The sequence below is a fragment of the Echiichthys vipera genome, assembly GCF_963691815.1.
Source record: "Echiichthys vipera genome assembly, chromosome: X".
Lineage (NCBI taxonomy): Eukaryota > Metazoa > Chordata > Actinopteri > Perciformes > Trachinidae > Echiichthys > Echiichthys vipera.
Genome location: NC_139825.1, coordinates 19,113,976 through 19,230,827, shown reverse-complemented (window position 1 = coordinate 19,230,827; position 116,852 = coordinate 19,113,976). Strand labels below are relative to the sequence as shown.

Below are 116,852 nucleotides of genomic sequence, written 5' to 3'. Positions count from 1 at the left end.
ATTATTGAAGAGTTGATTAGTCGCACAGCAGAATGTTTATTGGCAACATTTTGGTGATTTTATTAATTGTTCAAATAATTTTTGAAGCAACAATAAAAATAATAATTTGGTTCAAACTCCTTGAAGGAGAGAATTTGATGTTTTTTTCTCCTCTACATTAAAAACGTAACATTTTCAGTATCATTTTGACTTTTCTTGACTGTTGTTCAGATAGAAGACACCCGAGGGCATGGTGCAGGCTCTGACAGGCTGCAATTGGCATTTTTCACATTTTAAAAAATATTTTATAGACCAATTAATTGAATCAATATATATAAAATAATGAATCAAAGAAATAATCGGCAGATTATTTGATAAAAAAAATATTGTTAGTTGTAGCTCTATTAAGTTTAACTTAAAAAGATGCAATGATGGGAGAAAGAGGGAGATAAATAAAACAAATACATATAATTGACCTGGGTCTTTTAAATATTGGAGGATGTATTAGGGACATCCTTTTTACAATAACTTTCTTTTACTGTATTACAATTATTTTCTCTTTAAAATTAGAGTTCACACTTATCTACAGCTGTTTAAACATGATGCATTATTCATAACTAATATAAAGAATAGAAAAGGATTGCATTACCAGTTGCCAGAAGCTTTACAATAACTACATCTTCTGTACTGTAACTGTCGTAAATGACACATGTGGCCCTACTGTACTGTGTTTTCGGAACAGCCAATCTTACTGATTATTGACCTTTGGTACCAGTTTATTTATTTTTTATTTTTTACAGCATACAGTTAATTTTTAAAAAGTCTTATAAGTGTTTTTCCTGCCAAAGACATTAGTACACTGCCATCTAAAGGTGAGGTCAGGATACATCATCACAAAAACAGTATTTGGTGTTTAAAGTAGCTTTTACGGGGCATCCTGGTGACCCATTATGTCTTATTTGAGGACATTTTTATGACATACTAAGGATGATTTTTTTGACATGCTTTACTATGACTTTTTATGAGTTATATTTACATGCTATCCTATTATATTTTATGTTTTTTCTGTACAAGTTATAGTGTGACTTTTTATGACATATAATAATAATAACAATAATGATACAATCAGTGCCAGTGTATAAAAACTGTACTCTCAGCAAAAGATGATTTGTGTGTGATGCTGCCATTTAGTGAGATATACAAGTGCAGATAGGTACATATGTGGACTATGCAAGATTTTAAAGGGTTTAACATTTTACTGACTGGTTCCTGATGTGGTACATAATGCTTCAAACAAGAAGCCTAAAAAATAATTTTAGGGATATGCATATGTAAAGCAAATATATAGTACGCATAGTTATTTTTTTGATTGAATGATCACTTTTATGTTAACTTTCATACATACTATTGTAATCCAAACGTCTCCAAAAGTTATAATTATTTTATACATTTTCTAAACTGGCCCACTGTAGCGGAGATGGAGAGTAATGGGGAACCTTAATTGTTTTTTTGTTAATTTAAAATAATTTTGTTTGACCTTGTGTTGCTCTTCAGAAGTGCACAAGAAATGGTTTCATACTATTCTAAAAGTACATTGAATCTTATGAGCATATTCAAAGCTGCTTTTCACCCAGCTGAATATCAATGTTTTGTTTATTTGTAGGGGACAGTAGACATTCATTGACATCAATGTAAATGTGTTCGCTCAGTACTAATCTGCACCCAAAGACCTGACACTAACGCTCAGCTCTGAACTGTGTTGCATTATAAAAAACTTGACTGAAACAGAAAATAACAGATTATAAATATATACATTTCCAGGTTGTGACAGGAGGGAGAAGAAAGATGGCACTCGGTTGTTGTGGCAGATTTTAATTCTTGCCCCACACTTCAAAGCCGTTATAACAAATAAACTGACAGAATACTGTAAACACAGCAAACAGACAGAAAAGCTCAGTTCAAGAGGATAAAAAGATAAGAAACAACACATACAGCAATGCCAAGACTTTTAAAAAAGTGACCCCACAATGTCTTTTTTAAGTCCATCATATAATGACAAAATGATCGTTATACAGAGTGAGAGCAGTGCTTTCTGTTGTTAAAGCATGGTGATGATCTATGATACTGCAAAAAGCGTAATGTGTGGATACTGTGTCAACCAAGATCCATGTTATGGACACTACGCAGATGCTCTGTATTTTCAGCATTAACAGTGAGAGGGAAAATTATCTAAAGGGTTTATAATTTTTTTAAATAGCAGTGTAAAGAGTACTACTACTTTCTTGTTCTTACAGAGGATGGACAAGTGACTCTTTTGGCACAAATAAGTTCAACTTGGTTTTAAAACGTGACAAAATGCAGGAATGCAACACATAAAGTATACCAATACAGCCAAAACAATGTCACTTTGTGCTTCAAGATTGAAAAACAGCAAAGAAAAATAAACACATTGTTTATTTGATAAAGATAACCATAGCACACTTTGCAAGTAGTCACAAACTATTCCAAACACCAGGCGTCTATTCACTTCAAATGAAAACAATGTGCATGAAGCAGATAGGAATATAAACAATATTAACGCAGGAGGAAGGCCATAAAACAGACAAAATCATTTCTAATTCAGTTTCAATCATTTTGTTTCAGTCAGAATGCATCATTGCTGCCATCTTGTGACCATCTTTGAGACTATCATGATTGAGCCGCTTATTAATTGCCTATTCTTGCTTCAAAGTTCTTAATTGACCTTGAAAATAGTTTGACAAAACGCAGCTTAAGGTCCTCTTAATGTCTTTTTCAGAGGCTTTCAGCCATTTCACATAGTCGCATCATTGGTGGTGGATTTTATCCATCTGTGACGGCTTAGCTCCAATCTGCTGATGAGAGACTTTTCATATTCCTATGAATTTAAATTTTACAAAACATATTTTCACCTCATGAACACACATCTATTCATTAACAGTTCACTCAAGACACAAAACGGTATAACTGAAGGCTTTGTTAATATTTATCTGCATATTTTATCCTGGTCCTCTGCATTTTAAAACTTAGTGTCAGTTTTAGTTTGAAAAAAGCTGGATTGAACAGGAATGGCCCCACTTCCTGTAATTTTTTAGGGTGGTTGTTTGATACGTCACAGTGGTGCTCACCCTTTTGGGAATTCAGTACCTAAAATGCCCACTCATGTTAAGGAGTACATACAGTACATCATTTTCTATTTTATTTTCCCTCTCAGCCTATTGGATTGGGCAAGCAGAGGCATCATTTAACTATTCCACAGGACAAAAATCACATTTACACAGGATCATATATAGTAAAAATACTGTATGAATTTCATTACTTAGAATAAGGCCGGAAATATCCTATATTTTTCATATTGTCAACAAATCCCATGGAAATAAACAATGAATCAATGCAATTAATAAATATTGACCAAAGCTTGAAAAAGCATATCCTATGTGCATAAAACACATCAGTGACATGTTCTTTCATTACAGTGAAAATGGGCACTTTAGCGGATTTCCCATGTACACTCGCTACACACACTGCTGTCACTTTAAGTCTAAATATGAATTCATCTGCAGCTAAAAAAATAGTTGCAAATCACTATTTAATCCTGTTGGAGGAAATTTTGCTTGAAACTGCAATGTACAGGTGTTTAATGAAAGGTGTTTAAGACTTTTTTTTTTTTAAAGATACTTTGTTGTCTCCCAAGAAATTTGCTTGTGTCTGAGTGCCACAGAGAGGGTAAGCATGCCGGAAGGTTTTGAGAGAGAATGACACACTGCTGTCAATTTTGTGAGATTTGTTGACAATACGAATAAAAAAAAAATTGAGAATAAAGCTGGCCCGATTCTGTAATTAAAATACACAACCTTCACTTGTAAGTAATTTTGTGGTCAGCTGGAGAGTTCAGGTGTAAGTCAGACTCACTCCCTGCAGTCAGTCTCCAGAAATTTAAACATGAAACATCTAAAAAGCACAGTTTGGTTTGAGTCTTTTGACATGATGATACAGTTTTGAACAAAAATAAAAAACACACCTCTTTTCAGTCTCGGACACATCAAACTCACATTTCAGCGATATGATATTAGCAGCATCTTAGGTACAGTGACTTTTCAAATGATGCTGTCAAGAAAACTAAAACTGTTAAGTTGTTTTTTCCCCTCAAAAATACTTAAGACAAACGACACATAACACAAACTAGACCAATCAAATTAAAGTAAACACAGCTAACACTTTTCTTCATCTTTCTTCAAACACATTTAAAGTCGTCAAAATATCTTTTTCACTATTTCACTGTGATTCATAAATTTACTGTGAATGTTGGGTTAGCCAAACAGCATCTGCTGATGTATGAATATGCTAATTGTACAATGTCTTTTAATCTCTTCCACAGAACTTGCTGTAAAACATCTGTACTGCTGTTAGAAACTATTAGAGATGCAAATCTGTATCTATAGTACATACACGACATGACGAGTGCGTGTACTCGGTTCACTATCTACAATCTTCTACCTCTGAACTGTCTCCACAGCATTGGTCTTCTCTAAAACTCCCCTGAAGTACAGCGCACTTCCTGTTGAGCCTGTGAGACGGGACACGGTGCGTCCGTAAAGGTAGTGGATCCTGCTTTGTCGCCTCCTCCTCCTTTTCCTCATTTCTTTCCTCCTGGTGAGCTGAGTTACATCTGTCAGCCAGAGAGTCACAGAGCAGAGACTCTGACAATGTTGGTGCCAGTTGAACTTGTTGTGGTCTGGATGCTCGGAGCTGCAGGATGACCGGGGGGTGGGGGCGGCCTTCTCTGCGGAGGCCCGCGGAGGCTGTCACCATCAGGGGTCAAAGCAGGGGGAGATGGGAGGCTGATGATTGCTGTGGTGATCCGGCCACCTTTGCAGTTGATCCTGCCACTTTCATTGGTTTTCAGGTTAAGATTCGAACGACTAGAGGCAAAGAAAAATAAAGAAAAAGACAGGCAATTTTCTAATATCTTCCCAGATTATGTGCAGAGTCTGTGAATGCAGCATTTCGAAAGCTCTAAAATGTATTTTGGTGTGTTGAAATAAGTCATAATGAATGTCGTAGTTTATTAAGTCAAAAATATTCCTTCATATTACTGTATATTATGTTGAAAATAAGTCATAATACAAAATCGTACGGTATGTTCAAAAAAGTCATGACATAGTATATTGAAAAGTCATAAAAAGTCATAAAAAGTCATAAAAAGTCATAGTATAATGTGTTGAAAAAGGTAAATGTAAGGGAACTAAACTATTTTTCCCTCATATAGTTTAGGAAGGAAGAGGAATTCAGTGAACAATCTGGATACCAAGCCTCCGTCTCCCCTTCGACGCTGCTGTGAGTTTCTGCTGTGCTTTTACCTGGGGGTGTGTGACGGTGGGTCACAACACTGTATGTGGATGGCACTGAGCTCCTGCAGGGGGCCCTGGTGTGTTGGGATGGGGTGACTGGAGGGCAGGCTGGCTTTGGGCAGAGGAGTGTTTCTCTTTACCCTGCGGCCACAGCAGCTACCCACAGTGCTCTCGTAGCTCGATATAGAGGGGCTGCGTGACGGGTAGATCTGGAGCCCTGTGTCTAAACAGTTCTGCGCGTACATCTGCTCGTCCACAAACTCATGAGCCTGGAGAGAAGAAACAGGATGGGGGTTTCAATACACAGGGAGGTATTGAGAGAGAGGAAAACAGAATGTGAAGTAAAGAAAAGACAGACTTGTGGGTGATTTGAGTGTGTATTTCTAATTTTATAAATAAATACACCAACGAAAGATAATGAATACAGATTATTATAATTAACTAATGAAAAACTACCATTCACAAACTCACTTAGTATATTTGCTGACTAGAGAGAAGATTCAGTCAGTTTTATACAAGTCTATGTTTTTTTGACACCTTTTGGAAATCAGCAGCTCTCAAAATCCTATATTTCAGAAGAAGACAGAGTCACAGAAAATACAAATCACTGTTCAGACTCAGAATTAACCTCTACTTACACAGAATGTATAGTGAACACTGTCAAACTGCTGTGGAAATGTTGTGAGGCATTTTTGCTAAGAATTTGTATCTTGCTGAGATTAGAGGAAAGGGAAAACATTACTATCATAGTGATAGACATCTCTGACAGCAGCAAAACTCTCAGGGGACTCTTTTATATTTCAGATGTGCTCTAGAGGATGCGGATGCTACAGCGCAAGTCAGTGTCAAGAACAAGGCACCTTTGGGGAGTACTGATGTAGTATACAACATTACTCAACCCACAAAACATTACCAAGGATCATTCAATGACATTGATGAGAGCAACATGCTTTGTGCAGTTGGTCAAAGGTTTAAATACACACCCACGCTATTTGTGTGGTGATTAACAATAGTATACAGGTGTGTAAAATAAGTCTGACAACCTCAGGCAATCAATAAGCTACAGATTCAAATGCCATAAAAAAAAAAAATACAAAATAACACATTTACTTAAGAACTGCATGTAAGTACAAATTCATATTTTACTTGTTTTTTTCTTTTCATGACACTTTATACTTCTACTCCACAACAATTCATAGGGAAATATTGTGCTTTTTACTCCGCTACAATTATTTGACAGCTTTAGTTACTTTACAAATTAAGATTTTTGTAATGTTCGAAAAATGACATGTATGGCTGAAATGATTAGTCGATTAATCTTTTCACAGAACATTAATTGGTAACTATTTTGATAATTGTGTCGTCCTGAGTAGTTTTTTAGTTATTACAATATTTTTCATTTCCTTCTAATAATTGTTAGGTGATTTTGGACTTTTGTTGGTTGCACAAAACAAAAAGTGTCACTTTAGGCTCTGGATAATTGTGACTGGTATTTAATGCATTTTTACAAACCAAACAATCGATTTATGGACAAAATAATCAGCAGATTATTTCTATAATGATAATAATAATAATAATAATAATAATAATAATAATAATAATAATAATAATAATAATAATGCATGAGTAAAAACAGTATATTGTAATATAGAATAGTATATCAGTGTTAGGGAGTTTTTTCTCTGCACTGAGTATTTTTAATACTTTAAGTACATTTTCCGGATTATACTGGCATACCTTTACCTAAATAACATTTTCAATTTTACCTGCAACAGGGTGTTTTACAGTGTATTATCATTACTTTTAATTTAAGTAAATGATCTGAATACTTCCTACAACACTGGCAGTTTTTTTTTGTCTGTGGTATACAACATTGTTATCATGATTCAATGCTTAATGGCAAATAACACACATTTTAAAAGATTAAATTATTATCATATTTTAAAAGTGTGGAATCAAAGATAGAGAAGTGTTTGAGTGTACCCACAGTGGTTTTCTCCAGACAGTGCAGTAGGTGGTGGTGTTGGCTCTCTAACTGAGAGATGGACTTAGCGAGCTTCTGTTCATCCTCTTCTGTATCCTTAGTAAGCCACACACACACACGCACGCACGCACACACGCACGCACGCACGCACGCATGCACACACACACACACACACACACACACACACACACACACACACAAAATTGATGAATGTTGACATGTTACTTTGTTGGTTTATCCTTGTCAACCATTAAAGCATCACACTCTGTGCACAAAATGACTCTTTCATATGAACTTTTCAGCGTAATGAAAAGTCAGACGTGACTCTTTCGTTCTGCTTCATGATGCTCATTTTTACCTGCACTATCTTCTTTAGTGCTTGTTGATTTCACTCTTGTTTCCATTATGAGCAGGTACCCAACAACTCCTGCTGTTTGCTTTGAAATAACTTAGGATCCAATTAGTAACACAGCGGACCACATTTCTACTTGGTGTGAATTGATCCCTCAGCCTTGGCAAGTGGTTTGTTGATAATTAATTGTCTCTATTGTGCATCTTTTGAGCCATTAATACAGTAATTGCCATTAGTTTTGTTTCTTGTGTAAGCAGGCTGCAAAAAAAACACCTCTTTAAGTTTATTGATCTCATAAAATTCTAAAACTGTGTTGCTGCCAGTTCTCTTACTTAATTATCAAAGTATGTACCACTGAACGTCATGTGATGCTGCAGGCAGCTGACCAGCTAATAATATATGATGCTTTGGAAAGAGGAAAAACAGAAGAGTTGAGAAAAACAGAAACTTATGGAACCATTTTTTTGGTATTTCTCCAAACGGGACTTGGTTTCAAAGCTCCAGCTCCAATATAGCTTAGTCTCAAAGCAATCACAATTGCCAAAAAACATGAAAACTGAAAACAAATTAATTCCCTCCCCACAGCGCACATTGTTACTCAAAGGATTTGGGTGGGTGGCGATCCAGCCCAAGGACTCTCATTCAGATTCCAGACACATGAACAATACAGCAGTGTGGGCAAGGGAAAACTGCGCCTTCTGATGTCTCAATGCGTGGATCTGCCCTGTTGCAGAGGCCCTGACAAATACTTTGTAGAGACTAAGACCTGTGTCAAGGTTTGTTTATGTAATGAAAGGAGCTGAGTTGATACAGTCCATCTGGAATGTGACCCTTTTAGTGTTATCCTCACTAAGGAAGTTTTTGTTAGTATTTTGTATTATATCTGCAATGAAGAGAGGAAACAAATCAGTTTACTCTAATATTGATGGAGAATAAATGGCTCTTTAATTTCTCCTTATGTTGTGAATAGTAGGAGGTTATATGGAAGAAATGTATTATGGTACATTTAATTTTTAAACGACTTAAATGAAGGAGATCTTACTTTGTGATTTCTTTGTAACAGATTATCTTTCCAATCCCCACTTAAACAGGATTTCCTATCACCCAGTAAGTTTGAACTTTCTAAAAGCACATTTTATGGGCAGATCTGTGAATGAATGTCTGCTTGTAATATATAGTATACAGTCCATTTCATTAGATAGATGTTATAAATGTGCAATCTAAAGTCCGATATTGGCTCATGTCCTGCTCAAAGATTTGCAGCACTACACACAATATAAACCAATTCAAGAGCTGTTATTTCTATAAGTGAACTTACAACAATCCATTATGTGTGGGTGATATGATGTTAGAGGCGAGATGATAAAAAAATGGGTATGCAGTGTCAGACATGTCATACTGTGGTACATCTCTGGGTGTATTTGGACCATAATAGACAGTATAAAATATGGACCTTGTGTCTGTGACGTCGCCCATAGGTTTCTGAAGAGCTAAAATAAAGTTAAAAGTTGGTGGCCCCAGCAGTCGCCCTGCTACTCCAAATATGGGCAGAGGTAGAGCGTGGATGGAGCTGAGGCGGGCCTAATATAGCCTACAGCCTCCTGTGACGGCACCCACCTGTCACTCAAGCTGCCAGCCCTAAATTATGCATATTTTCTGAAGCCTTAATATAATTTAAACAGGTAAGCTATATGAAAATTCACTAAATTGGTAAATTAGCTTTAGAGACCAAAACTGTTTTTTTTTTTTTTTTTTACATTTTTAACAAGGGGGTCCATGTGGATTGTCTTGCTTTTGGAGCCAGTCTCAAGTGGCCATTTGAGGAACAGCTGTTTTTGGCACTTCGGCATTTTCTTAATTTTTCAGCCCCAGATGTTGCCTCTTGATTTAGACTCTTGTGGAATTGTTGCAAATCATTGAGGAGAATTGCTTTATACTTAATTGGATTTTTATTAGATTTTCTGAATGTGATAAATAACTTTAATCTGTCGAACATTCAAGTTCATTTTTCAGAGTATGTAAGTGACTGTGTTAATCTCGTCTATATTTGTTTCCATTTTTGTGACAATTTATCTGTTGCCATTGTTACGTTATTGGCACCAGGAACATAACGTGACTGTGAATCCATTGCTGCTTCGCTTCCCTACAAAGATCTGATTGGTTTGGTTGTCCGTGGTCAACAACAGCAGACTTGTTTGAACCACAGGAAAAAAAATCTGGAGTGTGGGTGGTGATTAACTATGAGAGCATATCTGCACAAATCCTGTCTTAAGTGAAAAGTGAAAACTAAGTTGCCAGCACCCAAAGGGATATAGCTGTAAGGTATATCAATGTAAGGTTGTAATAAAACTTGAGAATTAACAATAAATCACCTTCTATGATAATGAGCCTGTGATCTGAGTAACAAATAAATGTCTGTCAGAAATTAAAAAAGCCCTCAGGGGAAGCTGAAAAACCAGCAGACCAGAACTTCTAATGTAACTATAGGCTTTGAGAGAACCAGTCATTTTGTTTATAAATCGCCACTCAGTCCCACCCCAGACCTACGCAGCGTTACTGACTGACTGACAGCAGTGACACCACTGTAATTTGATGTGGCAGGACTCTGGCAGCCTCATCACACACACACACACACACACACACACACACACACACACACACACACACACACACACACACACACACACACACACACACACACACACACACACACACACACACACACACACACACACACACACACACACACACACACAGAGGGATGTCGGTCGCTCTGCTCTCACAGACAGCATTTATATGATAATTCGAACCACTTCCAAACACCCATGAGCTTTCACACGGGACGCGAATAGACCAAAATGCATTTAAGTCACGATCTGCAAGGAGGGGAGTGTGTCACTAAAGGCAAGAGTGATGAACTGGATGGGAAGGATATCGGCAATTTGCCTTTGCATTAACAAAAACATTTTTCCATGGTGGTGACGAGTGAAAAAACTATGAAGACTATGAAAGTGGAGGAGAACATGGGGGTGGATGTTTACTTTATAAAGTTGAAAGTTGGTTGAAGTCTGCAGGCAGATATAAAGAAAAGGGTCGACCGGTGGCTGAGTGGGTAGAGCAGTCACCCCATGTAAAGAGTCTGAAGGTCCTTGAGGCCGCGGTTCGATTCCGACCTGCGGCCCTTTGCTGCATGTCTACCCCTCTCTCTCTCTCACCCCATATCCTGTCTGTCATACGTATATAATAAAAAGGCTTGAAAACTGCCAAAACATTATCTTAAAAAAAAGGAAGTTGTTTAAATGAATAGTTGTTAAAAATATTTGCTTTGTTGAGTTAGTGTGTTAAGTAAATGCTATATATGGACCTTTCTAGTCTTCTGACCACTCAAGGCACTTTTACACTACTTGTCACATTCACAGAGACATTCACACACTGGCAGAAGACACAATACAATGCTTTTTACATTTACTCTGGATTATTCCTGGTTTAAGCAGATTACCTCTCATCAATTTCTCGAATAACTTAATCGGAAATTATAATTCATAAACCACAAATAGCACTAAAACCAACATGGGGAAAAAATACTAAAAATCCTATTTTTGGGGGTTGGGATTAAGGAAACTATTGCGCCGGTCTCCAGAGCATCTACCAGGGGCCCGTTTCACAAAGCAGGTTTAGTGAAAACTCTGAGTCTGTTAACCCTGAAATGAGGGAAACTCTCAGTTTTCCGTTTCACAAAGGGAGGTAACTCAAACCAGAGAGAGAGGGGTAACTCTAGCCTGTTTCACAAAGAGAGGTAACTTAACCTCTCGGTTGGTTACCATGGTAACATGCTCTCTGAAACTAACCTGGTCGGGACCAGGTTTTTCTCAGCAAACCTTGAGTTTCTCTCTGTCTCCGCCCTCTTTCAGCCACACACGGCGTTTGATTTCCTCATTCATTCAGTCAGCACGCGAGTTTTTGCGCAGTATAGTTCCGTCTGTTTTTTCAGAAAATCATTGCAAAAATCAGACATTAGAAGTTATATTAGGTGGCGACTATTTCCCTACCATGGCATGTCCTTTTGATAATGATCCCGTGGATGAAGGTGACGCATTACTGCACAGAGAATAAAAAATTTGTCCGGTGATGATTATCAAACTATTGATTATAGATGTTCTTGCATTTCCAGCCAATTCTCTTTTTGAGCGGTACCGTTTCATATCACAGCAGATATTCTGTGTTGCGCTGTTTTTTTTTTTACAAAATGGAGTTTTTTTTGTACAACGTATAAAAATCATTCAGTAGGCCTATATTAGAAGTTATATTAGGTGGTGACTATTTACACTACCATGGCGTGTCATTTTGATAACGATCCCGTGGATGAAGGTGACGCATTACCGCAAAGAGAATTAAATATTCGTCGGGAGATGATTATCAGACCGCGCATAGACGTCCTTAATATACTGCAGCCATAATTACAAAATGAATGAAATGGATCTTTTAAGCAAGTTGAATGTATTTGACTTAGCGTTTTCTAAATATAATCCCAGCTTTTCTTGCAATTCATAGGTTCAAAAGTGTGTGCTTTTAATGTGGTTACCGGTATATAAACTACTCCTATATAGCCTTCTGATCCAGAATATCACCTATAATGCGAGGGGGTCTATTTCACGGCAGGGAAACACCGTTTCATGTCACAGTCCATCTCATCCCTCCTTACATTTCCAACATTAACAACCAGTAATGCTCTTATATCCCAGTAGATATTGTGTGTTGCGCTGCGTTTTTTTGCAAATGGGAGTTTTTTTTGCAACATATAAAACAGCCACTTACGGTAATATTTACTTTACCATGTAAAACATGCTCAAAATGAGGCGTCACCATGAGACAGTGCCGATGTTTTACCTGTTTGAACAATGTTTTTATGTTTCATCTTAAGCTGCTGCCAAGTGCGCTTCTCCCCCGTGGGACTGCACTTAAATGAAATAAACTAATAGGCTCCCACTCATGCAGTTCCCCCTGTGATATTACTGTGATTGCAACAGGACTACATTTAAACTTACGCACTGACCCGAGCAGCAATGTTCTCCCGCACCGTCTCCCTCTCTTTTGCCGCTGCAGCGGTGTAAACCTGCTCAAACTCACCGTATGAGCGCATTAATATTTCCAATTCCAGTTGTAGCGTAGCCCTTCGCTTCCCCGTTGCCATGGTGACTCGTCGAATCAGGGCTCCATTGATGCTGTCTTTTTTTACTTGTGGTGCACGCGCTTAACTCCAGGTCAAACTACTCTGAGTTGATCAACCTAACGCAAATCTGCTGTTCTGGAACCGAAAACTCAGAGTTTCCTATCTCAGAGTAGATCAACTCAGAGTTCAGGGTTAGACTCAGAGTTTTTTGAACCTGCTTTGTGAAACAGGCCCCAGTGCAACAGCGATGCTTGTATTGTTTTCACCTTATGAGTTGATGTGTGTGTGTGTGTGTGTGCGTGTCATCTTTCTGTCACTTTAAATAAATGCTAATATTGCTCTGTGTCTGCTGGATATGTAACTGTTTGCTAACTTCTTCACCAACTATATAAAAAGATATATGCCAGTGTTGTTTTCCCCGCAAAAATCAATTACTGCAGGTTTAAGGGATGGTGATGACAAAAGGCAAGAACATAACACTGCAGTTGCCTATAATCACACAGAGAAGGAACGACGGAAACATTTTGTACCTTTTCTAGGAACAGGAGTCTGGGGGGAATTTAGTGTCAGTTTTGAAGTTTTCTGCAGCCTCTTTTTTTTACCTACTTACCATTACCAAGAGCGATGCAAAAAGCAAGCAAAGTAAGAACAACCCTCTGTTTTCTGACTTTGCCAGTTTAACAGACTTTGATTTAATCAAGTTTAGGACTGAAAGAAAACTAAGAAAAGTACTTTGTTTGATTACAGTGATAACGCCTGAATGAGGGATTATTGGCATAACTGCTCTGCTATCACCCCTGCCCTGTTTAACAACCAGGATGTGATGACTCCAACTGCTGCTGCTCTTTTATAGCCTCTAAATGACTTCTAAATTATCCTTTGCTCAATAATAGCAGTGGTGTGTAGATGTTTGTGTGTGGGTGTGTGTTTACTTTGCACTGAAGATGTGAAGTTGCTGTTTCCAAAATACTGAGTTGCAGTGAACTGAAATAATGAGCAAACGTGTGTTTGACAGGGAACAATATGATTAATCTCGAGCCAAATTACAATCTGCTGATATTTCACATCATTATTAATGAACACATTTCAAATTGTTTCCCAGCAATCATCGCACCCACTTTGCTATTGGTGGTTCTCAGTGTTCAGAGGGTCAGAGGTTGTTCTCACCGTCAGCTCCAGCAGTTCGTTGAGCAGTCCATTGTGTTTGCAGTGTAGGAAGGCGTTGGCGCTGCCCGACTTTGATATTCTTATCCTGGCTAGTCTGGCTTTCTGGGTGTGGGAGGAAGAAGAGGTTACAGCATTAGACAGGGTGGGCGGGAGGTCACAAAAGATGAATAATGCAGTATTTAATGGTGAGAATCTGCCAACTCATCACCCAGGCACTATAGTAGTTTCACAGCTACTGCTGTACTGCTTTAACTCCCACAATTTTAGACTTTTTTTCATAAACACACACGACATGGTCAAAAGTACATGGACAATGGACACACAGGGCTTTGTGCAAAAGGTTCCACACCAAACTGGGATTTTTAAAAAACATATTTTTTTTTTTAGTGTTAGCATGGTCATGTTGAAAGAGAAAAGGGACTTTCCTAAACTGTTGCCAGAAATAATGGAAGCACACGGTTGTCTAAAATATCTATATTATAGGCGATTTGTAATTAAACAGCCTAGCCCAACCCATGACCTCTGTAGCGTTAATGAGGAGAGGGGTGTCCGCATACTTTTGTATATTTTGTACAGCACAGATCAAGGCGCAGATTATCTTAATGTATCTCACATAGATGTAATTAAATCTGATTTAATCTATTTTTGGGGACTTTTTTTCTTTTTAATGTTTCTTATTCTACCGGTACAGTGTTATTCTGTGTTTGTTTCTATCAACTTAGAAGTAAGACCACTTTGCCAAAAGAGTCCACAGTCCAAAACATTTCAGTTTGATCCTTTCAAAATCGCCATAAACCATCAGAAAAAGAAAACTATAACAAACAAGAATGCTAAAACTATGAAAAATATAACCACATGATGAAGCAAGGCCCAGTAGAGGACTCAATGAACCTGTCTGCTGAATATAATAGATATTATGTTTGATTTAAAAGCCAGTTTGCCAGCTCCCCTTTGTCAACAATGAGGTGTAGCAAAAAGATAAATGTGATAACTCCTCCAACAGATGAAGCTGATAACTAAACAGAATGAGGGAGACGGACAGGAAATGAGAGAGAAATAGTATTGGGAATTTCTTAAAATGAAGAGGATATTAGGACGACTCTCTGCCTCAAGTGCTTCTGGACACATAAGGTGAGAGATTTCTTTAACCTTGCCCTACTGTGCTCTCTCGCTCCCTGATAAATGCATTTCAGAAACAGGAGACAGACAGAGCAATATGTGCTTCCCAGACATAATCAAAAGTAATGGAGTTAGTTTGGATGCTTCATAAATATGTCCGTCAGACTGTAGATAGGAAGGAATGCTAGTGACTGAGATGTAATAATAATGATTGTGTAAGTACGTGCACAGTATGTGCAATGGAGAGGAAGAGGAGAAAAAAGAGACAAACATCGTGTGCTTCGTTCTGTGTAGCTGCAGCTAAAGTGTGGAGGAATTTGAAAGGGAAAGTGCTGTCGAGTGCTGCCTGCTTTTCTTATTGATCAAAAGCTCGACTTGACACAAGAAAAATATAAAAGAATAACTAACTCTGATTCTACTGATGTGGTGATTAGTATTTCTTCTTCTCTTGATCGTCCACTGAGCCCATATGGTTTTCTTAGGAATATTTACTCTGAGCTGAGGACATTCTGAATCTTTTTGGAGTCCAGATGTGTGTCTTAAGTCACAAGTTCAAGTCCACAAAGACCATCAAGCCTCAAGTCAAGATTTAAAGGATAAGGCTAGTGTTTGATTTATATGTTGGTTTTTTTTCAAAGCAACACTTATAGTTTCTCCCTTTCAGTACTTTATGGCTTATGTCCCAAGTTGATTCTTTCCACCTGAAGAGGGACACTTTCATTAAAGGGATATTCCAATGAGTTTGCATCACATTTCCATATACAGTAGCAGCAGAGTCCAAAATGTCTCTAATTTTAGTCCCTGGTACAGATTAACCTCCAAAGACACTAGCTGAAACCGCATGCACTCCATAATGCAACCAATGACATTTAAATAAGATCCTTTCTGCCTGGTAATTTTTCTCATCTTTTAAACAAAGGCGTCCTGTCATAAATTTGTAATCTCTTGTAGTTATTTTCTGAAACTTTAGAAAACTCCCCCCAGTGCAAAAAGGCAATTTGCAACTTTTTTCACTGGCTGAGTAGAATGAAAGTAAAACAAAGCTCTTCTCTTCCTTTTTCTTGTGCTTCTTCTCCATCAGCAGACTCTGTGTGTTCACTCATGTTAAACCAACCAGATTTTGCCACGGTCTCCCTAAACCTATCATACTGTCGCGGACAAACTTTAAATCTGTTCCACTCTCTGCTGCTTTCAGTTGTCATTTCAGTATGAAATGAAGCAGTCTTCCTGCACCTGTTCATCTCCAGTCTCGATCACATCAGTGCCCAGTCCTGCTCAACATCCCATCATCCAGATCTTCAGGAAGGAATATTCCTAAACTAATCATATCACTGCTACCTTAATATATTATGTGATGATGGGGTTGCAATTCTTTATTATGTTCTTCACTGTGCACCATGTAACTAATTAACTCTTCACTTAAAATAAGTCTCTCCTGATTCAACTTATCTTAATGTGTAAACCTTGTGGAGTCCCCCTTTTAAAACAGGATAAAAAAAGCTGAATAATATCTTGAAATGGCTGGGCAATGTAATTTTTTAGCAAACGTTATTCAAGCAGAAGTAAAGTGCATCCAGAACCAACACATTCTCTCTCCTGACTCGCCATTTATGGCCGCATGATCAGGACATCTTGGCATCACGTTTTTGTAACCCTTTGGTCAAAAAAGTATGTTTTTTACGTAACTTGCATTCATGATGTAAGTTAAACCTGGAGTTTTGTAGTGATGTAGTTTTTTGTAATTCAAGTGTTCTGAGAGAAAACTACACTTCTGCACTTCCTCTTGAACCTGTTTCAGGCTTTATAAAATCCAGCTGTGACAGGAGACTTTGCCAATCCCAGGTGATTTCAGAGAGAGAGTGAGGGAGAGAGAGCGTTGCTATTGGCTAAGGAAAGAGAGGGGAGAGGGAGAGATGCAAGAAAAGCTCTCACGCTTCTTCAGATTCTGGCGTTTTTTTCTTGCTTTTTACATACTGCAGCTTTTAATAGTTTAGTTATGTAACTTAACTTATGTACGGTGCCACGGACCAAGCTGCTGTATTTGATGAGTTGGAGTGAGAACAGGTTACGGTTAAGGAACATGTCACCAAGTGTAACTTAAAAAATAGTTTCTAGGCAACAATTGAGGGTGATGAGGAAGTACTTCATGGCTGAAGAACCTCATTGAGGTGACTTGGTCTAAAGTGAGTCTGTTCGGAGGCAGACCTAATGGGCCTCCTCATCACTGTCGAAAGCCCAGTGTGATGGGTTTTTGTGACTTTTGTTTTTTTTACAACTGTGGTCTTGGTTGACTGAGCAAATCAAGCCTTATGGGCTGCAGCATTACCACCCACAGTCCGACAGTCAGACAGCCATACTGCAACAGTCCAGGGAAAAAGGCATAAAATGTTCACTTCTAAGACAAGTGAGCCTCTAATCTACTCCATATACAGATGAAACCTTTAGCTTTTTCTTTCTTTCCCTTCTTTCCCTCATTTCCAACCTCTTCTCTCGCTTGCTCCTGTCGTCCTGCATTGTCCTCACATCTGCAGGCTTTTTTCTTTTTTAGTCGACAACCTGACATCTCTCCGTTCGGCTCCACTTGCCTTTGCTGTCCCATTAATGGTGTGACCTCACTCCATTTACTACCTCGACATTTAGCGACACTCTAATAGCGACTCTGCTGCAACGCTTTGTCTTCTTATTTGAGGGAAATTTCTTTTTGACTTTTCACATTAGTATTAGGGGTTGTTTCTCCTGCTAGTTACGCCATCTGTGGGTGGCTGAACATGAAAAGGAGTCCCTATACACTGAGGCACACACACACACACACACACACACACACACACACACACACACACACACACACACACACACACACACACACACACACACACACACACACACACACACACACACACACACACACACACACACACACACACACTATACAGTAGTTAGTAAGGAGCGACTATTATTAAATCCAATTTAGATTTTCTACTTTCTATTTTCTGACTGTGAAGCTACAAAGGGCACATGAGAAGACCTTTTTGTAAAGTCAAATCCCCAGATGACTACATAATTGTAATGGGATCCTGGAGCAGCCTGTTGTTAGAGAACAATGAAGACAAATGAGACCTAGAGACGAAGGGAAGGCCAGGAGAGATAGCATAATAGAAGGAGGGAGAATGGTTGAACAGGGTTAATATATATCTTTTCGATTTTTCTTACTTCTCTCTCTGTTCTCTATATATTAGAAGAAAATAAGTGCACATACAGTATGGTTTTCATAAGGTTTTTCCATGCATCAGTAAATAAAATTAGCTCACAGTTGCAAAGAAAACATGTTGGTGACTTCTTAACCTCTTATGTTTATGAACTGAAATATGATTTAACTTCTGCATGCTTTGCTCTAGGTTTCCAATGCACCAATAAAAGACTCTACTTTTCTGGGTTGACAAAACATTCTTACCGTGAAAGAAAAATACGAAACAGCAAAGAGAAGAAAGGTGCACCTTTCTGTAATATTAACTGCTTTTGTATTGCAAATGTGATATATATTTTTCTGCATGAAAATTTAACTTTGGGAAAAAGTCCTATATTATGTATCTTAACTTTGTGAATGCTAAAAAAATGATACACAACAATAGTAAGACTGGGGTTCAAGGTCTCATCTTCACAACAATTGATGTGTAGCTTTCAATTTTAGATGTGACTATCTTCACAATTTTTCTGAACACTTTCAGAATGTCTAAACATGAACTTTAAAAAAAACAACTATAAAAATAAACTTTGGATTTCAGAACTTAAAGTTGTAGTGCGTACGATTTTCATCTAGTTAATTGTCTTTAAGTTACTATCTATCAAAGAGTGAGATAAAACAAGGGTGATTGATCACATCACCCCCTAATGAAAGCGATGTATTTGCTGCTTTGCTGAGAAATATGAAATATGAAATATGTGGCGACCCACACTAAAATCAAATGCGGTGCACATTTAGTGCCGCTTCTTACGTTGTTCCCCTTCCGTCTTCGGACCTCCTATCAGTGTGGAGCATGTGAAGGCATCACACAACATTGCGCAGGTGAGAGCTGCCAATCTACTGACTCCGTACAGTCGACACTGTTCGGTTTCGAAAGGATGGTCCCTCTGGGACCTCATCACCCGGAGTCCCAGAATTCTTACGGATTACAACTTTAAAGCCGCTATCAATATTTTTTATTAACAGTGTGTGTAAAAGAGGTCACTCATTGTGATGGAGCCAGAGATAATTATCAGCAGACTCTTTATAACAGCTTTATAACTTCTGTCTTGATCTCTAGCATTGTTGCTTGCAGTTTTCTTGCATTGCAGAGATGCCTTAAAACTCACTGCCCAGGGTCAAACTGCACTGACAGAGTTTACTAATCTGTTTGAATTAATGCTACAGTCAGACCCACTCACTATTTACTTTACTGATTCAAGGGGCCTATAATGTTAGTCTAATGTATTAGATTTCAAACACATCAGGCTAGCTTAAAAATGTTGATGGTGCGTCAGTTTTTCCCATTTCTGGTCCATGACTGCAGCAAATAAGCTGCATTAAACAGTTTATTTCTGTATATTTTTCATTCAACAGCTCAATAATGCATTTTAGAACGAGTTCATCATTTAAAGTGGGTTATTTATCCCAGAGTTTCTCCTCACTAATTTAACAGGGTTGATAAACCCGAGGAGACTGACTCTAAAATAATTTCATTAGAATGAGTTTAAATTAAGTTTTAAGTTTTAAGGGAGTTTTATCGGTCCGTTGTGGTCCAAATCATGTTATGCAAGGAAAGTCCTCAGAATCCACATAAAACAATCATTTGCACTTCAAGTGCTAAATGATCAACACATTATGCTGTTAGAGTGTAGTTGCAGTTTTGACCAAGGTTGTTTGTTGCTGGTTTTAGTGCTCTATTCAACTCATTTTTAATCAATATTTTAATATAAAAACATCGGTGTTGATCAGCAATTAAATACTCTTTTTGGTGAATGCAATGATTTGTAGAAGTTGAGTCACACAAATCAAATTTCTGAAATCTTATTCAGACAGATTCAGAGGTATTATTTTTCCCTAAGGTAAACAAAAATATCTTTAAAAAACAAAACTAAACACAAAGCCATTTTAAAGTACCTTTTCTCTCTGTCTATCCTCCCAGCCCGTTCGGTCTTTCCTGCCGTCAGTAGCTGTTGCTAGGCAACAGTTCATTCATGCCTATATACACATATCAATATCAAAACACTATTCAATATTTAATAAAGAGCTTACTATAGTAAGCACAAGTTTTAGAAGCGTCATGGAACTATTTATAAAGAAAACCTTTAAGTTACAATTTCAGTTGTTTTTTTACGTGATTACCTAGGATTAAAACCCAACAATAAGTGCCATACTTCAAAAGTGGGAAACTTAATTGATAACGATTTAATGAGATTGTTTTAGTGTATCAATTCATGTCATGTGTATCAGTTGGAAACAATTAACATCATTAATGCTTTTTATGCTTTTTCTTGATGGCATCTAAACCTATATGATTAAGCCACCATAATAAAGGCTTTTTAATTATTTCCTTCCTTTGTGTCAATTTTCTTGTTTATCTGACGTGAACACCCTCCCCCCACCCCCACCCCAAAGCACACACACACTAATTCATTGCTTACTGGTCAAATGGAGCCAAATTGGACCAAAGAGTTGAAGAAAAGCTCTAACAACTTTGCTTGAACTGGAAAAAACCCTCTGCTAATTTAAGCAATATATTACAGTTTTTTTCAATTGCTAAAACACTAAACCCTGTTGTCTGAACCAATTTCTCTGTTGCTTGAACACACTGATTGAATCAATCACTCTTTTGGCAAAACCATGAGCACTTTTCACCTGTTTAGACACAACTTACCAACACATTTTCATTGTGATGCACCTGTGCTGCATAATGTTAAGCACAGATGGCAAAAGTCACTGATTTGTGAGGCACTACAATGGATAGAAATCTAAGAGAAAGAGTTTGTGTGAGAGGAGGTCGAGGAGGTCAAGGTGGTCAAGGTGGTCAGCGAAGACAAAGAACAGTAATATCTGATGAAATCAGAGCTACTGTGATTGACCATGTTCCTTTCCATGGCATGAGCATGAGGGAGGCCGCACAAAGTGTACAACCAAACATCGCTAGATTCACTGTGTCCACCATAATCCGAAGATTTAGAGAAGAGAAGAGGTCTTTTTTGACATTATAGTAAAGTATGTAAATGTTGAGAGCAAATTACTGTATGGCATATTATAGTATATACTGTACCACAGTATACTGTAAGTAAATATATGTTTCAGTACATCACTGTGCCAATGTACTGTAGTATTGTAATGGAGGGTTAGTCTAACTGTCTGTAGGCCTAGTATTCCATGTATATGTTTTGTAACTGCATCTTCTCTTTTTGTAGAATTGAAAGACTGCCACATAAGGGTGTGAGGACAGGTATGTTCTCCCCACACCAAGAGACCCTAATTGTTGATATGGTCCGTGAGGACAATGCCGAACTGTACACAAGTGGCAAATGCATACGGTTTCTGTTTGTTTTGAACAAATAATATGTGTACTGTAAATGCAAAAGATCTTTGTCTTTTGTACTAAAGTTGTGTAAAGTGCTAAATGCAAGTTTTTTTGTTTTGCAACATGCATTCAGCTTCATGTCCTGAGCATTGTGTTTTCTATTTTTCTATGCAGTGTTTAGTGGCTGCTCAGTAGTGTTTTTAATTTTGATTGACTTGGGGCATGATTTGACAACAAAGTTCAGTTTTGGGCACAGATTGAACTGTTCTGAGGTGAACGTTTGGTTTTACAAGAAGAGTCTGAGGTTTTGTGAATGTAGCTTGAAAATTGGGGTTTGTGTTCACAGTTTAGAGAAAAGGAGAGAAGCTTTCAAGAAATGTGTCTTAGCAATGGAGAAAAACTGTAATGAGAACATTCTTATATCACTATGGATTCAAACCAGACTTTCCTCGTCAATTAGCTGTCAGCAACTGCTTTCTAACTTAATAGTGTTCTTATCTAGCCCCGCACAAAGGTCAAGCCCAACGGGTGAGTGTGGTGAGTGGATAGCTATTATGTAGTACTTGGATTTCAAGTGTGTGTGTGTGTGAGAGAGAGAGAGAGAGAGAGAGAGAGAGAGAGAGAGAGAGAGAGAGAGAGAGAGAGAGAGAGAGAGAGAGAGAGAGAGAGAGAGAGAGAATGAGAGAGAGAGAGAGAGAGAGAGAGAGAGGGATAGAGAGAGAGAGAGAGAGAGAGAATGAGAGAAAGACTGTGTGAGTGCATATGTGAAATGATGTTCAACAATGTGTGTCTGAAGGACAAACACATTCCTTTGTGTAGGCTGAATGACAGCGATTTTCAGATGTACAATTCCTAATCAATTTTCAGAAAAAAGAAACATTACTCATCAAGGTCTTTTAACCCCTGCTATTATTTTAATTATATACTATATATAATCATTAATAAGACCCTCAAGAGGTTTTTCTCTTTTTTAACCGTTTGTATCCTGCTGCCCACTTTCACTCAATATATATTATCTCCCCACCCACCCACCTACCCATTCATTATCTTTATTGTAATAATGGTACTTTGGCCATCTGAAAATCAAGGGATTGCACTCCTCCTCAGGTAATACAGTATTTATGTGTGCAAGCTCCAACAAAATAACTTATTTAAAACACTTATATCCCTTGAATCTCCCTGTTGGAGAAGATGGGAAGTGAAGACACTGACTTTTACCTTCTGAGCGCGTCGTTTGTCTGCTCTCTGGTTCTGGTGGTAGATGCGACTGAAGTTGGAGACGATAACGGGGACAGGCAGAGCGATCACCAGAACGCCACTCAGGGAGCAGATGGAGCCAAAGATCTTCCCGGCGATTGTCTTTGGCACCATGTCTCCGTATCTGGAAATAAGACAGAAGAGAAGAGGCTTACATGGTGTTGACTTATGATGCACTGGGTATGTATCCATCCACCCGGTGTTATGCCCATTTTCCATTAGTGCATGACAATGAGCTTTGGAGAGGATATAGTTTTTGAATACATCTTGATATTGTGGTGCCGGCTTCTGCTACTGTAGACAAAGCATTCATTTATACTGCCTGCCATTAATCAGAAAGGTCTAAATTTAAGGAATTAAAAATCAAATGGCAGGTTTGGGTTAAGAGTAGCACACATGTCAAGTCCAGCCTGGCTTTTATATGTTTATATGTTATCCAGATATTCATATATTCATATAAACATATTAATGTTTCATGTTCAGCTGTCTTGGAGTCTTGTTCAGTTACTGCTGATGAAAACCGACCATTTCCTGATTTTGCGGCTTCATCATAAACCCTTTTAAATAACTAAACAACAGGGGAATATTATTGTTGTGTGAAATGTAAAGGAAATTAAATGTGTTGATCCACTATCTTCCAGCTGCTCCTTTGACCACACCGGCTTCTTAGCAAGTTGTGACTTAAGAAAAGGAAAGTTTGTATGAATATCCTACATTTTTGTGAATTTGGGTGCATTTATGAAACTAAAAATATAAGGTTGTTGTCTATCAGGGGTCCCAGGGGACCTCTATGCCGCTGATGTTGTCTTTTGTGAGGGAAGAGCAGCGCACAGAGCTTCAGAGATGAGGCACAGAAAAAATCAGATCACCCACAGTATAATAACATCCAAAACATAAGATTTACTCTCAGTGGCTTCTGTGATGTGACAAATACTTTCAAAATACTAATGCTTAAAAATACAAAAACTGCCAAAAGACCTTCAATGCTGAAGACTGGTGAAGGTTGTCAGTTGTTAACAGTTGTCTTGTTTTGTAGATGTAATTTTCTCGAATATTTCCTTGCTAAACCTACCAGAGCCGCACTTCCGACAACCCCGCTGAAGACACACCAAGTGGGATCCTTGTTTTAATGGAAATCCCTGCCATGCTGATGTGCCGAATCAAACCGAGCCATGCCGAGCCAGCTCATGTGTATGAAACAGTCTCTAATAGGGACTGACTACAGACTGAGTTTCTTTGTTCCACATTTTAACTCCTGTTGTTCTCAGTACCTTTGGGCTTCCGGTGAATTTGATTACACAGGACGGAGGTGGGATCCAGGTCAAGGAAGGAGCCATGGTTGTCTTGCTGGCCAAAGCTGTGGGCCATGATGGTATGTAGAGGAACAAATCGATTTTAAAATACAGACTTCTAGGAAGAGCTTGTATGCAGGTGGGACAAGACACTGATATCATCTCCTGAGAGGGAGCTGATATTAAGTTTAGTGTGATGTGAAGCAATGGGGAACATTTCCTGGTGCATCATGCGTACCATTTGAGAGAAAAATAAAAAGGGAAACTATAAAACGAAGAAGACAACAAGTAGGAAGAAGGGAACTCTGCATAAGGGACAGTTCTTGTTATCAAAGTGCTGGACAAAACGATTTCCTAAAGGGCCACTTTAAAAAATGGATCAAGCACGGGGGATTGATTTTGATCCTTAAAGTTTCACTAAGACACTTACACTCGTCAAAAGGTTATTTCTTCTTTTCCTCTGGCGTCTTTGGCTCCTCTGAGTTTCCTCTCCATTGCTTTCTCTACAAAATGAAACTCTTGACAGGTAAGCCCCATGCACTGTTGACCACTGTCTCTTGAGGGGTGCTCTCTGCCCAGACGTGGGTGGGTGCTGGTACTTTTCTTTTTTTGGCCAAGAGCTCCTACTCTCCATGCAGAAAAGCTCTATAATCGCGAGACTTACCTCCTGCTTACTACCCGCAAACTGAAGTGCCGGGGGATTATCACAAACCCAGCCTTCTGCTCTCCCTGAACAAATATGTGCAAAAAGGAAGAACGTGATGTTTTCCTCTTATTATTTTTCTTACAAAATAGAGAGGAGCACGGATGATGCAGACCAGTAGTCACACATTTGAGTTGAACCCACTACAAATTTACATGCTGATCTAATTTTTTCCCCTTTTTCTGACGGCAAAAGATTGCACTGCATCAACTGATCCCAGAGAAAAATTCTGGTCCCTTGGGCCCTTAAATGTACAATGTTGGAAAATATGTTTCTCCTCATATATCCATCTCAGCCTCCTTTTTCAAGACCTTTTCTTAAAATAAAAAAACAAAGCAGACCAAACAAGCTACAAACTGCAAACACAGAAGGCAGAGATTCGGAAATATGAAGGATTATTAGCAAGCAATGGGTATTTGACCACGGGCTTGTTGTTATTGTTGCTGGGTCCTGCTCCTGGCTGACAGACAATCAGACAAATGATTTCACAGTTCACTCCGCTCAATGTCTGTCAGCCGATGAGACATGGCATTCTCCTGGCTGTCTCTAACTGCTTTGTTGTAAGGTTTGACACTTCATACCCAATGTGATGTGCCAAACATCATTACAAGTGTGATACAGCGGGATAGTCAAAACGTTGCTCATTGCAGAGAGTTAGTCCACAACACTCTCCTTTATTTAAAGGAGATGGATGCCTTAAATGACAAATGGTTTGCTGTTATTCCTTTATGTGGGTCACTGTTCCTTCATTAAAAATGGTGATCACCTGCTGTGACTAACCCCTTTCTATTATTATATTATTTGAATGCACCTTGTAAAAGGTCCACCAATGCCAGATGGTGTTTTTTAAAAAAATTTTTATACAGCTCTTTAATAACCATAATAATCAACCCTTAACTTGAGTTATCTTGGTGACCCCCTGCCTTAAAAACAGTGGGACAGTTTAAAATGTGTTGCAAGGATCTAAGGATCAGCCCCAAAAGGAGCTGGGTGATGAAGGTTTAATAAACAACAACTAATAACCGATGGCGTCCATATGGACTCTGGTGCCATAAATACACACATGACTCATCAGCTACTGACATTACTATGTATTTTATTTATTTGCTGTAGGGGTGTGACGGTACAGAGAGGTATGTGACAAAAGATACCTAAGTGTGTGGCATTCACACAGATAATGAATATTTTAAATTCAAATATATATTTGACACTGACCACGAACCTGCTACACTTTTTAAAGCAACAAGCCGACTAGTTATCACTCATTTCGCTGATACATGCATCAATCTACATACCACGTATTCTGCGTGCGACTCCGACTCGGTGTACCTGGACTGTGACGGTTGGGCACGAGTACACAAACCGCTATGTTTACAGCCCTAATATATTATTCAGTAGGGTTTTGGGGGGCATTTCGGCTTATCCCATGGCTTTATTTGGCATAAACAGATATAAAAACATCAGTTTCAAATGTTATGTCAAGAGTTTGTTGGTTTTATGCCCAGAAAACTGTCATATTTCAAAATTAATATACATGGTATCCAGTGTGATATAACCTGCATATTTTCTTTCGGAATGAACATGGTCAATTTTAATAATTTTAATAATTCAATAATTTATTTTTTATGGGGTAATCGCCAATCAAGCCTTTGATTTCAATAATTAAAACTGACTATAACTAATAATTAGGGAGTTAATGACTCACTAACAGTTTGTGAAATGTAACCATAACCAAAGGTATGAACAAAAATTCGCAAAGCGGTGAAAAAAAGACATTGACAGCCAGAAAAAGGACACTGACGGGAAGTCGAACACCACCGGACCGGGAGTGGTTCGCAACAACAATGGGCCAAAAAAAAAACATTTAGGGTTAGGCATGAAAACAAATTGGTGAGGATTATAAAAAAGGTTGTGGTTTGATTTAAAACGTCCATGACATGAGCGGCACCGGGACATGAATGATTGAAAGTCCTGTGCTTTGGGACCCATCCACCACCCCAACCTACCTACTTCCACATGCTTTTTTATACTACACCGCATGCATACTACACACACAAATTACTGTGCATTCCTTTTTGTTGTTATATGTACAAAAACTGCACGATCGGTCACAAAGGTGCTTCGTCTGTTAGATAAGCGAAAATGGTGAATACAATATGGATTGTCTTGATGACATGACAACAGCTGTTAACCTTTACAAATCAATATACTGATATGTGCTACCATCACAAACAGGCCAGTATAGAGTTAGTTAAGTAAATAATGAATTATTCAGGAAATGCCTTCAACAATGCAACAAGGCACGAAACACAGCAGTAAGGTTATTTCCACAGTAAATGGTCTTCTACAGGGATTCATTACTTTGCTCTTTCCATCTGCCACAGTTTGATACAGAGGCCTTAGTGGGTGAAAAAAATCAATTGTGAGGCAATGTATTCAGTCGGGTTTTATCCTTTCCAATCTCTTGCTTATTTTGCTCATTAAAAGAAACTGCTGTAGCTTCCACAACACACAAGAACAGCATGCTCCTGATAGATACGTGATGGGCATCAAATACAACAGAATTGGACAGACATGCTGCATCAAAAATGCCCTATAAAACAAAAACAATCAATCTGGCTGGATGATTTCTGCTTATGGGAGGTCCAACCAAGTCAAACATTGTTACAGCTTTGATGAAGAACATTGAAAACTGTAATCTTGAGATGAAGAACAAAACAAGTTTTCTAATCATAGGTGGGGCTGTGTTATTCTTGCTCTGACAGGTGCGAAGATCTTTCACTGTCTGCCCTTTTTAGTCATTTCTTGAAGATTGATCAATTGAATAACCTGAAAATGCTCGGGAAACCCGTAATTGACCATATGTCAACACACACACACACACACACACACTCACAAAATCTTCACAATCTCTCGAACACGACACCAGCACGACAAAAGACATTTGGACTATTTGCCATAGTGTGGTTAAATTGATCTGAAAAAGTTCAATTAATAGGTGATTTTTTTGTCAAAGTAACAGACATCATAGACAAGGAAACAATAATTTATTTAGGTGAATGGTTGAGACACATAAAGTTTAACTATTGGAAATAGCAATTTGCTAAACAACCGATGATCCTTTCATGTCTTTAAAGGATTAACTATAGCACATTCATATAAATCTCCTGAATATGTAGTAGGCTGTCGAATCCTGATTACTTTTTGTCAGATACACATTTGCTGTGAGACACTGAAGGTGGGAAATGTCTTTGCATAATGTTTAAATAATATGCCTTGAACCTGAATGGCTCTGATAACATGCTACTTGAATAAGTGTTAGATAATCCCATTGTACATACAAGTGCAGAGTTTGGAGAATGTCAGGCCACTTTACACAAACAATCACCCACACAGAGAGGCAAATATTTCTGATCATTTAAAAAACTCAGAAATAGTAAAAAATCATGTCAATTTTTTAACTAAATTATAATTACTATTAAAATTGTCATGGAGAAGGACGTTCGGGCGGCACCGAGATGCTTCTGGAAAACCATTCGACACCTCAGGAGGGGGAAAGGGGGAAAGGATGGGACGCTGGTGACCTCAGCTGATGAGGTAGTTGGGCGGTGGAACGAGAACTTTGAGGAACTCCTTAATCCGACTTACTTGCCCTCTTTTGTAGAGGCAGAGCTGGAGGCTGATGGGGAATCATTGTCAATATCTCTGGCGGAAGTCACTGAGGTAGTCAAACAACTCCACAGTGGCAAAGCCCCAGGGATTGATGAGATTCGTCCAGAAATGCTGAAAGCTTTGGGTTTGGAGAGGCTGTCTTGGTTGACACGTCTCTTCAACATTGCGTGGAAGTCTGGGACAGTGCCAAGGAAGTGGCAGACCGGAGCACTCACTGGATCAGTTCGCAGCCGAGTATGAAACGGCTGGAATGGGGATCAGCACCTCTAAATCTGAGGCCATGGCTCTCAGCAAGAAACCGGTGGATTGCTTACTCTAGGTAGGGAATGAGTCCTTACCCCAAGTGAAGGAGTTCAAGTACCTCAGGATCATGTTTACGAGTGAGGGGACGATGGAGCGTGAGTTTGGCCTGAGAATCGGAGCAGCAGGGGGCGGTGTTGCAGTCGCTCTACCGAACCGTTCTACCGCTCAATCTTCGTTCCTACCCTCACCTATGGCCATGAAAGCTGGGTCATGACCGAAAGAACGAGGTCGTGGGTACAAGCGGTCGAAATGGGTTTTCTCTGGAGGGTGGCCGGAGTCTCCCTTAGAGATAGGGCGAGAAGTTCAGCCATCCATGAGGAACTCGGAGTAGAGCTGCTGCTCCTTTGCGTCGAAAGGAGCCAGTTGAGGTGGTTCGGGCATCTAGTAAGGATGCCCCCTGGGCGCCTCCCTAGGGAGGTGTTCCTGGCACGTCCAGCTGGGAGGAGGCCTCGGGGAAGACCCAGGACCAGGTGGAGAGATTATATCTCCACACTGGCCTAGGAATGCCTTGGGATCCCCCAGTTATAGGGGGTTAATGTGGCCCGGGAAAGGGAAGTTTGGGGTCCCCTGCTAGAGCTGCTGCCACCGCAACCCGACCCTGGATAAGCGGTTGAAGATGAGATGAGATGAGATTAAAATTGATTGCATCTCATTTAGTTTAGATTTTATTATTTTAACATTACTCTGTTTTCTCAAAATACAGTCTGCAAGGAGAGTTGGGATTACCAAGAACAAAGCCAATTTCAGTTAATCACAACATGGGGTGCATTTTTCTAGTTTTGCAATCATTTCTACATATAACATTGTTACAACAAAGTTCAAACTGAACGTGTTAAAATGCTGGGCGATAACTATCTGTAGGTTCATCGCTATGATCAGGCATTTGACTGACTTAATCAGCACTAATCTGATTACAGTGCTAAGGGCACACATTAAAATCATTTTAAAATATCCTGTAATACCAAAAATCTACAGTTGCGTTATAAACCCAAAGATGCTTAACAACACTAGGTACACAAGAACATACTTTATTGAAGTAATTATTTTTGTATCTTTTGCAGTATTTAACAGAAATAACTAAATGTTATCAGTGTGACTGTTGAAGTTCTGTTGGATGCTGCTGCCTAATTTGAGTAAAACGTTCCCTTGCCCTGAAGGTAAAGCAACGTTCACAGGTCAAACACCTCCACGCAGAACCACTGCGGTCTGGCTTGTTGCTCTCTTTCACACCTCAGGACATATTTATGATCCTTTCTTTTCCTCACATTGGCACTGAGCCAATGCAGAAACCAATCTGCGCTATAAACCTCAAGAAAGTGAACATGAGAAATGGCTGACCTGACCATCTTTCCACGGGGACCGCAAGGATATACAACCTGCTGTATTGATTTACACACAATCTCATCTTTCTGTTTCTACTGAAGGGTAGGAGGGGAGGGGGAAATAACAACAGAAACAAGAGGTAAGAAAGGACAAGGGGGTGGGTTTGGATTAAACGGAAGAAAAAGAAACAATATGATGTCTCTAATTACACAAAAAGGCACCAGGGGGACCTGAGATATTAGTTCATGTGACCTGCTGCCACTGGAAAGAAAGCATCATCCATCATGAACTATGTGAGCTTCCGTTTATATTACAAGCTGGTATATTTCAACAGGGAGGGAGAGTAAACATCAAGGGCAAAGTAACCTGCAAAAGAAAGCAGGTTAGAACATGACCTTAAGAACAGTGAGTTTATTTAAAAGCATGAATAAAGCTGATTTAACTGAGGTTAATTGTCGGCCAAATGATGATGAGATGAGAGAATGAGAGATCAACAGCTGTACAATACCATAAAATAAAAACAGTGAATGACAGCAAATCTCTTAACCTATATTTACACAGGGAAAGTTTTCACGAGCATGCAGAGGCTGCAGTGTACTCATGCTGCCCAGAAAAGCCTGTCTGTGTTCTGGGTAATCTCTATAAACAGGTTATGCAAAGATTTCGGTAGCAGAAGTAGTCTAGTTTCCGTTTGTAGTCAGAGTAGTATTGACCAATCATGTTTGAGAATGCTTTGGTTGCTTACAGGTAAGCAGCCAGTGTGGAAGAAGAAGAAGAAGAAAAAAAAAGAAGAAGAAGAAGAAGAAGAAGAAGAAGAAGAAGAAGAAGAAGAAGAAGAAACAATGTTCTGCTAACTCAAGAGAGTTAGGATAAGAATACAACAATGTTTTTGCATGAAGGTCTGCTAATCAAATGATCACGATGTTAGTCCGACAACTTTAAAACAGAATATTGCTGCCTGTATTTCCATTTCTTCTCCACCCCATGGATTATTAATCATTGCTCTCTGTTCTTTGCCCCTGTTTGTCAAGGCAGCCCTGTGGTTCTTCACACTTTCTCTATTCTGTCAGACAGGTTTCATTGACAATTTCAGCTACACAATCATCAGAAGCAATGAAGCATAGTGTCCCGAGGATGTGACAGGAAACTCAAATTTGTCTGCAGAGATGTAGCAGCATTTGCAGCTCAGAGAAGTGCTTTGGCAGCAAAACATTCAGGAAGAACTGTGTATCAGTGCTGAGCCAGACAACAGAATTGGTATATCGACTTTTTTCATTGTTGTAAAAAGACAATGGAACATTAAGCCTGCTAAACCTTGTATTTCAGTGGATGAGGACAATAACAGTTATTGCTAGAGTCAATTTAACACAGCTATAAAATACTGCATCGTTCAATAGGCTTTGTTCTAAAGAAAGAAGAGCTGGATTTACAGGGTTGCACTATACGACTTCAGGGAATGGTAGATGGACTTATCCGAGCTGAATAATTAACATTTCTGCATGTTTGGAATGTTTCAAATGATGAAACACTCAGTAAAAACTGACAAAATGTTGGTAAAGACTCAGTAAGTGTTTTTATCCGGAATTGCTGTATTTGAGAGAAAATCCTTTCTGTACAAACTTCACCTTGTTGATGAATCAGACCCTTTGTTAGTGGTCTTCTTTGTACTGTGCAGTTCAAATAAATACTGCAGCAACCAACTCATATGAGTTACTCAAGGCTATAATTTGGATTCACGCCAACCCACTGTCCTACAAATACTTTTGCAAGTATTTTGCATTAGCAATTGCATTTTGAGGACAAATCTAATGCAGACCAACATGCCTGTTAATTGACATAGCTCAAACAACAAATTCCATTCTGTCCCTGTTTATGTGTTTGCATGGAGCATTTGTGACATTAAAGGCCATTCCAAACCAGTGGAAATGTTGACTTGTTATCTTCCACGGTCTCTAATCAGGAGCACGGGGACTGGATAATTGAGAAAACGTTATACATTAAAAGTTCAGCCTCACAAATAATATTTGGGTCATGACGGAAACCAAAACATTTTCCCCACTTTTCTTACACTGCCTTTTCATGGTGGTTTTACAATCACAATGGACAATAAAAATAAACAGATCCATCACATTGTTGCTTGCTAAACTTGAAAGATTTGTCTGACAACCATAGCTTGTATAATAATCAGTCAATTAAAATACGTCTACAGCCACGCTAACAGCATTGTGAAGCTGCAATCACACCACATGTGATATATGCGATGAAATTGCAAGAAAAGCGAGTAACCGGCTGCTTGATCATATATGAATCACATTTGGACCATTGCGCCAATCCTGCATTTGAAGAGTCGATGCAGTTAGTATCAGCCAGCAGCTAGCTGCCTGCAGCTATACTCTGCTGTTGTGCTAAATGGGAAGTTATGCTAGTGCTAACTAGGGACCTGACTACTTAAAAGAACAGAAATGAGCTCTCAGATGAAGTGTGTGGCTCTTAAAAGAGCTGTTGTGTTGCAGTGAGATCAGACCATTAGTGATTTAACCTCCGTAGCTGTAGGGGGTGCTGACCTGCCTTCATGGCTTTCCTGTAGATCAGACAGGGATAGGCTCGTGGGATAGGCTCCAGTTCCCAGGACCGGTGCTCTTATCACATGCCAGCATGTGCTTAGCGCCCAAGCGGGGTACTGCAGCACTCGCCTGTTTAAGTGGCGGTCCTTTGCCTGGAAGCATATTAGCCCATTCACTCCCATACATGCGGGGAAGAGGAGAACTCTAACGAATTATTTTTTAGATACAAATCAAAAGGCTCATCATTATCTTCAGACCCTCAACAAAAAAAAATTATGTTTTCATAAATTTAGACCAGACCAAAATGGAGTTATGGGCAGGAGAAGGTGGGTGCGTGGCTAAAAAGAGCTGTAGTGAAACACATTCTGCAGCTTTGTTCCTGTCTCCGTAAAATCCCAGTTCATGGCTCCGGCAGAGACACAACTCTGCTGCTCACACTTTTAAAACATTGTGTCTGATGTTTTTATTATTACTGTTTATCTCATGGACACAGTCAAAGGTTTTTCTAGCAGCATGACCTACATGAAATTGATAGATGTCGTTTTAGGCATGGACGTATTGATTATAGGAGAGGATGGTACGTAATTTACTAACACATTCACCCATTCACACTGATGGCAGTAGACATCTACATACCATCTATTCTAACCATTCACACCACATGTACACACCCATGCGCAGCACAGGGAGCAATGCGGGGTTCAGTGTCTTGCCCAAGGACACTTCAACATGTGGACCGGGTGAGCTGGGAATCGAACCGCTGAGGCATTTCTACATCCGGTAAGTCCTCCCACGTGAATAAGAAGCAAAAATGAGCAGCTTTCGACAGGAATGAATGGGGCGCCATTTTTGATACGCTGTACGTTCTTTTTTATATGTTCTTCTTGGATAGGCTTCACTTTGCAATGGCGGCTCTCCTCTTTGTCTTCTGGATTTGCGGCAGACACCTAAAGGCATGTTGCTGCCACCCACAGGTCATAGTTATATCCAATATATTATATCCATAGGAACGGTCCTGTTTCCTTGATGCAGTCAAGAACTGCAACAATGGTGACTGGGGTGGTCCCCTGGTGATCCTCTGGAGGCTATGACGCTTACCGCAAGCATCAAGTGATTCATCACGTCGGAGGCATTGGAGGCGAAAATTGTTTGATTTTCGCGTCTATCACGTCACAGATAATGCAAGAAAAGCGAGGAACATGCCGCCCGCGTTCAAATCACGTCTGTAGTTTGTATTTGTATGTAATCGTGCTGCTTCTATCGCGGGCGTTCTGATCACAGTATAAGGGTGCAGATAGGCCGAGTTGCACTTTAGGTTAAATACTAATAACAACATGCTAACATGGTCACAATGACAAAGCTAACATGCTGATGTTTAACAGGTTTAATCCTTGCCAAGGTTACCATCTTAGTTAAGCAAATGAACATGATAACATTTGCTAATTGGCATTAAACAGAAACAGCTGAGGCTAATACAAATAAACCAAAAAATATAGGGTATATGCAGGTTTATGTGGTACACCCACCTCTTTTTTACAGTATGCCCACCTATCAGCCAAAAAGCCATTGGAATACATAAGAGAGAATACCCACTTCCTCGTCAGTACCCTACTCATCTATCTACCCATTAGTACACCCACCTCATCTACTACCACTACAGCACTTTTCGTTTTTAGTATTCACCCTTATGGTAACATCACTGACTTTACCAAAATGTAAGGTAATCCATTCAGTAGTTGCCAGGAAATTTCACTAAATACAAAAATGTAATTCTTTTAAAAAAAAAGAATAGAATAGAATAGAAATCATTTATTGACCCCAAGCTGGAAAATTGGAGTGTGACAGCAGCATTAAACACAGACAAATCAAAGCAGTAATATAGAAACACAATATAAAAGATACCTAAAAAAAATACAGTGGACAGATTATGAGAAAAAACACAAGATAATTCCAATTGTATTGTTCTGAAAAGTCTGTCATTGTACAGTGTGATGGCATGTGGCAGGAAAGATCTCCTGTACCTGTCCCTTCAACAGCGGAGCTGGAGCAGCCTGTGTGAGAAGGTGCTCCACTGTCTGACCACTGTGTGATGGAGAGGGGGCTGATCATTGTCTATGATGGGTAACAGTTTGTTCAGCGTTCTCCTCTCCACCACGGACTCAAAACACTCCAGCCTGAGACCAAGTGCAGAGCCAGCCTTCTTGATGATTTTATCAAGTCTGTTGGTGTCACTGGCTCTGATGCTGCCGCCCCAACACACAGCAGCAAAGAAAGTGGAGCTGGCAACAACCGACTGGTAGAAGATCTCCAACATCTTGCTGCAAACGTTGAAGGATCTCAGCTTCCTCAGGAAGTAGAGTCTGCTCATCCCCTTCTTGTACACAGCCTCAGTGTTAGATTTCCAGTCCAGTTTGTTGTCGATCACCACTCATTTTTAGTCCTCCACCTCCTCCACCACCTCCCCCCTGATCCGTAGTGGCTGTGAAGGCATCCTCTTCTTCCTGCCGAAGTCGATCACCATCTCTCTGGTCTTGTTGACGTTCAGCCTCAGGTCATCCTGTTCAAACCACTCTACAAAGTTGTCTACCAGTGTCTTGTACTCACCCTCATCCCCTCCCCTTACACACCCGACAACAGCTGAGTTGTCAGAAAACTTCTACAGGTCACATGACTTCCAGACATCCATATGGGCTCGTTGCAGCAGGTAGATGACAGCGTCATCAACTCCTAAATGGGGCTGATAGTAATACTTGTTGAGAGAACAACCAAGATATTTATTAGTATAGTAACATGTTTTTTTCTTGTTATGGCAGAGACTAGGGAGTGTAATCAGTTTTATCTGTTTTATTTATTTTTGTGTAGCGAGAGTTACTCTTTTAAAGAACATTATATTATCTCCTGTCTTTGGGTCTCTAGATAAAACTTTATGGTATTTGTACAATTTCTGTTACAACATTGTCACATTACTGCCAGACAGCCAATGTAGAGGCATTAATACAAGCTAGACACAACACAGATGACAAGTATTGGCAGGAAAACTAAAAAAAATTTGATGATGTGAGTCAGCGAGGAGGGACCTGTTATCCACCACAGATGGTCAACCAGACGCAGCTGATCACTAGCGAGTAAGAAGTGGTTTACTGGATTATAGCCAGCCTTCTGGACAAGACTCTTCAAACAGATGCTAAAGTAAGTTTCATCATCAAAGTACAGGATTCTGAACTTAACCAATGATGTAAAGGGTGCATTCCAGAAAACCTAAACATAATGTTTAAAAAAATGATGTACAGTTGTAAGGTAACAGGCAATAAAGGAGCAAAATAATCCCTGCGAGATGTGAACAAGGCTGTTTAAACCCCAATTAAAACCCACAATGCTGCAAAAGGGAAACTTCCCTTTACAATTTAACAATTAGCACATTAATAAAGCAGCAGAGCAATATCTGCTATGTAAAGCCAAGTAGAGTAATGGCATCCTGAGCAGAGAATGAAGTTACTCTACCTGTGTGTGTGTGTGTGTGTGTGTGTGTGTGTGTGTGTGTGTGTGTGTGTGTGTGTGTGTGTGTGTGTGTGTGTGTGTGTGTGTGTGTGTGTGTGTGTGTGTGTGTGTGTGTGTGTTTGTGTTTGTGTTCTAATCCACGTTTTTTCTTGTAATCATGTTTGTTTTGACAGCCCGTGTGGCTGCTTGTACATAATAGTGCATGTAGCCGTGAAAAAACATTGTTTTTTCATGTGTTGGGGAACAGTATGTGCGAGCCATGCGTAGGCAATCCCAGTCCACTTGTCTCCCTAGTGTTTCGAGTTAAGCTATTTTTTACGATAGTTAGTTGAAACATTTGCTTTCTGCAGGCTCATCCTTAGATTACAGATTGTCCAAGGTGACATGGAGGTGTTTTCCTAGGATGGCGAAGCAATGACCACCACTACTCTGCCTCTGGTTGACTTACCCTGGTATATTTACTATAACCCTAAGCAATCTCACTCGTCATGCCACAACCTAATCAACCCAACCAACAGGATGATGAGTACTTGCCAATCAGAGGCTGATGAGAAAATTAGCAATGTGAAAGGTCAATGTTGGTGCGTCGTTCCTCCTTGGTTTTGAACTTTGTGAATTCTGTTAATAATTGTACATGAAGATCAGTGAGCTTAGACATCCTTCGCTTATGTTAGTCTGTTAGCTCTAGCTTTACTGCTAATGTTTCCTTTGTACATTGTGGAATCCGCTTATATACAGTATACAGCAAAAAGCTGTAGGGGGGAATAGCGTTTTTCATTAAGTACTGTTTCCCCTTTTTTTTGTTCAGTTCAGGAAGCAAATGTCTTTTTGTTTGCTCCTTTTGTTCATTTAGGGATTAGGCAGAACTTGGTCGGGAAGATACTTTTGTTTATTGTTTTGGCTTTTGGTGTACCCTGAAGTCAAGCTTCATTTCATTAACTCTAAAAAAATGTATTCTGTGGGAAACAATAAATGGCTCACATTTGAATTCATTCTTGTAATAGCTTATTGCTTAGGTGTAAATTAATCTAACTATAATTGATAACAACATGGTGCAGCATCTACACAATGCTTTGGTTTCACAAAGTACTCTTAGTACATAATGACACATAATAAGACAAGCACTGTTTACTTCCCACTTAATTTGACCTCCACTTGGCCACTGCTATTTGCATTTACATTTCTACTGTCCAATCACATACTTCTAGGCTACTTACCACCTTCCCATGTTTCTACCTTTTCTTACGGTATATCCCTCCTCATGTCCGACCTTCAATCAGTTGTCTCACCATCCAGCTCCATTAGAGAGCTTGAGATGAGAACAGAAATGAAAAAGCTTTCTTTGGGATCTTTTTAAAAAGCCTCCTAAGTAGGTTACAGGAGAAAGTAGGCTGCCAGTAAGGCTCGGGAGACCCTAGGAGCTACTGTTGTATCACTCAAGAGGAGTGGCATCCCACTTCAGGAATCCGCATGAAGAGACGGATACAAATGTGGAAATTGTGATACAGAAGGTAGAGCGTAATTGGCCTCAAATGTATCCTGGAGTACAGGGATCATTCAGAGTGGGGTGATGGTAAAAGCAAAGCTTTAAATGAGACTCTTGTGGACTCTACACATGTGAATATACAAATGAAACAACTCCAACACTTGCTTTGTTGTGGCTTTTGACATTTGCAGTGGTCACTTGTTAAATATTAAAATAAAGTTATTCTCTTTTTTTTAGGGTAATACCCTTAAATAGAAATAATTTTTGGCATTAACTTTGCAGCTTTTACAGCTAAATGTCAAATTCATATTCTAACAAGCGGGGGAAACCATTACGTATACATCTCTTTTATCCTTTAGGGCATCTAGATACAAACATTGCTCAGACACTTTTACGTCTCATCTCTTTTAGAGAAACCTGACCGTACGTAAGTAATAAATGTCCGGTGTAACTACAATCTTATATGGCTTGAGATGTAACAGTGAGGTTCACCTGCTTTTGTGATCTGTAACTGAGCCTGGTACAGCCTCTGAATAAAACCAAAAACAGCATCCACATAGATACATGGATACCTGTGTAACTGTGTATTATCTGTACTAATCACCACATTCAAACTAAAGACTTTATCAGACTTGTTCTGTCACACACTTCTGATGGTCCAGACGGACAACTGTAGAGAGTCTTTGAAGAACGCTGATCTTGCTCCTGTTAGCAGACGTTACACAGGTTCTTTAACATCAGAATAAAAGGTGGTAGTGGCTTTGAAGATCTTCTCTTAAAAACTGGACACTCGCATTTCAATTTCTCAATCCACCAGCTCTTCAGACAGTCTTTATAGATGTTGTGGCTACATGACGGAGCAACAGGATCTCTACAGACGGGACAACAGAGATCCTCCTCTGATACAGAAGCCTTTTTTGTCTCTGAGTGAAGTTGAGAACGCAGCAGGCACAGAGAATGTTCAGTCAAGTCTCCCCATCCTCCTCTTCTAACTTCACTAGAATCTACTTTCACTTCATTTTCATTTTCACTACAGACATCAAAATGAATAGTGAAGGGGAAATGAGAACGTCTAGCTGAGAAACCAGTCCTTGAGGTCGAATTTGTCTTGCATCATTCGAAGGATGGGGACATGCTGGCCATTTAGAGCCTCCACTTTTATCCATTTATGCGCTCATCCAAGACTAGAACGGATCACTCCATGTAATCAATGCTATCTGGTGTGACAAATCGTCTTCTGTTGAGACATAACTAGTAATGGTTCCATATTGTAAAAAGTGATATTTCTGTGTATTATTATTTTAAAACAGGTCGAGATGCAATATAAACACTGTGACAGTATCAAAACGCTCAATCCACAGATAAATATACACAGCCTGTATTCAGGAACAGTGGCTATAACTATGCTGTCAGGACTTCTATAATATATATAAGTCCTATATATAAGTCCTATATATATATATATATATATATATTAGGGGTGGAACGGTTCACAAAATCAACTATTCTGTTCATATCACAGTTTTCGGGTCACGGTTTTTCGGTTCGGTTTGGTTGTTTTTTTACCATGTATCAGATCTGTAGCCTAAAAAAATTTAATCAGATATTCTTGAGGACATGTCATGCAATCATGCAAAAACTAAAATAATAAGGCAGCTTGCTTAGGGATTACTGTAACAATCTTAAATGAAAGTGAAGTGAGATTTTGAAACAGTAGGAGAGACATTGCTGCATTTACGCGTTTATATATTTATTTGGCAAAAATGTAAAGAATTGTTTGCCTTCTAGGTAAGAATATAAACACTTATACATTATCAAATCTATAAAAAAATGAAGAAAATATTTTTTTTTTCACAGACCGCTGATCACTGAACTGACTGAAATAGGCTACATCAGGTTTGTTCAATTCAATTGGAATTGGGGCTGGTTGACGAAATGATCCGGAAAAATATGAGCATCACATTGATGGATATTGTAAAACAATGCAGCGACATTGGAGTACATACAGTATATTATTATATTATTATTATTTATCAATGTCAATTGTAGTCATGACCTGAAAGTGCAACAAGCTTGTCAAAAACAATCCTTGTTTAATGAACAAACCTGTGAACCAGAGGTTTTCACTCAATTATTGGACTAAAGTACAAGTTTGAGGCTCTTCGCCCTTACTTGAGTATTTTATTTACATGCTACTTTATACTTCTACTCCACTACAAATCAGTGGAAATATTCTACTTTTTCACAGTTTTCTGTGGCAACTTTTCTTTTTTTCAGAGTAGAAAGAGACATTGATGTGGTGATATAACCACGGATTTAGCCAGACTGAAACGAACAAACAGAGCGGAGCTTAGCGATCTGCTGCCAAGAGGATTCAGAAACCCACGAAGAAGAGCGGAGCGGGAGCGTGCGGAGTGGGAGCGTGCGTAGCGGGAGCGTGCGTAGCGGGAGCGCGCATAGCTTTGTGACCGTGTTTGCGGGACGCGCAAAGTCACGCACGAAGTGTGGCACATTCGGCCTGCCATACATGCTGGGATTTGACCCGCTAAGACGTAGCAGCTTACGCTACGTTGCACCTCATAAACCGAATGGTACACACGTGTACCGAACCGTGACATGCGTACCGAACGGGACAGATTTTTCAATAAACCGTTCCACCCCTACTACATATGTGTGTGTGTGTGTGTGTGTGTGTGTGTGTAGAAAATGCTGCTACAGTGCCGTTACAGTCAGTGTGTGAGTATAAGAGTGTACAGTTACCAAGCATAAATTAAGCTATTGTAAAGATGTCATTAAATGGATCACTGAAAAAGTTAACATTTAAGAGAAATGCTGAAAAGTCATTATTTCAGATAAGAAGTGCTGACAGACTGTACTTAACAGGATTGTTTAGGACACCTCTATTTCACTTTACTAGGCATCCAAACAAAATTCAGCATAACAGAGAAGTGTTCCTTTAATAAGATGTCTTAATTAAAGTGTAGAGGAACAGATAGGATCTAATTAAATGATAACAGCACAAGTTTGTTTATCAGGGACAGAACTAATGAGATCAGAACTACAAGTCCACAAAGAAATGATAGCACCATCCTTGACAATAAAACAATGGTGGGTTTATAAAAAAATGAATTATTCCTACTTAAAACTCTTATTTAGACACTTTTCCATTGTAATTTAATAAGCCAAAGGGCAACAAACTAGCTCGAAAGATTTGTTCTTAAAAAATAATAAAGTAAAGAAACAGCCGGCCTTTGGGTCCACTAATGCAGCGTGAAAAGGGATGAAAAGGAAGTATCATTTTTCAGGCGTGCATGCAAAATATCACTAAGTGAGTTTCTTACACGGGGGTCAAAAAAGTATTGCTGGAAATTTCATCATCAAGTCAACCTCGAGCATACTCCGAGATATGTAGTATTTCAATGCTTTTTTCATTTATTATTAGGAAACATATTTGTTTCAAACACCATAGAAGGAGCCCTGAATGCTGTGCATGGCTGTGAAATATATTCAAATATCAGTATCTTGTAATGCTTAATGAGATATTTAAGCAATGCATGTGTGTAATTAGCCAGAGTATGAACACAATCCTTTCTGATGTGTGTGGAATACTTTTCTTTTTTTTCATCACTGTCTTAATAAAGACATATACCCCACCCACAGGCATCCATTCAGCTCATTCACTGATGTCCCTTATTAAGGCATCTTTGTTTTCCCTTGTTGGTTCAGTAAATTGTGCCCCCAAGCTGATTGAATTCATACCAAAATGAAAAAAACAACAACACAGGGTCTCCATCTTTTGAACACAAAGACAAAAGTTGAGGCAGATTCAGTACCAGCAAACAACAAATAAAAGATATTACCTCTCTGACACACTGAATGCTCATTTCACCTCTGTGGTGTGTAACAGAGATTTTCCTTGTAGAAAGTGTAGGGTATTGCATTCTATGAAATATATAGTGAAACCATAGACTGTATAAGAAATGGACGAAGCCTCTCCACCGGGGCCCGTTCTCTCAACCTGATCCAATCATATTCACCTCTGGGAGCTGCCATCTTGTCAGACTTTGATTCCTCCTCATTTCCTCTTACCAAAAAAGGGATTGATGTGACGTTGGGGGGAAGGAGACACGTCTATCTAGGTGAAGTTTACAGAATTAGCCTCTAGTGGAGACTACTCCGGCTATGATATGAAATAAAGTTTTGGGGGAAAAAAAACCCAGAAACACTGCCTCGGCGAGTTTGACGGATACACCACAGAAATATGCTGACGCATTCGACTAGATAGACTGTAAAAGACCTGGAGGGGATGGCTATCCCCGCCGAGGAGGCAGGTGGCGAGGTTAGCATGGTGTGTATTGCTCACCTCTTGGAGGAGCACTGTACGGCCCTCTCCGCTGAGTTCAAAGCCCTCTCTCCGTTGATCTCAAAGACTCCATTTCAATGCTCGAAGGAAAGCTGGACCACATCCATGCCACAGTGTCCGACCACGCTCACAAGCAGTAATGCTTTTTCTTGTGTACTTGTCTGCCAAAATTAATAATAAAAATTGTAGAAGAATGTCGTGATAACAATATTATTTATGATAAATAAAGAGACATTAAATCACACCTAGTTCTGCCTTGTTGTTGCTTTCAGTTAAATGTTCAATTTGTTCAAAAAAAGAACGTTGGAACGCTTCCTTGTTTTAAACATGTTACCATTTTGCATCTTTTACTTGTCCAAATGAATGGTTCAAAGCAATTAAAATCCCAAAAATCTAGTTACTGAAGTATTTGTATAGATATGTAGAGTGTGGGTACATTAAATGCATATTAGCTGAATGCTTCGAATATGTGTTTGAATATTGTATATGTCATTTTGCAAATGTTTGGCTAATTGATTTCAACCATAGAAATTAATTGTTATTGTATGAATGTGCAACTGACTGACTGTCTTTACATCAAACAGTTTCACACACTATTATCAAAACAATCAAGAACCAAAATTGTCACACCCAAGTCCTATGTTACTGATGTTTGATATCTAATTAAATTAGATATTTGTGTTAAAAGCCCACCTCTCCATTCTTCTTCTAGTTTGGATCATGCTGTTTTTCTTTAGGAGTGGGGAAACATAGTGTAAGTATGGACATTAATCTAAATCTCAACCACGGCTAACAATGCAGATGGTCTAGGTTAATTATGTCTTATAAATTATATCTGATCTGAAAACTTGCAAATAACAATGTGGCAGTCAATCAAAGAGGCTAAGAAAAAATACATTCGATTTCCCAGTAGTTGAAATTCTCAGATGGCTTTAACTGTAATGAAACATTTACATATATCACATTAGACCATCTGAAATTTAATATCTACAACTAAACACTAAGAAATAACAATGAGTGATTTTTATGACAGTAGTTTGAGCAGTGTAATATTTCACAGCTACTGAACTTGCCCTGTCAGATGAGGTCAGCTGTAATAGCAGCAGACATTTCAAATCAGTAAAGGCATTAGCCAGCTAAATGTGAGGCGGAACAACTGCACCTCAGACAAGGATTTTGTTATGTCAGTTTTAGGAGTACGTTGAGGTAATTCCAAGACCATCTGTTTATGCTTGTCTCTCCGTGCAGCCTACTAGGCTTTTAAACAAACAATATTTACTCCGTTGTTTCCCTGGGCAAACATCTGCTCAGCTGCGATACGTTTTACATATTAGGCAAGAATTATGTTAAAGTATTTAGGAATAAAGCATGAGTAATGTTCATGATACATGAAGTCTATCATAATACACACTGTTACGGCTCTTGAATAAATTATACTGTATCGGCCGAAGCAGTGACTTTAAAGCCCTACAGATGATGTACTGTGTATGTGCTCACCTGTGTAAGTGTGAGTCATGCTTGCCCAGCCTCACACTGATTATATCCAATAATGTCATCATGTAGAGGTCAGACATCATGCTGTGTTTTAGAGATTGCTGTTTAGGTCAACTGGAGAAAGGCAGGAAAGGAGAGGTGGATACAAACAGAAAGAAGGGTGAAAATCAGAGATCCATGAATAATGAGGGACATGGAGATGGATAAGGACACCTGATGCTTAAAATGGGTTTGTTATGAATTTAGATAAAAGGGGGGACATCAGTATTCATCTTGTCAACTTTTTTTTTCATAAAACATACTCAACTCAGCTATTTACATGAAACGTAGACCAGACAATGGTATTAACTTACTAAAACTGCACAGATGAAGAAACTGTTAACATTCCAATCCATAAAAAAGTTATGCGCAATAATGACCGATAAACATACCGATAAATTAAGACTTTATTGTCCATTCACGCATGCTCATCACATGCTCCAACAGTCAACAGAATATTGTAAAACAACAAAAAACATCTGCAAGGTTGCCCTCAAGCAATCACCACAAATAAAAATCTTGATCTTCAGTTCTTTCTAAAAATATTCTGGTGATGGATTGAGCCATTCAAAACCTTTATTTCCTTCATCCTGTGACAGTCTCATTTGCAGTCTTTTTTGGTCTGTTGTCCTGCTAGAAGGCTGCATCTTTCAACCTCATTGTCCTGGTGAAAGGCAACCAATTCTTCTCAAGAATTGTGTGGTGCATGTCTTTATTTATTTAACTTGTCTCGCAGGATGGTTTGTTACAAAGAACTATCTGAGTAACTGTGTTTGGAAAAAGGGCGGCCACTTTCAAAACATACCTGGCAGTTTATTAGATGAACCAATTGTCCATCACCAGAAAAAACATATTTTCTATTAATAAAAGCCTTCGGTGCCGTTGCTCCTATTTTAATAAAGAATTATTCTCCGGTTCTTTTGATATAACTCACACTTTTGCAGCATGTACACTCACTTCACTATCATTTTGAACGTACAGATGCTTCTTTGTGTGGCCAAATTATCTGTGGACAAATATCAAACTTACGGTATAAAATTGTTGAAGAAGAGGGCACAAAGAGATGAGATAATTAAATGGGCGGCAGTCAAACCCCAGATAGTGGTAAAAACAATATGACATTTATGTTTTCCTCATGTATTAATATGAGGAACACTACAGTTTCCTCATTACCTAATACAGATCTCATGCGTTCCCCACTCATGCATGGGACTTTAACTTCTGCAACTTTGCTACCCTATTGTAAATGTATACACACAGTATATATATATAATACATATATATATAATACATATATATATATATATATATATATATATATATATATATATATATATACTTCAAAGAGAAACTTATTGTATATATATATATATATATATATATATATATATATATATAATACATATACATATATATATATAATACATATATATATATATATATATAATACATATATATATATATATATATATATATACTTCAAAGAGAAACTTATTGGATATTTAAATGTGATGTCTTGATATGTCTGGGTTTGAATGAGGAAATAGATTTCATACCTTATTTATGAACAGGTTTAGTTGTTTTATTCTTCTTGACATTATTATCATTAATTGTACATTGTTTTTCACATATTTTATATGTACTGTAGGCCTATATTATATGATCTGTTAGTGTAGTTCTGCCCCCTGACCACTATATGAGGAATTACGGCAGCTCACTTGGATTTACTCTTCCCTGTCACGCCATGAGGAAGATCCAGTCTAGGTCGAAACTAGTCGGCATTTCCTGTGTTATTTTTTCCTTCATAAGCTCACACCATAAAGCCTTTTTAGCGACATCATTGTCCCGGTGTGGCTGATGTAAGTAAGCCCGTGCACTTCTTTTTTCCTAATGTTAATATGAATCCACATGGATCACCTGACTAAAAAAATACATGTATGCACCCGCAGCACTCAAAGGAACAGAACTGCTGGCAACTTAATAGTTGCTCTTTTCTTTACTCCCACAACAAAGATCAGGTAATGATGGTCCCTGGGTTAAGCTTAGAGAGTGAAAAACCACATGCTCTGTACTTTGCACCATTGAAATATGGAGAGGATAAACCTCGAAGACAGCCTTCAGGCTAGCTCAATAGTTCTGAGGTGCTCGTGAGGAGAAATAAAAAATACCCTTTTTTACCCTGCCAAGCTCCCATTTTGAAGTGTAACAGGGAACAAGGTGTCCGTTCTTTTCTCTTGAGATCAGTCCTAACTGAGTGATGAGTTGGAAAATGGAAGGCAATGCAGGTGAGGCTTAATAAAGAGAGGGGGTTAAAAGAAAAAAACAATATGAGACTGGGTTTGATCAAATCAGTTTCACAATAGCTGGTGGGAATGAGGAGAAATTATCTAAATGACATGCCGGGAAAAATAAAAGTTGAACGTCTGCAAATTTCAATGTATAACAGAAAAAGAGAAAACGTTGCATGTGTGGATGCATGGCGTTGCCCAACTGCTAAGAATAAAACAAAATGAAACAGCAATCACACATTTCAGTTCAACAGTCAGAAATATACTGATATCGATTCTTCTGAAGCTTCATACTCCCCCTCACGCCACGTCTCTCTCCCGTCACCCCCTTGCTTTCATCTCATAGAGGCTAACGCTGGTGATAGAGAACAGAACATGTTTGAGTTATTCAGAGCTCTCCACCCACTGTGGTCCTCAGTAGGGGGGTCTACAGCCCAACTTACCCCCCAGTCCAAATCAGACTTTGAGGATTCACTGCATGACCTTTCAAACTGACCTCAACCTTTAGCATGTGGCAGAAAAGCACATCAGATCATCTCCCCTTCTCTCTGCATTTTTACTAAAGCCTCTATTACTTAATCGTTTTTCAGCAGAGTCAATGAAAGTAAGGGGTCAGTCATGGTCAATTTATAGTGTCAAATCATAACAAATATTCAAGACACTTTATAGAGACCCAGCAATTGATCAACAGTGGGGACAAAAACCTTCCTTTCAGAATGTACTTTGCATTTTTACAGCAATGACAAGTAGAACAAAGATAAGATTCAACATGTGCAGCCATTTACGGAGAAATCCGGACAGATGCTGATTAGCTCGGGGCAGCATGGTGAAGACATTAAAACGGCTTTTTAACCACTAATACTGCTCCAAACAACACCAAACCTCTGCAGTAGCATGATAAGAGTCCTTACACATTAACATAAGCTCCAACACCGTAGTTAGTGAACCCAGAGTTTATTACAAGAGTGTTTTGAAAGACTTACCCAATGGCCCTGGTAGCAGCTCCACTCATAGTAAAGTCCATTCAAGTCAATTACCAAATACAATCCAAGGAAAGAGCCCACTGATTCTTCGGTTAATGAGTAAAGACTCTGATCATGGTACTTCTGTGTCACGTAATATTTCATTTTCCCTAGACAGTTTGGGTTAATGTTCAGTCCTCATTAGTATAGTAGGCTTCTGTTAGATTACTTCTTTGTCAGTGTTGGCTGTTGTCTCGATGGATTATTTGATGAATGTATTTGCCAAAAAAGACCCTGGAATGATTTTATGCTGGAATTTCACTTTTATAACTAAAAAATACAATAAAGTCTTCCAACCTGTTCTCAGCGTCTACGACGACTGTTGGCCGTTTAAAATGTGCTCTATAAATAAAGTTTGATTTGATTTGATTTGAACTTCAGACTGATGGTTCTTTCTTATTATTGAACTATTCTCATTGAAAATTGGTGGGAATATTGCTCGCATGAGATGTTTTTTAGAAAATTTGTGAAAATTAGCATGCCAATAAATGTTATCTATTATTATTATTATTACCTTATTTTCATGAAAGATGGCACACATACTTTTCCTCTTTACATAACCTCAATAATGAATACCATGTTTACATGGTATTTATAAATAAAAAACACAATAAGTCCATTCTGTGATTTTTGTTGTTGTCAACCATAGAGCCCCAAAAATGCAACTATTACCCAAGTAACCCAATTGTTAGTGCGCGTTGTGCAGTTGGACACTATTTCCTGTTACATGGAGGCTTTCATTAGTGGGTAATTACTTTTCTACAAATACACAAACAGAGAGACTCTTTCCAGCAGTGGAAATGACTCAATACAAAGGGCTTAGCATCATTGTAACACAGGCAATGGCATCCAATAAAAGCATTTGAACTTTAAGTTTGTTCTCTTGTGCTCTATTGAGAGGCAAACAGCTAACACTGAAATCAAATAACTCAGTCAACCTTTGCCACCACTCACGGTTACTGAGTGCAATTCACCTAGAACAAGGCCCTGTAATTTACAAACCACCTTTGTTTTGCTGTCTAGGGGCGTCTTTGGTGTCTATCTGTCAGTGACTGAAAGAGACATTTGTTTACTGCAATCAAACAGAACGAGCAGAACTACTGCAGATTTCACAAATTACATCCAGCCATTTAGCTGCTTCTCTCTATCCACTGGGTAAGTGAAAAACACAGCAACATGCCATGTTGAGATCAAGGCTCTAGTGGATGCAGAGGATGAGAAATGAATCACTTATTTGTTGCTGTATACACAGGGAAACAAATCAGTCTCAGGACACATTATACAGAGGAGGTAGAAGTCATAGGGGAAATCCTCTTTCTATCAACTCTCAGAGTTCAATTCATTCTTTCTTTTAATACACGACATGCCCCTTTGGAATGTGCTGGTCAAAATTATTCTCTTTTTGAAATAGTTCTTCCTCCAATATTTCTATTTTCCAGTGTGAATGTGTGCAAAAGATCCATGTGCCACTTAGAGCTGTCAAAAATATACTAAATTCGGATATTAAAAAGACACAGACATTTGAATAGGAATAATAAAAATATCTTTTTTTCCAATTATGAAACGTATTTTGCCAGATAAAAGCGGACACCAGAGACTGACATGCTGTGCATCTCCCAAGCCTCCATCCACTCTTGATGGTGAAATAGTCTACGAGGGGCAGGGAGTGAGGCGAAGGGACTATAGCAACTAGTGTAAAGCTACGGTCAAACCAACTGACAGCCACTTCACTGACAATCATTGCGTGCTGATCTAACATGGACACCGGCTGCCCCGACCACAGTTCTGTGGATGCATGGCCAGTTACTGAAGCTAGCCTGCCATTTCCACCATGCTTTAAAGTACACTGTTTACAAAAACATGCCAACCACATTTGTTACTCATCTGGCGATAGCAATGTGCTTTAAGAGTGTGTGGGTGAGAGATGTCTAGTTTCACGTATAGGGACATTATTTCAATATTGATATTTAACCGTGCTGAACTTTGGGTGGTAACTGCCCGGCAGCAGGATCCGCTTTTAAAAGCGCTTTGTACATTGGAAAAGCTCCTGAAGGTAGGCAGTTGCCATGCGGCGGTGTGAAAACAGCTTTACTGAAACTGGGCTTGCCTGGATATTATTCATGATGTCCCAACAGTACCTGAACTAACAGGCCCGACCAGCGCAGCCCCTTGCATTGTTCTAAATGGGCTGTTTACAGTGGGAATCTCCACGTACATTTAAAACAGACTGGGCGCTCATAAAAGGAAGTTATTACAAAAAGGCTTTCAAAATAAAGCATCCTACCATATTTTATAAGAATTCTCAGAAATCAATCATTTAAAAATATCTTTGAAGGAGGATGTTTAGTTTAGAAATGTAGTTGTTCTATAAGAGCTAACAGGAGTTACTATTTCCAAGGTTTCCCACCAGGTTTTCTCCAAGTATTGATTGCTACACAACAGTATACCGTTGAAAGCAACTTCAGATCAGATTTTCTTTAGTACCTATTCAAAAATTAGGTCAAAAAAAGTTTGAATGATACAGTATGCCAATGTATGCCAACACTGGTTACACATAATGTGCAGTTACTGCATTTCTATTCTGACATTTGTCTTTTTTCAATAAATCAATACATTGTCTTAATAGATAGTACAGAGCAGCCGACTGTCTGCTCGTATATGTTGTAAAAACACTGATTTTAGTTTTGGACTTCAGCCTGGCATATACAGTATTTATTATTCAAAAGCTGGGCATAAATTCCACTCGCCTGCAGCCAACAGTATATTCTGCATCGGATTACACAGCATATCTGAGAATGTTATATTGTCTATTTCATTTCCAGGCATAAGCTGTATGCACATATTTCACGGGATCGGTCTGAAGTATGTGAAGCTGTACTGTCATATTGACTATAAGAATAGGAACACAGGATTAAAAACCTAATAACAGCACATTCGATGTGGAAACGTAGAGTTTATGAGGAGTCTAAGTAGTAACAGACAACTGCACATTGCAACTCAATATACATTGAACTCATGTGAACTCATGTTCATGGAGGCCTCTGGAGGACAACTGAGAAGTGTCATCGGGCACTCATCTGGCTCAGTCTCTGCCTGCAGCCCAGGGGACCCTAGCCGTGTGTTAACACAATGATAGCGTATGTAAACTCCACCACCACAGAGTTACAGAGTTAAAATCACATTAACAGCTGCACTTTAATTATCAACAATGGTGCTTTTGGTTTCTATTGAGTTTCATGTTCTATCATCACTTCATTAACTACATTTTATTGTCTTCTGCTTTGTGTCATATGGGAGTTTGTTTGGCAGCTGCTTACGTTTCCAAATATTGATGGAATTCAAGATGGGTTTTGATTGGATGCTAGTGCGCAGCCATGTTATAATGACAGTAAAGCCACATTTGGCATGCCATTATTGTATTTCTTATGGGAAACAGGGCAGTGAAACAATTCCATGGCTCAAAATAACAAATATCAGGGCAGTGCTACCTTTACATGCTTATTTTTGTATTCAAATCCTTATTATCATAGCAATTGTATTTACATAAAAATAACTTGTTTCTGAAACTGAAGGTAAAATTATTTGAGCAGTTTCCAGACAATATTTTTTTTCTCTAGAATTCCACCTGAAATTATTGATTGTGTTGATTATGCACTAAAGTTCGGAATAAAATGATAACATACTCAGTTCTTTTAATTTTTCAAGTATTAAATCACACAGGAGTACAAACTAGGATTTACCATGTGGTTATTTCACACTCGAATTAGCAAAAAACATGCAATATGATGATGATGATGATGATGATGATGATGATATACCGTATATGTGTGTTAAGATATGAAATAATCAAAATCAGGTAGCGATTTTGGCTATATCCCTGAGTCCTACTTTATAATCATAATAATAGTAAAGACTTGGAGAAATATAGCACCTTTCAAGGAACCCAAGGATGCTTTACATACGTGCAACATACAACCAAACGGGCCAACGGCCTTGTTGAACATGAATGTTTTGTGAGCAGATTTGAGGGTTCAGGGTGGAGCTCAGGGTGGAGTTAGGGAGAGATCTCCAGAGGGTGGGTGCTGTGTCACGCTGAAGGCTCTGTCTCAAACGCTCGCAGGTTGGTGCGGGGGATGGAGAGCAGACCTGAGTCAGATGTCCGCAGGTTCACGGATGGGGTATGTTGTTGGAGGAGGTCAGGTAAGTACTGGGGGGCACGGGCATGGAGGCATTTGTAGGTCAGGAGGGAATTTTGTATGTGATGCGGAACGTGACCAGGAACCAGTGGAGGCTGATGAGTGTGGGGGTGATGTGCATCAGTGGTGAGTGTGCAAAAAGCAGTCATATGCACCAACTCCCATTTTTTCTCCCAAGAGAAGCTGCGAGGATCCTGGTTGTAGTCTGCTGGTACCAGAGACCAAGAGGAGGCTAGCTACTCCACACATACTTTAAGTATCACCAGGAGTATACAATCCAGCCTGAAATTGCTTTGAGGATAACTTCTCCTGCTGTTTTTCATTCTCAGGAAAGCATTTTTATATTTGCCCTGTAATTGTTATTAGGGAGCCAATTAACTTATTTTGTGGTAGAAAAAATTGTTTTGAAAGCTTGAAGTAATTCAAATTGCAGTTGCAGTGTTTTTACTCTCATTAGTTTTAAGCCTTGATTGCACTTTATTTCTTGTTCTTTTTCATGTGTTTATAAACCCCAGATGCACTGTTTATTTATTTTTTTGTGAAGTAAAATTGAACGGATGATAAGTTTGTGTGAACCTTGATGAGTATGAAGAAATGGGAACCTTGAGGTAATAAACACTTCTACGCACACACACACACACACACACAAACAAACGCACACACAAACACACACACATAATGTTCTAATTGTTAAACAAGTTTCCCTTTTGCAGCACTGTGGGTTTAAATCTTGGTTTAAACAGAGATTATTTTGGCTCCCATTTTGAAGTGTAACAGGGAACAAGGTGTCCGTTCTTTTCTCTTGAGATCAGTCCTAACTGAGTGATGAGTTGGGAAATGGAAGGATGTGCAGGTGATGCTTAATAAAGTAATAAATAAATATGAGACTGGGTTTGATCAAATCAGTTTCACAATAGCTGGAGGGAATGGGAGAAATTATCTAAATGATATACCGGGAAAAATAAAAGTTAAAGTTATAGTAAAAGTAAGTTATAAAAAAAATTCAATGTATAACAGAAAAAGAGAAAATGTTGCATGTGTGGATGCATGGCGTTGCCCAACTGCTAAGAATAAAACAAAATGAAACAGCAATCACACACCTCACAGGGAATTATTTTGCTCCTTTATTGCCTGTTACCTTACGAACGTTGAAAATGTTGCCTGTGACTAATTTTTGTTTATGTTGTATGGTTGGAACTTTGGTTTCAGGGCTGTAATGTGGATTTATGGTGAGTTTATTGTGCATATATACACAATATATCTATCCATCCACCATCCAGCTTTATGAGAATGGCTTTTTCCTAGATACTCTGCAATGCAAATAGAATATTTGTGAGCGAACGTTGTTATTGATGACGTTGTGATAGCTGTGCCAGGAGGATGCCACCTGTTTGGTTGTTGGTGGACATCCATCAATGATGTCGACATTCAGAGTGATTATCATTGAAATCCTCCTCTCCCTTCTCCGCATCATAGTTTAAATGTAATGACATCAGGCGTTGTTAAGTTTAACTTTTCCCTGTTGTAGAATTCCATTAGCATTTCATGGCAAGCTGTACATAATGCAGGCTCAAGGGAGTATTGTGTCTCTGCCTGAGCTCTGTGTCAATACTAAATGTTCAGGAGTGGATACAAATTCTGCAATGATCTACAGCTTGCGCCTGCAGTTCTGGAGGATGAAGAAGCTAATATCACTGCTGTTTGCATGTTGTTTGAAACTGGTCCTGTGTAGTATCATGAAGGACTATAAGTTTTATTTAAGAGCTAATCTATTCCTTAACATCAGTTGCTTTATCTCTTTGCCTGTTTTCCATGAGAGTCTGTTGCACCACTGGCTCGTTGATAAATTAATTGAGAGTAAACTGATTCTAATTGCAGAATTTGGAGTGGAAGGAAGAAGGGAGGGAGGGAGAGAGGGAGACATAAAGACCGACTAGGACGTGTGAAGAGTTGGAGTTGGTGGGCTCAATGAGTTCATTTGAAATTGTGGAACATAATTGTGCTCAAGTTGTCATCTTGAGTCTCACTTCTAAAAGGGGCCAAGCCATTACCATCAACCACTCAACCGTTAAGCACTTGAGCACCAGATACTGTAGGTGGGGTATACTGTATCAAATGAGACAGCACAATGGACATAAATCAAATAAAAGTTTTACTCCGTTAACGAACAATACATGTGACCCCACTTTAGTAGCCTGGATCCTGCCACACCACATTTTACCCTCCAGATGAACCACTGTTAGGTATACTCACATTTGTAGTTTTGCTAAAAAACGTGCAAAATGGAATGATTGCATGCAACCCTGAAAGTAATTTGAGTCAGACTTGCTAAATCCCCCCCCTAAGAGTCTCATGGACGGCCATCAACACAAGAGGATTGCACAAAGACAAGCCTTTATGTATCATCCCGGTGTAATTAATGGTAGATAGGTGTGCAGTGAAAAGATAGTTCATTTTGCAGCCCGCTCCTGGTGCGGTGCTGTCAACATTATTGGCTTGATCGTGACATCGACAGGATGAAGCAAGGCGTCCCAACAAGAAGTTTCTTAAATTGTTAGCCATACATCTGTCAATATATAGACATAATGTGTTTGGATGAATCACTTGCTGTCAGATTTACCAGATAATTGCCAATTTTGTGTTAAAAATTGATGTCTAGAAGAACATTTCTTATGGCAATGTTGATACCGTATCTGAGCCAAAGCTTCCACAGCCACAAGCTTTTCCAGGACGGGCACCAAACAAGACAGCTTGTCTATTGTGTTGAGGACAGTAGAGGAACACATTCCTGACAGCTCAAGGAAATGAAGCATTGTGCTGCCGCTTCGTCTGAAGACACAATGACAGAAGAGAAGAGGCCACAGGAGACAATCCAAACTGAGTCAGTCCGTCACCATGGTGACTCCTCACTTTGAAGAGCTGCCCTGGCCCTTCCCTGTCTGACTTGGTGCTAACAAGATATTTTTAACAAACATATACATCACCTAACTAATAAGTTAAGTTAGTCTTGCCCCCTTTGTTGCAGTTAATTGTCATCTATCGATTCATGTGTTTTGCCAGCTGAAATGGTAGTCTGTAGTAAAGATGGCGAGGGGTTCACCACTCTGTGAAAGACTGCGCTTACAAACTGCAACAAATTAAGAATACTTTTTCTCAATGTAAAATTGCAAAGAATTTAGGGATTTCATCGTATACTGTACATAGTATAATTAAAAGGTCAAGAGAATGTTTAATTATTTAAGGAAATCACGGACGGTGCATTCTCCGGGCTGTGTTTTTTGATGATTTAGGAGTGGACAAAAACAAGTGGTAATGAGAGGAATTCATTATCAATGAACTTTTCTCTCTTTAAAAGCAGTGCACTCTGCGCTTTCTTCTTGTGCAGTAAGTAAGTGCTTTTGCTGCATGTACAACAGATTGAATGAATGAACCCTGTGAGGGTATAACAGATTTGGTTACAGTGAAAAAAAAAAAGTCTAAAAATTCCTAAAAACTCTGTATTTTTCCTGGATCAATGTGAAGTTTTAAGCATGTAGAAAGTCTTCAGAAATACACAGTTTGGGTAACTACAAGCTTCAAAATCCTTCCTGGGATTTTGCCGCTTTTTGTCTTTGGACTGAATGCAGCCTGCACACTCTCCGCCCAACTTTGAAAATTTCTTGGTGCATAGCCAGTCATAGCAAACAGCAATATGATGTGTTTAATTCTTTGGTATACTTGTGTACCTACCACAGCATAACCTCATCTAAGTTTTTTTAAACATTTGAGACGTATAGGTTGAATATGGAGAATGAGCAGAACACCGCCATCTAGTGTCTCAAGATCGTAGTCACAACAACAAAAAATAATTTCAGCAGTCGGGTTGCCAGGTTCGTTACCGAGTGTGTGAAGCGATCAGCCTGCGCCATGTCAGTGATGAATCATACAGGGTAATGACTAATTTCGACTAATCCGTTACTTTTACAACAATATTTAACATTAGCCAGTCTTCACCTGGAAGTCTTTCTTTGAGTGGTGTGTAATCAATAAGCTAGCTAGCTTTAAACTCAAAATGATTCCTTGTTTCTGTAGCAACAACAGACAGCCCTGGCAACCTGCAATGCCCAATGCTATTGGCTGGTACAATGGAAACAGAACATGACAGAAAGTAATTGTCAAACCTGTCAAAAATGTTTAAATATGAATTCAGACTAAATACTTTTTTTAATGGAAAAGCAATACTTTCATTCTGTTCCCCTCAGAATGCGCTGTGTGTGTATTATTACTTTAAAAAAGCGGGTCAGTAAAAGATGTAGGAAATGGTGTCTCTGAGAGGACAATGGACATACATAAGTTGTAATGCTTCAAGGTGAGAACCATATGATAAAAAAAAACTGTGTTGCCACGACAAACTTTTAATCCTAAGAGTCTTTATTTATCAGTTTTAAGGGGTTCATGTCCTCACAGCTGGAGAAATCACTCTGGAGATTATAGTGCTTCTGACAACGCTATGTTTATGTAATTGAATACTGTCAGCCCAACAGATTTGTCATTATAGCATCAGCTAAATATAGAGGTGAGTGAAGCTCTGATGTAACCTCATAAAAAGGATGTCAAGGATTTCCAGGGTGAAGGAGCAAAGCCGCTGAGGAGAACAGGATAACAGACATATTTCAAGAAACGAGAAAAAAAATTCTTCACAGGTCACGATTCAACAGGTGGAGCTCTTTAAATGATACACATCACCAACACTTTTCTGTGACATGTGAACAGTGCACTATATTAAGCAGATTGTTTAAATGACTGCACCCCCCCCCCCCCCAATAATTTAAGAAAATCTAAATCTAAACAACAAGCCTTAATTTTCTCAATATATTATAATTTAGAGTAAAATCATCCTGTATAATTGAGAGTGTAGTTTTTCCTGAAATTGCCCAATAAAGGCCAGATTGACTAAGATTTACTGTATGTGCCTTGCCTCAGATTTGATTTGCCCCTTCTGTGTTTTATTCAAACACACACACACCAGCCTGGGAGGACAGTTGGCGAAACATCTGAAGTGCACTTTGTGTGCTATCAGTGAAGTACATAGATGTCCTTCATGCAAATGCATTTAAGAGAAGGTTGTACAAATAACAGAAGATTATATCATAAGTGCAGTTATTTACATATTCCACTAGATTTATTAATGTTCACACAGTAAGCAATGTTCAGTTTTGCATGAAAAATTATCCACAACAAACACCACACATTTGTGAAGCTACTGTATGTTAAAAGGGGGAATGTTGTGAACATAGATATTTATTTAACCTGTTTTCTGTATAATTTCCAGTGACAACAGACAAATGAAAGGCAATAGGGATTACCCTGGGCAAGTAAAATGCAATGTAAATCTAGTAAAAAAAAACATTAAACACATTGTTTTTTTTACAGAGCTGATGATGCAATTGGCTAAGGAGTGAGCCATCTCGCTACCTTCTCCTCCATCTGGCACTGGACAAAATGCAGATAAAGTTTGTGATCTGGAGCACGAGAAAAATGTTTGTGCTGTGCTTAAGACAAACACACACATGTCCTTGTTCGGAAGGATTTAATGGAAATAAAGATTATATAATAATAACCGGAGTCTTTGTATGCTAATAAATAAAACAATTTGTTTAGGGGCAAGTAAAAATTGACTTTAGACAAATAAATTTCAGACCCACTTGCCCGACCTGGCAAGTGAAAAAAACATTAATGTTGATCACTGAAATGGTGTGTCGCGAACGGAGGAGGGGAAAACACGGAGGATTGGACCCAAATGCAGACACAAACTCAGGAGTCAGTTTTAACAGATTAAATGAGCTTACTTTATGCAAAGGGTGCACAGAAAACGAGGGGAAAACACGGAGAGGACTTGGAAAAACTGGCCACGGGGAATTAGCACAGAAGGGTGGTAAGCTGGGAGACAGGCTGGCAGGTAAGCAAGCAGGCTGACAGGCAGGTCGATAGGGAAACGGGCAACAGAAGCGAAAAACACAAGGAACAGTCACAAATAGGTCCACGGAGGACAGAGGGAAGAAACATTGACACAAGGACGAAGCCAGCCCTGCTACGCGCTACCGCTCCTGCGGGTGACGTATCTGGAATATCTGGAATAACGATCAGGCCCCGAATGAGACTTAGGACCGGCTTCATATACAGGGAGGCAGGTAATTATTGCCAACGAGAAACACCTGGATCAAACTGCCAGGAAAACCAGCTCACAACAGGGAAACACAGAAAGAGGAGCACATACAGGAAAACACTGACAGAGGGAGACAAAACACAGAGACAAAAGGGCTGCCATGATGGAATCATGACATGGTGTGTGCGCGCAACAAGAAATACAGAAGGTGGCTGCACTGTATTAACCCAAAACCAAAACTTAGTTGACAGCAGGAACCACTTTAAAAAGAGTCTGCAGCCACTGTAAGGCCAAATGCTAATGTCAGCATGGTAACATACTTCTAATCACAATGCTAACTTGCTGATGGTTACCATCTTGTCATCTCAGCAGACAAAGTTCATACTCTTCAGCTGTACGCCTATACTAAAACAGGACCACAGTGACACAATTAGAAAACATTCATTATCAGCTGTCTGAGGCGGATCTTGAGAACTGGTCAAATAATATCAGCAACAATGATTTCTGACACAGAACGGGCCAACAAGCTGTGGAAGACGAGATCAACTGAAAAAGATGGGGATGGATCGGCCACACACTCATTAAACCCAAAGCCAGCCTCACCAGGCAAGTCCTTAGATGGATCCTCCAAAGCATGAGAAAGAGAGGCCTGCCCAGAAACACCTGTGAAGGAACCTAAAAAATGTCTCTCTGTCTGTATCATTCATGTCTCATCAATACATGTTAGTAATTCAACTTCTTCCCCGGAGTTGTTTGTGCTTTGTCGTCTCGCAGGTCTCTGCTGATCGTGGTGGTGTCTGCTGCCGTGGCCCTGCATGACGCTTCCTACTACTATTATATTCTATAACCTTAGCTGTCTTTGTTTCTACTATTCTGCTGTATTAACTGCCATAACATATAAGTCATATTCACATTACTATAGATATTATTATAGTTACTGGAAGTGTGTCTGTCTCTGTCTTTGTGTCTGTCTTTGTCTTTCTCTGTCCATCTGTCTGTATGTTATCTCTTTCTCTCTCCTTTTCTTTCTCCCCAACCGGTGCAGATAGATGTCCTTCCTCCATAGAGCTGGGTCTGTCTGACGTTCCTGCCTGTAATAGGGAAGGTTTTTGTTGCCACCGTACTCTACTGGGGAATTGTTGGGTCTATGTAAATCATGAATAAGTCATAGAGTGTGGTCTATACCTAGTTTGTAAAGTGTCCTGAGATAACTTTTGTTATGATTTGGCACTATAAACAAAATAGAATTGAATTGAATTGAATATGAAGCAGAGCAGGCTGGCATGGAAACGGATTGAAAGGAAAGCAGAGGACAGAAGACTGGTGAATTGTGGTCAATTGGTCTATGCTCCATGAAAAAAGAGCGACATAGGCGCAATTAAGTAAAGTATGCTCAGCATCTTAGTTTAGAGTTTTAGCATTCTATGATTTGCCATTTAGCGATCATCACAAAACACAACTGAGTCGGATGGAAATGTCAAACATTTTTGCTGGCATTTGGTCATAAACTAAAATATTGGACACATTCAAAATTTGACCAACTAATGGCATACGAGGGAAAGTCAGAGTATTACCAATATCATAAGGATTTATGCGATCCCTCTGATACATGCTGAAATATTTTAGCCTAGACCGCAGTGGTATGACATTGCCATCCATAAAGCCCTTTATGTCTAAAAAACATTTGCATGGTGCATCAATGCTTGCTTGAATGTAAAAATATCATAATGCACTCTGGGTACGCGGTGGAGGAAACACATCAGATGAACTTAACTGTTGTATGTTATAACTCCATGACTATTTTTAGCACATTAATTATTTACATTTACTCAGAAGTGATTGATTGGCGAATATCTGATATTGACTGTCTGCCAAGAAAATCTTTCATGTTACATGCCTACTGAGTCTGTGCACTGACTACTTTAAATAACATGAGACATTTTGATAATTGGAAGAGATATACATGCTCATCCAAGCCAAAGAGGGTAGGTGCTGAGCCTAAGGTAAGCAAATCAAACAAGATAAAATAATAAATGTGAGGTTTGGAACAGAACACTACTCTTCTTCTGAAGAATGTGAAGGACGACAAAAGTAATCAAACTTTTTAAACTAAAAGCTTGTTTAATATTCTTTCATAATGCCGAGTGACATTTGCCAGAGACCATGATTATTACTCCTCAGTAAACCCCATTTCTATCATCTAATCAGTGCCTTAAATTATTAAAACAAAAAAAGGTTTACAAACAGCAAGCAGAGATGTACTCTCCTGAGGAGGGACAAACAAAAAACCAATAGTGGCAATCACTGCTGGATGTTAGGTGATAGCTGTGTGGAAAGCAAATATATGCAGTCTAATGAATGAGTTTTATGAAGAATTGACAAATGGTAATTCGTATTTGCAGAATAAATTTGAGTAAAGCAGGCTTGCACGCACACACAGTGTCATGAGCAACAGAGGGGCACTCTGTGAGCTCTTAATATTTGACCCTTTGCCACTAAGAAGTGCCATTAAATAAAGCCAAAAAGTCAACTGACATTGGTGCGTAGTCATGAGCAAATTCAGAAAACACAGTGGTGGCCAAACAAGCAATTCAAGAATACACAAGAATATAATGAGATGGATAAGGAGTTTAATGGCCCTGAAAGCAAAGGCCTGACGCTAATACACATGGCCCTCATTTATCAAACGAACGTACGGCAGAAAAACGTGCATACGACCATTTCCTGGCAAACGTCGGCATTTATCAATTTGGACGTGAGCGGGAGCTACGATCAAATCTCACGTCTGGTGTGAAATCGTGTATGCACATTTCAGCCTGTGTATTTGCGGTGCAGCACAGCAAAATCTGTCTGAAAATAATGAACAAACCTCAGCTGTCATTAAGCATAAGGAGTCACATATTAAGAACAGATCAAAAAAGATTCTTAAAACGAATAAAAAAAATAAAAATTGTGGTTGGAGCAATTGATTGTACTCATGTGCGCCTGAAGGCACCATCCATGAATGATTACGCATTCATCAATCGCCAAAACTACCACTCGATAAATGTACAGGTGATGTGTGATGCCAAGCTATCGCTTTTAAACGTGGCGGTCATGTGGCCAGGGGGACAAACATGATTCTTTTATATTTCAAAACAGCTCGGCTCCAGCCCCCCGCGACCCCGACATTGATTGAATGAATGAATGTGTTGGCGCGTGGCTGCAGCAAGACGCACTGCAGAGCCAAAGTCATCTCCTCGGTTGGTGGCTACCCTCGATAAATTGCATTAAATCAAACAAGGTATCAGATGATTAACTTCTTGGTATGGTTCTAGGTGACAAAGGTATCCTCTAACGGTATACCTAATAACCCCGCTAGCAAACCCCGCTACAGAGCAAGAGCGCCAGTGTTGTGCCGTATTCAGCACCCCTGCCGTGAAATGCACCCCCTTGCATTATAGGTGATATTCTGGATCAGAAGGCTGTTGTTTCCACCTAAAAGAGTAGTTTATATACAGCTAACCCACAACGGTCAGAACATTGGTTACTTACAGTCTTTAAACTATTTTAAAGACTTAAAGTCACAAACTTGGATAAAAGCGAACACAAAACAACACCTTTTGTATGTTCTGTGGAAATATACTGCAGCCATAATTACAAAATGAATGAAATGGATCTTTTGAGCAAGTTGAATGTATTTGACTCAGCGTTTCCTAAATAGAATCCCAGCTTTTCTTGCAATTAATAGGTTCAAAAGTGTGTGCTTTTAATGTGGTTACCTGTATATAAACTACTCCTTTAGGTGGAAACAACAGCCTTCTGATCCAGAATATCACCTATAATGCGAGGGGGTGCATTTCACGGCAGGGGTTCTGAATACGGCACAACACCTGTCCAACAGTGCGCACAGGCGCACACGGGTCACAGTGGAGCGCTGCTTCGGGTTGACTGCCTCCGCTATTCTTTTCCATACAAGTGGCACCTCTCCAGCCACCAGTCCACGCTCCATTCATGGTCCACACAGGGACTCGAACCAGCGACCCTCCAAGTCAACTATGGACTGAGCTTCTGCCCCCAGTATATTGTCTATTGCTGGATGTTAAAGGTGAAAACAACCGTAGATCACTGACACAACTAGCTGCAGCGATTAATTCAATAATCGATCAGCTGTCTACTATTAAATTAATTCCCAACTATTTTGATAATCGATTAATTGTTTTGACAATATATTGATTATCTTTGAGTTGTCGACAAAACAAGACATTTAAGGACATCAAAGTGGGATTTGGCAAACACTGATCAATATCGTTTTTTACCATTTTCTGACCCTTTATGCTAATTAATGCTACTAATTAATTAATCAAATAAATAATTTACAGATTAATCAAATAAATAAAATAATCATTAGTTGCAGCCCTGTGCACAACAAATATGTTGAAAGTGTTATGAGACTACATTGAAAGAGCCAGTGATGAAATATTTATATTCTACAGCATCGTACACTAAAGTGTTGAAACTAAATACTGTAGAAACTCCTAAATAAAAAACACTTGGTCAAGTAATTAATTAATTAATTAGTACAAAGACTGACACAACTTAAACCAAATGTTAAACCAATTAATAATATCTCAAGTAGCTAATGACAAAACCTTTAAGTCTTTATAACGCATAAAAAGTTAATGTAAAATAATACTATATCAGACGTTATCATTGGATGCATTCATTGTACTTATTGATTACTGTCATGCAACCTTTCAGACATTCTGTCCGTCATGATTCAGCTCCACCAGTGTTACGTGATGTGTGAAAACCTGCTGTATTGTTTGTCTTCTGATATTTTAATAAATGCACTGAACATGGCACGTGATAATTCTGTCTGGCCATGCTGCTATTTATGATTAACTAAACAAAAATGCAGGGAGCTCTTTTAAATCCAAAGTTGATGATTTGCACTTCTTTTGGTCAATTTACTCCTCCAGTCGGTTTGTCATTATCTCCTGTCGACCGCACAATTATATTTTAATGGCTTTTTCCCCCCAAATGTATCTTTAATGGCAATGGAAAACAAAAAGGCAAACCTATTGAAACAGACAAAATGTTTCTTTGATTGGCGACCTCTATAGAGTTTGCAGGGCTTAGTATTTCTGTGGGTAAATCTTTGCTGTGGTTATAAGGCAACAGAAGAGACAGCAGTAAAGTTTAAATGTGTATTCTTATATCTCCACAAGTAAACTCAAGTTCAACCCAGCGTGGGAATTCAGTACAGATGAGGAATGAAGGTGGCTCAAAGTGCAGCATAAAACATTTTGCTGCTGCAAAGACGTGCCATTTGGTTTGCCACTCTAACAGCCTGTGGGAGATTTAATATCCTTCTAGCTAGCCTTTTTCAGCTTTCAGCTTGACATTTAAACTACCTACAGTAAATGGATTTAATAAAGTTACCAAGCTGGATTCAATAGATATAATTCAAAATTGTTCCAAAGTTTAGTCATCAGAGGAATTTGCGGGCACCACTGTCCATCCTCTTCAGTCACTAAGGACTAACAACAAATTCAAGTCATTACCTGAAGACAGTAAAGTGATCACCACAGTGACTCTAGCATTAGTTCACACTACACCACTTCCTTCAGTTGTCAGATTCCTGTACTGTACCTACACTATACAGCTTGCACTCTTGAAGGTTTTCACACTGCATAACTGACCAGCGACAGGGGGTCACACACTACGAGATCTTTCACCAGGAGGAATCCCTGATGTGTATATGGTCTCCAAACTAAGTTTTGTCACAAAAACACATGAGCAATGACGCAGGAAATTATTTTTTCTTCTAAAAATAGAAGAAAAAAAGAAACTTGCTGCAATAAAAAAACTGCCTCGGAAAATGTCCCGAGAACATAATTTAGACCTTGTTCCATGCAGCTAAAACGCAATGAGCTCCTCACAAGGTCCCTCGGGCAAGTTGTGAAAAAACCCTGGCTGTGCCACAGGCCTTAGTCATAAGCATTCTGGACAAAAGCAGCTGATGCTGGATTTAAATATAATCAATGTCTATTATATCCTAGAAGGGGGTTAATGGTTGGTCTCATCAACATGCATATGGAATATGTAGAGCATAATGAAAAATGCAATGAAAGTTATGGATCTCTGAGAGGAGTTGTCTTCTGAATAAACATGTAGTCACCCAATGTATTGAGTGTCTGTGACAAGGGGCTTTCATCCATATCTCTCATAACAGGATCTCTGATTACACTTTTCCAGCTTGGCTATGAATTAACTTTTTTTTGATGAGGCTGTCCAGCTTAAATGAAAACATCTCTTATAAATACAGCGTAAAAAAAACTGCATTAACAGCAGCACAGATCCATGAAGATTATCACAAAAATAACTGGATATGAGCAAAAATCCAATAAACGACTTCCAGAGGTTGAGTCTCAAGGAGTATGGGTGTTTAAATACTGTGAGATTGAAGGATAATAGCTTAACAAATGCATTCCTTCATATAGTAATGCAAACTTTCAATGAAAATAGCAGCTTCTCAACATCACAACTTGTATTATTTTATGGGTGTAGTCTCACCGACTGAATATTACTCAAACAATAAAGTGACTGAATGGTTTTCACGCACAGATAATACATTTTAGCCGTACATTTTACTGTTGCACATTTGCAATTTGTTTGTTGTAGATCTAACTTGTGACTACATACTTGTCTTTTACTGATCCTCTTATTATTGTTGGAAATTAACTACATACTTACTTTCAATGACTCTGCCTTTATCGGGCATATTGTCTGTTTCCCCGTCTATGGTGACTAAATGTTTTCCAGTTGACTGTTTAAAAAAAACAATATTTGGATAAATACTGTTTCTCATCATTTTAATTTGGCATTATAATATCCTTGGAAAGGAGCTTCTCTCACTGTTTTTCTTTTCAGTAACAATGAATGTGCACTTGGCTTAACCGGCACCTGAACTCAAAACACAAAAGCAATTGTGAAGAAAGTAACCGTACTGAGGATAACGAGCCTCTTATTTCCAGAATACACAGAGAGGTCATTGCAGCCCCGAGATGTCAACATAATTGGCATCTGTTGATTCACTTCGAGAGAGTCGTGTCGAGAATAGGGCTGCATCTGTTTGATGGAGGATAACAATTCTGAATGGAGCTTTTAATGGATGCATTTGGTCTGATTGAATGGCATTTAGTAGAATTCTACTGGTTTGAATTTTGTTATCGATAAAACACTTGGCAACAGTGTCACCAGAACTTTGTCAGTTTGAATGACGACCTTCAGATTAAACTGAATTCATACAGCAGTGTTCCAGAAAGTGACAAAAACATATGTGAATGTAAAAACATAGGAGGTTGATTTACCAAGCCACTCCAACTTAAAGGAGCTGTACTCAGCCTTCAGAGCATTAATATAACAGCAAAGTATTTTCTATACAAAGAAATGGTAGAACCTGAGCAGAGATTGAAGTCACTCTCTCTCTCTGTTATAATCTGAGTTTCTTTGTTGTTTATTGTGACAGCCAGTCCTGCCGCCTGCATGTTTAAAAACATCTTTAAAGCAGTATTCATTGATTTTTTTTTTTCACAATTTAGGAGCAGCAGAACAAGCTGTAAACACCAAACTGACATAAACACCTGTGTACACAGCCATGTGGAGAGAATCCCAGCCCACATTTTTTCAGTATATCGAGTGGCGGTCCTTTAAGGTTTCTAGGTTTAAGCTCGTTTTCCTTTTTTTTTTTTAGGTAAATAGAATGGTTTACCCAGATTTTATGTCCCCATTCCTCCAAAAGCTGTTAGAAGATTCTTCTCAGTGTCGTTTACAGTAAATTATGTCCTTGTGTAAAGACCACATAGGATGCTTCCATAGATGGAAAATAAAAAATGAAAATAAAATGCCAAAGAGCTGCTTGTCATGCAAGAAAATAAATGAATGTACCGATAACACTGCTAAATTATAGAAGGGCACTTGGAGAGTGCAGATCTCCAAATTAATTTTCCCAGTCTAGAACTCTTTTTTTTATGATTATACCACATGAATGCAGCACAAATGCCCTCACATCTCGTCTCACAATGGTAAAGAAAGTGAAAAATAATTTGTGTAACAGCTCCAAATTTAATGGATTGTTTTGTGGCCTAAATTACACCTTTCCACCAGGTTTCATAAAACTCAGACCAGTTGTTTTTACATAATCCTGCTGTCAACCAAACAGACAAACAGAGCCTAAAACACAATCTCCTTGGCGAAGGAAAATAAAAGGATAATATTGAAACAAAAAACTAATCTGTTTTGGCTGCTTCACACTTTACTTTGAACAGCAGCTGGATTCTCCTGATATCGGGCGATAATTGTAGGATCACGCCTCACGCAAAAATGTATGTCCCGTAGGGAGCTTCTGACAGTTGAGGAGAAAGGGAGGGTCGACGACAGGGAGAGGCATCTGGTAAATCAGACTGGATAGAGCTAAAAAATGGAACTGAAGGCTTTTCTCGATGAAAAAGATATTTTCACTCTTCGCCAGACGGACTTCATTAGCTTGTGATAGACAGATGCTTCACCCAATACATATTTTTTGCCCGCCCTTTTTTCCAAACCATTTACAATTATGTCTTCTCCACCAACTGGTGCGTCAGGTTACTTCACACCCAGGTGAATCGCCTTCATGTTTTTTGCATGTCTGAAAGCAATGTAGTATGACATAATAGTGAAGGTTCTCTGCCAAAGAAGCTTATATACTGGTTAAAAAAATCTAATCTAATCTAAGATCGACGGCCACTGTACATGGGACTGAATAACGCTTGAAATGTAGTCTAATGTGACTCTGTTTAGTGCAATGAATCTTTCAATTTCATTAAACTAGCTGGAATTCAATTACTGTACTCGTCCAATGTTACATTCAGGTGCTTCTGCAATCATCACATTCAGCAGCAACACATTAAGGAAACAACTGTTTCATTCTTCACTACCTTTGTTTGTCAGTGTTGAAAAAGCAGTGTCATTGTTCACTCCAATTCGGCTTACAAGAGGTTTGCACTTTTTTTCATAGCACAGCTGGAGGCATCAAACCTCAAATTCAGGTCAGGCAGACATCTCACAAGGCTTTTTTGGCAACTATAATTGAGTACAGTTTGTGTGTCAAAAAGCTTGTTTATGACATTAATTAGTTACATCAGCACAGTGCCTTGGACAGTTCAACTTCTAAAACAGCGTGTTTAAACAGTGTAAGTTAAATTTTCATTATGAGATTTATTTAAGACTGCACATTAAAGCTTCCTCCTATTTCTCCTATATAGTGCAGTAAAATGTTGGTTTTATTGGCTGAGAGCTGTTAATTTTCAGCACTAAAGGCAATCATTATACCACTGCTCTACCTTGTGTCAACATTCAAATCTTTTGGTGCATTATACATGAGAAGATAAGTTTACCTTGGGCAAGATATACATGGTCACATATTGTTGCATATTGTAAGCTAAAATTATTATTTTCTCAGCATAATTTATTTTACCGATACTAGGCAGGTACTGAGTCTCAGCTCATCTTCAACCGCTTATCCGGGGTCGGGTCGCGGGAAGGTATTAAGTCACTAAACGCAAATGAAAAACGCATGTTGCACACATATAATCTTCATATCGTCTTATGATCCACCATTGTTGCAACATGCAAAAACATTTAGCATGAGACCTGTAAGTGATCTGTGATTCCTTATTATATTTTGATAATGAAAGTTTGACATCAGATTATTTCAAGAAAACTGTTGTCGAGTAGCAATTTCATCACTTACATTCAAATATAAAAGATGCCAGTCAACAAACAACTAATCTAGTCTACTAATATTTGTGTAATAGTATAATTTGTAGAGTAATGGCCAAAACACATGCGCTGCTTAAGTGGGATGAACCACAGCATTAATTTAGCACAGTATTTTTACATGCCTATTTTTTCAGTCTATGTGGGGTACACACCCTCCCAACAGGGAAAAACTATATACAACTGAGTAAAAAACAAATATACCATGAACTGCATTATCATATAGAAAACTCAACATGCACACAGTGAAGGTGACAGCTGCCACGCTACTGACACAGTCTGTGTAGCAGGTAAAAGAAAACCTGCTGCTCCCTGCTTATGTACACTGCGCGTCCATGCCCCATATTCTATTGTGTTATTCTTATTATGACAAGACAACTTCAGAACATTGTCGTGTTTTATGATGCCAGTTTAAGGCAGAAATAACACAATGACTATTTCTGCTACCAGTGGCTCAAGTCAATCAAACAATCACAGTAACCTTTTTGATGCATACTGTGTTCTTTTGTCATAAAAAACTCACAAATGTAGATGGCTTTTGCCGTCCAATCCGAAAGCTCGTTTTGGTTAATGGATCTCATCATTTGCTTTATGAATGTTTGAATGAAACACAGCCACATCATCACTTTCAGTTGTGATAATGATTCAAATAAATGTAAGAAAACCTACACTTTACATTTTGTTTTAACATCTGAGGAACTGGCTGCATATAAATTGATATTTAAAGGTAGAGGTGAAAATGGAGGTATGACACTATATCCTGGAGCTGCATTTGAGACCGTAATGGAAAATATAAACATGCTGGTATAATTTATAAGGTCAGGTAAGCATATGCACCCTTAAGGCTAGATAGAGAGAGAACACACACACACACACACACACACACACACACACACACACACACACACACACACACACACACACACACACACACACACAGGAAGTAAAAAAATGCACTTGCATGTAATTTGATATCAGCTCGACATTTATAACAGAACAACCAAAGGTTTCTTTGTTTCCCTCAATGTTTTATGCACTTGCATTTTCACTAAACTGTCAAATCAACCTTGACTGTAACAGTTCCACCCCTCGTCTATATCCTCCTTCATAGCAAATTGAAGGTTATTAGTACCTTTTCTTTACCTTTCTCTGAGCTAAACCCTTCCCAGCTGTGTAGTGCGATAAGGGCCAAGTATCTAAAAATAACTAGCTCTTTCAGGGTACAGAGTATGCCGTGCCATTCAAGGATCCTCTTTTTTGCTCCGATACAAACACCTTGAGATAGCATGGTGGAGCTGTATTAGATAGCATCACATCTCTATGTCTTCCTTGCTGGCTTCCTTTTCCTTTTAATTTGACATTCACTAACTTCCTTTTTGCCTTCCTCCCACTACATGTTGTCTTTCTTCATTCTCCTCTATCTCCTTCCATTACCTCCAACTATCACATTGTTAAGATATCTTTATATTATATTTCATGTTTTTCTTGACTTTCTCTTAAACTCAAATTCTTTCATTATCTCCCTTCACTTCTCCTCCCTTCGTCGATCTTAGCATTTCTCTTTCAGTCACACAAAAACACACACACACTCATCTGAGTTTTGGTGCGTCCACTCCAAGGCCAGTCTAATAGCGCTTACTTCTCTCTCTAAGGGTGAGATCAAACATGAGACTATGGAAAAAAAACATGGACACCTTCAGATATCTGCAAACAGGTAACCAAACAGCTTTAACTTTATGTTACCAAAAATGGCAACATGCTTAAAAGGTGCTGAATGTTTCAATTCATTTATGTTTACTTAAAATACAATTTCCTGCTGTTTCTGGTCTCAAAAAAGTTGGCAAAGGTTTGGCTCCTGCCAAACACACACCAGCAGTCCCGTCCGTCTCTGTTTGATGTGAAAAACGAGAAGAAAGATCAAAGTCAATAACAGCTCTTGATTTCAGCAGAAAGACTTCTGCAAGTAAGCTGACATGAAACAAAATCCAACCCAGTTGCAAAAAACCTTAAAGGCTGCTCGTCTTCTCGCCATTAGTCTTGTTCATATGACAGAATTACAGTTAAAGATCCCATATTATGCACATTCTCACCATCATACTTGCATTTTGGGTACCTATTAGAATGCGTTTACATGCTTTAATGTAAAAAAAAAAACACATAATTTTGTCTGACTATACCTGTGATACCTGTCTCTTAAAGTCCCCTCCTGAAAAAAAACCCTCTCTTTTGTGATTGGTTAGTGTTTCCAGGTCTTCTCTAACTGTACTTCTGCAGCTGTGTCTCTGCATCATCTTTGCAGCTGGGGAATGACTGTAACGGCACTGTAGCGACACTTTCTAACTATAGATGGTATTCTTGTGAAATCAAACTGTACTGAAGTCCTGAATGCTGGTTTGAAGGCACAGTTTCTGATTACGGGTTGTGTGCATTTCTCTGTGGATTGAGAATTGTGATACTTTCACAATATTTATATGGCACTTCATCCTGCTTTATGATCATAAGAAAACTGGAAATCTTTTTTACCATATGGGACTTTTAAAAGCCCAGTTAACCGGTTTATTATATGCTGTTTGAAGGCAACGAGAACATTTGCACATACTGCACTGGTCTGCAGTGTGCTCAATGTTTTGTTGTACCAAGTAAGGTAACAAAACAATCATTATACCTCATTGGCAAAAGGAGAGCCCAAGACACTTGGAGCTAGAAAGAGGAAAGTGACAGCAGAAAACGAGAGTGAACAGTTTAGCCTTTTCAAGCTGGATTGCTCTGAAGATGGATGAAAGATTGTTCAGTGATGCTGGAAATGCTTGCTTTCAGATGAATGTGAAGATAACAAAATTCACTAAATGAATTATAAAGTAAAATAAAGTTATTCCACTGATGTAGATCTATGATATATGACGACATGTATCGTATTATGATAGAAAAATGTCTATCGTGTCATATTTTGCTCTATTGTTTATATCCCAGTGTCAAAAATCATACACTTTATAGGCTGAGGTGTTTGAATCCGAAAGGAGTCGCTCCAAGCATTTTTAGCGCGGCTATAACACACACACAGACCAGTCTACATACCCCAGACACATGGCACACATACTCCATATGTGACTCCAACACAGGCCGCAGTGTTTCAGTGAAATTGATAAATGATCGGCTAATTACTGTTGTGCGGTAAGTCCAACAGTCTGAAACAGCGCTGTGAAACTACAGCTCTAAATATACCGATAGCTATTCTCAAAGACGGATACAAACAAACACATTTATGTCTTAAAACAACAAATACTTTTAATAAGATGCTCGTATCAGAAATCACACCAAATGGAGTGACCGCGGGCAGCACTGGACTTATGTACATCCGCTGCAGTCCTATGTGAGGTGATATGAGATTGTGATCCATTTAGGAATCGGTAAGTTAAATTGCAATTGAATTATTTGTTTCTATAAATGCCACAGTAGTTTTAAAGCGGCGCTAATAGGAATTTTTGTATTAACAAAAGGTTATATGAATGTGTAGTGTCCTCAGAATAAATTATCATCCAAGTCTACAGTTCCCTCAGTTCAACCACATGTTTTGTTTTGGTTTTACAGCCTAAACTTTGCTTTTTTGGTTCAGTCTCACTGTTTTCATCAGAATTGTTTCCAGCCACAGCAGGCAGCTGTTTTCAACAAAAAAAAGCCTGATAAAGCCCTTGCATGTTACATGCAGAGCACCAAAAAATCAGACAGATATAGTTGTTGACTAGCTTGTGAACATGATGGAGCATTTAGCAGCAACATTTTACTCTTAGTAGTTAGTGGAAACTAAGACAACGAGAGTGAATATCATCAGGTGGCCAACAATACAACTCAAAATTGATGCTAATGTTGCTCCATGTCTGTTGGATATGTAAACAGGCTTTCCTAACATGTTCACCACAACAACTCTATAGACCTTTTCACTGGAATCCCATTGCTAGGCAACAGCAGTGGTCCTATAAGGTGATAATGTCAGTTTGATGTTTACACCTTGCTCCCAAGTTGTGAAAAAAAAAAAAATTCTGCTCTAAAGATGTTTTACTTGATATACTGAAAAGACGCCGCTCTTACAAACCGTTCCCCAATATATGAAAAAGTTATGTTTTTTCATGGCGACATGTACTAACATGATTGCGAGGCTGGACCGGCTACCTTGATGTCGGGGGAAGTAGTTTTAAAAGCTATTCAACCATCTCATCATCAGTTCTGATGGATAATGGCGCCTCAATTGATTATGTGTCTGTATACTTTGTATACAGAAAATTTTGTGCATTTTATGTTATGTTGAAATGCTGTTTTGTATTGCTTTAATGAAATGATATGATAATTAAATTAAATAAAACGATAAATATGAATACATTGAAAATGCAATGTGAGTACTATCGAAAGGCATGCAATTAACGGATTTAGTACGGTTGCAATAACTTTTTTAGTACGATATAAAGTTTGTTTGGGTTGCAGTTGCATTTTGATTTGAAAGCTTTGCTCACACATGAATACAAAAATGGCTCCCCATCACTCTCTGTTACCTTTGTTTATTAGTACATGGAGTTACCACCCATGTAAGGTGGTGTTGAATAATTTGGTTGACATGATTTTCAGTGTCACTGTGCATCTTATAGAAGTAGTTTGATATTTTGCGATATACACATATTCAATTTTTTGGTTAAGAGTTACTAAAGATTGATACCATCCTCATGTCATATGGTTATTATTAACTTCCAGTTAGCTTTACTGCTGGGGTGTTTCAGTGTTAATGTTGCAAATGTCACTACATCATGGTTCATTCCCCAGAAAGATTAATTATGGCACTACTGCTACGGGTTATTGTAAAGAATCAGCACTGCAGCCTTATCAGCCGATTTCTCCTGTTAACTGCTGTCAAACTAGAGGTCAACATACAGAATGAATGCATATGAAATGTGTGTTTGAGCACATGGTACACCAGAATAAAGCTTTGGTAATCTTACCACAACAGTAAGACAGAGACAGAGAAAAAGGGCGGGAGAGCAGAGGTCTTTAAGCTTTCCAGACACCACTATCCTTTGTAAGTTTAATTCTTTTTAAATGAGTTTAGGTGTTAAATGAGCCTGTGTTGGAGCTAAATTAAATTCCACAGCTATCATTAGAAAGGTTTCTATTAAAGAACCTTGTGTTGGGAAATTGACTCCAAGAGCATCCTGGCCTGATAAAGGCAAGAATATTTCTAATTTCCTACAAGCTGCACTCATTTTGACCCCAGGGGTTCAGCAAGGCAGCAAATAGCACATTAATTCTATATGAAAGCTGGCTGCCATAAAAAAACACCACAATATGCAACCTCTGAAGATTTGTGTGAAAGAACATTCCCACTTACAAACTATGCAGCTCGACATCCCAGTTCTGTTTCAGCGTGCTGCAAAGATCCGGAATTATTAACAAAACAATGTATGTCATTCCAGAATTAATTGGCCATCAAAACTCACACTTCTGTTACCAATTATCCCTTACTGACAGTAAACACAAAACACCCAGCACACAAATATTAGGAAGGCATAAAGTAATTTACGTATCAAGCAATAAAAACACACCAATATTTTTCACACAATGGGGTACCACATTTAAATAAAAAAAAGACAAAGCACACTTACATGTACACTTTAAAAACTAAAATACTCAAACAGACTATTGATTAACTACCAACATGAGATGCTCTGTTCTACGGAGCATTAATTAATCCCTTTACACAGAGCTGGGTGCTGAGCTAAGACTGCAGTTAAGAATACCTTTCATCACAAGCAGGCCTGAGATTACTGCTTCCTTCGTTGCCACCAAACTCACCGCTCCAGACATTGTTATTGTAGTTTCACAGTACCATGGAGATCAGTGGCCAAGTTAGACAATTAACCTTATAGACTAAAATATTAGTGTCAAACACTCACACTCAGAGGCAGAATTCTGCTTATCAGTTGTTGAAAGATGCTAGTCCCACAAATGTCAAAATTTCAAAACGTGTGAAATGTTGTGTTGCTTTTTTCTGTTTAGTATTGCTGTAGACTAAATACCTTTTGGACTGTTTCCATTTGAAAAAGTCACCTTAGGCTCGAGGAACTTTTTTTGGGCCTTTTTTAATACTATTTTTTTTTACATTTTGTTGATCATTGATTAAGATTGATTGAATTATTACTTCAAAACAGACAGGGTTCTGTTCAATGGGTCCTCCAAATTACATGACACTTCTTTGTAATTGCCCTCCAGAATGACACCACAAAATGTACTGACACCTCTATCAGCAGGACAACATCATATGTCAGTACCTTCCAGAACACAGAAAAACATCCCATTACTTTCTGCTTTGCCCCCGATGGACAGGAGTCATAATTAAAAAAGGCTGCCTGTTACTTAAATGTTGGTTTTTGGGTATTTGCTGAAATAATTTATGCTGTCGTTTTTCTCTTCTGTTGACGTGCCAACACATACAGAATATGCCCCTAGCAGACAGAGTTAACATCATGCGGACCCTGGTGGGAAATTAATCTCTGTATGAATCACAAATTATTGCGATATGAAAATAATCAGTTGCAGCATACGCATACAGTATGTGCATGTATGACAGTGTGGTAGGACATAACGGAAGCAAGAGTCAAAGGACGTTTAACCATAACCCTCTCACTTACTTTGGTTACTTCCTTCTCATTTCAACGAACCCTGGGGCACAGAGTTCCTGAAGCACGAGTCATCTGACTCTTCCTGCCTTTGGCCCCTAGGCCCAATCCACATTTTCTAATAGAGATGTTGAGCAGAAAACACAGAGGGGAACAAGCTAAAAGTCTCTCTGAAGAAAGAAGCAGATTATATATAGCCACTGATTAAGGCAGAGATGGGAACATGACCTACATGCATAACAACATGTTCTCTCACTTTCTGCTACAGAACAGGGCCTCCGTCCAGGACCAGCACTCTACAACTGGGAGAATAACTCTAATTATAACACCAGAGTCAGATTTCAATGCACACCTCATTAATATTTCTCTCATTATTGGGTTAATAATGTTTTTAGAGGCGTGGGAGACTTGGGAGAGCTGTTGGCATGCCAGTGAACCTTCACTTCCAGTGTACCTGTCATGCAGGTAAAAAACGACCGCTCCCATCCATTGTGCCTGTATCGTGTATCAGATTATAGGTAAAACAGATAACTCCTTTCAAACACAGAGCCTGTTCTCAAAATAGCTGTTCCCCTGGGAGACTTGTGGGGGATAAGGGGAGGAACGGGGAGAAAAAGAAAGGTAGTGGAAGAAAGAGAGAAGGCTTTCTCTTTCCTCATCAATCTTTTGGATTCTGTCCCACCGTTGCCAATGACCGTGTATCCAACTGGCTCCAAAAGCAGCAGCAGGTAGCCGCAGGGAGCACACCACCAGATTCAATTGAGATCCTTTTATCAGCCACCTGAGGTTGATTTAAGGCCCCTGTTCCTGGGCAGTGATATCAGCTGATTATACTGCAAGTCAGTCCCTTTCCTCCCCTCATCTCCCTCAGCTACAGCCCATTACCCAGAACTGCTGCGATGCACTGTCTGGGCTCATGCAGACACGGAGAGGAGGCAGAGAGGCCGGTCATTGCGGCGAGACAAGATCAAAGGCAATAACTTTGTTTTTTTATGTCCAAGTGGCATTAACAATTATCAGTTTTCAGGCCTATAAAATGTTCAGCCAGAGTTATTAATGTGTCTGTTTGTTAGTGAGTGTTTCTGCCAGAGGCCACAATTGGCCATAGATTATGGACTACATGCCCATATAACAGGGATGGATTCTCCGACTTCCTTGTTTAGGAGATGGAAATGTGCAGCCTGTCACCTGTTAAACACTCTGTGGCTGCTTCTTGTTCCACTATATTAGCTTCTTCTTCTACTATATTTAAACCTGACCTTGACTCATTTTGTAAACAGCATTTTAGATAACTAGCTGTAGTAAAAAGAAGATTGCATTTGATGTGACTGCTGTACAATAAAAGCCACCTAATGTTTTGCCATCTAAATGCAGACTCTCAACAGTATAAAAAATATTGCTTGATTTCATGTAAATCTCTTTTTACTTTAACTTTAAAACAATACTAGCATGATGATCTGTACAGGAAGTTATGCCATAACTGTGCCTACTTGAATTGCATTAACTGTAGGATCTAGTGTGTTTGAGCTCAAGCAAGACACAGCCCTGCAATAATGCACAGTGTTCTAAATTGGTGTGCATGTACCGTAATTTCCGGACTATAAAGCGCACCTGACTATAAGCCTCACCAGCTAAATTTAGGGTAAAATACAGATTGCTCCATATAAAAGCCGCACCCGACTATAAACCGCAGGCGTTTTGATGTGTAATTACCGTAGTATATAGGGGTTCCTGCTACCACGGAGGGGATTGTCGGGACAGAGATGACTGTTTGGGAACGCAAAGCGTCCCATTTATTAACAATAAATCTTTCAATCATTCAATCAAACTTTCACATCTGTGACATGGCGAACAGCATTTGTGCAGAGTACAAATAATACAACGGTGCAAAGTAATACAAAGTGCTCGCCTGTAACACGGCAGTAAAAGTGCAGTCCCGCGGCCGTTTACATTATCAAAATAACCAGCCATTCATTGATGTCAAGGGTACATGCAGCAGCTCTATTTCCTTCTTTGACAGCCAGATCGATTGCCTTTAACTTAAAAGCAGCATCATATGCACTTCTCCGTTTGTTTTCCATGTTGAGGGTGTTTGCATGAACACTTCCTTCGCGCAAACTGTCGCTGAAGCTCTCCTACTCTTTGTTTTGCTCTCGTTACCTGGAGCCAGATGTCTGCCTCGGTCTCGCGCATCCTCGGTAGTGCGCGCCCCTGGTTACCGTAAGCCGTAGAAAAGCCGCACCGTTGTATAAGCCTCAGGGACCAGAACGAGGGAAAAAAGTAGCGGCTTATAGTCCGGAAATTACGGTATGTATATTTGTTGTCATATGCTTCTATATATGGTGAGCCAAAATATATTCTTATATCTAATGAAAGCTTGCAGCTTTTTGTGATATGGAAGTAACCCTTTTGGGTTTTTCTGTGTGTTGACAGATGGGTCATTGGTGACCTCATCACCTAAGCATATACTGTATGCCTTTCAGAATCAGAATTCTCTTTATTGTCATCATACTTAGTACAATGAAATGTTGTATGGATTATCCCATACACATATCAAAACAATAAAAAAAATCAAAATAGAAACAGAAACAAAAAGACAAAGTCAGTAGGCAGCAGCAGCTGGCAAATAGCGTGAAAACAAACTGCTGAGTGTTTAACAAAGTGTTTAAAATGTATATTTACAAAAGTGTACAGTATATTATAAGTTATTAGTGCAAATCCTTTTCAGTCAGTTAGGAGGTGTGTGGGTGTGCAATGAGGGGGGTTGGGGGGGGGGGTGACAGAGGCCACAGCTCTGGGGTAAAAACTGTTCCTCATCCTGCTGGTGTTGGATCTAAGGGCACTGAACCGTTTACAGGATAGTAATGGCTCAAACAGAGTGTTTTCAGGGTTTGTGTAATCCCTGCGTATGTTGCTGGCTTTCTTACTCAGTTTGCTGGCATATAATTATTATATTAGCAGGTAGAGTGAGAGAGAGAGAGAGAGATCGACAGGAGACAGGAGGACACACTGAGCCTCATGAAAAAGCAGCTGGCTGTTCCCTTGCAGTTGTAATAATGCACCGGTTAGTCTCTCTTACTGCATGATAAAGAGGGAAATTGGGGGGTACATACTATATTTGATATATTGTATTTTCCACCTACTTGCTTTTCTTCTGTTTGTGTGGGTTGAAGCTGTGCACAACAAAGATGGTACGGAACCTGTTTTTATTCACTTTTACATATTTATTTTGTGGGGAAAACCCAACCCTATGCATGTTACTAATTCAACTTCTTCCCCGGAGTTGTTTGGGTTTTGTCGTCTCGCAGGTCTCTGCTGATCGTGGTGGCGCCTGCTGCCGTGGTCCTGCATGACGCTTCCTGCTACTATTATAATCTATAACCTTAGCTGTGCTTGTTTCTACTATCCTGCTGTATTAACTGCCATAACATATAAGACATATTCACATTACTATAGATATTTTTATAGTTACTGGAAGTGTGTCTGTCTCTGTCTTTGTGTCTGTCTTTATCTCTTTTCTCTCTTTCTCTGTCCTTTTCTTCCTCCCCAACCGGTCAAGACGGATGTCCGTCCTCCACAGAGCTGGGTCTGTCTGACGTACCTGCCTGTTATAGGGAAGGTTTTCGTTGCCACCGTACTCTACAGAGGAATTGTTGGGTCTATGTAAATGTAATGTGTGGTCTATACCTACTCTGTAAAGTGTCCTAAGATAACTTTTGTTATGATTTGACACTATAAATAAAATTTAATTTAATTTAATTTAATTTAATTTTAAGCAAAGGAGGTTACATGGCATGGTGTTTAAAACAGCTGGATACTGTGCAGATCATATTCAGTTTACCAACACAGAAAAAAGTCCAGGACCAGATAATGAAAAAATATACCTTCTTATTTCAAAGTGTTGATTTAAAATATCCCAACTGATTTTGTGTCTTTCTTCTTCTTTGTCTGCATTTGCGCTCTGGAACTCATTAAAAATGTCACATCCTGTTTAGAAAAGCAGAAAAGGAACTGATTTTGCTCCAGAGCACAGATATGTACATAGTATTGCATTTGCTTAGATTAGGTTTTGGTTTGGTTTTAGATATTTGATCTGGTATAGAAATATGTCTTACAATATCGGCTTTATCATTTCCAATAAAAGTAGACCTATGTGGCTTTATAGAGAGAACATGATATATTGAACAAAGTTTGAACAAAATTAATGTGTGAGCCTTGATCATGCCTCGATTGATAGCTGTTATTGATTCTAAAGCTGTCCTTGGTGAGGTATGAGGACCACGATCGTCAGAGCTGTGGATACAATTTCAGTACTGATGCCATTGTTCAGCTTTCCCAATTTACATAATGCTTTCACCGTGGCATTTCTGTGCTTTTGTGTGTGCAGTACAATAGATTATTAACACTTACAATACAAACATACACACACACACACACACACACACACTCTCTCTCTCTCTCTCTCTCTCTCTCTCTCTCTCTCTCTCTCTCTCTCTCTCTCTCTCTCTCTCTCTCCCTCTCTAATTTGGTTTCCAACACTTAATTTGTGAAAAGACAAAACCTTGACAAACTGATCCTGACCTGAAGTATAAACACCTACTGTAATGTCACCATAAAAAAGCAGACTTTTCCAGGTGTGCCAGCCAACATTCACTCACAAGATAGAAACTAAAAATACTTTTTTGTTGTCGTTTTTTTTAGAGCCACAGGTCACACCATTAGGTATCTTGTTATGGGTCAAATGAGGTGCAGCATGACAGCTCACACAAACGCCTGTCGAATGAGAAGATCACTCTCAATAATGAACACAGCAGAAAATAGAGCTTTTGACACAATATTAACAGGTTGTTAGGCTCTTTAGAGAAGAATATCTGTTGTATCTTTAAAGTGTCTAAAGTATTTTCTTTGGTAATGTAGATTAGATCGTTGTTAATTGTTAAATGATAGGTTCATATTTCCAAGCACATCTTAAAGTTAAAAAAATTAATTTTTCAGTTTTGGTTAGCAATCCAGATCCAGCATAGGAAGGGACGACAATGTCAACGACAATGAAAAGTGCTATTTAAAGAGATAATTACAGAATGTAAATTTATTGAATGGCTACTGCAGAAAAAGTGACGACTATAAATAGTATAAAAATGGGTCTTGATTTCATGAAAATCTGAGGGTTATTTACTTTAAACAAACACTGCGTTTACAAATTTATAAATTTAATATCGTTTGGTTTTGGACTGCCAAATACTTCTCTAAAGTGGGCCTTTGCTTGAATCACACCCATCTTTGGTTGGTTATCATGCCAGGGGTATAAAGTGTGTGTGTGTGTGTGTGTGGGGGGGGGGGGGTACATAACTGTAAATACCGCATGGTTGTAAAGTCATCGCAGCGTCAAAATCTGTCAGCAGACAGACACACAGACAGACAGACAGATGTATACACATAACACATAGTAAAGTACTCAAAACCGCCTTTGTAATAGTTCCCTTCCCGTTGCAGTAGGTATCTTATGGATGAAACAGGCACACAGACTCCCAAGGAGAAAACAATGGTAGAAAGATTAATCGGTCTGCCAATTAAGCGCTCCCCCTTGTGTCAATTACACCATTCTATGGAGACGTCAGTGTCATGGTCGCAATCCTCAACTCTTCAACCTCAATCTTTACTCGTACTCCAATATTTTTTTGTCATATAATTTTATTCCGAATGGCAGTTTTGCATCTTCATATACAGCATTATCTAAAAAGACAGATGCAGAGAAAAACGATTTTTAGGAATTTTTCTTCCACTGTGTCTGCATAATACTTCACTCAGCCAAACTTGGGGAACACTTTCAAGTTCACTCTGCCATTCATGAGCCCGAATCTCAGCGAGCTTGTGTGAAAGTTTAAGAGCAGAGGGGGAATCATAATAAAGGTGACAGAGGACATCTCATGGGACACCTCACCTTCAGGCACACAGCAGAGGGATCCAACTTGGTAACAGTTCAATTAATTCCTCACAAGGAACTTAACTCCGGGGCCATAAATATGGTGCCTCTGGTGTGACCCCAATTATGAGAAAAGAAGTAGAGAAATACAGAACAACAACTATTAATTTAATTGGTAAAACGATCAAGCTGGACCACTGTTCATCTAAAGATAATAAAGAGCTATGTGATCCAAATGTTAAAAGCGTGCAGAGGTGGAAAAATTATAAAGCTTTGTTAGTTCATTGGATGATTATGAATTATGAATATACATTAATGTTTCAGCCCTGCTCTGTGTTTTGGGTCAGGCTACAGGCTGTGCATCATTTTCTCAAAAAGTTAAAATTGATTTCTTTGTTTTGAAAGCTAAACAACAATTTAAATGAATAAAAGAAACAATAACTATAGGTCTTCATCAATAAAGACCTTAGTATACATACAAATCTGTGCAGTATCTGGGCATCTTTTCAGCATCTTTTTGTGTATTGTATGTATTAATGTGTGTACCTGTGTGTGTGTGTGTGTGTGCGTGTGTGTGTGTGTGTGTGTGTGTGTGTGTGTGTGTGTGTGTGTGTGTGTGTGTGTGTGTGTGTATGCGTAAACACTTGTTTATTACTCACCCCAGTGTCGTCATGGTGACAATAGTGTACCAAAAGGAAGCTGGGATGCTGGTGAACTTGGTGGAGCTGGAGCCCTTCTCTGCGTAGAACATAACCGTGGCGAAGATGATGATGGCCATTGTGAGTGAGAAGAGGAGAAAGCCCAGCTCTGAAGCACAACTCTTGAGTGTATAACCCAGAATCCGCAGGCCCTGCGAATGACGGGAGAACTTGAAGATACGAAACACTCGAAACACACGCAGCGTCACAAAGGCCCCGCTCACATCCTCGTTGTTCGTCATCACAAGGCCAATGTAGTACGGCAAGATGGCCACCACATCAATGATGCTCATCACTGAGCGCATGAAAAGGTAGCGGCTAGGTGCAGCGAACAGGCGCATTAGGTACTCCACTGTAAATATCATGACGCAAGCGGTGTCCATGCAGAAGAACGCCACCGTGTAGCGTTCACCACATGGCATGTCTTTCTGGTTGGCGGTTGAACCACAGGGCACCGTCTCCACCACATTAGTGATGACAGAAATGGCGATGAAGAAACCAGTGACATAGTAGAAGACCAGAGCCATGGTGGAGGTGTGGGGGTTCTCGAAGGCCCGCCACATGGTCTCTCTGAAGTTCATGTCGGGCAGCTTCATGTCCTTGCTTTCCTCTTGATCATCCTGCAGCCGCTCTAAATTCTCCCTCTTTCTGTCCTTATACTCTTCATAGCAGCAGTCGCCGATGATCTCAGGGATGATGCCGAAAAATATCAACTCCTCGTCGTAGGCTGTGATGCACTCATGGCGGGGGTAGTGGAGCTTCCCTGTCCGGTAGAAGTTAAGGATGCTTCTGAAGGCATCAGGGTCCCGGTCAAAGAAGTACTCCTTGATGTCCTCATTGTAAAAGAAGTCTTTTTCAGAGCTGCCCAGCAGAGTATCAGGGTAGCGGTCCAGAGTGGTTCTCCAGGTCTGAAAGCGGCGGCCGCTGACATTGAGGATAATCAGCTCGTCCTGTCTCTTACTGTTATCCCTTGGTGCAACAGGCATGGGGCAGTTGGCAACAGGCATCCAGCCAATTGCTGCTGCCCTGGCAAAGGGGAGCCATGCTGCTACTCCTGTCGCCATTGTGAAGCAAAGTCTTCAAAGTAGTCCTCCTCACCTTCAGAGTCGACTCTCTTCAACATCAACTGACATCTGAGGAAGACATTGCAACAAAAAGAGGGAACATAAAGCTGGAATCAGTAGCACACTAGGTGACCCACCAAATTATCAGTGTTTCCCATCATGACAGTATGAAAATAAAAAAATGAGTTATTAAATTTCCAGTCACTCTACACTGCATTCAATCCAAATCCACCAGAGTGAGCAAAGCACCAGCAAGAAGCACACAGGTAAAGATACAGTCTAGTCCCAGTCCTGTTCAGGTTTGAGCACCTTATGAGTTCTACTGATATCTTAAGCCTTTGCAGTTTGCTTACACCGACTGATTTAGTTGCGTTTCTGAACCAAAAGACTTTTGGACCTTAGCCAAAATTTCGCCTATAGATATGTGTGCAGTGAATACCGTTAATCAGTTGAACTAACAACATCAGCATCATTAGAAAAGACACAAGTACAAAAAGTATATGTCCTGAGCAGCATCGTTAACTGACCTACAGGGAGACGCGCTGACTGTCAGGGACTGAAACCTGTTGCATCGGAGTAAGGAGGCTGCTCCGCATCTTTCTATATGGATATATCATTGCAGCCTTTTTTGATAGGTTAATAAAAACATTAATGACCTGAAACCGTTTTTAGAAATAAACCCATGTCACCAGGTTAATTTGTCATTTGAAATAAATTGCCTGTTTACACATATCATAATAATAATAACAATAATAATAATAGATTTTATTTATAAGTGCCTTTCCAAGCACCCAAGGACACTTTACAAATGTACCTCATGCCTTAAAAACATATTCAAAATGTGCAAAAACAGACATTTTGTATAGCCTACTGAAAATACTTGTTTGCATGCCCGTAGCTGACTAACTTCAACACGAAATGCATAATGCCAATATCGAAATGAACCCCAACATGTTCGAAGACAGAAAGTGAGTGAATGGAGTGAAACACATAAACCGACACTTACCGATATAAGTGGAGAGGGGGAATAAAATCCCAACTCTACTAAACAGAATCAGATTTTCTGTAAAGACCGATTCCTCAGTTAACAAGTGAGAGAAGAAGAGCTCTTTCCATCCAGCGGGATGAAGCAGCGAGCAGCACCTCTCCTCTCTCGTTGGTCGGTCGGTCGGCAGACTCCGGCACAGAGCAGAGCGCCAAAACGCGGCAGATGGAGCAGAATGAAGCACTCGTGGGACCACTGGACTCCGCCGAAACGGTCTGTAGCGAGATTTAGTGGAGGTCCACTAACGCATTTTAGATCCTGGCGTCTTTGTTTTCCTGACAATGTTTGTAAGTGAAATGTGATGAGTGGAGCAACGCGCCTCCCTTCTCCCCAGCACAAAGTACAATGTGCGTCTCCCTCTCTCTCTTTCTCTCTCTCTCTCTCTCTCTCTCTCTCTCTCTCTCTCTCTCTCTCTCTCTCTCTCTCTCTCTCTCTCTCTCTTTCCCTCACTCACTGTGCCAGCTCTCTCATCAACCCGTCTCCCTTCCTCCCTCTACCTCACTTTACCATCATATGTGACACTCACCCCGTCACTTTGGATACATTCAATACTGTGGTGCTGCATTGTTAAAGGCTACCACTATATACACTGCGATACAACTGTATTGCAATAGTGGGGCCAGTAGGAGATTATTTTAAAACTTGTAAACTAATTCTTTAACAAACTATGTTTGTGAGAATCGCATGACACCACTCATTATGGAAACAACATTATAACTCCAATAAACTGAACAACCACACAACTGATCTGGAAACTAAATAAATCCAATTCAAATGATTTCCAGAGATTGAGCTCCATTGCAACACTGCATTTAGTACAGTGTACTTTTACAACTTTTTTTGGATGAACAACCAGCCACAAAAGTCCATTATACAAGTGTTAAGTATTAGTATTAAACTCCTAAGAAAATCCACTGCCTTCATTTTTCTCAAACAAGCCTTCATCATCTAACCCGAGCAAAGCAGAGAGGGGGTGTCAAAGAGGGACCTATAGAGCCTCCTCATCAAAGACGGAGATGTTACTGCGCTCCACTGGTTCTCCCTCCTATCTCACACTTCAATCCAAGGCAGCATGGTCTGTAAGTAGGCACCTCAGGGGACTTGTGCGGCTGGATGAGGATGGTCTTTGAATGGATTGCCTTGTGTTTGGCCGTTAGAGGAGAGAGGGAGGCAAAGTGAGAGAGAGAGAGAGAGAGAGAGAGAGAGAGAGAGAGAGAGAGAGAGAGAGAGAGAGAGAGAGAGAGAGAGAGAGAGTGGACTGTGAGGCTTGCCCGTTAAGACAGATAAGCTATTGATGGACATTCAGATGTTCAGATGAAGTTCTGGCACATTGTGTAAAATATTCATCAATTGAGTCTTGAAACAATACAGTTTGGGGTTTTGACATAGCCATTATTGCCTTCAGCAGATTCTTCTTTTTATTTTGTGATTTAAAAAAATAATCTGTCACCTCAATCCGCCAAATGCTGATATCCTATTGTCTGTGCTGATGATAGTTTTCCTACTCTTACTCCTTTTTGTGACACGTTCCTACCTCTGGTGTGGCATATGAATTTAAGAGAAGAACACTTACATACAATTTTTCACAGTGCTTTGCATGAGATGGGGACAGTAGAAGCTTTCAAATATTCAAAAAGGATATCTAAAGAGAATTAATGTTTAAAAAAAATTGCCAGACTAAAATGCTTTTAATAACGGGAAACTGATATCTAAATTACTTTGCACCAAATTATTATATCAACTATTTTCCAAATGCATTATGTTAAGATAACACTAAAGGTAAATAATGCAGCATATTTGTCATGATTCCTGTTTTCTGTCAGTCTTTTCCTTTCCTTTTGTGCTAGTGTTTGTCTCCATCTGTCTGTTGTTCCCTGCATGTGTCTCCCCTCTTGGTGTGTGTCTGTCTGGAGCTGGTAGGCGTGGTTCCACCCAGCTGTATCCAGTTCCACTAAAGACCTGCTCTGCTGCTTAAAAGGCCAGATGTAGGACACATTCGTCGCCAGACCGTTTTCCTCATTTGTGTGATAACTTCGCGTCGGTTGGCTCCCGTACTTTGTTTGTTTGAAACCTTCGCTCTTCGTAGTTTGTGTGTTAACCATTGTTTCTTTGTTCCCTTTTGTTATAGTTTCCCACGATCCCGATCCTCTCCCCCTCGACCGTCTCATCACGTTTTGTTTGTTTGTTTCCCCTGTTTTTTGGTTTCTCTTGTTTCTGTATTATTAAATATAAATTTAAACCGTTCTTTGTGTCCCTGTCTGCATTTGGGTCCGATTCATCATGTTATTCTCCGCAACGTTCATGATAGAACAGTCTGGCCATAACATGGACCCCGCAGACATGGAAGTCGACACTCCGGGCTTTTCCGTTCGTCAAGCGGTATCCGCTCAGGGTGTTCTGCTCTGTCAGCATTCACAGACGCTGCAAGGAATCCTTGAGAGTCTGAACCAGCTGTCTACCTGTGTTTCTCGCATGGAGGGAAGACAGGCGTTATAATGGGAAGTTAGGGGAGTGTAAAATGTTCTTATTTCAATGCTCCCTCGTGTTCGGTCAGCAGCCCCTCACCTACGCTAGCGAAAGCTCCAAAATAGCAAATGTGCTAGGTTTGCTCACCAGTAGGGCCTGAGTCTGGGGAGCAGCTTTTTGGAACAACCCTCTCACGATTCAGGGGCGGATACTAACATTATCGACTCTGAGTTGGTTTGTACTAGTCAGTTCCCCGACTGTTCCTCTTGTTACTCCGTTGGTGGTTAATGGTCTAAGTGGTGAGGAGCTAGCTCAGATCTCTGCCGAGACGATTCCCATGACCCTGTCGCTAGCGGGTAATCAAACTGAGACCATAGCCTCCCACATTATGCCGTCCGCTAATGCTCCCGTTGTTCTTGGTCTCCCCTGGCTTATCACTCACAACCCTGTTATTGACTCGGTAACAGGCAGGGTTGTGAGTTGGAACAGCAATCGTCATTTTTCCTGCCTTCGTTCGGCCCCTTCTAGGTGCCCCAGTGACCCCAGATCTTCGTTGCCCGAACCTCCAGACTTGTCCTCAGTGTATCATGTCCTCGCCGAGGTGTTAAGAAAGGCCAAGGCGTTATCCCTGCCACCTTAATGTCCTTATGATTGCCCCAGTTGTTACCTGGGTCAACTTTCCCTACCAGTCGTCTATATAACCTGTCAGGACCCGAACGTGAGTCCATGGAGACGTACATTAACGACTCCCTTAAATCCGGGATCATTCGTCCTTCTTCCTCCCACCTGGGAGCTGGGTTTTTCTTCGTGGCCGAGAAAGACAAGTCATTACGACCCTGTATTTATTACTGCGGCCTTAACAACATGACGGTGAAGAATAAGTAAGTAAGATGGTGCACTTTGTTCCTCTGCCAAGTTTGCCGTCAGTAATGGAGACAGCATTTCTTTTGGTGGACCATGTTTCGACTCCATGGGATCCCTCTGGACATCGCTTCGGACCGGGATCCCCAGTTCACTTCCTGTGTCTGGAAAGCCTTCTGTCAGGCTCTGGGAGCCAGGGTCAGCTTATCCTCGGGCTACCACCCTCAGTCTAACTGGCAGACGGAGAGAGCCAACCAGGATTTGGAGACCGCTCTTCACTATGTCTGTGCCCGCAATCCCTCGTCATGGTCGTCTCAGCTGTCCTGGGTTGAATACTCCTACAACTCCCTCTCCTGCTCTGCTACAGGTATGTCTCCCTTTGAGGCTTCATTGTTACCCGGTGGAAGTCGGCTGTAGGGGGTTCGTGGGAGCATCCACCAAGCGCTTCCTAAAAAACATGGGGGTCACCGGCCCCAAACTCAGAAAGGCTCTGAAGGACCTAGCTGATGAGGCTGAGCAGGGAAGCTTCTGCCTTTGGCTAAGAAGGAAGGACCAGGCATGGGGAAAACAAGGGTCCTAGGGTTAGCTGTAAGGGGTGGCAGGGAGACGTCCTTGCCGTTGCTCCACCACCGTGAGATGTCCCGGGATTAATGAAGTGAAACATCAATGAAGGGTGGCTCCCGGCTGATGACCCTGCAGCTGCCCGCAATGGCACCGTCGGAGGTGCGACAAGCAGAAATGCTTAGCAGGCAGTCACTTGCCTGTGCTACAATCTACTTACCTCCTCTCTTTCCGGCCCAGGAGTCGGAGATTGCAGTGCCCTCCGTTCAACACCATCTCCGGAGGGTTTGTCAGATCGGGAGGGAGGTTCGAGGGGCGTTGCTTCGGACTGCTGAGCAGAATCGCAGGATGGCGGATCGCTGTCGCATCCTAGTCTGTAGCTGGTAGCCGTGGTTCCACCCAGCTGTATCCAGTTCCACTGATGACCTGCTGCTGCTTAAAGGGCCAGACCGTTTTCCTCATTTGCGTGGTAACTTCTCGTTGGTTGGCTCCCGTACTTTGTTTGTTTGAAACCTTCGCTCTTCGTAGTTTGTATGTTAACCATTGTTTCTTTGTTCCCTTTTACTATAGTTTCCCGCGATCCCGATCCTGTCCTCTCTCCCCTGTTTTTTGGTTTCCCTTGTCTGCATTTGGGTCCGATTCATCGTGTTATTCCCCGCACCGTTCAACGACAATATTTTCTTAAATCCTTATATAATACATCAGGGGTTTTTCACAGTTACTTGCAAACTTTATCTCAACTGACAGGAAAAAACAGGATGGCAGCCATTTAAGTTTAATTCTCATACTGTCGCCTTAGTATATTTAATTGTTGAAACTTATTTAGATCAAATAAGCCAAGTGAATAAAAAAAAATTGGTGTTCTATTATACATCATCCAAATATGCACTGATAAGGCCAAAATCTGTATGGCAGGGTATGCAGGGTTCACATCTGTAGGGTGTTGGCATTTAGAAATGCAGGTATAATCACTCACTGTTAATCATGAATTTAAATCTTACACATCAATTGGTATCATTTCTTTAATAGTTAATCATCCAACTTCTGTTGACTAAAGCAACAGATAAGATTTCATGGTGTTTTTCCATCTGGCTGCCCTGCACCTGGAGTTGCTGCATGCTGATTGGATGAAAGCCAAACTGTATGAATGATGGCCCCATACACACAGACCAACTCCATGAGAGTACAGAACCTGATAGCGGCTTCATCTGCTGCCATTTATGTGAGCTGTTTCTCATTTTGACTGAGGCCTTTGAATTAGATTAGATCTCTTCAATATGATCTTACTGTATATTTAGATGTTTGATCATCATTATGTCAGAAAGTTATTATATCAGGGTTATTTCTATGTTCCACCTCCTATCATTCATGGTTTTCATGGCCTTATGAACTTTTCTTTATCATTACTTCAGCTGTGGTGTCTCACCTTCAGAGTCAGAGTGAATTTGCTGTAGCTGTATATTACCATCTTTCTTCTTTAAACATTGAAAAGTGAAATCACTACTTTTGGAGATACATGGTTTCCATGGTACAGGAAGTAACTTTGGACTACAGTTGTCAGACAAACATAAAAGGTACAATATTTGTCTCTGAGATGTAGTGGAGTAGAAATGTAAAGTAGCACAAAAGTGGAAAAACTCAGGTACAAGTATTGTAAATTTGTACTTGTTGTACTTGATGTACTTAATTCTAAACCACCACTGTTGGTGGGTGAATTGCATTGTGTGTTTGGTGCTAGATATTGACAAAGAAGAAGAATGCAATGCATAAAAAAGACAATATCTCTGGTTCTCCATTGCGAGTTCAACAATGTCAGAGGAGTGTCATGCTTAATTAGTGTTGTACTCTTTTGAAGTCTTGGATATTCTCTATTAAATGTAGTTGTGAAGCTGATTTCAACTCAACAGTAGCTGTGGTTCCATTAGACTGTCAAGCAAATTTAAAGCGAACGTTTGAAATGTCACAATATACATTTTAATTAAGTATGTTTCAATCAACATCAGGTTTGGAGTGAATAAACTAGGCTATAGCTATATAGCATAGTTTGGTCAGAAGTCGGCACTATAGGCCATGCGTGACTACAGTATAATCCTCTAGTAAACAGAGCAGAAAAAGGCTAGGGTGCTAACCATAAACAAAACAAGTTGCCTCAGTCATCTAAAAGCATCTATAAGAGAAAAATGCAATCAGTTTCTGGAATCAGGAATTTGTTTAAATTGCACATAAAAATATGTTTATGGAAATATGGTTAGTGAACCCCTATTTATCTCCACTGAACTGACCGTTCTCACATTATTTAAAATCCCTGTTCATGTTAAGATGAAAACCAAAAACACCCCTTATTTTCATAATTTACTCCTTACATCTCACGCTGCATAACTTGCATATAAAACAGCCCTCACTATTAGACCCATGATGAATGCAAATGGTTTAGTAAGCTGTAATCTTTCTGCCAAGCCCCGGTCTATTGAACATTAACCATGAGCAGGAATATTTTATTTAGAATTTAATTTCCTTCTTTATCTGGTAACAATTAGTGAAGGCATTAACCACTACCCACAATATATGGATATAAAGATAGAGACATAGACACCTAAAATAAACAGAGAAAGGGATGGACGTGGCTGTCAAGAAAAGGAAGTAAAGGTAATGAGGTGGATGGGCCACAGGTGTCCTCTGAACAATTACAGAGCACTAACAGCTGGAGAAGCAGTGGGCCTGCGAGGCTACCAGAAGAATAACAAAGGAAAGAGCTAATAGAAAGACGGGAGTTTCTGAGATATTACGAGTGTGAAAAATCACAAGGGTGTATCTTAAAGAGGGAAAAGCAATTCAGTCTGGCAGGCTATAGATCCAAAGAGATAATACCAGAAGCATCGAGTGTGTTTGAGCAGTCATCTTATGACTCAGACCCAGGCTTCATTATCCAAAACACAAACCACACAACAGTGTAACATGCATTAATCCTGTTGATCGGACTTGTTGTGGCGATGCAGAGAAAATATACAAAAAGACAGACAAAAGACAGATTGACCACAGTGTCAATCAGCACCATAGGGCCAACCTGGGAACCCCTTAAGCTTTGAGCTGCAGAGCAAATAAACAACATGCAAAATCGAAATTCATAAGAAAGCCCTGTCAAGTCTGGAGTAGAATGAGGAATTAGCATATACACACATACACTGCTATAAGTCTCACTGAAATGATGAATAGAAAGCTTTATATCAGAGTTTTGAAACTCATTTATCAACAGTAAATGGATCCATAAAATGCAGGTGTGTTAGCCTAACCAATTACACATTAAAGCAGTGCTCTTACAGCGCTCTAATGTACATTTTTCTCTCTCAATGTTGTTTATTTATAGCATATATTATGTACTTGCTAGTGCAGTGCATTTTGCTATTATATTAACATACTGTATGCCTATATAGCATACAAAAAATATAAATGAGTGATGCTCACCAATCCCAAAAATTAGCGGCTAAATGTGTGAAGATTTACTAAACAGACTACTGTATGTCAACATGACTATTTAGACTGTATATATTGATTTTACATGTTGGCAACACCTTGTACAGTACAATGCAAAAAAAAAAGAAAAAGTTTTACATTTATATATGAATTCCCCACAGAAAATAGCAATGTTATCATAGTTCAGTGTTTTAATTAAAACTCTAATGAGTGCAGTGACTGGTCCAAGGAATCCAAGGCTGATTTATGACAAATTAATAAATTACATACAGTAATGAATATTTTCAATTATGGAGGTCCCGGCTGATAAAATCATCCCCCCTCGATGGGTTCAAATGTGGCAAACGTCGTCCTGTGACAGCTTAGATTGGATCTCATGTGGGAGCTAGAAATGTGTTCCATTTGTTTTATACTTGCATTATTTATAGTTAGATGTATGCACTTGCAAATAGCACCCCAACACATAAATACAATGCAATGCAAATACATGGCAATGTGACAACAGGAGGATGTAAAAGCCCAACTGGGTCTCTCCTGCCTTGACCTACTTACTGTATAATGTTTTGCATCATTATCTGCAACAGTTATTCAGTGACATCAAAGCATTTAACAGACGCAAGACAGCCACTACTGTCCTCAGAGGGAGGCATGTTGACAAGTTTGAGGAATAACGTAAATAAATCATATTGCTCTGAAATGATGAGTGACAGAAATTTGACTTGCAACAATTTTAATAACTGATTTCATTAAACTCATTTAATGAGCAACAAGACTAAGAATCAGCCAGCTCTGTGAGGTTGTACTGAGGCACAGCAGTGCTTTGAACTTAAATGCTAACATCAGCATGCTAACATGCTTACAGTAGCCATGTTTCCATTAAAATATTTCTACTTCTTCCTCTCTGTTAAATTGATGGATTACAGCCATGTGTAGCCTATAGCATCTGCTTCTGACAAAACTACACTGTAGCCTAATTTAATCACGCCAAACCAGTTGATGGAAACATTTCAAAGGTTCAATTAAAATTTGCTTGACAATTGACTTGACTGATGCTAAAATGCTGATGTTGAGCAGGTATAATGTTTACCATGTTGACAATCTTTAATTTAGATTTTGATAAGATGTGCTAATTAGCACTAAACACAAATTACAACTGAGGCTTATAGGAATGTCATTAGTTTTCATTTGGTGATAAAAAGGAGCCTCCTGGAGAAATTCAAACTTTGAGATGAAGAGACTCAGACTTAGACTTCTCTTTATTGATCCCTTTGGGATGACTCCCGCAAGGAAATTGAATTTCCAGCAGCTTACAAAAACACAAAGGGGGGTATAAATAATACAGTATACGATAACCAATAAACTCTTAGCTAAATAGCAGAAAAAATAAACAGTAAGCAATAAACTCTTAGTCACATATATATATGAGGTAGAGGTAAGAATACAGGTAAAAGTAAATTCACAGAAAATTAAATCAGATGAGTTAAAAGTAGAGAAAATGAATAAGATAAGATAAAATATGTAGGACTGTATATTACAGAAATGAGCAGTATTAAATGTTTGCACTGAAGTGGTGGATAAAGTTATTGCACAAAGAAAAGAAGAGACGTATCCAGGTATGTAGGAGTGGATTATTAATTGCAGAGTGAGTGGCTCCCACTCCTTCCCATCTGTCCTCTTTATTTCCTCCTCCCCCCGAGTGAGGAGTTGTAGAGTGTGACGGCCTGAGGGACAAAGGAGTTCTGAGCCTGTTGGTCCTACACTTGGGCAGAAGCAGCATCCCACTAAACAGGCTCCTCTGGGTGCTGATGACGGTGTGCAGGGGGTGGCTGGCATTGTCCATAATGTCCAGCAGTTGGTCCAGTGTCCTTCTCTCTGCCACTCGGTGCAGCATGTAGAGCAGGGGTGTCGAACTGATCCAGTAAAGGGCCTCTGTGGCTGCAGGTTTTCATTCCAACCAAGCAAGAACACACCTGGTCCAACAAATCCAACTGTGTGAAGGCGATTCAGGTGATTGAATAAGTCGAGTCAGGTGTGTTCTTGCTTGGTTGGAATGAAAACCTGCAGCCACAACGGCCCTTTACTGGATCAGTTTGACACGTGATGTAGAGGATGGCATCCTCCACACCGACATCTGGCTGGTACCCAAACTGCAGGTGGTCCTGGCGTGTTGTACCTGTGGGTTGGTGCTCGAGGAAAAAGTCAGGGTTCACTCAAGTAATTAGCATCCATCCTCTGGGCACCATAGATGTTATAATATAGTATAATATAATTTCATGGCAATCCACCCAATGGTTGTTGAGATATTTAAGTCTGGTGAGCCGACTGGACAACAGTTCAGTCACTGACCAGTGTGATGAACTGCTGATCAGCATCATCTGAAATATTGTATTTTTCAGTTTTGTATTGTTGATAAGACAAAACTAGAATTTAACAAAGAGGATAATGTAATGGGGTCATGCATAAAAACACAAGATGTAATGTGACAAGCATTGTACATAACAACATATACAAACACTGACTTTTGGACATTCTGATTTTTAAGTGAGAGACAGAGAACAAGAGAGAGAGAGAGAGAGAGAGAGAGAGAGAGAGAGAGAGAGAGAGAGAGAGAGAGAGAGAGAGAGAGAGAGAGAGAGAGAGAGAGAGAGAGAGATAGACCTTCAAGAATGAAAAGAACATTCAAATCAAAGAAACTGTATAGTAGGTACCAGGTGTGGCCCATCGGTCACAAGTCAGTGGCCAGACACACACACATGAAGATGTAAGGTACAATCTTCTGTTGACATTTAGATGATATTTTCATGTTCAAACCCTTTTAGATTGAAAGCTACATGTACGCTCTGAACCTGATGGATTTTAAAAGTCACAAACACAAAAAACAATTTAAATCTGCTACTTTGATGAGGACCTCCTCTACTCAACATGTAGTGCAAGTTATTATATTTCGGTCACTAATGGAATCATTTATTAGGTGTACTATATTTCAAAAGAACTTGCTCTGTCAAAGACTCACAATGTAAAGGGTGCAAATTTCCTTTCTGACATTTATGTGCAGTCATTCTCTGAAGGCAGTAAATAATTTCACATATAAGTATGTGGCTGTTTTTTTCTCTCACACACATGTTGTAGCCTACTACTGTATTATATAGTGGAACTGGCATATGATTGTCATTTCAAAAACAATTACACACTTTACTGTCTTCTGTCCAGGGCTATTTTACATTCAATATGACTTGGTAATCATCACTGACTTGATGATATCATTACATCCAATTTTCTTTGGCTATTATTATACCTCATTTATAAAAGCTCTGTCACTAACTTTATTCTGGGGCTTTAATTTCCAACTCAATTAGATTATAGTGAAGTATGACTGAGTACTTAACATTTTTGGGCAGCAGAATTCAGACATTTTTGGCTGTGTGTGATATGGGGGAAATACTTTATCTAAATACAGACATCCGTTTGGCATTTCTGTTTAAGACTGTCTTTTTAAAGTTTTCTCTTATCCCTCCTCTGCTGTGATGCTTGGATTCTTTTAAACTCAGTTCAAATGTGGTCCAAAGCTTTTTTCTCCTCACTCGTCAAGTTTCTCTAGTAGCTGTTCCAAATGCTGCACTCTGCAATTTGTTTGTCATCTGAGAGTTTCAAATGTTTTTTTTAACTGATGAAAATGAAAGATTTTGGTTGTTATTCTGAGGATCTTTGCCACAGTGAGAAATTGTGGCCTTTATTCAAGATTGCAAGAAGGCATTGCACAAAGACTACCCGTAGCAAGAGAGACATATAAACAAACAATCTACTTCAACTGGTCTGATTGGGCCTTTGAATCAATCTGTCTGGTGAGTGATGATGACAAAGCTTGAGGTAAACACTGCACAATATGAGCAGCCACAGCCTGTGATTTCAAATCAGAGAGAGAATTACTTACTTTACTCACCTGCAAGGTCAAATGGTGTTTACTCGAGTCCAGCTGCAGATCAGCTCCATAGTGTTTAGCACATGAGCTGTGATGTGTTCAAAAAAAGCTTACGTCATCTGGATATGGAGACATGGCTCAGTCTCACAAAGCCATTGGCTTTCATTCAGATTAACAACGAACAGTTACAGAAAAAAATGTTTTGCATCATTCCTTGATATCTTGGAGTATTTGATCAGATTCTGGTTTTCTTACAGGAGTACGCTCGTAAATCCCCTCAAGAATGTACGGTAGAGAGAGGCTTAAAAAAGCCCTCACCGTATGTGTCTTGGAATCCATAGCGCCATCATTTCAGCATGAAAGTGAAAAGTTCTTGGCTCTCTGAACAGCACAAGCTACATTTTCTCCTGTGGGATACTTCCACCTGCTCAAAAACATTTTTTTCTTTCAGTATTGATCCGTTTCAGCCAAAATTGGATAAGGAAAAAAGGACTATTGAATGTATATTATATTCACTGAGGGTGACAAATATACTCATTAAAGACAACATCCTATTAAAAAAAGGGACGGATTAAAGTTGTTTTGGTTTTCTTGCGTGACGCAAATATCTAATTATGACTTTGTGTAACTCAGAATACCGGACAAGTCATCCATGTGTTCTGATGTGTTGCTGTAAACGTCATGCCAGCTGGGCTGCTCTGTGCTATCTGTATTTAAACTCTTAAGAACCTGACCTTCAGGACACTCTTCCTGACGGGAGCCGTTTGCGCAGTCACCTCAAAGACAGCCTTCCTTGCAAGTACTACTTATTGACTAATCTCCCATGACACGTGTAAACTATGTGTCATTGAGAACTAGAAACAGTTTAACAAAATCCACACTTAACTGATACTGTACATGTGATTGCACTACCTAATATTTTACATAGTGAACTACATTATATATAATATTGATTCTTTTAAACATCTTGGTCTTTGGATGAACCCTGAACTCTCCTTTAAGCCTGATATTGATTTTATTCTTAAAAGAACATATTGATGTCTGACCTCACTTTTTTATTATTCAATTAATTGTTTTACATTTAAAGTAAGGGAAATAATAATTTCTCAGTTGATACTACCCATTATTGGTTATGCAGAAATCGTCCATCAGAACACCTCTGTATTTAGTTATCTATGTAGATTTGTAATGAGGTGTCAATATAGAACTCATCACCTTTCCTATATGAATCACTTAACTGGTTGCAGCCTAAATCTAAAAAGGCAGTTTCACTGGGTTCAATTCATCTTTAAATGTGTTTACTTTAATTGTTCCTCCTATTTGAAAGTTTTTGGTTCCATATCGTTCTTCATATCTACTCAGACACATGCAATATCCCTTCTTTTTTGTACCTTAAATTTTCAAAGAAAGGTTGGTCGCAGGTCATTCCAATACAAAGCTCCATCTGACTGGAATAATCTTCCTCTTCTGCTTAGATCAGCTACCTCTTTCCGCTGCTTCTGGACTTTTTTATTTTCTCATCTAAAAACAACATGCTCATGGTTTTAATTTCCCAGTCAAACTACTCGAACTGTTCTTTATGCTGATGCAATTCGTTTAATTGATATATTTTTTATCCAGGTCATTGTGCCTATGTCTCTGTTGTTAATGCTTGTCATGTATTGCTGTTTGTGTTTGTATGTATGAGTTTTGTCATTTTGTCTTGTGTCTAGTTTTCCCTTGTGGAAACCCACCCTGCAAGCTATCAGAGCAAACATTATCGGCCATGTCCCTTATTTGATTTGGGTTCATACTCCTTCAACCCCAGTCAGTGTTACCTGAGAAATAACTATTTGCCAGAAACATCAGTTTTTCCTCATCCAAAAATCATTTTTTATCCTCAAATGTTAAAAACAAAAACTATGTAAGTATCTAAGCTAAGTAGTAAAAACCTGGATTATGTTAACAAAATATCAGTTTGATCATACATTTGTTATCACACTTTTTATAATACTAGGACCAGCTCTATACTGCTCTATAGCTCTATACTGCAAGAACAATGCAGTTTCTTTATTAACGTGTTCTCGACATGGGTTCTTAATCATCTCTATTTTAACACAAAATCATGCATATACCCACAAAATGTATATTTGGGACTATTAAAACATAAACATGAAACATTTAAATCAGTTGAAGCAGAATTTCTTCAACCGGCTTTTTAATTAGCTATAGCTGATGAAATCTGCCAGCGATGTTCACCATTCCAGACAAAATCAATGGTGGCTGGCCAGAAAACGCAATATTAAACAACAAATGGTCAAATACTGTGCCCACAGGCAAAGGAGGCAGAAATTAAGGGTGTGGAGATCTGACTTAGATGTAGGGGACTGGAACACATCTCATGTCACAGAACAGCAATTAAAATTTGCATTTTAATTGACTGTAACAATGATTTTCCCTAACCCTAACCTTGTGCAAATATTGCAGGATGCCCCAATATTTCTTGCCTTTGTAAAAAATGTCACAAAATCTAATTAACTGTCTTTCTGAATACTCTCTAGCTCTGCAAATGTGCATTGCAAAGCCAGAGAAGAAATGGCTTCTTTTGAGTTATTATACCTTAGATATATTTTGATGAAGTAGATAATCTAATTCAGTTTTATAACAGTGTTCATATCAGCCATGCACATCCATGTGCTTTCCTTTGAGCTATTATATTGAGTCTGTTAGAGCTCATTTTCCATTAGTCAGGAATAGAGTTCTCTAAAATTGAATAAAACAATTGTATTCAATACCCGTCATTAAAAATTCACACTGCATACTTGTTACTGAGGAGCAGACACAAGGAATTAGACTTTTGGAGAGTGTAGGAGCCATTATGTGATTAAATTACCATTGATAATTATGCTATCTGGTGCTTTTAGCCTGGATGGTTGCCTGGATAAACAGGCCGCCTCTTCCAACAGGGACGTGCATGTTCTGTATTGTGCCATTATTTTTTCAAATTGCTGTTTTAGACAGTACTTTGAGTATCATTTGGGAGCAGGATAGAGACATGGTATCTTCAGACTGCCACTTTGCCCTTTTATGTTTATGATTTTGATGAGTTTATAAGTTGTCTGCATGCGTGGTATTGATTATGTTATATTGCCAGAACCACCAGCTCAGGGTGATTGAGTCATGTATTGAAGTGAAGTATTGGGTCCAGAAAATCTGTTTTAGCTCAAATGTTTTTTATGAGGAAAATCAATGATCCTTTTCATTTCTGTGTTGACATCATAAAAAACTCAATAAATCACATTTTAAGGTTTTGACGTGGCTGAGGTTGAGGGGTATTTGAATTTAAGATGGCAATCATTTCTTGTTGTAATTACATATTAAATCAAACAGTGCCTCGAAGCCGTCAAACTCAGTCGATGCGTTTCTCCCTGCATAGTTTACAAAACAACTCACCTTCAGGAAAATGAGCTGAAGTGTATTCAGCTCAGACAGAGTAATAAAACTTCCCATGCTGATCAACACACTCTTGGTTTATAACTCACAAGCCTTGATAACAAAGGCTGCGGAGGACATCCAAATTGATGGGGTTGGTTTGTCTTGTTGGGAAGAAAAGACCATTGTCTAAAAAAGTTGATTCAAATGTCACCCAGGGTGACGATAAATCACATCTAACACACCAAACCTCCATTTGTCTCTATTTGCTTGTAAGCCAGTGATTTGTAGTAGGCTCCATTTTTGTCAGCTCATACCTAAGTGGGCTATAGTCTGTCTAAGCTTGGAGACTTCTTGTTGTCTCAACCATAAGTTTGATTGGTTATGTCTTTTTAAGTTAATCCTTCCTGAGATCATGTTCATCTTTTGGTGCTTGAAGTCAAAATACACTTAGATAACGGGAGCACTTGTTTAATTTTTCACAGTTTTTAGGGTCCAATCAAAGCCTTACATGAAAGCATTGTAATAGGCCACAGCAGTGAATGCATAAATAATAAAGTAGTTGTTAGATATTAAATTCCAAATCCAGCTGCCACATGATTAGAAAACAAACATACATTGGTAACAGTGACACGGTCTGCTGCTTGAGGACACAATACCACTCTGAAGATATGCAAATGATCACTTCGAGGTCAAGAACTTGGGCAATTTACATTTAAAATGGCCACTGGCAAAACAAATCAATTTCCATCTTCTACACCTCTACGTATCAGGTGAGCAATGTAAAAAATGTATTGCTGACAGACTGACTTACTAGGGGAATTGAGAGGTTTCTTCCTCTGTACGGAGAATGAGATGCAAAAAAAGTGACAGATATGGAGCAATAGATGAATAACTAAAACCCCCACAGTACTGGGTGCCAGGCAACAGATGCTGATAACTGCCTCAGATTAGGTCCTAGATTGTCGTCAGCTCCTGCCAAGACTGATGCTATATTTACTACTCCCTCTCTCCATCCCTCCTCTGATCGTGTCTGTGCCACCATGGTGTTTCATCTTCACATTATGTCTGGCATCTACGATAGAGCGCCAGGTGTGCAACAGAGATGGAACATTCATTCTGAATGCCAGAATACTTTCACTTAAACAGGGAATGATACAGCACAAGTAGGAAAGATTGAAGTTTTAAAATATTCATTCAAACTTTGATTGAGGCTGCAGGTGTTGGGGGTTGAATATGTCTTTTCCAGTTTTAAAAGGGAACTTTTGAAAAAAATTATTTTGATGGAACCTGGAACCGTTTTCACACAGCTAAAGGGACCCAGTCAACATGTACTTTTTTATGATGCTCCAATGTGCTGTGCTAAATATGGTTGTAAGGTTTAGACCTCGGATGTAGGAACTCATGTAAAGACAGGACACCTTTGGGAAGAGAGGCTATTGACTAAATGAAACCACACCAGTCAGCGATTATGTCAAGAGAGATAAGAAAGAGAGTGTGGGGGAAGATTGGTGTGAAAAAATACAAAAAACAAAAAGAAGTTGTGCTGACTCAACAATATTTTGACTCAAAAGTTTTCCTTTTGAACAGGATTTGTAGGACTGCAGGGGTGTCAGTGTTAAATAATTTTCATTAACAAATGATGATTTAGAAGAAATATTTAGAAGAAATATTCAAAACAGTGGTGAAGAAAGTCAATGATTCAATATAAAAATGCTCCATTACAAGCAAAGGCCCTGCATCACTGAAGTTAAGTACATAAGTATTATACGTTATGATATATTTAATTTACTTTTTGATGATTTCAAGAAAACACAGATATGTTTTGCCAATTCCATCCTCCATCAACCTCAACAAATGTTCTGGTTTAACAGGCCACCCTGGAGCCATTCCTCATGAATTGCGAATTGGAGACGAGGACACACATGAGGACAGAGATCTCCACAGCATCCAGTCAGCAGGCTGAACGCGGCAGCTTAAATGAGGAGCCTGAAATAGAGATTCTCTAATGGGGCTGAGAAGGCTCTCTGTACCAGCGGCCTATCAGGAGCGACAACTCTCTGACTTTGGTCTCTGAATACCCTTGGAAAAGGGGGAAAAAAGTAACGCCATTATCAAATAGCACAAATATGCGGCATAACTTTTTGACTGGGGGGGTTCTCTGTTGTGGGAACTGTGCCAATTTACTGCTGACACACTTGGTATGTCTTGTAACTTCAAGCAGAATTGCTGTCCAACATATAGGAAGTGCACTGATTTCATTATTATTTTTTTTGCTCTCTTCCAACAGAAAGATTGCAGTGTTACATTTTATATCAATCAAAACATAACAGTAAAAGAGTTGGACTGTCCATTATGCTCATCCATGGTTAAAAGCCTGTATTTTCTGTACTATTATCTGCATGTATTTTGGGTGGCAAACCACTTTGATTACTGTAACTTTGACTTGTGTTGTGTGAGGATTGCACTCTGCTGGCAGCTATTATGTATTACAGGTCTTGACTGCCTTGGATTCCATGCTTCATTGTATTTGTCATATATAAGTAAACAAAGAGTCAACGAAGCAATAAATGGTTAGCTCAGCAACAATTAAAAAAGGACATTAATAAGGCAGAAAGACAATAATAAGGTACAATTGCATTAATAAAAAAACAACAAGATCAAGTGGCAATAAGTGGAAAGATGGGATGACATACGTTTTCAACAGTATTGCTCAAATGCAGTGATAAAAAGGAACAAGATATGGAATAGTGCATTTTTATGTAAACCAGGTCAACAACACAGTGAATGCCTCTTGGATCACATAGCATCTGGAGCTCTGTGCCTCAAGGCTGACAACAACAATAAAGAAAATCCACATTTGACTTTGTGTTGTTTCCTTAGTGCTGCTAATAAGAGACAGGAATTGTGGGAAGTCTGTTTCTGTGACTTCAGAAACAAACAGTATGGTACCGTAATACCTCCAACTGTTCCTGTTCTCAAAGCTGACAGTGCTTTAAGTTTGAAGCTGGCTCTTATATTAGTTCCATCTTGTAATTTCCCAGGTGAACTCAGAAACCCACTGACATTTCTTCAACAGCACTCAGCCTTCCTGTTGCTCTGAAGACAACTTCCTACAGTGACTGCGCCACCAGATGGCAATAACACTGTAATCCCACAAATCCAAGAATCAATGCAAGAGATGCATTTGCTGGAATCATTAATAATATTTGGATCATATATATAAATGTTCAACAGCTGGTTTGTATGGTGACATTTATAACATGTAATGCATCTTTCATTATCTCTGTGAGATAAATTGACCTATTGAGTTTTCTTTTAATGCTGTCATGCCTCACTTTTTTGCACATCTTGTCTGCGTTACACACTATTTATAGTTAGGTTTATTTTATTGTTACTTCTTATTTGTGCAAAGTCATGTACCATATAGGACTGAATCTGTTTTTTTGTTTGTGAGTAAATGCTTTGGACAAGATGTATGTTGCTTTTCATATACAGTTACCAATTAATTCTTAGACTACGACACCCAGAGCATGATCAAATTCTGAAATGTGTTGTAAAATGCATTGTTATAGATTCAACTACCCAACAGTAGGTAGTGAACAACACTAAAATGCAGCTTATATGTTTATGCATTACCAATTTTCCAACAACGTGGTTAATTAAATATGTTAAATTATACTGTTGTTGTTGTTGTGTTAAATAATACTTTCAGTCTATTTTACTATACCAGTGAATAGTTTTAATAAGTGAAAGCATTTATACTCATTTACAATTTTTGAGTAGGCTATTATACAAAACACAACAGTATAATCCTAAAACATATTCATGCATCATCAAATTTCAAAGAAGTAGTCAATAGAAAGATACAGAACTATCAAAATAAGAGATGGAAACAAGACTAGTACAATACTGTATAAAAGTGAAATAAAGTCACTTAAGACCACAAACACACCATTAGTTATGTTTTATCATTTCGCCCAGCAAAACACATGTAAAGTCATAAAAAAAAGATGCTAAACGCCTTTACGTGCCAGTAAGTTCTTTAAGTAGAGACAGACACCCAAGAAATACTAAACAAAGAAATCCAACTAACGTCCAAGGGGTGGTACGTCACTGTCCCTGCCCCTTTTTCCAAAACCTCGTCTGTCATTGGTCAGCGCCCAGAGCTCGGCCTCGCCTATTGGCTGGCTCGACCATCAGTTAGAAGAGTGGCTTGGCCGCTAAATGTTCCGCTGTGTCGGCATCAGAAGACGCAAATCAAGTGAAACAAATCTCCTGACCGGAGAAAAAGTTCATGCTGGAGTTTTCAAAGACCTCAGAGGACCATATGAAGGTAAGAAGACCGCAGAAATAGTTTTTGCGTCGGCAGTGTGAAGCTGGAGACAGTAACTTGCCGTCTTTAACCGTGTTTTAGCCACTTTTGGTCTAACAGAGATATAGGAAAAAAAAGATGCAACTAGAAAAAGTAGTCATGGCCGAAGTGTTTTGAACCACATATTCTCCAGATTAAATACCTAGCAGATGTGCTTTGTTCGTGTAAAATTAACCGTAAGATGTATTCCTAAAACATATTTTATTGAAGCTGAAAGGCGACAGTGACCAGTCATCGCCTTTAGTCTGCTGATGACTGTTTGATCTTCACCAGAGTGGTGATTGAATTCATGTACAGTGGCTGCAGTTGTTAAATAACTAATTATTTACTCAGCAGTATCAACACTCTGGTTTAATTCATTCGTGCTTAAATGTGTTTTTTAAAGACTACGCTCCATCAAAAGCCAGTTTGAGGCTGAGCAAGCTCAGTAAGTAAGTAAGTAAGTGGCCTACACAGAAATTAGGTTGGCCACCAAATCCAATTTAAAATATCCAGACATGCTGTATCTGGTCAAGCCGCCCTGATTACCAGAACACGGAAATTGAGCAGACCTCTTAGGCTGTACTTCCCCTCAGTTGACCCCTATTTTGTGGGCCAAAGAGGTTTCACAGTCTGTGACATGTATTCATGCACATTGTATTCACCCCCCTTCCCTACCAGTTACCAGCTGGAGGATGATGTGACTGAAAAAGTTTCTCATAGGTTCACAATCAAGGAAAGTTGCTACACTCTACGTGTCGCCTATTCAAGACGATTTTGTTGGATTGTTATCTGAAATATTGTACCATCCTGGTCAGATGCGTAAATGAAGCCTGTTGGATGAGAGGTGAAACATCTTCCTAGACAAACAACCAAGTACAGTTGCTTTTTGACTTAAATTTGTTTGGGGATTGTGCACACTTTTGATGCAGCAGGTGACTTAGCAGCTGCCCCCAGACTAAGAAAAGTGGACTTTGATATGATTTGAGTGAAGGAAGTTAATTTTGCACCTCTACGGTTCTCATAAAGCGTCTCAAGCAGCTAATCAAAAACCGCGGGGCCTCTTTGAACGGGAGAAGAGCATATGTTTTTGCAGTAGAGTCTGTTATGTTTTTAATGAGTTTACTGTGTTGCAGACGAGGCACATGGTTGACCAGGCTTAAAACAAACACGGATAAAAAAGGATTATGGACACTGGGCTGTCGTCATCGAAAGTGGAGCTACTGTGTGGGAATATTTGAGTTTCCCATGCTGTTGCTTAGTGCTTGTGTACCCTCATGATTACTAACTCTTAACTCGAGGGATTATGTGAAATAATATTAAAATGATGAGGCTCTAAACAAGCGTGATGGCACATGTAGGCTCCTGCTGGGCCAGACATTTCTCATAACACAGCGCACACTCTTCACACAGTGATTACAGCGGCCTGTGAAATTAGCGAGCAGTCTGTAAAAGCAAAACCAAGGGAGGTGTGTAAACTGTAGTTTAATTAGCATTTTAGCCCCGTGGTTAAGCCACAGACCATGAGTGCTGGTGAAGGCAGAACTAAAACACTCTGTGCCTTCTTTGTGAGAGGACGCTGCTGTAGGGATTAGGCTGTGCAGTTCACAAGGGTCGCAGGCAGCTCATTCCTCTTCTCACTTCTGCATACTGCATAAGTGTCTCGTTATATTTAAAAGTGGCTTATTGTAAAAATCGAGGTTTTGTGTTTGATTATAAAGCAGGTTGTGTTGCTATATGGATTCTGTGAAAGAATCACAACACTCAATCCACTGCCTGTAGTTAGAAACGTTGTCTTTAAACAAGCCGTCAGGACTTCCATATGGTTGTGATGTCGAAAGTATACTACATATAGATAGAAATTCAAGCTACAGTGCAATGACAATGATGCCCTAAAGTTATTGATCCAGTTGCGATGACAGTGCTGAGACACTGAGAGGGCAGATGTAGACCTGGAAACACTGACCAATCAGGGAGAACTTGGATATTTCCGTAGGGGTGCTCAAAGAGACAGGCGCTAAAACGGAGCGTTTCAGACAGAGAGTGAATACAGTTAAATTCAGACAGACAGTATGAGAAGAATTATGTGATTTTAAAACATTAAAGCATGTAAACTTGACCTAGTATAAATAAACCAAAATACAAGTATGAACCTGAAAATTAGCATAAGATGGGACCTTTAAGTGCTGGTAATATGCATTTTGCTGTTCAGGTTTCTCTGATATGATTAAGGATGCCTGATAAATATTTTAGTTACATTCTAGAGAGCTCATAGCAGAGCCCTGCTCTGTTGAGTGAATTCTAGTTCAGGCGTGGATCACTGTCTAGCAAACAGCACTGAGTGAGATTTTTCAGATATTCCAGCCACATTTCAGAAGGAATATTTCTGTGATTCAAGCCAGAGTATACTTCTGTAATTAAGTAGTCAGTCAGTGCATCTCACAGCTGTCCTACACATTCCACATGATGATCTGAAAAGGATGCTTAGTGGAATAACATAATAACATCAACAGCTTTGATCTTATTTCAAAGAGGGGCCCGCATACGTTCTCTTGGCCAGAGTGCGGTTGGATGTTTGAGGTATGGACACCGCAGGGCTTGTCGGCAGAACCAACACAGCTGTGAGATTAGAGTGCAGAGACACTACAAAGGAACCACATCACTTTTCCAACACAAAATAACTAACTCACAAGAGCCATTATGAATGAACATGTAGTGGGAAAAACAAAGTGACTTAATATTGTTTTCAACACTAAATATAAAAGTTAAGCTCAATCAGCTTAAAGTATTGAGACAGATGATGGAACAGTTTGGATGCTGGAAGCTGACTGTTTGATATGTGATCCATCTGTGCCTGATGAACATGTCAGCTTGTATTGTCGCCATGTTTGTGTCACATCATTGTGATGAAATATCAAGCACCTACTAGGAAAATGAAATGAGCTTTGAAAAAGAAAAGAAGAACAGTTCACTCCTGTTGTTTAAGATGACTGGTAACACATTTATTCATTTATTTTTCCAATGGTAGATTAAATGTAATATCCCCACATTTTTCTGCTATACCGTACACCTTGACTAGGTTACTTATGTAGTGCACATTCGAACTGCACCCATAATAAACTCTGATATCTTTTCATACAGGAGAAACAGGTTACTACATCTTTTGTAAACTGGTTCCATGCTGCAAAATAACCCCATCCGAAGATAACAACCACATATTCACATAAAACTCATAAATCAGTGGGCTGGGTGAAATAGATCAGATGTTTGTCTGGATATCTGATTGGGGGGAATTGGAAAACACAGCTTTGTTTCTAGATGAAATTAAATAACTGAGAAATGACTGTGGGAAATCAGTTTACTTTACTAGTTAAGTATATAGCTAACTTTCTATTTTGGAGTTGAATAATAATCTAAGAAGAATAGATATGAACAATATAAACTACCATATGTCTGTTTTCATCAATTTTAAGAAAAAGTCTCCTCTCTTTAATCTTTTTCCCTCACAGTCCAAGCTGAATATGGAGAGTTTAACCAAGCCAGAGCTACTGATGCTTTTCAGCATCCTGGAAGGAGAGCTTGAGGCCCGGGACCTGGTAATTGATGCCCTAAAGGTATCTATCAATATAGCTGGTAACATAATTATAATGTTTAAATCATTCTCTGCACAAAATCTGTCCTTTTAATTTCAAACACTCACCCATCCACATTTGAAAATTGGCTGTATAAAAGTCTAGTTTTAGTCGACTAAAAGTCTGAGCATTTTAGTCTAGTTTTAGTCGACGAAAACTTATGACATTTTAGTCTAGTTTTAGTCGACGAAAACTTATGACATTTTAGTCTAGTTTTAGTCGACGAAAACTTATGACATTTTAGTCTAGTTTTAGTCAAATAATATTAGTCTCTTAGTAATGCAATTATATTTAATCAATATAATAAAAGTACCTAGTAGTATTGACGAAACCAACATTTGATTTTAGCCAAACCCATGCAGATATCTTTAGTTTACATGCATGTACGGGTCTAGAATAAGTAATCCAATTTATGTTGATGCTAAATTCAGTTCAGTGTGATTTGCTCTGTGAAATACAAAACTAGTGAAAGTATTTGGCCAACAAGGGGAAGTTTAGTGCACTTATAGAGTGAGTCAGTCAGGTAGGAACTAAAAACCCACACACAAACACACACACACAGAGACACACACGCTAGCCACACGCACACACACACAGACACACACGCACGCTATTCTCACACACACACACACGCACGCTATTCTCACACACACACACACACACACACACACACACACACACACACACACACACACACACACACACACACACACACACACACACACACACACACACACACACACATTCTCAGCTCCAGTGGCTAACATCTAAAGCTAGCGATAAACCCGACATATTAACCGTAGGCTCATGTCGCATGAGCTTAATAAAACAGAAAGTATCGTTACGTTATGTCTTGACTTACCTAAATGTCATTATGGGATGCCCTGAGGTGTCTCTTAAGATCCGTGGTGTTTTTTCCTGTGATTTTTGTGGCTGCATTTCTTTCTTTTTCCACAACACATCCCGTTTTCCTTTCCATGTCTATGTAATGAAAGTGTTTCTTCTTTTCCTCTCAAACACGACCCCCGGCTGGTGTCACACTTTGTTCTCATGTCTCTTTAATTGTCGTTAACGCTAACCCTAACGTTAACACTGACCAACAGCAGCGGCATCTTCTGAATCTAAATAATGCGCTTGTGGGGATTGAGGAAGTGACGTCGCCCAGATGCGAAACTGGGAGAGAAACTTCAAAATAATAATAATAATAATAACGTGACTAAACGAGACGAAATAACGTTGTTTCGTCAACGAAAATGAAGAGACATTTCGTCTCGTTTTTTATTCGTCAGCAAAATTGCATTATATATCTCGTCTTAGTTATCGTCACATGCCCAGCATTTTCGTTTCGTCTCGTCTAGTTTTCGTCACGTGATAGAGGTTCGTTGACGACAATATTTCGTCATCATTTTCGTTGACGAAAGCAACACTATAAGTAACCCTGTTCAATGCAGTCATTTCTTATTAAAAAGTTCACTGTATGGAAATGAAGAAGTCATGTGTCTGTGAAGCTAATATTCCTCTGGATCTATTGAATTTGCTTGCGGAAAACTATTCTATGTCTCTAGAGAAAGCAGTCTTTTGGGACATTGTCTCAGAAGTCATCTTTTCATAAGTTTAGATGAGAAGACACATCCCAGTGAACTTGGACTTATACTCAGTTAGAAATAGACACAATGTGCACACACACACACATACAGTTTAACATTGAGCAGTTAGTTCCAACCTCAAGGTGTCTTACTTGGGCAGGATTAATGCTGCATTTCAATTAAAGGATTGTGAGGCTATTTTCCCACACTGTCTTTTGTTGTGCTGTGTCCAGCAGGCCAACACATTCAAGCTTTCAGTCACTATTTAACAGACATTTTTCCTTTAAAACAGCTATGAACTCACTTAAGTAACACTGTGTCATCGTGACGCTGTTAAAAACAACACAAACCTAAAATAAGCAGTGACTAAGCAACTTAATGATGGAGCATTTTCTGCAAAATATGCCCCAACCTTTCCGAGACCTGCAACACTGCAGGCTTTATTCTCACTGTTAATATTTGAACTTCACAGCCTTAGTCTCTTGGAATGCTTCCCTGGTGTAAAATGCACCATTGAAAGAACAAACTAGAGAAGCAGCCAGTGAACTAGAGAGCAACCATCTAGGAGAGCCTACTGCTGAATGTTCATGTGTTGTGTCTAGACCACATTCCTACATCTCTCCTGGGATCTGGCCATCTAAGGCAAGAAGAGCTGCAGTACGCTGGGTGCCTGATGACTCAATGTGAGCGAGAGTAGTAGTGAACAAATAAACACTGGCCTTAACTGAAGCTTGAGGGGAATATGGCTGTGCTTCTTTCATGACTCCACCGGCACAAACTGTTAACCCATTCAGATCTGGGATTGGATCAATGCTGCAGTGTTAACTGTTAAGGAGCTTTAGTTAAGGGTATAATCACTGACCTGTAGGTCATTAATTACAGGGAGTAAGTGAGGTAAACTGATTTCATCTCTCCAGCACAACATACATGTGCTGTTCCAAAGGAATAACCCAACTTCATACCTTTCTGCTATTCCAATCTACTGTTAGGAATTTGCCGATATGGAATCTTGGGTCTCGCCCGCACATGAAAGCAGATTGTTATCAGCAAAACATCACCCCATAATTCTTTTGATTTTTAGTTACTTTAGCAGCATAGCTCTTTAGAAGGCAGTGGTATTTGTCTGTTGTTCCACCACTTGGGTCCAGACTGGTACATCTCAACAACTATTGGATGGATGGCCATGAACTTTTGTAAAGGCATTTGTGGTACCCAGAGGATGATACCGTGACTTTTCATCTAGCACTTTGATCAGGTCAAAGTTTACGCTTATCCAGTGAGGTATCTCAACAACCACTGGATTGGCACAAGAGTTTGTATAAAGATTAATTTTCCCCTGAGGATGAATACCAATGACTTTGGTGATCACCTGACTTTACCTCTAGCGCCAGCACTAGGTTGACATTCTTGGCTTTAAATGACGAATAAATAGATAATTGCAATAACTTTTAATAACTTAAGGTCAAAATTTTAATTTGTCCAATGGTTTACAATCAAATACTGCAAAACAAATGACATTCCCCATCAGCCTGGTGCTCATCAAACGGCATGTTAGCATACTGTTTTTTAGCATTTGGCTTAAAGTATTGTCTTGACTAAGTAAATATTTACAGAACAAAGTCTTGTTCTAACAATAATATTGCACATGGACTTACAGTAATTAGAGAATTAGATCCGGTCATGTTGCTTATGTTAGTCCTAACTGACGTGTAACCGCTACACCGGGTGTCATGTGAGACATGTTTAGCTCAACCACAAATCGCCATGGTAATAACACCACTGCTCCACTCTTTGCTTTTCCTGTCTTTGCTCATCTGGTTAAAAGTACACTAAGTACACAAGTTTTCATGCTCAGTCTCCATTCTCACTGTTTTGTATTGTTATCAGTTATTTTCTACAGTAAGTAGTGTAGGTACAGGATGTGAGGTTAATCATGTGGTTTATCTGTGGTCCTCTATATTGAAATTTGGAAGAACTATCAATGGCATTCTAACTATCTGCTGTATTTTTCTCTTTGTGACTCACTTCTGCAGCTGCTCATGCTGTGGCTTTCAAAAGGAAGTTAGTCTCTGGCAATGCTCGTATTTGGCACACAGCTCTGCAGTGATCCAGTAGTCGCTGTGCGTTGGGAAAGGAATATGAGTCGTTAAGTACAAAGGGGACTCAAATGTTAAAATAAGCCTTTTAATTAACTGTCAAGTAACCATGGTGTGGTTGACTAGAGCTTCCAAATGGAAGAATTGAAACAGGATTACCCTGTGTGGTCTTTGGTAATGCACTGAAATAGGGAAAAATATATCCCTGTTTGCCTTGTTTCTAGCTTTGAGATGAATTAGCTGATTTGATTCAGTGTTAGTTACTGTAGCATCCACAATCATGTGCTTATGAAGGATAGTATTCTTCAGACATCCATTTACATGCTTAAGTATTCAGCAATCTGCCTAAGCAGCGATGAAATATATAGGACCCTAGGGTAAAGGGTTCATCTATCACTTACCCTCATTATACAGATCTTGTCGCCAACCTTGCACAACTGAAAGAGTCCAGGCATGTGTCAGCAAAAGATAAGCTGGACTGGAACCAGTGCAGCCAAGGCACAAAGACTTCCCAAGCAAAGGCACACAAGTTGCCAAGAACTGTAGCCAACAGACAGAAGCATGAATAATGGTTTACCTCCATTATTCATGCTTGTGATGTATAGCAGCCATGCACTCAATGTCTATGGGTAGTTTTCATGTACAGTATTATGAAAGGGCTAAGCTCTGGTAGATTTTGGTGTTAAGTATTAAGTAATGTTGGAAATGTGTTTCCTGCAATCCCACTTTTTCTAATTCACCCACCCGCTCTGCAGCAGTGGGGGATTAATGCAGAGGAAAACAGCCTCCCTTTGTGTTGTGAAAGTTTGTCTGTGCATTGAAGGGCCGGGAAGAGAGCTGAGAGAGACACAGAGTCTGTGTTTGAGTGAACTTGTGTAATAGGGGTCCTGTGAATTGGGGGAAAAAATGGCATTAAAAAGATTCATTGTGAAAAAGTCCCCAGATTTTATAAATAGTGTTTCAAAAATGTTTTCCTCTTGTATGAGCAATGGCTTACAAATTAAGTTTTTTACTGTTAGTATTGCATGCTAGTCCTGTAATGAAAGTCAGACTTGCAGATAAATATCCTTCAGCAACGTTAGTGTAAAGAATGTTAACCTGATCTAAACATATTTAATCTTCGACCGTAAAATGACACACACGTTCCTTGAGCAACGTTGGTGTAAAGAATGTTAACCTGATCTAAGCATTTTTAATCTTTGACCGTAAAATGACACATCAGAGCAGACAGTCATTGACGGGAAAAGGGATGGGCTGCCTGCCAAGTATTCAGACAGATTTCTCTTTGAAGATTCCTCTTCAAAACTCGATATCTACAGTTTTAGAAAAGAAAATAATGGGCAGTATAAAATTGTGCTCAAGGTATTCCATTTTTTAGCTTTAGTGTTTATATAAATCACAAGTATGCATTAAAAAATGATTTCCGAACTCCAGACAAACGTCATATTTTTTTTTAAGTCAATTAGATGTTAAACCTGTACTGAATATACATGTGTATACAGTGATGACAAAGACATCATAACATATCCTACATTGCACACAAGACTTTTGTTGAGGTGCTGTGTGGTCATTAGATCGTGCCCACATTTGAGAGGCATTTTTTAATTCTCCTGGGCATCCTGTGTTTTCCTGTTTCACCCCTATGCTGTTTGATCCGCCTTCACACAGTCCTCAGAGGACTGGATCAAATAACAGCAGCAAAGCCTTGCAGCCTTGCCCTCCTCTCTATGTGTCAGATGAACTAATATTGTTGAAGATGACAGTTATAAAGCCTGTGATCTGCTGTGGAATATTGCTTGAACTTCTCCGCAGCCATCGTTCCGCACTCACTGTATTTTTCATACTGGGTTAATAAACTCCAGTTGCTTAACATAGAGCTGTCTTTGTACGTAAAATGTCGGTCATTTCAGAATGTCTCATTCACCGCAGCAAATGTTTGACTTTCCAATAAATCATATGCAGTCCAGCAAAATTATAGGTAAATTAGGGACGTACCTGAGTACATGAGTTAATAAGCCGATCAGGTATTTGCCATGATGCGATTGATCCACATTACATCTAGTTTCTTTGTCAATGATTCTTCATATTCAGTACATCCTGTATCACTTACATGCATTAGAGTATGTCACAGTGGGTTTCACTGCAATCCCTCATGAAATCTTGCATAGAAAGGTTTTAAGAGGTCCACACAGTAAGGGTAAGGATTTGAAACTGAGGAAAAAGAAAGTACTGGTATCGGATCAGTACTTAGTATTGGCTGTTTGCGTGAACTTAGGTATCGGTATTGTTGTAGGACGAAGAAAAGGTTTGTGCATCCTGAGTAGAAATAGTCGTATGTCTATGCCGTTTAAGAAGGGCAATGGTATAACTGTGCTCAGCTGTAACTCCCCACACACAGTCAGCCCTTAAATGCTCTATAAGAACAGTGAATTGTCTGAATATTGCTCTGAAGGCCCATCCACACGCATGACTACACTTTTAACTTCAGATAATCTCAGAATCAGTCATCAGGAGCTATGTCCTCACCCTGCCAGAGATGATACTGTTCTCTCTAATCTTTTGATCCTCTTTTGTTGAAACTTCACGAAGATACATTGCCAGTTCCACCTCAGCCCTCCTTCTCCCCTCCCCCCTACCCCTCTCTCTCTCTCAGGCCCAAAGGCATCTACTGAACCTGAAATGTCTTGCTGCTATTCTTCCTTTGTCACGAGTTAAACAGAGAACGGGTCCGTCTTGGCCAAGGCCTAGTCCAGAGCAGCTGCCCTGCTAAAGATAGACAGACAGACACCATCTGTTGCTCCTTCCTCTTGCTAGCACTCTTTCTTGTGTATGTTTATGCATTTCCTCTTCTCGAGATGGTGATCATGGTGTGTGGAATGCAGCATTTTATTTCCACTTTAAATGTGAGACGAATGATAGCAACATGTTAACTTAAATCATAACTGTTAAGTCAGGTTTATTTATATAGTGCATTTCATACTATACAGGCATCAACTCAATGTGCTTAAAAATGAAGACCAAAATCATAGATGACAAAAACAAAAGAAAACAAAAGAACAAGAAGGTATCGCATAAAAACACCAGGGATTATAACTAACAACTAGGGTTACATATGACCAATAGAACAAGTACAACTGAGGCATACGGGAATCTCATAATAATGGTATTATAATAAGGTTCATAATTCATTTTGATGGGATTATGAATGTCTGTTCCAAATTTCATGCAAATCTATTGAAAATAGAATTTGACCTACTTGTGTTGCTAGAGAAATGGTCAGGGGATGGTTATTAGGATTAATCATCTGATAAAACGTGAATGCCTGTACCAAATTGCATGGCATTGCATCCAGTGTTTGGTGAGATATGTCAGTCTGGACCAACCAAGCGGCCATCATCCCTTAAGCCACGTCGCTATTTGCTCACATGGCTTAATGTCTCTTTCACATACAATAGTCAGCATCCAGTAACAACTGAGACTTAAGACAAGTCTGAGAAGCCAAAAAAGTGTTCCAAGAGTAGATTCACACACTAAAGCCAAGTTACAATCCCTCTGTAAAGAAGGGCATTCACGCAAAAGTATAAATAAGCCCAGCAATTCCATTCATGGACTCTCCCTGCCGCATAACGATACCAATTAATCAATGTTAATGTTAATCGGTGCTCCATCTCGCTCTTGTAATCTCTTCAGGCCCCGCGTAAAGAGTTATTTATCCAGGAGCGCTATGGTAGGTACAACCTCAGTGACCCCTTCCAGGCCTTGCAGAGAGACAGTGAGGCTGTCGGGGACCAGATCAAGGACCAAGGCTGTTCCTCCTCCACCTCCAACCCTCTGGTGGTTCTCAAACTGGTGGTGAGCCACTGCAGAAGGATGCAGGAGAAGATGTTGGCCCAACTGGCTGCAGCGGAAAGCCGGCACAGAAGGGTAGGTTTGAATGTGTGGTTATTAGGGGAGGCAGAGATAAGTTGGTTCCTTATGCATTAACAAAAAAAAACAGACACAAATAGAGAATGCAACCAGTAAAGTGCAATGAGGATTATTCTTTTATAAAACTGTACAGTATATAAAACTTCTGGTAACAAAAGCATGGTAAACAACTGTGATTAAATCATCCCTCTTCATGAAAACCTATTGTTTCCAAAAATGTTTTTTTCAAGAACAGCAGAATAACAAATTTAAAAAAGCATTGTTTTCAGCATGAATTATTTCTAAGAGGCACACACACACACACACACAGCCACACTCGCACACACAGACACATCTGTATGTACTTCACAGGTGCAGACGAACAGACACGAACCAAAAAAATAAAATACCTGCATGTCATATGTTTCCAGTTTTTCTTTTGTTTCATGTGAGCTTGAGGTTAGAGTGTGAACACACTAATATTTATAGACAATGATGTAACACAACACCTCACTGTCTCCTTTCATTATGAGTTAAACACATATGCAATGACAATATGCCTAAACTAAGTGACTGAAGCAGGTTTTAAATCCTTGCTTGCTGATGGTAATAATATGATGGACCCAAATCCAGCTTCAATATCAATGTTATGAGTATTTGAATACACAGACCACACAAACATTTGTTTTGTAGATTATATGAGACAGACGGTAAACCTCACAGTTGGAAATACAGCAAAGCCTAATATCAGAAAAGTAATTTAGGCCTTTTATTGTTTTGGTATATTTTTAAATGACAGTTGCAAATACTGATTCCCCATTTCATCTTTTGGAACTGTACGAACACAAAGCACTTAGTCATCTTAGGCTTTGTAAAACCACAGAGTAAAGACTATACTTTTCTCTGCAGGCGGGCTGGACAGGGTACTCATTTAGATGAGCTGAACTATGTTGCTGTTTAGCTTAACTACCATCAGAATTTTTGCTTACAATGTAGTAATCATATTGCTTCAAAAATAACTGTTGTTTTCCGTAATATGAAGCAGAACAAACTCCTGTAAAATCATTACATTCCTCACTCTCTGTCTCCCTGCTGTGTTTGCTTCAGGTCATTGCAGACCTGGAGGAGGAAAAGAGGAGGCATGCAGAGGACACAGCCGAGGGGGATGATGTCACTTACATCCTGGAGAAGGAGAGGGAGCGCTTACAACAACAGGTGCCCTCTAATTAAGTGTCATGGACTGCATTGTAAATATTTATCCAAAATGTTTTGTTTTAATCAAATAATAAGTGATTGTTAGAGTTTTAAATAACTGGTGTCAAGAGCTTTGAAGTAAACCATAACCATTCACACTGTTTTTGTAGCTGGAGTTTGAGCGGAACCAGGTCCGGCGACTGGAAAAAGAACAGCGTCGGATTACTGACCAGCTCGAAGAAGAACGGGCTCAGCACAAACAGCTTTCCTGCGCTTTGGCCAAAGAGTGCAAGTGGGCAAGCGCGAGAGCTCTGGAGGAGGGTCACCGCCTGACCGAGCTGAGCCGCAAACTTGACAAGGTATTAACATTTTGAATCCTAGCTAGGTTATTTATTTCCTTTTGTTGTTAGACATGTGGGGCCTGGATATATTTTTGCATTCTGGGTAAACGGACTGTTTTGTCAAACAGGAGAAGGAGGCTTGTCAGGCCTTTAGAAACGAGCTGGAGGATGAGAGGAAGAGGGCCCTGAGAATGGAGGCGAGGGTGGAGGAGCAGCTGGCCGAGTTTGACACAGAGCGAGAGCAGCTCCGCTCACGTTTGAAGAAGGAGGAAGCTCACTGCTGGCAGCTACAACAACAGGTGGGAACACTCAAACACATTCATCATGCAGGTGGCATAACTACCTCAAGTTATTTCATGTAATCCTGGTGCGCAAAGAAAATTAGCCTGCATTTTACAGCCAAATTTCTGCTTGAACTTAATCTTCTTCTCTCTCCATTTTGTGATTAGGTAGAAGAGCTGCAGACGAAGCTGGAGGAGGTGAACATGATGAGAGATGTTAGGGAGGCAGTTACAGCTCCAGTAGAGGCTGAAGGAAAAGAGTGGGCCACAAAAGTTCCTCCAGGAAACAGAGCAGTAGACATGATTGCAGTCCAGGACACTGAGGAGGACATAAACCAACAACCTGTGCAGCAAACAGTCAATGGTCACCACTGTACGATGGAGACCAACGCGTACTTCAGTCCAAACAATGCCCTCTCAGATAACATTTGTGTGCAGAATGGGAATGAAAATTCACAAATTGATAAAATCCAGACATCATTCTCGCCCTGCAGTGCCACCCCCTCTACTGTCCCTCCATCCTCCCCATGCACCTCGCCTGTCCTTGCCAACCGCACACCTGGTAGCCCAAGCCCTGGTAGCTACCAGTCTCCCTACCAGGCAGGAATCAACCAGCGCTTCCACGCCGCCCGTCATAAGTTCCAGGGTACCGTCGACACAGAGCCTCAGTCCCAGGTCGCACAGCCTGCTCCTTTCCTCTCACCAAAGGACGTTTCCCCTGTGACCAGCAGCTTGTCCCCAGAAGCCAACCCAGTCAAGCAGCTAGCCCGGAGCACAGTCACTCAAGTCCTGTCTCGCTTCACCACTGTACAGCAGAGCGCAACACCAAAGCTCGTAACACCGAACAATTCACCCTTCGGTACAGATTACCGCAGCCTGGCAGCGCCCTTGTCTCCAATCATCGGGAGGGCCACAGGACTTCCACAGGGGATCAGATCACCCACCATCCCCAGGGCAGACAGAGGCAACCCTCCACCCATCCCCCCAAAGAAGCCCGGTCTGTCCCAGGCCCCTCCCTCCCCAGCAGCAGTGCCCAGGTCTGCCAGCCACTTCTCTGACAGCACTCTCTCAGGCAGCTGTGGCCTCACCTCCAGTCAGGAGGGAGTCAAAGAACTGGAAATGGTGGTTTCTTCTAATTAACTGATAATTTGATTTGTCAATAAATGATTCAGCTGCTGCTCTGCTTGTGACACGATGGTTTAATCCACATCTCATAATTATGATTGCTGAGATATTGTTTTGTACATGACATGATTTATATCCTGTGCTTATTTGAACAGAGGTCCCTTCAAACACTGTTATAGTTATATTTATTATGTTTTAATTTTCTTTCTTTTTTTAGCGCTGAGGCACTATTTTAGGTAGTGGTTAAAGGGCTGGTAAATATGAAGAGTTACAATTGATAGTTTTAGTTCGAAATGTGCCAATACTGTATGTTGGGCACACCATACTGTTGCAGTGTATTAAGTCTTTTTTTTTTCAAAGAATACAAGTCAGTTTATCACCTGTAGGGGTATTTTTTCTCAATATGTTGCTTGTCATTCTATTAAAACAAATACTGTAATCTTCAGACCAAATGTATAAAAGCAGTCCTTGGAACAATGTATGTTATGATGTAGGTCTCATTTCAGTGTGCACTCATATGTACGTAGCTGTCATTTTTATAAAAATGTATAGTCTATTTTATAAATGCTCATTTTAGTTATTGATGTTTAATATTTTTACACAACAGATAATAATCAGTGTTTTACTGAGTTTTGTTCATGTATTACTTTAATGTTACATACTTATGTTAATCTTATAGACTCAGATTTTGCAGGCATCATTGTCTCTTAAAATGATTGATTCTGATCCATTTATAAGAAATCATCATAAAAACACTCAAGTATTTTATAGTCAACCCTGGCTTGATTTATTTCATAACACAACTGCCATGTTGGTTATCTCTACGTTTATCAGATTCTTTACAGTACTGTAAATGCTGAAAAGTGACAGATATAATAAATGAATCCCAAAGATTGACATGTATTCATATTGTGATTTATACTTTTAAAGCTGCTTACATTCTGCGACGTGGAAAGATTAGCTGTTGGGCTATTATTTTCTCAATTAATTAATTAAACATATGGTCTTTAAAATGTCAGAAAATGGTAAAAAGATGAAAAATGAAAAAAAATGCCTGTTATAAGGTCTCAAAGTCTAAAGTGATGGCAAAAAGGCATCACGTTGTCACATTTCAGAATCTGGAAGCAGGGAACT

At 39.3% G+C, this 116,852-nt stretch overlaps 2 protein-coding genes across 3 annotated transcripts; one reads left to right on the top strand and one right to left on the bottom strand.

The window, feature by feature from the left end:
• Positions 1 to 4,681: 4,681 nt before the first annotated feature.
• LOC310966072 (A-type voltage-gated potassium channel KCND3-like) lies at positions 4,682 to 81,469 on the bottom strand (the record flags this gene model as incomplete). The annotated part of the gene is made up of 6 exons (XM_083939871.1): positions 4,682 to 4,919; positions 5,358 to 5,617; positions 7,336 to 7,428; positions 14,022 to 14,123; positions 22,898 to 23,060; positions 80,367 to 81,469. The coding sequence occupies 6 exons, from the start codon at positions 81,467 to 81,469 to the stop codon at positions 4,682 to 4,684; spliced, it is 1,959 nt and encodes a 652-aa protein (XP_083795997.1).
• A 19,982-nt stretch (positions 81,470 to 101,451) lies between these two features.
• Positions 101,452 to 115,873, top strand: LOC310966121 (CTTNBP2 N-terminal-like protein). Of its 2 annotated transcripts, XM_083939941.1 has the most exons (7): positions 101,452 to 101,539; positions 105,067 to 105,171; positions 112,562 to 112,795; positions 113,885 to 113,992; positions 114,142 to 114,330; positions 114,441 to 114,611; positions 114,762 to 115,873. In XM_083939941.1, exons 1-7 carry the CDS (start codon positions 101,501 to 101,503, stop codon positions 115,731 to 115,733), a joined length of 1,818 nt encoding a protein of 605 aa, XP_083796067.1. In that variant the 5' UTR covers positions 101,452 to 101,500; the 3' UTR covers positions 115,734 to 115,873. The 2 variants fall into 2 exon arrangements, with proteins under 2 accessions (XP_083796067.1, XP_083796068.1); XM_083939942.1 differs by lacking the exon at positions 105,067 to 105,171 and having other exon boundaries at positions 101,498 to 101,539.
• The last annotated feature ends 979 nt before the right edge of the window (positions 115,874 to 116,852 follow it).

Bases quoted from the DNA above. Each gene is read 5' to 3' on its own strand.
- LOC310966121 (XM_083939941.1), top strand. From the start codon at position 101,501: ATGCTGGAGTTTTCAAAGACCTCAGAGGACCATATGAAG. The intron at 105,172-112,561 runs GTATCTATCAAT...TAATCTCTTCAG, and splicing joins TGGTAATTGATGCCCTAAAG to GCCCCGCGTAAAGAGTTATT. The intron at 113,993-114,141 runs GTGCCCTCTAAT...CTGTTTTTGTAG, and splicing joins GGGAGCGCTTACAACAACAG to CTGGAGTTTGAGCGGAACCA.